This window comes from Gobio gobio (assembly GCF_949357685.1).
Source record: "Gobio gobio genome assembly, chromosome: 8".
NCBI classification, from domain to species: domain Eukaryota; kingdom Metazoa; phylum Chordata; class Actinopteri; order Cypriniformes; family Gobionidae; genus Gobio; species Gobio gobio.
Window position 1 is genome coordinate 6098421 of NC_137114.1, and position 144179 is coordinate 6242599.

General features: G+C 41.5%; 2 protein-coding genes across 3 annotated transcripts; one reads left to right on the forward strand and one right to left on the reverse strand.

Moving 5' to 3' along the window:
* Window positions 1-33178: 33178 nt before the first annotated feature.
* Window positions 33179-77121, reverse strand: mfrp (membrane frizzled-related protein). Its single transcript, XM_079823826.1, has 13 exons — window positions 76995-77121; window positions 76779-76884; window positions 76482-76613; window positions 69941-70090; window positions 62309-62528; window positions 60350-60480; window positions 54790-54915; window positions 54636-54712; window positions 49654-49802; window positions 48697-48827; window positions 48443-48577; window positions 34482-34609; window positions 33179-34387 (listed from the first exon to the last, which is right to left on the reverse strand). The coding sequence occupies exons 1-13, from the start codon at window positions 77028-77030 to the stop codon at window positions 34163-34165; spliced, it is 1746 nt and encodes a 581-aa protein (XP_079679952.1). The 5' UTR covers window positions 77031-77121; the 3' UTR covers window positions 33179-34162.
* Window positions 77122-77469: 348 nt separating this feature from the next.
* LOC307130999 (complement C2) lies at window positions 77470-118660 on the forward strand. 2 transcript variants are annotated; one of them, XM_079824365.1, is made up of 21 exons: window positions 77470-77613; window positions 78055-78167; window positions 83522-83749; window positions 84031-84267; window positions 85371-85556; window positions 87999-88172; window positions 88254-88352; window positions 88464-88597; window positions 89550-89688; window positions 89797-89928; window positions 92680-92784; window positions 94618-94755; window positions 94931-95037; window positions 95152-95281; window positions 95541-95688; window positions 99862-99938; window positions 100071-100162; window positions 107462-107594; window positions 107672-107721; window positions 114251-115176; window positions 117350-118660. In XM_079824365.1, the coding sequence occupies exons 2-20, from the start codon at window positions 78101-78103 to the stop codon at window positions 114425-114427; spliced, it is 2553 nt and encodes an 850-aa protein (XP_079680491.1). In that variant the 5' UTR covers window positions 77470-77613; window positions 78055-78100; the 3' UTR covers window positions 114428-115176; window positions 117350-118660. The 2 variants fall into 2 exon arrangements, with proteins under 2 accessions (XP_079680491.1, XP_079680492.1); XM_079824366.1 differs by lacking the exons at window positions 77470-77613; window positions 117350-118660 and adding an exon at window positions 104916-105043 and having other exon boundaries at window positions 78078-78167; window positions 114251-114583.
* The last annotated feature ends 25519 nt before the right edge of the window (window positions 118661-144179 follow it).

A 144179-nucleotide genomic window follows, 5' to 3' on the forward strand; every position in this document is an offset into this window, starting at 1 on the left:
AGCATCACATTTACCTCAGGCAGTCATTCAGTGTCCACAGCTGTTAGTTCACTAGAGAAACTCTTTCACTAAATATATGCACTATATTAGCCGTTATATTCATTATATTCTACTTAACCTGTTAATGATATCTTGATTATTTCATGTATGTTTAAATAAACCTGTCATGAAAATGACACACTGTGTATAAATGATTATATTTCAACAACAAATTGGACAAAAAACTATTTTATAATTAGATTTAGAAGTTATTACAAAAACTGCCTTATCTGAAGTTTACATGTTTGCGTACTGTTATTTGATTGTTGATTATAATACCTAAAAATTTATATCAACTGAATTTAGGCTAATAGTGTGGACTCTATTGTTAACCTTTAATATTAATGTGCAAGTAAGGGCTCCCTATATGGTTTACAGCAATATCTTCAATAAACGTTTAGTTATAATTTAATTAATTTAAGGACAGATACTTTTTTTTTTTCAGTAAACCAATAAAAATATATAAAAAGCCATTTTGTAAAACTGCTGTACCGAACCGTCAGTTTTGTGTACCGTTACACCCCTATTCTACAGTTAACATATGGGCTATGGCAGTCTTTGTTTTGATACACTATTATGTTGAAGGCCTACAGAGAAAGTAGTTTTATCTTTAAGCAGTTGCACTTGTTCTGAATGCACTTTCTTGTAGTAGTCCTACAGAGAAAAAATTTAAATGCACTTGACCTAAATGCGCTTGGTTTTTATGAGAGAACATTTAATTTTAAAACCTGTCTGTATGCCTGTACATTATTATTTAATGTACACATGAGTGGGGTCAAGTTAAACATTTTAGCTTGAATTTTATTTTATACTGTGCATTGTTGCAATGTGCAAATATTGGCATAATTTGTAATTTATTTATTCTTTGAAACTTTAATATTAATTTATGCAATTGCAATGCCTTGATTTTAGTAAAGTTAGTACAATGTCATAGCCATAAATGCAATGGTACTAATAATTGGCATAATTTATTTCGGTGTTTCGGTTTTTGGCCTTGGTTTCCTCTTTTTCGGTTTTCGGCCAAGAATTTTCATTTCGGTGCATCCCTACCAGAAACACTTGCTTGTGCACTCTGCAGACTTCTTGCTACGGCCTTGCAAAGCCCAAAGACTGCCTCACAACAGAGAAGACCAAAAACACTTCTCCCCTTCATAGCTTGCTTGAGAAGCCCAGCTACTTTTGCCCATATCTCACCACAAACACCTGGATCATGCTGGAGAGTGCGTAGTATTTCCAAAAGTGGGCCATAGCAAATCCTTGATATTGCTTTTGCCCTCACACACCACCGTGTTGGAAACAGCCCAAGAATGTTGCACACAACATCTTCATCCCCAAAAAAAGACTGGTACACATTTTGTCGTTTGGTTGCACAAAGTTAAATACATCTGCTACAAGATGCACATCCCGTGCTACCTCTTGCAGCGCCAGGTCAAGAGCATGGTTTGCAGCAGTGTACAAATAATGAACCAGGGCAAACCTCCTTAAGTAGTGCTTGTACTCCAGAGAATCGACCAGACATGTTACTGGTACCATCAAAACAGGAGCCTTGGAGTTTTTCCAAAGGAAGGTTCAGTCGACAGAAGATGTCCTTGATGCAGAGAAAGAGGGTTTCAGATGTTGTGTCAGGTGCATTATAAAATCCCAAAAATACACTCTGATGGGAAAGGTTTGGATCCACATAGTATAAATGACAAGAGAACTGCTCAGATGACCCAATGTCCTTTGTTCCGTCAGCAGTCAGCCTATAGTAATGAGAGTCAGATGCCCAAGCTACTATCTTGCGCTGAACAGCATGTGCAAATCATTCCAGTATTTCGTTTTGCACTATATCTGACATCCAATTCCCCTTTCTGAGCAGCCACTCGCGGGCTGCAGGTAGTTAATATGTGCGCACCAGCATAAGTTGCCATAAAAATTTTATTGACCTGAAAGCCAGCTCCAGAACCATCCGAGCAGTTTTTTGTTCTTTTGCCACAATATCAGACATCAGAGCATTAATTGGTGTGCTGCTTAATGCTGCAATTTTGTTCAGAGATTCAAGATGAAAACAAGATTTTTCATGCTCTCTAAATTTTTCCACAGCCTTTCGCCAAATTGTAAAACCTCCTTTCACAAATGTGGTGTCAGATCTTGTCCGGTCCTCAATAATTAGCTTCTTTGCAACAACAGAGCAACATGTGAAGCACAATGCTTTATCCGTCTCTTTCACATAATGAAGCCATTTCCACCGCTGAGTTGAATGATCTTGCGAAGTTTTCAGTCCCAAAACGTCTGGATGGAAAGTTAAAATCCTTTGGCTGAAAAGGCTCCACAAGTAGGCATATGCTGACAGCGGTGTTAGCAGCTGCATCTTCTGCTGTTCGCTGTGACAGTGCGGGCGAGTTTAGCCGAAGAAGGGCTAATGTTGACAGAGTCGTGTCCAACAGTGGTAGAGTTGGACACGGAGTTGGTGGCAGTTGAATCATCCACGCTCGTCCTTGAAACTTAAAATTTTTTAGGGTTTTTAAAAAACTCAGAAATTTTGCGACATGCTTAAATTCACACAGTGCTCTGTGTGTCTAACTGAAATTACGTCCCTCATGCACATACACGGCACCGATAGTCTTTTTATTGGTTAATACACATCTTGATTTTATTTGAATAACTCAACTCAAACATATATCTGCACAGTCTCTTTTCATAGACAAATCCCATATATTCTTGTATAAATATAAATATACAGTATATAATAATAATATTAATATATTTTTTTTCCCAGTAGTTAAACAGTAGCCCACTTCCCGCGCCACTGGCGGCACCTCTTCAACCAGAATAAAGAGGGAACACTATATGAACATCAGATCTTTTGTGGATATTCATACATTAAATCAATAGTTTACCACCTGATTACCAGCGATCGGCTCTTCCGACAATCGAACCACAGGTTGATACGTACAGCCCGGAATGCATACTGAATAAACAAATTGAGCGCGTACACACAACAGTTCAGCGCAATTTAAATAATTATGTCTACGCGAACTCACCTAGTACACCTGAAGCCAATTAAGCGATTGCCATTCAGTAGGCATCACGGCTAGTGGCCAAGGTAATTAGGCAACTATCCTGTTACAATCTAATTAAATTTAATTAGAAAAAAAGTTCATAAAACATTTAAAGAGAAAAAAGCTTTGTCCTTAATTCATGGTATTAAGGCGTAAAGGTTTTTGTTAAATTATCCTTTAATTACCCTAGTGACATTTGAACTGATTTTAACTGTAGGCCAGTTTCATTTAACCGTAAGATCATGGTAGTCACAGGTAAAACCATGCTCCTCATTACCATGGGTATATGGTTTCTAAATTAAATAAATAATAATAAACTATTGGATTTGTAATAAAAAATATAGTAAACACATGTAGAAAATACGAAAACAGCCTCTATAAAAGTGATTTATATTACATAATATTTAATATAAGTAATAATAGCATCATTTTTAATAAATACATTTCTGCTTAAAAAAAGTCACTTATTTTATGGCCGAGCAAATGACTCAACACTATTTAACAGCCAGGTAACTTAGATCAGTAGTTTAAGACATTAAATTCGTAAGCACATAACACAAGAACACTTACCTTTAAATACAAACAAAACTTTATTGATTATTCTAACACATTAAAACTAATATCTAACACACACACACACACACACACACACACACACACACACACACACACACACACACACACACACACACACACACACACACACACACACACACACACAAGTTGCAGAAAGAAAGAAGGAGGAAAGGATGTACAACCCCAAATCAGAAAAAGTTGGGACAGTATGGAAAACGCAAAAAAAAAATTGGGACAGTAAAGCATTTACCACTTTGTAATGTTGCCATTCCTTTTCACACTTAAAAGATGTTTAGGGACTGAAGACACCAAGTGATGAAGTGTTTCAGGTGTAATTTTGTCCCATTCTTCCTGCAAACAAGTCTTAAGGTGGGCAATAGTACCGGGTCTTCGTTGTGGCATTTTGCGCTTCAAAATGCGCCACACATTCTCTATTGGAGACAGGTCGGGACTGCAGGCAGTCCAGTCAAGTACCCGTACCCTCTTCCTCCGCAGCCAGGACTTTGTAATGTGTGCAGAATGTGGCACTGCATGAAAAGTGGGATTTTCGACCCCGTAAACGCCTGTAGACTCCCGGAAATCTCCCTAATTTTCGGCAGTTTTCGACAATTTAGAGGCAGCGAACGTCGCGTTCATCTGTGCCACAAATTGTCGTAAACGAACCATGACGTAGGTGGAGAGCGCCCCTCGGAGAGACCGCGCGGAGGTGCGACGCCTCTAATTAGCATATGAATAGCAGCGAAACCAGAGAGTCAACGGCCTGACTTGAATTTACTCACTCACTATTGGCTGAAGCCACTACATTTAAAAAAGAAAAATCCCTCGTGATTGGTTGGCAGATCACTGCAAACCAATCATTATTGGTCACCCTGGCTCATTATAAATGTAAACCCCTATAATAATAATAAATATATAATTTATGTTATAATAATTTATGTTTTATATTAATGTTATTGTGCTATGAACTACACTATTCATACCATCAAGGAATATATGGGAAAATTTGCCCGGACCGTGCCGTTTATTCAAAGAAAGAGCTTCATTTATAAACACACAGCTGTTTATTCAAAGAAAGAGCTTTACTGTTAAACACACAACTATGTACAGTGCAGCAGTAATGTCTCTTATGTTGTCCTCCAAAAACGTCAAAAAGAAGCGCCCAACACATTCGGGAAACACAGGCGTATATGGCGAGTTGCCCTGTATTTCGGTATCGCCTCTAATCTGGATTGCAAAGTGGCACAGAGTTCGGAGAGCTCCAGGCTGCGAGAGGGCGGTGGCCGCACAATCCATCCAGACACCCCGTCAACAATGCCGTCTTTCTCCTCAGATATGAGTTCAATGGTCGCGCACTTCCAGTCCATCTCATCCTCACCCAGCACACTCTCGCTTCCAGCAACTGTAATACAATCCATAAAGACAATAAGCAACCTGAAAAATACTCACATTGACAAAAAACTGATCTAATATAATAAATCTTACCCTTTTTCTTCTTGATCGACTCCGATCGAGTTTCCGCCTGCGATGTAAGTTCAGGTTGTTTATATCTGAAGCTCCGGCGTGTCGATTCATAATACGTCTTACAGGCAGTTGGAGAACAATTACATGAGACTGGTATTAATAAAAACAGTCACGGTAAAATTAAACAAGGAATGAGAAAAACATTATAAGTTATACTTACACACAATTTCAATGTCGTGATCAGCGGTTAAATCTGGACTCGCGGAAATCGCTCCAAGCAGATAAGAGCTCACGGCTTCGTTATGAGGCGAGGATAGTCTGTGTAAACAAAATGTGCAGTTTTAAGCTCGGATCTATTAACGCATCCATTTCCTTATACAGCTGAATAAAAGCATATTCTTTAAATCGTAATGTTACATTACCCATGCTCTGGTTCATAGCGTCTGCTATGAACCAGAGAAGCGCGCAGGAGAAGCGCGCAGGAGAACCAGGAGAAGCGCGCAGAGACTGAAGGAACGCATTGAAGCCGTGTGTAAGTGTTTTTTCAAATTACTCAGTTTGCTGAATTTGCTCAGCGTATTACACTCTATCAAGTGGATACATTTCGATTCTGTAGTTATTTGTGGATTTATAATTTTACTGTTTAAGATAATTGTATTTGAATTAAAACCAGTGCTGTTTTAGCCGTCGGCACTGACATGGCCATGACCTCGCACGTGATTGGACGAGGGCGAGAAGCTCGTCGGGCTCCTCCAATCACATGCGAGGTCATTGCTATAAGGATGTTTTCCAGAATTAATGAAAAAACTCTGTATCAATACATTTTCCTGGACAGAATGGAAAATGTATTTAGTACCACATGCATGTACAGACTACAGTTCTCGCTCACAAATTTGATGGGATTAGGATTGATTGTCTTGATATAGTCAGTTTATGACAGTTTACAAAGAAGGGAGTCTAACAACAAACTGATTTTAAGAAATGTATTAAATTAACAAGAAAATGAAACAAAAGAATGTTAAAAGGTGAATAAAATAAAAAAATGTTGATGTATTTTGGATGTGTGTGTGTGTGTGTGTGTGTGTGTGTGTGCGTGCACAGATGTGTGTGTGTGTGTGTGTGTGTGTGTGTGTGTGTGTGTGTGTGTGTGTGTGTGTGTGTGTGTGTGTGTGTGTGTGTGTGTGTGTGTGTGTGTGTGTGTGTATGAGAGAGAGATAGAGAATCACAAGAGTCCGGAAATCAGTCCACAGAGGGGCTTAATTTATTAATTTATTTCTATATTCTTCAACCTCATTGAGGTTTCAGACCAACAGCTCCAGAAAACCTATTATATTTATTTTCACTTTATTTAAGTTAATGGGTGTGGCAAAAGTGCTTCAATTACATTTAGGCATAACACCGTAACTTTTTATTTTGTGTGTATTTTTTTTTACATAACATTGGTTATTGCTAATGACATACAGAGTAATTAATCTACTCTGTTAGCCCGGACAAGTTGAATCTACTTAAAAAATTGGAGCAAACTGGTTGCCCTAAAAATGTAGTAATGTGAACTAAAACGAGTACATTTAACTTAAAATGTTTTAGTTTAAAAAATTCAGAACCTAGATAAAACTCCCCCTGCTGCTACTCTGATTTGCATTTGTGTAGCTCACAGCATGTTCATTTACATGTTAAAGCCTCCCCTAGAATTAAGGGGAGGGGGGGTCATGGGGGGACAACTGCCAAGCAAGGCCCACGTCAATTTCCGGCAGTTTTCGGTGTTGCCTGCAAATTGCCGTGCACAGTCGTAAACCTGAAGTTTCACGGCAATCTACAGTGCCACATACTGACGAAAATCCCACTTTTCATGCAGTGCAACCAAGCATCAGCGAGGAGGTTAGTAGCCAGGAAGACCAGCCAGTCCTTATACATCCCAGGCCGTACCTGGAAGATTTTTTCGAAATGGGTGGATGCAAAAGCAACTCATTTCAAATGCACTGCAAGCTCTGCGCACCCAAGTACCACGAGCTAATGGCTTTCAAAAACTCACCGTCTTAATTTGAAAAAGCATATTGAGGTAAGCTGAAAGTTTTTTATTATCAGTCGATTACTGACAAAATATTGTAGTAACCTAAACCTAGTAACATACTAATGGTAAAGTTGCAATGTTTTCTATGGCTAGGTACTAGGGCCGCACGATTTGATGTGCTATTTTAATTAAATAAATATATGCCCAGTGTATGTTTTGTCAAAAGCCCAGAATCTTTTAGTTAAAAAAAATAAATACTTATTATTATTCAAGTATTTTTATTGAGTTTTCAATTGTAAACACTTATAAAACAATTAACAAGTCCCCATACAGTAACCCCAACATACACAATAGTAAATGACAACAACCAAAATAAAATAGTAAAAAAAAAAAAATAATAATAATAATAATAAATAAAAAATAAATAAATAAAAATGACACGTTACAGAGTTACAGAGCCTGTGAATCAATTATGTTTCAGTGTTTCCAGCAGGAAATTGTAAGTTAAAATAATCCAGAAATGGCTGCCAGACCGTATAAAATCTCTGGGTTGATCCCCTGACCGTGTGTTTCAACTTCTCAAGTTTCAGGTGTCCCATTACATCCTCAACCCAGCGCCTGTGTGTGGGAGGCATATTTGACTTCCAATTGCGCAAAATAAGACGTCTGGCCAATAGAGATGAAAACGCAATGGCGTCTGATTGTGCACCAGATATCGCCATCCCAGCAGGGGTCACACCAAATATTGCGATTTCAGGAGCAGGGCTTATCTCTGTGTCACAAATGTAAGAAAAAGTGTCAGAAATTAAAGACCAAAACTGTATTAGCTTTGGGCAAGCCCAGAACATATGACAAAGGGTAGCCGGAGCCTGACGGCATCGGGAGCAAATCGGGTCGACATCTGGATATATCCTGGCAAGCTTACTCCTAGATAGATGAAGCCTGTGGAGCACCTTAAACTGCAGCAAACCATGTCTGATACAGATCGAAGTTGAATGTATTCTTTTAATTGCGCTTTGCCAGGAAACGTCCGACAGTCCAAATCCTAGTTCCCCCTCCCATCCTGCCCTAATATGACTAAGTGACGGCGAGGAGATCATCTGAATATCCTCATATAATCTGCTCACTCCTCCTCTTTGATTTAGATCCCCCTCCAACCACTCCTCTATCCAGTTATTTGACGAGAGTAATGGAAAGGAAGGGAAATGTTTCCGAACAAAGACACGCACCTGCTGATACCTGAAATAATGCGAACTGGGGATATTATACTCATTTACCAGCTGCTCAAATGACATGAACACACCATCCTTAAAAAGATCTTTCACCCGTTTCAGACCACTCCTGAACCATGACTTAAAGAGCACCTATCATGGAATTTTGAAATTTACCTTTCATGTAGTGTGTAACATAGATCTAAGTGAACAAAAACATCCTGTGATAGCTTGAAATATGACAGTGCACCGTATATATAGTTATTTTCTTTCAAAAGTAAGAGTCGACTCGGAGTCATTTTTAAGAATCGTTAGAAGACCGAAGCTTTTCTCTGACTAGATGACGTCAACTTGTCAAGTTATTTGAATACGATACGCCCACTTATTGCGCTCCAAGACGCCAGCGAAAACTAGAAAACATCATGGCGACGAGACGCTGTGTTCTGAAGTGCCACTCAAAAGCAAACTTCTTTCATCTGCCCAAGGATGAGCATTTGAAGACTAAGTGGCTTGAAGACAAACCATACATCGTCGCGATTGTGTGTTTATTAGTCGTCAAATGTATGTTTCGCGATCTCAGGAAGCTTTTATTATGGACTTCTATTATGGCACATGGTTCTTCTTCGTCTGTCTGTACCATACATGGACTACATGTGCACAGAGCGCCCTCCGGCTGCCAGTATGAATTGAAAACAACAGATAAGAGACTCAATCGCTCATGATTAGGCTATAACTGCCCATTTTGAGGAAGTATTGAATAAAAAATACTCCTCTGTTTAGAAATTTGACACAGACATATGAGAATCTATCAATATGTCTCCTCATCTGCACACTTTTGAACTAAAAGCCCTGAGGGATGTTGATTTGTCGCGAGTCTTCGTGAGGAGAATAGAGGAGTTTTTTTATGAATGAGATCAGCTGAGGCTCATATTACAATCAAACAGTACCGACGCGGTTTTCATATTCATAACTCCTGACACATATTAACAAATTACTGTCACTATAAGACTTTGATGGGCGTTCCGTTTCCGAAAATATCTGCACAGACTAAACCAATCACAACTGACTGGGTCATCGGACCAATCACCGCAGATTAGCGTCACGTAAAGGCGGGGTTTTGAAAAGTGAATCACTAAAGGAATCATTTGAGAATCGCTGTCAAAACAGGTAAAAATAAATGCATATTATAAGAAAACTAAAGTCTTTTTTGTCATTGCATGCATGCAAAACTGTTGTTGGGGACTTCTAAAACAATATTTGGAACATTTTAAATGCCATGATAGGTGCTCTTTAAATGCTGAATCCATGAGTGAGGGTGGAAAGAGTGCGTTGGCCGAGATTGGGAGAGAGGACATAGCCTGTCTATGTTTGAAGTGGGTCCTGAATTGGGACCATATTCGAAGCGAGCCGCTAACAATAAGATTATTTGTAAGGCGCTGCTTACTGAGTGGCAATGGCGCACATACTAAAGAAGGTAGGGACACCGGATGAGCAGAATGTTGTTCCATTTCGACCCACACAGGCCCACCCCCCTCGTAAGACGCAGAAACCCAGTATATTAGTTTAAAAATATTAGCTGCCCAGTAATATTGTAAAAAATTTGGTAGTGCTAAGCCTCCCGCCTCTTTCTGTTTCTCTAGATGTGACCTCCTTATTCGTGGGATGGTCTTGTTCCAGATAAAGGTAGATATAGATTTATCTAGCTCTTTGAAAAAAGACTTTGGGATAAAAACAGGTATTGTATGAAACAGAAATAAGAACCTGGGCATAATTATCATCTTGACAGAATTAACCCTGCCGGCAAGCGATATAGGCAGCGCTGACCAACGGGAAAGGTCCTGTTTGGCCCTTTCCAGGGCTGGTTTGAAGTTATACTTAAATAAATCCCTGTATTTGCTGGTTACTGAAACGCCAAGATAAGTAAAAGTGTTGCGGGTTTCTTTTAGTTGATATGCCTCAAAAGACATCTGCCGAGCCTGGTCATTAATAGGGAAGAGCAAACTCTTAGTAAGGTTGATTTTGTAGCCTGAAATCTCTCCAAAATTAGAGATAATTCCTAATGCCTTAGGAATAGAGGTGCAAGGATTGGACAAGTACAGTATCAGGTCGTCCGCATATAGAGACAGTTTATGATTTTGCCCCCCCCTAACAACACCCGTGAGCTCCTCGGCGCTCCTAAGTGCAACCGCTAGTGGTTCAATGGCGAGGTCAAACAGAAGTGGGCTCAATGGACAGCCCTGTCTTGTCCCCCTACCTATAGGAAAATAGTTGGAGATTATTTTATTAGTACGAACGGAGGCCTGCGGGGTAGCATACAGGATCCTTATCCACGAACAAAAAGCCGGTCCAAAACCAAACCTCCCCAGAGTTGCAAAAAGATACTCGTACTCAATCCGGTCAAATGCTTTGTGAGCATCGAGGGAGAGCAAAACCTCTGCTGTAGGTGGAGTTTCCGTGGAGTAAATAATATTAAAAAGCCTTCGTATGTTGCCAAAAAGCTGCCGCCCAGTAATAAAACCAGTCTGATCTGGATGTATCACTGTATGCATAACAGACTCCAATCTACTAGCCAAAACCTTGGTCAAGATCTTGTAATCGCAACAGAGTAGACTCACAGGCCGAAATGACTCACATTTCAGAGGGTCCTTCCCTTTCTTAAGAAGGACTGAGATAGTGGCCTGGGTCATTGTAGGAGGGAGAGTCTTGCGCTCTAATGCCTCGGCATACACATTTTTTAAAAGAGGGGTTAGTTTAAATGAGAATTTTTTTAAAAATTCAATAGGGAAGCCATCCGGCCCCGGAGCTTTACCGCTCTTCATTTTTTTAATTGCCCGATCAATTTCGGCTGCTGAAATGTTACTATCAAGATCTGCCCTGTCCTGTCGGCCTACGGTTGGAATCTCGAGACCACCGAAAAACTGAGCTAACTTAGTGCTATCACAATTTTCAGTGGTATAGAGGTCTTCATAAAATTTTCTAAATTGTTTATTTATGCTTTTTTGATCTGTGGTTATCCCTTCTGGAGTGTTAATCTCTGCTATAAATCCAGCCTCTGCGGATTGCCTTAACTGATGGCTTAGTAGTTTGCTGGCTCGTTCCCCATGCTCATAAAATTCTTGACGAGATTTAAGATAAAGCACCTCAGCTACTCCAGATGAGAGAGTATCGAATTCTGTTAGCAAACCTATTCTCTCTTTACAAAGAGCCGCAGATGGAGCTTCAGAATTTTTATGATCAACGTCCTTTATCAATGAAATCAACTCATTAAGGCGGGCTGACCGTCTTCTATTCATGCTTACATTATAAGATATGATCTGACCACGTAAATACGCTTTCATTGCCTCCCACAGGTTCGAATGGCTCGTGTCTGGTGATTGGTTTGTTTCTAGAAAGAAGTCAATTTGGGCGGATAGGAAGTTAACAAAATCTTCATCAGACAAAAGACGTGGGTTAAGTCTCCAGTTGCGTTGTGGAGGCTCGTTATCTGGAAAGCAAAGCACCATTGTTACTGGGCTATGGTCAGAGATAACGATACTATCATATTCGCTAGTCCTCACCAGGGGGAGGAGTTTCCTGTCCAGCAAAAAATAGTCTATCCTGGAATACGAATTATGCGCTGGAGAAAAAAAAGAATACTGTCTAGAAACCGGATTTCTATATCTCCATGCATCAATCACCCCATACGCTTGGAGAAAAGTATTAATAGTCTCAGCTGATTTACTAAGTGTTCTCGGTACAGCGCTAGAACGGTCCATAGTGGGATCCAGAACACAGTTTAAATCTCCCCCGAGGACCAATTGATGATTGTTTAATTCTGGAAGAAGTGAGAAAAAGTCAGTGAAAAATTTTGCATTATCCCAGTTTGGAGCATAGACGCAGGCCAGGACTACTGGTAAATTAAATAAATGTCCTTGAACAATAATAAACCGACCATCTTTATCTTGAATCGTTTTTGTCTGTACAAATTGCACTTCCCTGTGGATGAGAATGGCCGCACCACGGCATTTAGCGTTAAATTTGGAGTGAAAAATCTGGGAAAAGCCCCCTCTCTTTAGTCTGGAGTGATCCTTATCCAGCAGGTGTGTCTCGGTTAAGAATGCTATGTCTGTTTGCAGCTTTGATAAATGAGAAAACACCTTACTACGTTTTACTGGGTGGTTAAGCCCTTTAATATTCCAGTTCGTAAATTTAGTGTTTGCCCGCCCCGAACCACTAAAATTAGGGGTCGCCATATTCTAGTATCTGAAATGACCTAACAGCAGCCTGCCTAGAAACAACCTGATCGTAAAGCCTATTCACAAGTGACAGATCTCTGTTTAGACATTGTAAATAACGTTATCATCCAGATAACGTTGATCAAACATACCTCTCTATACAGGATGTAAAAAACCACGGAAAGTACGTCACTCTGCGCTGTCACATCTTTAGGTTGCGCGCTTCAGGTTTTCAATTATGAAATCCTTGGCCTGTTTTGGGTCTTTAAAGCTTGTGCGCACACCGTCTGACGTCGTTATCCTCAGCTCCGCTGGGTACCACAGGCCGTAGCGGATTCCCTCATAACTCCTTAACAGGCCCCGTACTTCATTGAACTCTGCCCGCTGCTTTGACACTGCTTGTGTGTAGTCTGGTTGGATGCGGATCTTATCACCGTCCCCCGTAGTCAGTTGTTTCATCTGCCCAGCTTTCCTTAGTATTTCCTCCTTCTCCTGGTAATAATGGCATCTGATAACGAAGCCTCTCGGCGGGTCATTGTTAACAGGTCTCACGCGCAGCGTACGGTGTGCCCGATCCAGTAAAGGAGGCTTATCGAGACCAAGCGTCTCATTCAGGCAATGAGATATAAAGTCTGTCGCGCGCTTCCCGTCCTCCCGTCCTTCCTTTATCCCGGTAATACGCAGGTTGTTGCGACGCGACCGTGCCTCCAAGTCCTCATTTCGTGCTTTCTGGGTCGCGAGCTCCCTCCGCACGTTAGCCATATCCCGCTCCAGAGCAGCAATCAGATCGGAGTGGCTGTCAGCTGCCGACTCGAGGGCGACTACCCGTTTATCTAGGGCTTCACTCTTGGCGTTAGCATTATCATTGGCTAATTTAATTTCTGCTCTTAGCTGGTCAACCTGATTCCGAATTTCAGCGGATTGTGCCTCTGCTTTGGTGAGCAATTCAGTCCTCAGCTCGGCGATTGCTAGGAGGATGGCCTCGTGTCCGGGTCCGCGGTCAAGTGCGGCGTTAGGTAACGTTACACCATCCTGTGCAGCGTTAGCCTCTGGGCTAGCCTTGGAGCTAACCCTTGTATCAAGCGCTTTTCGGGGGTTTTTAGACATTTTCAACGAGCGTTTGTTCAAATTGTCAAGCCTGTTATGACGTATTGGCTTCAATAATGAGCGTGACTAAAGGTTTAAACATTAAATTGCTGCTTCTGTATTTCTTAATAGTGTTGGCGAGGAGCTCGATAAAAACACGTCCTCACATGGCACCGCTCAGACCGGAAGCCTCAAAATAAATACTTAAACGTTGTTTCATTTCCTCTCAGTCTTTCAGACTGGAGCGGCAAAAAATGAAACAAAAGCTCTATTACCGTGTGTGGTGGCGGTCGGCAATGCATCGCACATCACTCAGTTTGTTTGCCAATGCCAACTGCCAATTAAAAACTAACGAAGAAGAATATACATCTTCTTCATCGTCGTTGTCATCAGGGATTGGCGGGCTTTTGTATTTCACCGGCGTCGTAGTTAACCGGCTAACATGGACATAACGACATTTTTTAAAAGGAACACTAAACCTCACCGACCAGAGAGAGATTTAGCGTCAGACGAAACGCGGGCAAGTGTTACAGGTTTGTGAATCCGCTGTTGTAACACTTGAGTTGCATGACTGTATTGGTGACTATATAATGTTAGGTGTTACTTATTAAGGCGAGACACGACAGGTGAAAACATAGTAAATTTTGAGATTTTGAAAAAAATGAAAAACATTACACATTAAGGTGGTTATTTCATTATATTTTGTCACCGTGCGCCTTTAGATTTCTACCTGAAATCATCCAAAGTTATTCTAACACGAGCTCCCGTGCCGTCTCCATTCACAGAAACATGTCATGCCTGGTCTCATTATAAAGCTCTCAGCATGGGCGTAGATTACGCGGGGGACGGGGGGGTCATGTCCCCCGCACTTTTAATCAAATGTACATTCGTCCCCTGCACTTTTCCCGGGTTGCAACGGTCCTAGTTGACCCGCTCCGGGCGGGATTCGAACCGGCGTCTAGTCGCACCACTCTTACTGGCCTACTTCTGTTACTCTGTTACACAAGCAAGTTCGTTTACGTAGAAGCCAACGTAAATAAATCTAGATTTAAATTCAAAAACAAAATAATCTATACATGACCTGTTATTTTATTCGTATCCAAAAACGAGGCTATCTGAACACCATGGAGTGCTAACACTCTCGTGCAGCACTCCAATTCATACTCGAAGCCGGAGGGCGCGCTCTCAAAGAAAAAACTAAACTGTTTCGTAGAAGTAAAACCCTGTCACGTTCCAAAGGCATTCAGCGCTGTAGCAGGTGCTGAATAAAAATAATCGCTATGACTGATGAAACGTGACAACAAACACGATTGCGTCACGATTTTCAGCATAATTACTCCAGTCTTCAGTATCACATGATCCTTCTGAAATCCTTCTAATTTGATCATTTGATGAAAAGGAAACATTTAGGATTATAATCATTGTTGAAAACAGCTGTGGATTTTATTTTTCAAGATTTTTTTAATGAATAGAAAGCTAAATGAACAGCATTTATTTGCATTGAATAAAGCATGGATAAATCTTTTGTTATATTATAAATGCCACTTGATCAATTTAAAGCATGTTTGATGAATAAAAGTATTAATTTCTCTATTTTTTATCTTACCACAAATGTTTGAATAGTTTTATGATTTCCACAAAAATTAAGCAGCACAACTGTTTTCAACATTGATAATAATCATAAATGTTTCTTGAGCATCAAATGAACATATTAGAATGATTTCTGAAAGATCATGTGACACTGAAGTATGGAGTAATGATGATAAATTCAGCTTTGATCACAGGAATAAATATATATATATATATTTTTTTTACTATATATTCACACAGCTGCTTTACATTGGGATAATATTTCACTGTATTACTTTTTACTACATTTTTTATTCAATAAATGCAGCCTTGGTGAGCAGAAGACTTCTTTAAAAAACATTTAACAATTGTAATGTTTCCAAACTTTTGACAGGTACTGTATATTTTCTGCCTTATTCAGTGATTTTTTTTTTACAAAGCATAAAATCCATGGGGACTTAATGCACAAGTGTTTGTAGTACATAAACCAATCATAAAATTGGCATAACATATAGGGAAAACATTATAGATATTAGTGGTTATTGTTCAGCAGTGTTTCTTACTGTATGTCTTACTATCTTACTGAATTAAAAGCAAGAGATGAGATCAATTAAATCTGTCAATTAGACAAAAAAGGTCAGAAAAAAATGGTATTACACCTGACATTTCTGTCCTCCTCACTTCTGAAAAGATGGCTACGCCCCTGGCTCTCAGTCTCACACACACCGATGGCTAATACAGATATGGGCATTTCTTTTGTAGAACTAAAGGAGAACTAATTTAGAACTAAATACAAAACAGGTTGTAGGCTCTACTGGGTGATTTTTTTTTTTAACTGAGTAACTTATCATTTTCCCAGATAGTATATAGATTTTTAGGCATTCTATTATCTCAAACAGCCTGAAAAATAGTGCATTTAGCTGATGTAAATGGGAAAAAAATCTCCCCGGGCGTGTATGCCCCCGGACCCCCCTAGGTTTGGGCTAAGCCCCGAATGTTTACATCGTCTGGCTCCGCCCCTGTGTTTTAACTCACTTCATATCATCAGTTGAGTGTTTGTGAGCTGATGTGGCTTCTCTTCACAGAATGAGGCGGACAATGCATTATTTTATAGTATTTTATAAATTGATAAAGTCTATGTCAATCAGCACTGCTTTATTATTATGAAAATACCCGAAAAGGCTTGAAGAACTCAAATACACCATCTTGATGCAGTCGTGTTTATTGTCTTCATGTTTAATCAGTCAATGCATTTCTATCTTATTTTTATTCAGCCTACAGCGCTAGCTTCACATTAGGGATTTCCTGAAAACGAATGATTACTTCTCTGAGGCAAATGTGGAGCTTCAGCTTGAGAGCACCCTCTGGCCTCCAGTATGAATGAAACTTTTGGGTAAAAAATAAGAAAAATAATACTTCTCTCTAAACAAATTTATATGATAATCCATATGTTTTTCTTCAATGTACAGGAGATTTTACCCACAGTGAATGGATAAGAGGCTCATATTTCATATTAAATACATAAGACATCGATACCACAGATAAAAAGCACAGATATTTATATATTACAATAAATCCTGACCTTTCTAATGATTTTTAGTCAAGGCTGTCTGCATATTAACAGGTAACCAAGCAGTTTTTTTTGTAAAATAAATTTTCTGTAAAATATAAATATTATTATTATTTTGTTATATGTATTCTTAAATACTCTTTAATTAATAATGACAATGTTATTGTAATAGTAGCATTTCTTATTTTGTTAAATACTTTTATTTAGCAATAATAATAATAATAATAATAATAATAAAGCATTTTAAAATCACAATTTTAACCAGAATAATTGCAATTAGATATTTTCTCCCAAATCGGGCAGTCCTACTATTTACATGCCAAGACATGCCATGGTTTTCTTGCTAGCAGTAGGCTATGATTCAATGTTGCAAACTCTTTTGGTGGGGTCTGTGTGAGATTTGAAATTTTACATTAGTCAAATGCTATTTGAGCTTATATTATTACTATATGCAATATTTGTAAGTGAATTGTGCAAAGCTATAGTCTACAGCTGGTTGATAAATCATGTACTAAGGACAGGCATGATCCTGTCTGTGAATGAGAGTGCACGCGCCTGTATGGGGCAGGCCCTATGGCTCCTTGTAAAGAGGTAATAGGCCCAACTACCAACTATCAGCCAAATGCTGTTTAAAATGAATTTAGTCGGACCATCTCATCAATAATGCTACTTTTCAGTCAAGCCATCAGCTGCTTGTGGTCCTAAAACAGCTTTAAGTGGCAATATTCTGGTCTGCTCAACATAATTGCATAGACCAGCGAAACTGCTCCCCAATTTGTAATCTGACCTTCATTCATGAACTTCAAGCATGACATTTAACACAGTGGAAGTCCTAGATAGTCTGAGCTTGTGGTTTGAGAGAAATAATATGAATCTCAATCTGTGCCTGTGCATTCATTTTCTCCACAGAAGAAACACCCCATTCGTCTAGAGAGGTACTTACTTGAGCAGCCCTAAAAAGGAAGTCATCCACTGAAGGTTATTTGGCCCCACCCTTCAAACAAACCAAGCTATGGGAGACTCAAAGAGGCAAGTGTGGATAAAGTAGTCCTCAAATTCGTTGTCCAAGGCTTGCACCCACCACACATCATTCAGCAACAAGGCTTCATTGATCTTGTGCAACATCTTCAGCCAAATACAAATGTCATGACACACAATACTGTTGTAAACAAAGTCACAAAGGCCTCTGTTGAAATGAAAAGAAATCTGAAAGCTGCCCTTAGTGAAATTTAGTTAACAGCAACAACAACAGACTGCTGGACGGCACACTGTCACGGTTTCATTGGTGTCACTGCGCACTGGTTTAAACCCCAGACCATGCAGAGATTCTGTGCTGCCCTGGCATGCAAGCAACTTAAAGGGTCCCATAGCTTTTCTGCCCTGGCTGGTGCCCTAAATGATATTCACACAGAATTCAATATCAGAGAGAAAGTCGTTCACACTACAACTGACAACGGATCAAACTTCCTGAAAGCCTTCAGAGTTTTTGGGCAGACTGACGAGAACAACAATCCTGAACCTGTAGGAGAGGGTGATGGAGAAGAGGATGATGGAGATTTTTTATTTAACACTATTAAAGTTAAATAAGCTTAGCCTAACTATTACTCACCTTTCGGAGCATCAGTGAGAGCAATGGCACCGCAGAGCAAGTAAAGCCTACTCTATCTCTAGATATATTATACTGTAGCTTTGTAAGCTATCAAAGAAACGCAGAGTCAGGATTGCAGCATGAGACCAGAACGGTCGTAACTTTTATTTCAACTCCTGCGCCAGAACAACGCATCCACAAAACTCTCAAGCTCTTAAAGGGGAAGTCCCAAGTATGTATGTGTGTGTGTGTGTTTGTCGGTGATATGTCCCTACACAGGCCCCCCCAGAATTCACCAACACCGGCAACATCAGCTTGCTTGGAGCTCGAATTTGTCTCCCTGAACGTGTGCAGTGACGGGAGTCTGAGCCTGAGATTTCTCCTTGGGGTCTGCCCTTTTGTTGGTGGCTGGTCGCCCCCTCTTAGGAGCCAGCGCCGGAACCATTGGCTGGCCTAGTTCTCCATGAGCTGGTTTAAGTCGATCGACAGTGACTCGCTCTGGCCGGCCCCCGACGTCGACCAGGAAAGTTTTGGCTCCAGCCTCCAGCACTCGAAACAGGCCATCATATGGGGGCCGCAAAGAGTTTCGATGAGCGTCATGACGGATGAAAACAAACTCAGCCGCAGAGAGGTCTTTGGGCATCCAAGCTGCCGTCAGCCCATGCTGAGAGGTAGGAATGGGTTTGAAAGCATTGATTCTGTCTAAGAGGGCAGAGCGTTCAGAAGATAGACTCCAGGGCTTTGTGTGGTCTGGAATGAAATCTCCCGGGACCCGCAGAGTCTGACCGTACTGCAACTCTGCCGAGGAAGTTTGTAGATCTTCTTTAGGAGCTGTTCGCAGGCCCAGCAGGACCCATGGTAGCCGCTCAATCCATCTGTCATCCGTCAGACTGGCCCTCAATGCAGCTTTGAGGGAGCGATGAAAGCGTTCACAAAGGCCATTTGCCTGTGGGTGGAAAGCCGTAGTATGGTGAAGCTGCACACCTAGGATTCGAGCCACCTCCGTCCACAACTCCGATGTGAATTGAGGGCCACGGTCTGAAGATATGTCAGAAGGTGTGCCGAAACGCGCCACCCAAGTGTCGACGAAGGGCCGTGCGACATCTGCCGTTGTCGTTGAGGCCAATGGTACTGCTTCTGGCCACCTGGTGGTTCGATCCACCATAGTCAGGAGGTGAGTAAACCCCCGGGAGGGCGGCAGTGGACCCACTAGGTCGATGTTAACGTGGTCAAAACGCCGCTCAGGTACCTCAAAAGTTTCCAGTGGAGCTTAGATGTGTCTCTGCACTTTGGCCCGCTGACATGCCACACAAGCTGAAGCCCAGTTTCGAACATCCTTTTTCAATCCATGCCACACGAACTTTGAAGAGACCAGTTTCTGCGAAGCTTTCCGGCCAGGGTGTGACAAACTGAATCCTATCGAACACAACTCGCCTCCACTGCACTGGTACCACTGGCCGAGGGTGGCCTCTGGAGACATCACACATCAGCGTAACTCCTGCCTCTGCAAAGCGGATGTCAGCTATTTTCAAACTTGAGATAGCTGTTCTGTAAGCCTGCACCTCAGGGTCGGATTGCTGTTCAGCAGCTAACTGGACAAAGTCTATACCCAAGTGTACTGCTTGCACAGTGGCCCTGGAAAGGCAATCTGCCACAACGTTGCTTTTTCCATCTATGTGCTTGATATCCGTTGTGAACTCGGATATGAAGGCCAGGTGGCGTTGTTGCCTTGATGACCAGGGCTCAGAAACTTTAGACATAGCATGACCAGGGCTCAGAAACTTTAGACATAGCATGAACCAAGGGTTTATGATCCACAAATGCCGTGAAAACACGTCCCTCCAAAAAGAAACGAAAGTGTCTGACTGCCAGGTACAGTGCAAGTAACTCCCTGTCAAAAGCGCTGTACTTCTGCTCATTTGGGCGGAGCTGCCGACTGAAAAATGCAAGGGGTTGCCAAACACCATCTACCAACTGTTCGTGTACAGCGCCCACCGCACAGTCTGAGGCATCAGTAGTGATAGCAATTGGGGCATGTGGAATTGGATGAGACAGCATGGTTGCCTGGGCTAAGGCGAGTTTAGCATCCTCAAACGACTTGGTCATCTCCTCTGACCAGCTAACCTGTGCATTCTTGCTGTGTCCTTTGAGGGCCCTGTACAAAGGATGCATTAGCTGGGCTGCCCGAGGGATGAAGCGGTGATAGAAATTCACCATCCCCAAAAATTCTTGCAGTGATTTGGTTGTGTCGGGAATCGGGAACTCTATGATGGCGTCGACTTTGTCTGGTAGCGGAGCTGCCCCTTCGCTTGTGATCCGGTGACCTAGAAAGTCAATAGCAGCCAGGCCAAACTGACACTTGGCGGGGTTAATTATCAAGTCATGTTGGCCGAGACGAGAAAGCAGCAGTCTTAAATGAGTCAGGTGCTCTTTCTTGGAGGCACTGGCGACTAAAATGTCATCTAAGTACACAAACAGAAAATCCAGGTCTCGTAGGATCGAGTCCATCATGCGCTGAAAGGTTTGTGCTGCGTTTTTGAGTCCAAAAGGCATCCGCAAAAATTCAAAAAGACCAAATGGTGTTATCACTGCCGTTTTTGGGATGTCCTCATGGAAGACTGGCACCTGATGGTATCCTCGAATGAGGTCCACTTTTGAGAAAATGGTTTTCCCAGCCAGTCGGGCTGAAAAATCCTGAATGTGTGGAATTGGGTATCGGTCCGGTGTGGTGATGTCGTTGAGTCGACGATAATCTCCACATGGGCGGTAACCGCCATCTGCTTTGGGGACTATGTGGAGGGGCGAGGCCCATGGACTGTTAGAGCGTCGCACTATACCAAGTTTTTCCATGTTAGCAAACTCGGCCTTGGCAACTGCAAGTTTCACTGGATCTAGTCGGCGTGCCCGGGCATGGACCGGTGGTCCGGATGTAGAGATATGATGTACGACCCCATGGCTGGCCACTGCGGAGGAGAAAGTGGGTTTAGTGAGATTTGGAAATCTACTGAGCATTTGGGTGAACTCACAGTCATCTGTCAATGCGCTGGACAGAGTGGTCGTGGGGAAGGTGCTCCTTGAACAGGGTAAGACATTGAAACCTTCAGTGGTGACCAAACAGCCGTTTTTAACATCAACCAACAGGCCATTAGGGCACAGGAAGTCTGCACCCAGGAGTGGCCTACTCACATCCGCCAACACAAACTCCCATGTAAAACGTTGTCCATTGAAGCACAGTGGTACTAGCCGTTTCCCATAGGTGTGTATTTTGCCTTGATTGGCTGTCTCAAGCGGTGAGCCAACCTTGCCCAATCGTCTGTCCATTATTGACGCAGGCAGGACGCTAACCTGTGCCCCCGTATCACACAGGAAATGTCGGCCAGATAATGAGTCTGTGATGAACAGTAGGCAAGCAGTGTCGTTAGCTACTATGCTGCTGACAGTTGGCATAATGTGACTCCCATTAAATGTGCAAGGAGGACGGCACTTTTTGGCTTTCGGCCCAAAACGAGCGTGAAAAAAACATAGTCCTTGTTCGGCTGTCTGCCGTGCAGTGGGAGTTAGCCGTTCATCCGAACCGCGTGCTGCAGCTCTCAAAACAGGGTACACAGATGTAGTTACTACTGACTCAGTTGCTGTACACTTGTGTGATGCTGCCTGATATACATCTGCCAGTTGCGCTAGTTCTCTGTAGTCAGTCACTGTACTATTTGCCAGGGAGGTACGAACGTTCTTTGGCAATTGTTGCAAGAATAACTCTTTAAACAGAAAGCACGGTTTATGCTCACCCAGCAGCGCTAGCATGTGGTCAATTAACTCCGACGGCCGTGAATCTCCGAGGCCAGGCAGAGAAACCAAACGGCGTGCTCTTTCAGTCTCTGATAAACAGAAAGTCTTTAACAGATATGCCTTTAATGCAGAATATTTATCCCGATCCGGGGGGTTTTCCAGAATGCTGATCGCTCGCGCGGCCGTGGAGCTGCTGAGGGCTGCGACGACATAATAGTATCTCGTGTCGTCCGCGGTTATGTTCCGTAAGGCGAACTGAGCTTCGGCTTGAGCGAACCATACAGCCGCTTGTTGCTCCCAAAACTCTGGCATCTTCAGAGATACAGCATTCACCGACATCGCGGATAAGTTATTTGTTCCGCGTCGGGGTCACCAATGTAGCTTTGTAAGCTATCAAAGAAACGCAGAGTCAGGATTGCAGCATGAGACCAGAACGGTCGTAACTTTTATTTCAACTCCTGCGCCAGAACAACGCATCCACAAAACTCTCAAGCTCTTAAAGGGGAAGTCCCAAGTATGTATGTGTGTGTGTGTTTGTCGGTGATATGTGAATTATGGATCAGTGATGATATGAGGGTTGTTTGTATCTGCCCCTACAATACATTCTATCTATCTCTCAATACTGTCTGTTTATTTTACTGAGAAATCGCTTCAGATGATTCAGTGAGACAGCAATCCAAACTCATTCAAGTGGATTCAGGACGTTTTGCAAACGCGTTTAACCCATTCATAATTTAGAATATAATTTTAGCATCAAAATGTGCCCAGTTCAGTTACACAGTTTAACTTTTTGAACCTAATGTTGTTAAAATGAATATATGATTTTTTTTTTCTTAAATATCCACATAAACTACAAATTGTTCGTCACTATCGCAACAGTAGACCCCCGTTAATAGGCTATACCCCCGGGCCTCCCACATCACGTTCGCACAGGGCCTCGCACCACCCTTGCAACGGGCCTCCCTGCACATGACACAAGTCACGTCACACTCCAGCAAGGACATAGCCAGTGTGTGTAGCCAAGTTCGAAGATGTCTGTGGCAGAGACTCAAGAAGAGAACTCAAGCGAAATGTCCCAACCAAGCACCAGCGAGCTGGGTAGTAACGAATTACATTTACTTCGTTACATTTACTTGAGTAAATTTTTTGGGTAACTTGTACTTTTAGAGTATATCTAAAGATGGGTACTTTTACTCTTACTCAAGTACATTTCTTGTGAAAAAACTGTACTTTTACTTAGTTACATTCTGTGGCGTTCCTCCGTTACTGTCAAATGGTAATAATTATATTATATATTTTAAAATAAGTTAATATGACTTTCGCAAGTCTCGCGAAACGTTGTAGAGGCTGCTTCGCGAGAGGTTGCTACGCATCACCCGCTTATAATTAGCGCACGTTTAGTCAGAAGATGATGGCCGAAGCAGAGGAAGATGTGTGTGAGCTACGGGAGGCAGATTGCCCGTGGCCTCAAGTTCAGTCTATGTTTTCACTCCAAGATGTCAAAAAGAATAGTTTCATAATGCGATGCATGTTGTGTGCACCAAAACGAACTGACATCTCTCAGCATACAAGAATTCTACCCTGAAAAGAACATGTAGCGGTAAGTGTCACAATGATGCCTATATTTGAACACTATTAATGGTCATTTGCTAACTATGGGAAATTTTCCCTTATTATAATACTATTTCACACACTGTCCGAGTGTTTTCCTCATATGCGCTCTTGTGCAAGCAATGACAAATCGTTTGAATCCTCCAAACAACACACGTCCACGAACAAACGTTCACATCATCACATTTACATATCCTTTTCTTCACAAAACGAAACAAATTGAATAGCCTAATGTGACGTCTTGCATTTATACACAAATCCGGACAGACACCTGTCTGAAGTGTACAAAATACTTACAAATAAAAACGGTATTGTATTTTATTCCTACCTAAAGAATAGCCTATAAACTTATAAAAATATAAGAACAAAGTATGTTTTAAGAAGAGCTCTAGCTAGCCCAGCACCATTAATTTACACTGTTTAACCATTAATCACACACACACACACACACACACACACACACACACACACACACACACACACACACACACACACACACACACACACACACACACACACACACACACACACGCTAAGGTTCATTAGCTTACATTAGTTAACATGAACTAATAATGAACTGCACTTATAAAGCACTTATTTATCTTTATGTTAATTTCAACATTTACTAATGCATTATTCAAATATTGTTAACATTAGTTAATGCACTGTGAACTAACATGAATAAACCATGAACAGCTGGATTTTTATGAACTAACGTTGACAAAGATTAACTAATGCTGAACAGACAGAGGTGTTGTTCATGGTTAGTTCATGTTAACTAATACTTAAACTAATGTTAACTAATACAACCTTATTGTAAAGTGTTACAGAGAGGTGTGTGAAAGCTCTCCAAGTAGCCTGAAATTCAGGGTTTTCGCTTCTTATCAATCAGATCGAAAGTAACTAGTAACTAACTACTTGAGTAGTTTTCTCATTTAATACTTTTTTACTCTTACTCAAGTAAATATTATGATTGTGACTTTTACTTTTACTTGAGTAAATATTTCCGTAAGTACTTGTACTTTTACTTGAGTACAGATTTTGGCTACTCTACCCACCTCTGCCAGCGAGGAGGTTGGAAGCCAGGAAGACCAGCCATCCCTTATCCCTGGCCTGGAATTTTTCGAAATGGGTGGATGCAAAAACAACTTCAAATGCGCTGCAAGCTCTGCGCACCCAAGTACCACATACCATCCTGAACCTGTAGGAGAGGGTGATGGAGAAAAGGATGATGATGGCCAAAATGATGATTACAATGAAGAAGAGGAAAGCGTTGAGGATGTTGAATTTGTTGATGCCGGAGCCCTGTTGGACAAAGATGACTACTTGGCATACCAGCTACCCGAGCACCATCGCTGTGCCTGCCACCTCCTCAATTTAGTGTCCACAGTTGATGCAACAAAAGCAGAGGTCAACCAATTGTACAAGCGTCCACAAGGTCCACTTGCCAAATGCTCTAGCCTGTGGAACAAAAGTTCAAGATCAACCACCGCATCTGAAGTAATTGAAGACCACTGCAAACTCCAACTCGTAAGGCCTGTTGCTACAAGGTGGAATTCACTCTTCTCAGCTGTAGAAAGAATAGTGAGAATAACAAGAGAACAAGGCGAAGGAGCCCTTGCAGCTGTCCACTGACACCAAGTGCTTGTTTTTCTGCTTAATGAAGTAATTAACAATAGATTAAATCATAGTTTTATATAATCATCTGATTTTTGTTTGTTTTTTAACCACAGGCCTCGACTATATCAGAAGCCACTTGGACTGTCAGGCCGAGAATCCCATCAGTGAGGAGGGTTCCCAATCATCTGAGGAAGAGGACTTCTTTTCCTCCTTGAAGAAGACCGGCCCTCCTGAAACGACCCAGCATTTGGATGCGTACCTGGGGTGCCCAGGAGACACAATAGAGGTACTGAAGTCCTTCCCAGCTGTGTGCCAGCTATCACTTAAGCTTAATATGGCACTCCCTACCTCAGCAGCCTTTGAAAGACTGTTTAGTGTTGCAGGGCTGATCTTCAGGCCAACAAGGGCATGCATTGGCTCAAAGAACTTTGAGAACCAGCTGCTTTTGTGGCTTAACAAAGCCTTTTGGTAACTCTGTTGCATGTTCTGTGCTTAACTGATGTAGATACCCTGTTGTTGAACATACATGATTGAGTCCAAAGTGTTTGTTACATCTTCTAGTTAAATGTGACATTGTTGTTAAATGTGACAAATTACACCAATGTTCTTGTCTGTTGCCTGCAGATTCCTGCAGCTAAGCTTAGATTTACATTTATATTCCAATCAAGGTTATTGATAACATGCCTCTGACATTTTGCACCATTACAATACTTATAGGCAACTAGTCATCATATCTTCCGCTCCATGAAACGCATATTAATGCTCAGTAGCACACATATATGGTTCTTTAATGTATTTGCATTGTACTAAAATGCATTCATTTTCAATGTGCATATATGCGGCTGAAAGAGGTAGCCTAGTGCATCCCAAAATTTTCAACATTAACATTTTAATATAACATTTAATATAATATAACATTTTTAATATAGTGCTCTTTATCTGGGCATAAATTAATCTCTGGTTGCTCGTCTGCAGTATGTTCAAAATGCTGCAGCGAGAATCTTAACAAAAAACAAAAAATGGGATCCCATAACAGCTGCATTAATTTTTCTGTCATGGCTCCTGCACTCTGGAATGTACTTGCCCTTACATATTAAATCCTCGCAAAGCATGGACATTTTTAAAACAGACTTGAACACTTACTTATTCTATCATGCTTATGGCATTTGATTGGGTTTGAAAACTGTGAGTGATTGGTTATATGTTTTTCTTGGTGTTATGTAGTGCTGTTATTTTATGTTAGTATGATTTTGCATTTTATTGCTCTATAAGCCCTATGTGTTTTTTTTTTTTTTTTTTTTTTTTTTTTTTCATTTTAACCACTTATGGACAGCACTTTGGTCCATTTTAATGGCTTTGAAAGTGCTTTAAAAATAAAATGAGTTGAGTAACATTAAAGTCATTATGGCCTTGAGAAGGCCCCTGTGGCGCGATCTAAGCTTTTGTCCTTAATGGCTTTGTTTTTCCTTACATTACTTTTACTTTTATACTTTAAATAGTTTTAAAACCAGTACTTTTTAGTGTTGCACGATATACCGGTACTAATATACCCTCCAGTTAGGCAAAGAAGATTTGTCTGCAAGGGTACTGTTAAAACACAGTTACCTGACAAATATTTTTTAAGTAATCCTGACTCTCCATTTTCTTCCACTCCAGATAGGGGTTATACTATATATATATATATATATATATATATATATATATATATATATATATATATATATAATTTTATTTTATTCACTTACAAATATTTTAATTATATTTATGTGTAAAGCACTTTGAATTAACACGGTGTATGAAATGTGCTATACAAATAAACTTGCCTTGCCTATAAAATCAAATCAAAGTTTATTTATAGAGCACTTTTTTTCCACCAGAACAGGGACCTTCCCAGAACTTCTGGGTAAATGTCCACAAGTCCATTCCCTTTTGACGGAGTGTAGTCAGACCTCGAGGATGGGCCGGGCTTTCACTCATCCTGCTGAATCCTCTGGTGGCTGGTACGTTCAGTCATGTATAAAAAGGGAAAAACAGGTTGAGGACTCAAGTGCAGGTAAGATGAGATTTATTAAAGGGTTAGTTCACCCAAAAATGAAAATTATGTCATTAATTACCAACCCTCATGTCGTTCGACACCCGTAAGACCTCCGTTCGTCTTCGGAACACAAATGAAGATATTTTAGTTGAAATCCAATCGCTCAGAAAGGCCTCCATTGGCACAATGCACTTTACACTCTCAAGACCCATAAAATGTACCAAAGACTTCGTTACAAAGTCCATCTCATTACAGTGGTTTTACAATAACTTTATAAAGTGACGAGAATAGTTTTTGTGCGCAAAAAAACCCTAAATAACGACTTATATCATGATGACCGATTTCAAAACAAGGTATCATGAAGCTTCGAAGCGTTATGAATCAGTGGGTCGATTCAGCAGTTTGAATCGCCAAAGTCACGTATTTCAGCAGTTTGGCGGTTTGACACGCGATCCGAATCATGAATCGACTCGACAATTCATAACGCTTCGAAGTTTCATGATGCATTATTTTGAAATCGGTCATCACTATACAAGTCGTTATTTAGGGGTTTTTTGCGCACAAAAACTATTCTCGTCGCTTTATAAAGTTATTGTAGAACCACTGTAGTGAGATGGACTTTGTAACAACGTCTTTAGTATCTTTGAAGGGTCTTGAGAGTGTACCGTGCATTGTGCCAATGGAGGCCTTTCTGAGCCATCGGATTTACACTAAAATATCTTCATTTGAGTTCTGAAGATGAACGGAGGTCTTACGGGTGTCGAACGACATGAGGGTAAGTAATTAATGACAGAATTTTCATTTTTGGGTGAACTAACCCTTTAACAAAAACCAAACATAACAACAAAAAAAAAACCCACGAGGGGGAAAACCATAAACTAGAAATACACCAAACAGAAAAACTACCAAATGGGATCACGGGGAAAACTGGAGACATAAGACAACGTACCAACACAGGACAGAAAACGGAAGGAGATTAAATAGGAGACAAACAAGGCCGGTAACGAGGACAACAGGTGGGGCAAATTAATCACTAATTAGATGCCAAAAGACTCTGATATGGCAACACTATAAATTGTTAGAGAGGTTCTTGGCCCACTAAGCAGCTTTACCGATGCATTAAGTGGAGAGAAAGACCCCACATTGTCTTCTCTGTTCCCTCTCAAATGGAAACTACTTTCTTTTCTGACTCTTTCATATGAAATGAAAGAAAAAATAAGAACAGACTTCACAGCAAGATATGAAAACAGACTTCTGGACACTGTTCTAAACACTGCAACAGTCCTCGACACAAGATTTAAGGATAGTTTCGTTAACATGGAGGAAGAGGTGAAAGCAGTACATTTACATAAATCTGTTGAAACTTCACTACAGCAAAAGAATGAGGACCAAGCACCAGATCAACAGAAACAAGAAGATCAAGAGGGGGCAAAAAAAGAACAACAGACTTGAAAAGTCTGCTCTCCACCATCAAGTTCGAAGTCAAAAATTGCAGCAGCAGGTGGGGCTGAGGGGGGTCAGTCTGCATCCCCTGCTGACCAATTTACTAGTCAATTCTTGTTGTACAAACAAATGGCAGAGATAGGTGGTTCTGAAGACCCACTCACCTGGTGGAAGAACCATGCAGCCACCATGCCAAGACTTGGACATTTAGCCAGACAGTACCGGTGCATTCCAGCCTCAAGCTGTGATTCAGAACGTGTGTTTAGCACAGCGGGCTTTATCTGCAGTCCTGGATGCATTAAACTGACTGAGGAGCACATTGACACTCTTGTTTTTCTGGCTAAGAACCTGGAAAAAGCCAAAGAACTGGACAGAAAATAAGTCCAAGAGAGATAAAAAAACAAAACAAAAAAAACAAAACACATGTTCATGATTTCACATGTCCATGTTCTGTCAACAAAAATCTTTCTATTGTGAACCAATGTAAAAAATGGCAAGTAGTTATGTCTGCAGACCGGAGATCTCCAAAATGGGATGGGAACTCCAGAACGGGGCGGGATCTCCAATATGGGGCGGAATCTCCATGAGCAACCACTTTCGCCATTGGCTGTGGATTCAGCCAATTGTCATTGACTTACATTTCAAAATAAAAGGGTGCAAATTAAACACCATTTTAAAATAAAGCTTTGTTAATAAAACTTAGTTTTTAACTGAAAATTCAATTGATCTTATACATAAAATTAAAGTTTTTAAATATTATAATATAAGTAATACATTTTAAATAGTAATATAGTTAATATGTTTGTAATACAGTTCTTTGTTCAGGGAAGAAAGAGGCGGGAACCGGTGAACGTTCAACAGACTTTAATAATAAAACAAACAAACTGTAAGTAAAAGTGACAGCACCTCACGGACGACTGCCACGCACACACATAGGGGCGATAGGGGTATGTGGCGAGGTTGGCGAGCGAGAGACGTGGGAGGAGCGAGCGAGACCGGTGTGTGATTCGCTCGCTCCTCCGACGCCAACCTTGCCACATACCCCTATCGCCCCTCACAGGCCAGGGGGTACACCCGAGACGGTGCCTACCCCATTAAAGTTTTAAAATGTGCCATATTAATATATACTTTTTAAAATCTAATCATTATTTTTAAAATGCCTAAAGGCACATTACAAATCATTGCTGCATCTCTTATGTTAGACTACACAATTGAATTGAAAAAAGAACACTAATATATACAAAAGATATTGCTTAAATCCAAACAATACATACATAATGATACCATGTGATGCCATGTATGCACATTTTAATATACATTTAATATAATATAATTCAGTTAATAAAGAAAAAAAAAGACAAGAAAGCATTTAAACTTTCAACATGTTTTATTGTTCAGCTTATGTTACTCAAAACTGAACTGATCACATGATCATAAAGGCTTAAACTTGTAATATGAACAATAAAAATAATACATATAATTCCAGTACTTTAATAAATGTGATCCAACTAACTTTTAATGAGAACAGGTGGAAATACTCAATTTTCAATATAAATCATGGCAAAGCAGTCCTCATAAAGCTTAAATTGTCTTCTAAAAAATGAATGCACATCAGTGATGACATGATGGTAAGTATATCAGTACGAAGTTGTAACGGCTGCACCCATTTCATTGTATTCCTTAGGTCTTGCATGGAATCTCTTGACTGGCTCGTGATGCTTCTGTGGAAATGTGCAAGACCCAAATTAATGAATGTGGTCTATTATGACTTCATAGCAGCCTCTTTTAGGCTATGTCTGTAAAAGATAAATGGCAAACTTGTGTCCGGTCAAAACTCTTACTGTGGGGACTGGACACGTCCTCTTCCTTGGTATTTGTCACGAACTAGTGTTGATCAAAACTCTCAAAGACGTTGGAGAACTGGAAAATAGGAACTTTAATAACAAAACCTCAGGATACACGCAGGAAACACACCAGTAAACATAGACGACGGACAAACACTGAGGGAGAACTGAAGACTAAATACACAGGGCAAATGAGGTATTTAACAAGACACAGCTGAACAGATGAAATCATAATGACGGTGACCATGGAAACAAACAAGTGGCGGGAAACAGAACAAAGGAACATGTGACATGCAAAAACACAACTGACACAGACTAAACATGAGATAGGTGTGACATTTCCCTTTAGGGTTTGTCTGCCCTCCTCTGTCCAATGTGCAAATCTTCGCCCATAACTACAAATGCACAACATAAAAAAAATAAAAATAAAAATAAATATTTTAACAGTTGTATTAAATGGTTTTGATAAAATTTTATTCAGTTTGTACCTTTCTAGATGAAAGTTCTCCATCAGAATTACACACTACCACCTCCTAAGATCTGGCATGTCCTTCTAAAAAGGAAACATTTAATTTAAATGATTTCAATTTAATACCAACTCATGTAGACACAGGGGGAACACTCAAATTACTCAGATTCAGTATATCACAACTGTTTAAAGAGACTACAATTCAACGTGACCCTGATGAGACTTGCATAGTTTTTTCACCTCTTCCACCTGTCAAACAGCAAAAACACAAATATAAAAAATGCGATTTTATTTAAAGACTAAGAATAAATTGATTTTGGTGAAAACAAATGTGAAAAGGATAGTTAACCTTCATTGCCATCACTTGTTCCAGAAGTCTATCTTCAGGTATTTCCACATTGGCCTTCTCAGATGATGTTAGTGTTTTGTGTACCTTCTCCCACTCTGTGTTGTAGACCACATTCGAGTTCCTGATTTGTGGCCCAATCCAGGATGCCCATTTATTGTAGTCAGGCTGTACAACGAGTTTGTTTCCTGATCTGTAAGTACACAGGTAAAAAAGAAAAACACTTAAACCAAATTACTTTTTATGACTACATTAAGCTAGTGATTCCCTGAAGCACAAAAAGTAGACATTCCTATTCTATGAAATCATGTTAAGACTGAAGGTTTCTCTAAGTCCATCAGAAATTATTTATGAAGATAAGTTTAAAATTCTTCCATATCTACCATACCAGTGTACTCTGATGGAGCAGGGATTTATAAAGCAAGTGTATAAATATACAATGATGTAATTTTTCCAAATTTTTCAGTAGGCTAACACCTAAAATTATTATTATTATTTTAAATCCTCACCTGCCAGGTTGAAAACTCCCTTTTTAAGTAGGTCCATTACAACAATGGCTGGATTGGAGCCTCATTTTACACACGAGTATGTGTATTCATGTTCTGTCAAAGCTTTGAAATGCATGTATCCCTGCAGTATACGGCTCACATCTAACGCCAGTTCCATGGTCTCAAAAACCCTTCCTGCTGAGCAAGTCTATAAAATTAAACATTAAAGATAATGTTGCATGCATAGCAATTCAGATTTTGTTAGTAAATAATGTACATTTAATTCATTTTTTATCATAGACCTATAGAAATGAGTAATAAATAAATCAAAATAATTCGAATTCGACTTTTATAATATATAGAAAGGTTATGTTACATACCTACAGATGCTTCCTCAGGTCAGGGGCGCGGGAAGAAGGATTGCAAATGCAATGCAAATTTTTGTTCATTTACATTTATTCATTTTTAGAATTTAGTAATTTATTTGTAATAAACATTTTAAGAGGCTCACTAAAAAGTATTATTTATATGTTGAATTATGTTTTTAAAACATACACAAGGTCATATTGTGACCGTTGCGGTGTGTAGAAAGAGCGGTAATATTTCCTCCAGTGGAGAGCGCCTTTCTGAAGATTATGTTCATTTCTGAAGCTCATTCCGCACAGCGCCGCGCGCTCAACCCAGAATGCCCTTTGTGACATGCTGGATCAAATATAGGTCTATCTGAAATAAATAGCGAGGGCTGTCCCTGACTAAAGTTTTTTTTTTCTTTCTTTTTTTCTTGTAGTTTGTTCATTTAAGCCGGCGACACTGGCGCCTCCATGTCATTGTCTGCTATATTTGCTTATTATTTATTAAATCCGGGCAATTTGGTTGATAAAACATTGAAGAAAGGCTTTCAACAAAACAAAACTTAATGAAGTGTTCAAAATCATTTCTGACCCCCATGTCTTCTGACATATTATGCATCTTATGTGTCCTGTTCACTTTTCAACGTGAATGAAATTAAAAAATAACATTATAATATTTTAACTGAAACTAAATACGTGTTTTAATGGCTACAAGTATATTAGGCTACAGAAGCCTACAGAGAAATATCATGTTGGAGCGGTGCACATTGTTTTAGCGGTGTTCCGCTTTGCTTTGCCCACATGCTCAGGTTTTTTTATTGTATATGACTGTGTAAACAGCTCAGTAAACCTTTTATTTAAAGAGACTGTCATCAAGTTCAATGTAGAAATTTTATATTTGTGGCCTTTTCTGATTCATAGACGATTCTGATTTATATGATCTGATCAAAATATCTGCTTGTTTTGGGGAGTGGTATCGTACATCTTGTCTCCTGCTTTGATGCTAACAGCTTCATGTAAACATTTTGGCTCGTCTTTTTTGGCTTGTCACATTTGGGCTTGTCATCTTATTTCCAGCTTTGTTTAGGGGTTATTTTATATATTATTTGTGCAGCAATAGTGTAGGAGCATTAATTCAGTGGCCTGTCTTTTCAAAATGTCACCAAATGTCACTACAGATACTAAAGAAAATGAAAAGGATTCAGAACAGCATATCACCATATTCATGTTTTCTTTCCGTGGGTTTACTCACAAAACTGACTGTTTAGTCTTCATTTAATGCAGCACCCAACACACACTGCCAGAGCATGACCATTAGTCAACATACACTTTGTGACACTGCCCTCTAGCTGGACATTGCTGTAATAGCATCAATAAACACAGATGTAATTATTACAATAGCCTATATGCACACGCATATACTACAACCATATTTTTAAGGACCACCACAAAAAAAAAAATCCAAGAAATCCTGAGAATGAGACTACAGGATCTATACTGTTTTTAGGATAAAAGGGACCTCCCAAAGTGACATTAACTATGATTAACAAATAGCATAGTTATTGTTCATTGTTAACTAATGTAGTTAACTAATGTTAACAAATGAAACCTTGTTGTAAAGTGTTACCAAGCATTCTAATCATTTTAGTTTCATTCACAACTTCAAAGCATTTTTTTTACAGTGGGCCCTCTTTCACTTTATTTTTTTCCTTGCTCCTGAATTTTCAGTTCTATGTCACTGAGTGTACTCATTTTCCAGCTTGATTTAGAGGTTGTGGTGTATCTACCAACAGAGTTATTTGTCCTATGGAAGAGAACACTCCATGGGATCCTGTGAATCAGGCAAGAGGTGGCAGTTGAAGGGCCAGTTCAAGTTGAACAGGTTAAGAGCTTGACTACACTGGTGCTCAGCCGTGGAGCAGATGGATTGGCATGGCTGCAGCACTCCACTCTGAGGGCTACAATGGGGCAAAAACATACCGCATACTAGCCGCCGAAAAGATTCAAAACAGGCAAACTCCATCAGCACCTGCAATAATATTAAAACACATTTCCCACATAAAAATGTGAATTGAATTGAATTGTATTGTTGATCAAGGTAACTCTCTAACTTCCTTTCTCACCCGGTACTTGTGCAGAATAGAAGCAGCCTCTCTCTGATCAGAAATAGACAGCCAGATATTTGGAAAGGATGTAAGATTGTAGCTTAGACCTCTGCACATCTCAACCTGGATGGGCTCACAAGATGAAGCTAAGAAGAAAAAAAGGCTAAATAAGAATGTGATTCTTCAATGAGGTTGTCTTTTTGACTTCTTAAAAATGTATACTATAAGAAATGTATAAGAAAAAAAAAATCTGGTTTCTATTTGGGACAGAAACAAGAAACAAGATTTCAATCTGAAACAAGATTATTTTTCTTATCCCATTGGCAGATCATTTTCAGATCAAAAACTCACTTCATTTTGATTTGATTTTCAAGAAAACAAGAGAAAATATCTTATGTAATTTTACTTATCTAGTAAATGCATCTTGATTCAAGAATTGTTACATATTTAGACTAGAAACAGTTATACAGTATATTTGCAGTGTATACACCTTTATAAATTTTTTTTAAATATATTTTAAATAATGTTATGTTTTTAAAGTTGTATTTTTATATTGTTGAACTAACAATGAACTTGTTTCGAGGGGTTAATTCAAAAACAACAGCTGGATCCAAATGCAGTGAGTTTAATAATAAATCCAACACAGAGAACCAGGGAACAGAATGAGTGCGCCAAACATAACATCCATGAAGGACAAGACTGGACAGGAAACACTGGGATTTAACCCCTTGCCTGTCACTAGTGATGTGATATTTGAACCGAGGCGTCTGAGCTTGTGTCGAGGATAAATGGGCGTGCCAGATTAAGCCCCGATTCGAGGTTTGTGTTGTTAACGGAGAAATCATGTGACCAATGACAAACAAGGCCTCGGTTTGTGAGGAATACGTCATCGAGTGTCGCTTCGGGTTCGAAACTCGCGCCACCTTGTGATTGTTGTGGCGTTTCAGAGAAGTATCAGGAGGAGAAGGGTATTCCTACTGGTCCGGAGTAGTAGAAGTGTGAGTGTCAGAGAGTCAGAGAGTTGTGTCATGGTCGTTATTGTTACCAAAACTTGCTGCAAACGCCTGTATAGTGAAGCTGTTGTCTATTCGCTTAAGCCATTCAAATGCATTGAGAGCGCTAGAAGTATTGAGCGCTCCATGAACATGAGCATGTCGCAACTCTGTTTTTCAGCGGCTCTGGCTTTAACTGTTATGCCTCATTAAGTGCCCCAAAACTATATTTATTATTGTTTGAATTTCGTATTAAAACTTTTTTTTTTAAATGTAAAAGCTTAGACTTTGTTTAATATCAAAAGCAGGTTTGGCAATTTGGCGTGAGATTAAGTTGGGCAGAGTGAGACCGTGAGATTGAGCCTGAAAGCGCGTGTATCACGCCAAATGCGTGAGAGTTGGCAACCCTGCAAAAACCAATGTCATTTGTAGGTTGTGTAAGAAACCGCTGATATATCACTCCACGACATCTAACTTGAGAACGCAATCGTGTCATCCCGAGGAATTTTCTCGAGAGTGCCAGCATTAAAACAGTCCAGGGTAACTTCTTTTTACACAACGAATACCACACAGCCACTACCTTCTGCGAAACAGGAAGAAATCACCCAAAAACTTACTGAATTCATCTGCAAAGATATGCGCCCGCTAAGTATCGTGGATGGCGAAGGCTTTCAAAACTTTGTTCGAGCACTCAACCCACGGTATACTTTACCTTCCAGCTACTCCATTGCTCATTGAAATGCTCCTGCAATGTTTTAGAGAGTGTGTGTGTGTGTGTGTTGTTAGTTCGTTTTTTCGCTAGTGAGAGACCAATATCTTATATAGCAGCCAATCAGCTTTCGTGTTATTGGCGCGGGTCTCTCTCGGATTGGACCACAGACACATCAAACGGATTTTATTCTTCAGCTTCAGTTCTTCCAGTTCACGCGATCGTGAAAGCAAAGGCGAATCTTTCTCACCTGCCATCTCGTATAATGACCAAATAAAAGTTTGATATGCCCGATAGCACTAAACAAAGAGTTTAAAAAGCGATGGAAACCCCGAAATCATTCGCTACTGACACAAGGAACGATGTCAGACTGGCCGCGGATTCTGCACGCGTTTGCCGCCTCAGCGCTCACGCGAGTGGACCGACTCTAGGCTCATTCATAGATATCCATATCTATGGGCTCATTACTGTAGGTCTTAAAGTGAAAGCGATCCAATATAGCCTAGCCTATACCCCTCCTGCCTGTGTCGTTAATATTAATCAAACAAAACCAACGGGGAAAAACAAACAGTAGCCTACCTAAACTTAAAGCACTGTTTGTGCACTGTATCTGTATATTTAAGTTGTATTTATTTGTCCTATTGTCAAACAAGATTCATGCATTTTGTTTGTTTTATTGCCATGTGTGACTATTGTGCATCTAATATAAAGATATGGTAAATGTGGCATCCTAATTATGAAAAAAAAGAAGAAACATGCACATTTCTGAAAATGACCATCACAAAATCAGTAATTTTGATCTCACTAAAAAATGTATATACATACACACACACACTACCGGTCAAAAGTTTGAGAACGGTTCGATTTTTTAAAGAAGTCTCTCCTGCTCACCGAGGCTGCATTTATTTGATCCAAAATACAGCCAAAACAGTATTATTGCAGTATACAGTATATATTTTACAATTTAAAATAACTATTTTATATTTCAATATATATCTTAAAATATAATTTATTTCTGTGATTCAAAGCTGAATTTTCAGCATCATTGCTCCAGACTTTAGAGTCATAATCCTTCAGAAATCTTTTTTTTTTTTTTTATCCATCAAAGAATCCAAAAAAAATTTTTTACACAACTGTGTTCAACACTGATAATAATCATAAATGTTTGTTGATCATCAGATCCTCATATGAGAATGATTAGTGATTTAGTGAAGGATCATGTGACACTGAAGACTGGAGTAATGATGATAAATTCAGCTTTGATCACAGGAATACATTTTACAAAAAAAATACTTTACTATATATTCACATAGTAAAAAGTCACAACAGAACGGTCACAATATTACAGATTTTTGTATTTTTTAATAACATAAATGCAGCCTTGGTGAGCAGAATGTAAAAACATTAAAAAATCTGACCGTTATCAGAATTTTGATTTGTAGTGTGTTTGTATATTAATCCTGGTGGGATTGAGCTATGAGGAAGTGCAAGATTACTAATACTTTGTTCAATTTGAATAAATTTAATTTTGCAAGTAATTTTGTGATTCTGCATTTCCTTTTGTACGTTTTTTTTTTAAATTACGTGATATAGGTCTTAAATTTAATTCATAATGGTCTTGAAAAGGTCTTAAAAAGTCTTAAATTTGACTTGGTGAAACCTGCAGATACCCTGTTCATGCTACTTAACACTGCAAGCTATTTAGACCCACGATTCCACCGTCTAAACCATTTGCCAGAGGAACACAAAACAGAAGTACGGGCGAAGATATTGTCCGAGTTAACGACTATAATTGAGGAGTCAGAAAGTGAGTGCGCTAATGTTGTAAAACAACCGCAAGAAAAAAGACTGCGCCGTCTGCCATGGGCAACCTGTTCGACGGCTTCTACAGTGAGACCCAGAGCAGTGCTGAAGAAAGCATGAAGGCTTTGGAGCATGAGCAGGACATGTATGAACGAGACCCGCTGACGAAAACCCACTCAGTTGGTGGCAAATATCATGTGGTATGTATCAAAATATCATTAGATTTTAGTCGACTAAATCTACAGTAGATTTAGTCTCCTTAAATCTAATGAGTTCAGTTAAATTGTAATACATTAAGCATTTAAGCATTAGCCTACATAACGTCTAAGGTTACGTATGTAACCTCTGTTCCCTGAGAACAGGGAACGAGCGCTGCGTCTAGCTGACGCTATGGGGAACGCCCTCAGCGTGACTGGTGTCTGAAGCTACTATCGAATCACGGCAAAGTCTTTGACCGACGTCAGCCCATGACGTCATCAACGTGCGACCCGGAAGTATAAAAGGGCGCCGTGCCAACACATACACATCTTCTCGTCAGAAGGGACTGTATGGCAGATAGGCCCTGAAGCATGGCAACGCGACGCAGCGCTCGTTCCCGGTTCTCAGGGAACAGAGGTTACATACGTAACCTTAGACGTTCCCTTTCGAAAGGGAACTCTCGCTGCGTCTAGCTGACGCTATGGGGAACGATATACCAACGCCGCCATGCTGGACAACTGTCAACACAAGTAATTCATAGAAAAACCTGAGCGATTCCCCCTCAGGTCCCTGGGCTGACAGTGACAGCACTCCCTACGGTCATAGCCCAAGCTACACAACTAAACGGAACCCTAATGCACTGCGTGGGGTTCCATCCAGACAGCTCGAAGGCCCGGGACCACTACTTCCACCGAAGGGGTCCCTTTAAGGGAATGTGGCTAGGGGACCCGAAGGAACCCCAGCCAGTCACTACCCGGGAAAAAAGTTCTCCCGAGTGCCACCAGGGAGGCTTGACCTGGTGCCCTAAGTGTTATGGACACTTCGGTTTAGCCAACCCTGTCTGTTCAAAACAGAGCCTCTGGATGGTGCCCAAGGGGCGTCCAAGCTAAGGGACTGAAACACTGGCAGTCCTACTTAGCCCGGAACTCAGAGACGGGTTATCCAAGAGAGCAATACTCAGCGTAGTGCTTTTCAACCCTTGCTATCGAGGGGAGTCTGCCTGCTCAAATCAAGGATCTACCAGGTGCTTGTGTTTCAAAGCAGTAGGGAGGCCGAAAGGGCCTTAATGACTGATCTAACAGGGAGGCCTCATGAGAGGCCTACGACCGTCTGACCAGGCTCAGGCGGCTGAGCACTCATAGACGATCCTCATTGAGGGGAGCAGCTGAGCCTGCCTGGCGAGTAACCTCCAGCTGTAGGCCCAACTACCACAAGTTCTCACAGAGAACTGGTAATCAAGTGCCTAGCTCAGGAACTTCACCTTCAAGGAGGCCCTGTGGGCCTACTACTTGATAGCGGGTATTCCAGGGAGGCCTATAGAGGCCTACTACCTCACCGCAAGCCATGCTGGAAACCAAGCATCCTGGCTCGGGACTCCGTCCTCAGGGAGGCCTAGTGAGGCCTACTACCTGACAGCAATACCGCCAATTTTAGCGAAGCATGGTCCTGCTGAGGTTACCCTTGTTTTCTCAAGGAGGCCTAATGGAGGCCTACTACTTGACAGTCAAGCTACGCAGGCTAGTCGGGCATCCTGTTTAAGGAACCCATCCTCAAGGGAGGCCTATTAGGGCCTACTACCTGATAACCAGCCTTTAGGGAGGCCTGGAGAGGCCTACTACCTGTTTGCAATACGTGCTAACTGTTTCAAATGACTGGGTCCCAGGAACACCTTAGGGAGGCCTGATGGGGCCTACTACCTTGTTCGAGTGACCACAATCTGGGAGCTCACCCTCCGGGAGGCCTATTGAGGCCTACTACCCGACAGTCAAGCTACGCAGGCTTTTCGAGCATCCTGATTAAGGAACTCGCCCTCAAGGGAGGCCTATTAAGGCCTACTACCTGATAAGCAGCCTTTAGGGAGGCCTGGAGAGGCCTGCTACCTGTTTGCAATGCGTGCTAACTGTTTCAGATGACTGGATCCCAGGAACACCTTAGGGAGGCCTGATGGGGCCTACTACCTTGTTCGAGTCAGGGAGGCCTATTAAGGCCTAGAATTAACAGCAGGCTTTCAGGGAGGCCTGATGAGGCCTACAACCTGCCTCTGAGAGTGACCACAATCTGGGAACTCATCCTCAGGAAAGCCTAGTAAGGTCTTAGAGTCAACAGCAGTCCTTCAGGGAGGCCTAGCAAGGCCTTACAACTAACAGCGGGCCTTCTGGGAGGCCTGATGAGGCCTACAACCTGATAGCCTCCAGGCTAGCTGTCCTGATGCGCACATCGGTACATACCTCCAGTGAGGCCTGGTTTGAGGCCTTCCAACTGATAATGCACCTTGTTCAAGAGGCCTACTGAGGCCTACAATTGACAGCCGACCTTTAGGAGAGCGTAATTTAACCCCTTTTTAACCTGATAGCCAGCTAGGCTAGTAGTACCTTGATGCTTAAGCATTGTCACCTGGCTTACTAGAGGCCTGATAAGGCCTACCACTGTCACCGTTTAATCTTGAAAACGGTGCAATCCTTCCTGCTAACTGGGACAGACATATTTGCAAAATGTGGGTTGTAGTAACATTAGACCCTATGGCTCGTTTTCATGGAGGCCTGCTGAGGCCTAACACATGATAGCTACCCATTACTATGGGGACCCGTTCCAGGGAGGCTTGTAAAAGCCTACAAGCTGTACGAGTTTCGCAAAAACGAGAAATAACTGCCAGACAAACAAACTGACTGCTATTTAAACCAACGACTCTCAATGAGAGGAGGCCTCCGATCTAAGTGGTGTACAACCAAAGGTGACGGTGCCTCAGCAACGCGCCTCCTTCATCCACATACCAACTGACGCCGTAGCGCTCAGCTGTAACAGAGACAAACTAATCCAACCTGCAGTGGCTTAGGGAACCGAAGACAATAGTAACCCTAAGCGGTAGACAAACACTACATTCTATCAGAAAAGTGTGCTACCGCCTAGTAATCCGCAAACATTTCAAAGAAAAGAGCGGCGGCCTAAACACTACTCTCAGTATGAGAGGAGGCCCATCTTCTGATAACCATATAAGCGGTGGCCTATCTGGCGCCATCTTGACCAACCAGGGAAAGCCAACACAAGCTCACATACACAGCCCAGAGAATGGTGCTGTGTTAAAGCCTAACTTAACAGGGGAAAGACAGTTCTCTCTGATGAATACCCAACTCTATACAGGAACCTGGGGTCTGTAAGAAATACATATTTTTAGTATAACATACAAAAATGACCACTCTCACCTGCGGCATGCTGAGCGAAGACTCATTGTGCGGTTCTCACCACCATGTTCTACCGCCCTTGAATGCCTGAAAGGGGCGTTCTCACTGAGCAAGTCCGGGCGGGCCATCAGAACATAGTTCTACTCACCATAGGCCCGCCTCAGGCCTGATGTAAGAAGCGCCTAGGTAGAAGTCATAAAAAGACATTAAAAAGGAAAAAGGAGAGGGCTATGATGTAATCGCCCTCAAGGGAAGTGATCCCTCACCAACGCCCTCGTTGAGAACGTTTGTCCTGGATCACCTCCCTTAGATCCTTTTTCCCGCGGGAATCCCGTCTCCTCTGTACCCTGCTCCTCCAAGGAGGGGGGGCACGAGAGGAGACGCTAGCACTCTGGTCCTGCCTACGGTCCTCAGACTGTGAAGGACCAGGTCCCGCCTGCCTGGGTGGGGGCGTGGATCTCAGCGGTATGCATGTCTTAAATGCCGCTGAGCGCGCCTTCGCCTCCCTGAACTTTCCAACCACCGCCTCCACGGAGGTGCCGAAAAGTTCAGTAGGCGAAACCGGCGAATCGAAGAGAAAACCCTTTTCTTTCTCCCCGATATCAGCCAGGCCCAACCACAGATGACTCTCCGTAACCACCATAGCCGCCATAGAGCGGCCGATAGCAGCAGCCGTTTGCTTGGTGGCCCGGAGAGACAGATCTGTGGTGCGGCGCAGCTCAGCAACCGCCTCAGTGGACAGCCCGGCCCCCTGGTCGAGATCCTCCAGCAGTTCCGCCTGGTACGCCTGAAACACCGCCATGGTGTGAAAAGCAGCACCAGCCTGACCCGCTGCCGTGTATGCCCCTGCCATTAAAGCACAACGTGATTTAGAAAGGCAGAGTTTGAGCTCTTCAGTGTTGATGCCCACGAAATGCGAGAAAAGTTCTCATACATATCCATATTCCCCTATCCCCTCGACATCAGCAAAGTTAAAACGCTGATGTCTATGAACATTGGGTAGAATATGGATTCTTCCATGCCCTCTCGATCTCTGTAAGAAGATCAAGAAGGAATGGAAGGCTCATCTGAGCTGATGGTTTATGGCCAAGGAGAAATCGATCGTGCAATCTATCACAAGCTAATCTATCTAATCTATATAGAGACTGTGTCTGTTCCCCGAATTAGTAAATACAAAAAAACATCAAAACCATTCAACAGTAAAAATTTAATTGATGTCCAACAAATAAACAAAATATATAATACAGATGAACAATTGATAAAGCTTGGGTTGCTGAATATTAGATCCCTTTCCCCAAAAGCGCTTATTGTTAATGATATTATTACAGATAATAATCTAGATGTGCTCTGTTTGACAGAAACCTGGCTAAAACCTGACGACTACATTACCTTAAATGAGTCCACTCCCCAAGATTATTGTTATAAACATGAGCCGCGTCTGAAAGGTAAAGGGGGAGGGGTTGCTGTAATTTATAATAATATCTTCAGTATTACTCAGAAGTCTAGTTTCAAATATAATTCCTTCGAAGTTTTGGTGCTTTATGTAACGCTATGTAGTGTACATGATAAAACCCGTTCAACATTTGTGTTAGCTACTGTATACAGGCCACCTGGGCATAATACAGACTTTATCAAAGAATTTGCTGATTTTCTATCAGAGTTAGTACTGGCCGTAGATAAAGTACTAATTGTTGGTGATTTTAATATCCATGTAGACAACGAAAAAGACGTATTGGGATTAGCATTTAAAGACACACTAAACTCTATTGGAGTTAGGCAACACGTGTCAGGAGCCACTCATCGCCATAATCATACTTTAGACCTAATATTGTCACATGGAATAAATGTTGATACCGTTGAAATTCTGCAGCAGAGCGATGACATCTCAGATCATTACTTAGTATCATGTATACTTAATTTAGCTAAGGTTGCAAAGCCGCCCCCTCGCTTTAAAAATGGCAGGACAATCACTGCCGCTACTAAAGATTGCTTTTTAAATAATCTCCCTCATCAGTATCATCTGCTCAGCATCCCAGATAGTATAGAAGAACTCGATGTTGCAACAGAAACTATTGACTCTCTGTTTTCCAGTACTTTAGACACAGTTGCTCCTCTGCGCTTAAAGAAGATTAAAGAAAATAGTCCAACGCCGTGGTACAACGAGCACACCCGGGCCCTTAAAACAGAAGCCAGAAAAATGGAGCGCAGCTGGAAGAAAACAAAATTAGAGGTATTTCGTAATTCGTGGAAAGAGCACATGATCACATACAGAAAGGCTGTAAAAACTGCTAGATCTGCTTATTTCTCAACTCTCTTGGAAGAAAACAAACACAACCCAAGGTATTTATTCGATACAGTGGCTAAATTAACCAAAAATAAAGCTTCAACTTCTGATGATTGTAAACAGCACAGCAGTAATGGCTTTATGAACTTCTTCACATGTAAGATTGATAATATTAGGAAAAATTTTTTAACCATGCAGCCGTCTAATACAGCATCACATCAGAAAGAGCATTGTAGTGTCACTGAGGAAAAATTACACTCATTCACTGCTATAGGAGAAGAAGAATTGGCTAAACTCGTTAAATCATCAAAATCGACAACATGTATGCTCGACCCTATACCGACTAGGCTATTAAAAGAGATGCTACCAGAGGTCATAGATCCTCTTCTTAATATCATTAATTCATCTTTGTCATTAGGATATGTACCAAAAACGTTTAAGTTGGCTATTATTAAACCACTTATTAAAAAACCGCAACTTGATCCTACAGATTTAGTCAATTATAGACCAATCTAAAATCTACCCTTTCTGTCAAAAATACTTGAAAAGGCAGTGTCTTCACAATTATGTTCCTTTTTAGAAAGAAATGGTATCTGTGAGGATTTCCAGTCAGGATTTAGACCGTATCATAGCACTGAGACTTCTCTCATCAGAGTTACACATGATTTACTCTTATCATCCGATCGTGGCTGTATCTCTCTATTAGTGTTACTCGATCTTAGTGCTGCATTTGATACTATCGACCACAACATTCTTTCGAATAGACTCGAAAATTATGTAGGTATTAGTGGAATTGCATTATCATGGTTTAAATCATACCTATGCGACCGTTATCAGTTTGTAGTAGTAAATGAAGATATGTCACACCGATCGCAAGTTCAGTATGGAGTACCACAAGGCTCAGTGCTAGGACCGCTACTCTTCACCCTGTACATGCTACCACTGGGAGATATTATTAGGAAGCATGGCGTTAGTTTTCATTGTTATGCTGACGATACTCAGCTCTATATTTCTTCACGCCCTGAAGAAACTTACCAATTCACAAGATTAACGGAATGCATAGCTGATATGAAACATTGGATGACTGGTAATTTCCTGCAACTCAATTCAGAAAAAAATGAATTTTTAATTATTGGACAAAAAAGCTCCACAAGTAGTAACCTAGAATACTGTCTAACACTTGATGGCTGTTCTGTCAAGTCCTCGTCGTCAGTGAGGAACCTGGGTGTGCTCTTTGATACCAATCTTTCGTTTGAAAGCCACGTTTCTAGCATCTGTAAAACTGCTTTCTACCATCTTAAAAATATATCTAAATTACGGCACATGCTCTCAATGCAAAATGCTGAACAGTTAGTTCATGCGTTCATGACCTCAAGGTTAGATTATTGTAATGCTCTACTGGGTGGTTGCCCTGCTCGCTTAATAAATAAACTCCAGCTGGTCCAAAACGCAGCAGCTCGAGTTCTTACTAGAACCAGGAAGTATGACCATATTAGCCCAGTTCTGTCAACACTGCACTGGCTGCCTATTAAACATTGCATAAATTTTAAAATCTTACTTATTACTTACAAAGCACTAAATGGTTTAGCTCCCCAATACTTGAGCGAGCTCTTAACATATTATACTCCATCACGTCTACTGCGGTCTCAAAATTCTGGCCAGTTGATCATACCGAGAATATCCAAATCAACTGCAGGCGGTCGATCCTTTTCCTATTTAGCTCCAAAACTCTGGAACAGTCTTCCTAACATTGTTCAGGAAGCAGACACACTCTGTCAGTTTAAATCTAGACTAAAAACACATCTCTTTACTGTGGCATACACATAAAACACTTTTTCAATGAAATGATTGTTAGGCTGCATTAACTAGGTCAGCCGGAACCGGGAACACTTCCCATAACACCTGATGTACTCGTTACATCATCAGAAGAATGGCATCTACGCTAATGATAGTCTCTCTGTTTTATCCCGAGGTTTACTGCAGTCAGCCGGATCCGGGCCGTATCCAGTTCAGATGGTGGACCTGCGCCCAGAGAAGACCAACACAGGACCCCGAAGTGTCTGCAGAGACCGTGATTGGACTCCCCCTGCAACTGCCTCATCGACACGTCATCCTCAATAAACCCGTCTCCAGCGTGTTGCCTCCGATCATTCGAATATTGCACTTTAATAATTATTTAATCAACATCATCCTCAATAAACCCGTCTCCAGCATGTTGCCCCCGGTCCCTCGAATATTCTGATCTATTATGACCTCCGAGCTGTAAAACTGCCAGAATAATAATAATAATAATACGCTGTTTGTTAATTGGCCGAGGAGAACTGGCACCCCGACTGAGCCTGGTTTCTCCCAAGGTTTATTTTTGTCCATTAGGTCTCCTGATGGGGTTTTGGTTTCCTTGCCACTGTTGCCTCTGGCTTGGCGTGCTCAGTTGGGGACACTGAATTTTTCAACTAAACATCGAAATACATCTAAATAATAAACTAAATTAACCATTTAAACTAAATTACTGATCAAATTATTGATCTAAAGCCCACACTGTCACTGTATGATACTTGAATTTTTTCCAGAATGGCTATACAGCTGAATAAAATTATGCTGCATTATTTTCCTGTTTAACACTGTAACACTTTGAAACAATCTACATTGTTAAAAGCGCTATATAAATAAAGTTGACTTGACTTGACGAGCGATCTCTCCTCTAACGCGCCAACATGGCAGCAGCAGCCTGCCCACAGCACGTTCCATAACATTCATCAGCTCAGGTGGCTGAGAGGATTCATACCACTCTCACCAGCCATCCCTAAGAGCACTTGCTGTTTAGTCTCGTTAGCCTGCATCTGAGAACCCATGATGTATAACAACGCTCAGCCTCAGCTTGAGCGGGACAGCATCATCCAGTCCCAGATGCCAAACTTTCTTCCCTCAGGAAAAAAGCCAGACTAGAGTGGAGCGATCTCAGATTGAAAACCGCTCACACTCACACACAAACAACTTCAAATGAACTTGACTGTGCATGCTCTTGATCCCAGGCAGTAAATACACACTCGTGTGTATTAATAATTGAATTTATTTTACCTTAACTCGTATAGCAGTTCAAACAGATAGTCCCTGAAGACGAGAAAGATGTGTATGTGTTGGCACGGCGCCCTTTTATACTTCCGGGTCGCACGTTGATGACGTCATGGGCTGACGTCGGTCAAAGACTTTGCCGTGATTCGATAGTAGCTTCAGACACCAGTCACGCCGAGGGCGTTCCCCATAGCGTCAGCTAGACGCAGCGAGAGTTCCCTTTCGAAAGGGAACCGACTGTCACTTGAACTGACATTTTTTACATTAAAAATACACGAAAGAGCTCAATTCACTTTTTTGTTTGTTTTTTAAAATCATCTATATAGTTTTTATAACTTTGTATTTCTGTTTTAGTTAGTAGGTCATATCAGGTTAAGCTAAAGCTTCAAATTAGTTTGCTTGTTTATTTTTTTTAATTTCAGTTAACATTTATTTAATGTCAAGCAATTAAGATTTTTTTAATGGTTTTAGTGAACTATTGTAACCCTGATACCTTTTTGAATGTGTTTCAAATACTGGTCTTTCCTCCTGACTATGAATTAAATGGGAATGAAATTAAATACAGTTTATTATGTAACCAAAAACTAATATATAATGCGCAACTTTGAATTGTAAACAAGCTGGAAATACACATTGACTCTTATTTAGAAATGTCTGCGCTTTACTATTGCAGTTGGAGGAGCTCATTCAAGTTCAGATGAGGAGATAAAATATGCATTGTTACAACGTCTAAAACACATTAGTATATAAACATCGTAAAGTAAACATTGTCATTATTCATCAGCATTAGTTTATAAACAATTACCTGGCATAAATGTGTGTTATTCATTTATTGAGCCGCTCTGGAGCGCTGGATTGGGGATACGTGAGCCTGTAGAAGCGCAACAGCGCCATGTTTTCCAGCGGTAAGACCAGTTCAAATCAAATGTGCGCATCTGTTACACAGGACATCAGTTCTGACTGGATCTCTTCCCTAATCGTCCTTCCCTAACATTTTCGTCTTGTTTTTATTTGTTGATGAAAATGACTTTCGTCATAGTTTTTGTCATCCAACACTAGTTTTTATTTAGTTATCGTCTCGTTTTCGTCAGTGAAAAAAGGTAGTTGACGAAAATTATTCGTCAACGAAATTAACACTGATGTGTAGTGAGCGGATTGTTTCTGAATGGCAGTTTGCGGTTTTGAGTTAATGTACAAACATTACGCTGTCTGTTGAAGCGTGTTTTCTATGCACTTTTGTTACCTCATTGTCCTTGTATGCACATTATAATTTATGTAAGAACAGTTGTTTGAAGAAGTATGAACTTTAAAAAGTGAATGTCATTTCATTTCAATAAAAGATGCAATGCTTGATTTGGTTTACATTTGCTTGTTGCGCTCGCTTGTGCCCTCATAGGAAACAATACAGTACTCCTCTAACATTAAGTATTGTCTGAAGAATTCGAATATAAATCGAATTTTGCTAATATTTCAGAAAGAATTTCAAATTTAGCTTTTCAGCCATTTTGACAGCCATAATACTATATATATATATATATATATATATATATATATATATATATATATATATATATATATATATATATATATATATATATATATATATATATAGCAAGTGGCAAAAAATGGTTAGGAACATGATAATTCTCTTGAAACTTTAGTATCACAAACATTTTAAACTAACTTAACCACACCAACAACATGAAAAGAATAAAATGCATTCTTCATTGACGCATTCTCACTGAAAGGAGGGTAGGTAGAGTTAATGCAGTCATGCTCATCTGCACCATCTGCGCAGTCGTTCCATCCATCACACAGCCAATCCCGATGAAGACACTCCCCAGTGCCACAGCCAAACTGTGTTGCACTGCATGTTCCTTCAAGCAGAAAGACATGATGCAGTGAAGCTTTACAAACGGACAGACGAACGTAGAGGTTTGCAAAATGATGACAAAATGAAAAATTGACAAAAGCTGTGGAGTCATGTGGCACTCACTTTCCGAAAGATATATGGCCTTGAATGATGCATAAAAACCACTGTCAGCAACACCTTCATCTGCCACAAACACAACAGTCATCACAGGTCCAGAAGAGGTAAGACCAGGAGGCAGTGCTGACCCACAATACCTGCATAGATTGATAGTGGGGTGCATGAGATTTTTAAGTGAAGAATTCATTATAAAAACACAGAAAGGTCTGTGTGATGGTTAGGATTAGCATGGCAAACGTGTGTGTGTGTTGAGGAATGTGAGTTTATGTAGGCTACAACAGAAACAGAAAATAAACTTTACTGATTACCCCACGTAATCCCCACAATATCTAATACTTTTGGATAGAAAGTGAAAAATGGATACTGACAGACAATTGAAGGAGTGAAATCAGGAAAAGAAAGGAAAAATCACCTCCAAAAAAGACTCGGAAAATAATAAAATTGATTTTAAATGCATTCTTAGTTTACAGATTACTGTGGGGGCTCCTTTAATTCTCTTTTTATAATATATTTTTTTCACCCAGTTAAATCTATTAAGATTTGATCTATTGTGGGGATTACTGTGGGGGTATTTTAAACCCTCATTATCTGAGTTTGGACACTTCACAATTCTGGGTTTGGAGCATAATCGTATAACAGGGTAAACCTGTGTAGAGTTACACAGGGGACCATTGCTAATATTGTTAATGCACCATCACAGTCTGTAAAAATGATCAATTGCTCTCTGTGCTGTCTCCTGTTTCAGAGCAACAAATTAAACTCTCGATGGAGAAAGGTAATGTAGCTGCTCTATGCACGTAATGTAGTTGATAGACATGTGGCATGTTTTGCATCGTCTTTAGTTACATTTTCAGTTGAATGGAAATAAAGCAAAAATAGTTCAAGGGATAGGTCCATTTAAATTAAATTCAAACTATGACTATGTAGTGATGAACTGAAAAAAGAGTAGTGAAGTATTCTTACCTTCCGAGCACCGAGTTGGGAACCGTGTCTGCACTGTCGTAAACCTCCACATAGTCAAACTCACAGACATCCTGCGTTTCCAGACTGAAATTCTGAAAGCTTAGTCTAATAACTTGTCCATCTTCCACAGATATTTGCCACATACACAACTATAAGAGAGCAGTTAAACATTAAGTAGCAAGGATAACTTAAATAATTAATAATATAATAGAAACAGACATACAATAGAAACAAATAATAGTTACGTACTGTGCTTACACAGTTTTTGAAACTATGGCTCCATTTCACAAAACACAACATGTAAAACTTCACACATATCTTGCAAAAGCAAACACTTCATTCTAAACTATTTTAAGCATCTAAAAATGCAATTTTTTCGTAGTAACTCTACACACAACATAAAATGATTAGCCACATGCACACCAAACTACACACAGATGTGAAAAATGTAAAACTACTATCTATTATCTACTATCTCTAAAACTACTAAGTATTACAATTCTATAAATATATTTAAAAAGACTCATTACAGTTTTTTTTTTAAATGCTTAGTTTTTGAAACTATGGCTCCATTCCTTAAAACTCTACACACAAAACCACAAAACACACACACAACATGCAAAACATCAAACATATTTTGCAAAAGCAAACACTTCATTAAAATCTAGTTTAACTTTTTTCAAAAATGTTATTTTTGTGGAGTAACTCTACACAAACATTAAATGATTAGCCACATACACGCCAAACTTCACACAGATGTAAAACATTACTCTCGTGTCTTTGGCTTGTTCAGAGCGCAGGAGTTTGTCATAGCCCTTACATGTACATTTGCACAAATACACTGAATATACAGTACATATGCACAACTGATGAATTTGACACATTTATGGAACTGAACAGAATCAATAGTGAACTGACTTGAGCTGAATTATGACACTATTGACTTGTTAGAGCTGATTTACAGTAACATTTCATTTGTACAGAGAGTCTGGCCACTCTCCATTGACATTTGTTCACTTCCTTGAAGGCGGAAACTCTGTTGAAGTTTAAAACTATTGGATCTGCCCAAAGCCACTCTAGATCTGCCATTACCAATCGATAAAGTTTGGTCGTGGCGTATGTCATCTTAAACTATGACATCAACTTCATCGTTCTAAACTACTCCCTCTGTTTGCTGATTGGCTGGTTAAAATTTGGCCGAAGAATATACTGCAAACCTAGACGGAGAACTGAAGGAAAATGAAAATTGAGTGGAAGTTTGTAGGAGGGCTAGCAAATGTCTAAAAGGGTTGTTGCTAGTCTCTTAATGAGTAATGGGTGTGTTTTGAGCATAACGTACAATAAACCAATCAGAGTCTCATCTCCCATTCCCTTTAAAAGACATTTCAGGTGTGTTCAGGTGTCCATTGTTGGAGCGTTGCTATTGTGAGGAACTGAAAACCACTGACCATTGACCAAAACAAACCTGCTCTAAAGTCAATAGTGCAGTATTTTGTGTTATTTAAAGGGTGTGTTAGTAATATGCCCTATGGGCACAACATTTTGGACACACCGATAGGAAAGTACTATAATAAACACATAAAGAATATCGGTATATAGATTAATCAATATCAGACTTTTTTTACTCCCTAATATCGATATCGGCAACGCCACCCAAAAACCCATATCAGTCGTGCTCTAGTATGTACACACACATATTTACAGAATGAGTTACATCAGATTTTTATGTCCCCAGAATGCTTTGCCTCTGATGGAGAGTAAATGTTAAAATTAAATGTTTTATGTATTATGTAGGTGTGTAGTGAGCGGATTGTTTCTGAATGGCAGTTTGCCGTTTTGTGTTAATGTACATTACGCTGTCTGTTGAAGCGTGTGTTTTCTATGCACTTTTGTTACCTAATTGTCTTTGTATTATGGAAGGATATCGCCGACAATTTTCAAAGGGAATTGCAAATTGTATTTGCAATTGCGTTTCCAATTTGTGGACGGATAAACTGTGACATAATCCAAACGCATTTGCAAATCGCACATTGCCGTTTGCATTTTCGTTTACGCGAACGCACAATGACTGCCAAATTTCAAATGGAAAAGCAAAGTCTGTTTGCAATTGCATTTCCAATGTATTACAAGTTATGATCCTGCCATTTTTGAATAGCAATAGAAAATCATCTATTTGCTATTTCATTTTCTCCGTGTCCTGCCACAACCTGCACAAAATTCAAATGGAATCGCAATCCCCTTTGCACTTGCATTTCCGATGTCTAACACAGTCAACTGTCAATCAGGCTTGAGGGCGGGGTTTATTGGTATAGCAATGCGCGATTTGCAATTGCGGAGAAATTGGAGAAAACGGAGTTGAAAACGGGAGATCTTTTAGTGTTTGATGGTCTATTATTTTGGAATTTAAAAGGTGTAGCAATTATGGACGCAGACATATAGATGAGTTAATCTTCCAATGATTCGATCAAATTAACATCCTTTTCAACAAAGCACAATTCAGCTCCAGGAAATCATCATCATCATCACAAGGGAGATGGGGGCTTGATTCTGCCCCGGAGCTACTAGTTCTGACTTCCTATGGACTCGCCACCAAACTCAGTTAAAAGAGGACAAAAGGCTCGTGGTTGTCACAAGACAAAGAAACAACCAGACCTCTGTCTTTGCATGACCAGCAAATGAACTCCACGTGACAGCTAAAACTCAGAGTAAGCTCACAGAAACTGTTAGCTTATGGAGTACATCAAATAACTGATTATTGGACTTTCATTCAAATAGCCTTCGACATAACTTGTTAGTGTGTTTACAACTAATACACGTTAGTTAGACTATTAGGCATGTATATTACTCACAATTCATGCAATTATGTAACTATTGAATGAGTGGATGAAAAAGCATTGTGTTTGATACCGGTGTGTTCGTATGGGTATAATCCAACAGATGAGCTGAATGAAATCTTTATAGAATTGATCATGTCCTTATAGTAAGAAATTAGGTCTAAATTTACTCTCTGCTTAAGAGCAGGAAACTAAATTCTATAGATAACCCAATTTTGTGGGAGGGGTGGAGACACAGTCACCCCTGAAGCCTAATTGGCCAGAACCCATCCAGGGGATGGGCAAATGTTTGAGTTTAGTCTCAGAACACGAACGAAAACTCCAGTTCTGTCTCCAGTTCGGTGTTCAGTTCTGTTTTCAGTTCTGTCTACAGTTCTGTGTACGGTTCGGTCTACGGTTCTCTACAGTTCTGTACAGTTCAGACCAGAAGCAGTGCAGAGTTCAGCTCAAGTTCGGTTCCAGTTCGGTTCGAGCTGGTTCGCGGCCTGTTCGCAGTTCAGAGATGAGCTCAGTCCTAGCAGTATGACCAGAGAGAGTTCTGAACGGAGCTCCCAGCAGACGATCTGACGATCATGACAGACCAACTTCAGAGAAAATGGGTTAACAACGATTTCATTCAGGCCATCTGCTTTTCTCTCACTTTCCTTTCTTTTACTTAAAGTTTATTTTATTGCCGTTAAGTCTCGGGTGCTGTTAAGTTTCGCCGTAAAAGTCTCTCAACAACGAGTTTCTAACAGCGCGCTCCAACTTCAAACAACGCCCACAAGACTTTCATCCAGCCGCCAACACGTGTTCGGCTTCCCCAGACGTCAACCAGACCTTCAGCGAATCAAAGATCCGGGAAAATCCCTGTACAGCCAGGAGAAGGGAATCCCCCTTTGTAAGATGACACGCGAAACCCAAAAGCAAGTAACGCCTTTTTGATTCCAAGCTGAACTGGTGCATTAGATCAAATGTAATAACCCTGCCTAAGAAACGATAGGAGGTTAAATTACTGATCAATGGTTTCTTCAGGTCATGTTTCATAAATGCATAGATTGCTTAGGATTTCATAATTTCTCTCTCTTAGAACTTATTCTTTCCTCACCTTCTTCCTTTCTGCAACGTGTGAATGTGCGAGCGTGTGTGTTTATGTTAGATATTAGTTTGATGTGTTAGATTAATCAATAAAGTTCCGTTTGTATTCAAAGATAACTGTTCTTGTGTTATGTGCTTATCAATTTAATGTCTTGAACTGCCGATCTAAGTTACCTGGCTGTTAAATAGTGTTTCACTATTGTTCGGATATTAATATCCGCTGCAGAGTTGATATTTACGGCCCGTTCAAATGAACGCTAGAAGAGTCATTTGCTCGGCTGTAAAATAGACTCTCAAAATTCCCTATGAATTCATTAAATTCATTCATTTGAGCTAAATATACATGTTTCCCTTTAACAGAGCCCCCCTTTAAGTCCTTACATATCGGCGGACGAATAAGTTAAGGTGTAAACATTAATTCTGAATTATTTATAATACATAGTGTCATTCGAGTCTTTCATTTTAATTCAGTTCCCCGTTGAGTTATTATTTTATCTGACTCATAGTCGCTACAAAGGGTTTCTGGTATGTCTGAGTTTTTGGGGTTACCATTGTGCTGAAGAGTAGAGCCTGTGGTTAGGTTGACGATTGGCCGAATATCATTAAGACTATATTTTACTTTATTAGTAATTTCAGAAAAGGCTGCACATTTCAGCATAATGATAGTCTCTTTGCTAAATACATTAGTACATGCAGGTGTGTTTGACTTGTGCTGTAGTTAACTAGCTATATAATGTAAATAATTATACAGTATTATGCAGGTGTATAATTGTTGTTGTGCTATATACAACAAGTGGAGTGAATAACAGCAACACTATGAGCCGGATTTACTAACAGCTTGTGCAAGCGTGTTAAGAAGAATGTCAGGATTTACTAGACACGCAGTGAAAAATTAGCAATGAAAAGGCATGGAAAGAGTTATTTTTGTGGCTGACATTATTGCATATGCATTTGTAGGAGTTTGTCTGCACACCTGTCAGAACAGATCTGTTTTTGTTTGCAAAATGTATGCAATACATTATTTAGATTCAGGAACTGAATCACAGAGGTAGCAGTTGATAAAACATTTACCTGTTGATGTGGGTAAGGCTTTGGATGGTTTGGACTGGACAATGATCCATATTCTCCTGTTATTTTCCCTCCGCACACTAAGAATCAAAAGATTGCATCCATTATGGCTTTTACTTTCAAGTGAGATAAGCACCTTTTGTAATGACATTATTACCCTTGTGCTTCTGGCTACAGTTGGCTTCATCCGAGTGGTCCTGACAGTTTGGCTGGCTGTCACAGATAGAAACGGGTAGCAAGCAACGACCACCATCACACATAAACTCTTCTCGGGAGCAGCTTTCTGATTGCATGCAAAGAAAACTTTAGTACATATAAACAGAAAAATGTAAGTTTAAGGTAGAAACAGTATTACATTTAAATAGATTACATTTTCACTTTTGCATATTAATCGCATATGACATGTGCATATGAAATTGTAGACTATTTCAATAGTGTCACACACAACACAATATAGACTACGAAAACATCTCAAAAACTTTCCAAGCACTGCATATCTATATCACATGGCTTGAGTAACTTATTTACTTGGTAGCACTGGTGAACTTCAAAAAATTACGAGCACCAGCAAAAATTTAGGAGCACCACAACTAAAATTTTATAAATGTTATATGTTATAATGTAATATAATGTTTAATGTTTATAAATTATATTTTCAAATGCTTAAATGTGTGTGTGTGTCATGTGCAAGTAAATTGATCATTCAATTGTCTGAATAAAAAGTTGCTTGTCTGGAAAAATTGGATTTGGATGAAAATATTGCTTCAGAATAAATTATATTTATAACACGTGTTCTATCAATTTAAATCTGCATATTTGTGATATTTACTCCGATGGCATTTTTTTTTACCTTTTATAAAGGGCACCCCCCCCCCCCTAATCTTATTAAAACTATGCTTCATCTTTCATTTTAAATTCTTAAATTTAATCAATAAATTCAATTAGAATAATAAGACACTATATGTCTGTTACCAATCAAATTAAATCATTTACACTGAAAAATTACAATTTCATTGAATAATGTCAAGAATGAGATTGTTTTAAAGGAACTGTATGTAAGAAATGTATTTCAATTAATCATAAAATGGCCCTGATATGTCACTAGACATTAAGAAATCATGTTAATTTCAAATATTTATATCACTGACAACGGTTGTACGGCCAAGATATTGTCATTTTAAAAGTGAAGTTGCAGCCCTCAACTGATGTTGATGTTGTCATGTTGTGTTTTGGCCTGAAGCCCCACCCTCCGCCTATCTACCAATCACGAAGTCAGTAGTGTTTCTGCATTCGGGTTGCCAGCTCTGCTCTAGTTACCACAGCTGCAGCTACAAACTTTTTGGATAAACAATGTCTAACTTTACGAAACCTAAACAACCTCGTTATGAATCAGAAAAACGTTGTGACAGTGTCCGAAATAAAACAAGGATTTGTATAAGAGATGCCTTTGAAAGATGGAGACGGCTGAAAAAGGAGAATAATTTGAAGACTGATGCCAACGTTGCTAATTTTCTCCTGGACAGGTAAGGTTCATCTATGTTTGGCTAACTTGTACTTAATGTAAATGGACATTTCAAATATTCATGACAGTCGAACAAAGTTATGCATGTTCGTGCAAAGTAACGTTAGGTTAGCGCAGATGGAGGAGGTGGGTCATTGAATTGAAAAGGTAACGTTAAGGAATTGTTTGGTAAATAAAAACGGCGAGTCGTCATTGCTAACATTAGTAATGCATTATCAGAGCCCGTTTCTCTGTCATTATGCTGGGATGCTGAGGAAAACAACATTAGTACGCCTATTATGGCACTGTGAAAACGTATTTGAGACAGTAGCCTAACGTTACCTCTGTAAAAATTATTCCTCATTCGTTCTTCGCATATATAGTGGACAAAACATGCTACAAGTTGACCTGTATGACCATTGCTAATGTTATTTAGCTTTGCTGTAATTTTACTATAGTATTTTTTCATGTGGGAATGTACTGTCACATACGAGCGTTCATATTTACGATTATATTTGGCTAATCGCCATTAGTACATTTTTGCGATTCATAATTACTTCACAAAACATCGCTCTTGAAGCATAAACATAATTAACAGAAAGAAAAAAATCTTACTGTGTACGACTCGTCACTTGCCATTGAAAGCTCCTTGTAGCAGCCTACGTTCCTGCTGGATCCTGCAGCCTAGCTGGCAACCTCGAGTCAGGGGGAGGGGGAGAGGGGATACACCGCTCTACAGTAATTTGAAAGTGATTGCAGTACCAGTTTTGGCCACATTCCTACATACAGCTCCTTTAAATATATATTTGAATTTACAAATAAGAAATGTTGGAAAGAATGATACTTTTAAACATGAAACTAAACCGCCAGTAGGTGGCGGCAGGTGACAGTCTTACAGTTTTTTGGATTACGATTGCTTACACACTAAAATTTTAATTAACATAGTTAGTGAAACCTGACACTCAAGGAGCAAAACCTCAGCCCAGATCTGCACAACTATAAGCACATTTTCAGCCTCATACACCAAACACACTTCTCTACATTAAACACAGGAATCTAACAGGATGTCACTTCTTAACTGTAAACTCAACAATCAGGTGTAAGCACTATAAAAAGGCAACAGGTGAGTTTACCTGTCTTTAACATAAATGGAAGACAATGTTTCAGGAAGAGGAAGAGGAAGAGGGAGAAACATAATTGGCCACAGATCTGTTTTGGATATTGTGCGTTGCAATCAATAGGAACTTAGGTCCTTACAACACGGCCCACATACTCTCATTTTTAAACTGACTACACAACATCGTCATAGCAGAAGACCAGAAGAAAATGGATGCAGAGCAGATGAGATACCTTCTCCTCTGGGACAATATATCTTTCCACTGTTCGGACTGTACTACACTATACAGTATGTAGCTGTTTCAATAGACATTTGTAAAGTTCATCACTGTATGTATAGTACTGCATGATAAAAATATTTTTTTGTAACTGCACATCTACTTTTTGTAGAATTGCAAGGCTGCCACATGCAGGTGGAAGGACAGATATATCGGGAGCAAAAGGCCATTATAGTGGGCATGGTCTTTCAAGATAATACAACTCAGAGAAATCCGGAATGAGTGATACAAGACAACATGCACTTCCAGGGAATCGACAGTGTGAGCATTTCCACAATTGACCGTGTCCTCCATTGTAACATGATGCGAATGAAACAAGCATACAAAGTACCTTTTGAGCGCAACTCACCAAGGGTGAAAGAACTGCGAGCTCAGTGTGTGCAAGTAAGTGTACATTCAGAAACATTTACTGTAATCCAGATTGTCTACAGTACTTACACATACTATGTGAATGACATTACTCTTCAGTACATACAATGTATGTGAATCAGAAGTGCATACAGTAGGCCTAATTGTACTCTACAGGTTAGCACTGTCTCTGTACGACTTACACAATTCTAAATGCAGTATATTGTATTTCTACAGACAATATTTGACTTGGAATCCTTGGACAGACCCCATGACTTCATCTTTGTCGATGAAGCAGGCTTCAATGTAACAAAGAGGAGAAGGAGAGCCCGAAACATGATTAAGTCCCTGGTCAAAGAGGTGGTAATGTCACAATCTGTGCTGCTATCAGCAACCATGGTGTTCTACATCACCATGTTACACTCGAGCCATACAACACCCAGCACCTTCTAAGATTTATTGCCAATCTAAGAGATATTTTATTTGAGCAGCAGGTTCAAGAGCAGCAGGATCAAGAGCTAAATAAGAATCCCATTCCCACCTATGTGTTAGTGTGGGGCAATGCCAGTTTCCACCGAGCTGCTCAGGTAAGGGAATGGTTTAACATCAATGGGCAGTTTATGAACTTGTACCTCCCTCCATACTCACCTTTCCTGAATCCGATTGAGGAGTTTTTCTCCTCTTGGAGATGGAAAGTATACGATAGACAACCCTACACCAGAGTAAATCTGCTGCAAGCCATGGATTTAGCCTGTGGTGCTATAGGTGAGGAATCATGTCAGGGCTGGATACCGCACACAAGAGGCTTCTTCCCCCGTTGCCTCAGGAGGGACAATATTGCTTGTGATATCGACAAAGTGCTCTGGCCTGACCCAGCCCAAAGACAAGAAGCACATTGATCACACCTAACTGAACTCCTTCCCACAAACTGATCAAAGATATTAAGTGCAAACAATAACCATAATACCATAATCAAAGTCAATATTCAAAGTGCAAATAGAGACCACATTTATCTTCAAGCATGATACAGAGCTAAGAGATGGTTACAACGAGATCGCTTTTATATTGGGAGATATTCGCTTGCCTCAGGGAGCCGCTTTCAAACAGCGGTAACGTATTGAAATCACGTTTAAAAAGTGCTCGCATTTACTTTCACTTTGAATTTCACGATCATGTGTACTCTGGGAATAGTATTCCCAGGGAATAGTACTGGTGGTGCTGACGCACATTTTCAAATATAGGTCTGACGCTTCTGCTGCGCAACGAATCCTCCGCCACGGAGTCCATTAACATGTAACATACACTTGTAACACACTCTCAATGCAAGCGCTCGTCTTCTCGACACGTGATCAGTGCTGTGCAGTATGTACGGCTCAAACCGCTCATGTTGGATGAGCTGATAGAATTGAAGTGACTGTTATCCACCTGAATTACATTGTTTTTATTTCTATAAAAAGCCAAACTAGAGTGGAGGCGTAATGTAAACGTAGTGTTGGCATATTCTATCCTAACTTCACCCTCACACTCATCATTACAATATGACACGAGACAGCTTTCACAGTTTAGTCTCGCGAGATCTCGTGGCATGCCTAGTAATTTCTGATCAATTTTGAGCTACTATGTTAGAACATGTTTCCATTCAGCAAAAGAAAATGATGGAAAAATATTAAATTTGTTGTGAGATCTTTTTTTTTTTCCAACTGCTGCTTACTGTAACGTACTGCTCTGAGACCCGAAGGTTGTGTCAGGGTAATCTGGGTTAAAGATTAAAGGCTAATCCACAATCGTAGTCAAAAACAGGCAAAAGGTCATACACAGGCAATCAGTCCAAACAGGCAAACAAGGCAGGAGAGACAGGAAAAAGGGTAATCCACAGAACAGGCAAGTAATCCAAGACCAAGAGACAAGAAACCAGGGAGCATGCTCAGAAATGCAGTGTTACAACAAACAAGACAATGAATGATTGACATGACCAGGATTATATAGTGTTAGCTAACAAGGTAATGGAGTGCAAGTGGATGTAATCAATGAGTGATGATGAGTCCGGTCAAAGGATAATGGGAGATGTAGTCCTTGATGGAGTGACAGTCCAGGGTGGAGTGCCCTCTGGTGGTAACCACGGGCACTCACACTGGTAAATTGTGACACAATTGTTTTCAAAACTATGTCTCCTTTTTTCAAAAATCTTGTTTTTGAAATTGTGCTTAAGCAATCGCAAAAAAAAAAATGTAATACTAGGTGGAAACAGGATCTTAGACATCTTGGTTGGTTAAATATAGAAAGCAGATAATTTTGACTGGATATTGTATATCAGAAGCCTATAAAAGGTGTTTTTTTTTCATATATAGAGCATGCCAAAGATAGATATGCAGTGCCAGAAGATTGAGTTGATTGTATTTTTTTTCTGAAAAAAACTGTACAGTTTTGAACTATTAAAACAAACATAATGTTTAACATGTTTAAGTTATACTTACTTTGTCCTGGTAATATAGAATGGTATTGTGCAATGAACCCATTGCTGCCAATATTCCCATCAGTGTGAAATGACACCAACACAGTACTGCTATTTGTATTTAATGTAGGTGGTGCAACATTGCCACAAAATCTAGGAAGAATTGAATTTTAATTATTAAAAGTGTATGTGTGATCACCAAGAACATCCTTGTACAGCAAAATGTACATAATAACCCATTTATTCCAATTTATGCAGCTTCAAGATATTCCATGTTTGTTTAAGAGGTATCGTTTTATTTAACTGTGTTTGTTAGGAATAACTGACGACAGCTGTTGAATTATTAGAAAAATAATGCACATCCAAGATAGATATGCGGCCATGTGTGCGCAGCAGCACACAAATGTACTTCTTGGTTCAGTCTTTCCACTCGCAGATTCCACCATGTTAACAGTGAATCCTCCATGGTGTGAGTGCAACTGTCGTTTAAAGGGAATGGGAGATGAGACTCTGATTGGTTCATTGCATGTTACGCCCAAAACACACCCATGACTCATTAAGAGACTAGGGACAACCCTTTTGGACCATGCGCCGAAACTAGCAAAAGTGGATTCGGACACGCCCTAAGTGCATCTGCACCATGAGCTTCAGCCCACATGCTGATGCTGCGTTCACACCAAACGCGAATAGAGCGTCTGGCGCAAGTGATTTCAATGTTAAGTCAATGGAAAGTCTGGAGGTGGGCGCGAAGGACGCGAATCCGCCTCATTTGCGCGTCCAGTTCGCGCGAATGACGCAAATTAGATGCGAATTGAGCGTCTTGCGCGATACGCGCGTTACACGTGAATGGTGCTTTTGTGCATTCACGCGTTTGAAGCGAATTCGCGTCTGACGCCCGAGTTGAAAATTTTTAACTTTGACGTCAATTCGCGCCGCGTTAACCAATCAGAAGCCTGCTCGCTGCGGTCACGTGGTAAAGTGACGTGATGAGAAACCCTGCATAATCTAAAAATACAACTTTTGTGTCACAAAATATAGTTTTAAGACTTTTTCAGGTGATAATGTAGTTGTTTAAAGCTCAAATCTGTGGTTTATATATAAAGAGAGCACCTATTAAAAAAAAAATAATCTTGTGTTTTTGGAGTTGTGAGATCCAGGCGATCACCGGGCAATCACCGCTCATAACCCCGGCGAGGGCAGCCTTTCCTCGGCTAGTCCTTCTGACGTTTGCCGCTGGCTCTGATGTCCTGTAGTGGTGCATCTTATGTAGATCTAACGGCCGATCTTTGCTCTCATGAATCTATAATTTGTTGTCTGCCAAATCGTTTTGACTGAGGGCAAAGAGAAGTTTCATAACTTTATATTTTAGGATATTTAAATATACATGTAGTGAAGATAATGTAGGAGTTGCCTGGGCCACATGTGTGTGGCTATTAATATATATTTTTAATGAAAATGTAAAGAGGCAGAGTGGTGTTTTATGACATATTTCTCCTGGAGTGCCTTGAACGCGCATCAATTTCGCTTCCAGCGCTCGAATTCTACGCGCGTCCAACTCGCTGCGGACGTGCGAATGCATTCAAAATGTTCGCGCGTGAAACTAGATGCGGTAGACGCGATTTTGACGCTCTATTCGCGTTTGGTGTGAACGCAGCATTAGATTGTTAAAAAAGGTGAATTATTCATTGTCGCTTTCAGTATGACTATAAAGGTCAGAAAAATTATATAAACAGAGGGGCGGTGCCAAAATCAAAAGTGCACTATGGGTTGTTGATGTTTTTGGTTTTCTCTGTTTTCTCTGAAGACGAGTCACAACAGACTGGGGCTGGCTGACCAATCAGAGCTGACTGGGCTTTTAGGAAGGCGGGTCTTAAAGAAACCAAAACTAAAACCAAAGCATTCAGTGTGAAAACAGGTGCTGCAACAATGTAAATTTTAAGGGAAAAAAGTGAAAAAACGCTTTGCCTTAGGGTGAGCAAACCTTGTGACAGCAGATGTCTTCTCTGTGTCCTCTCTGACTTCTAGCCAATCAAACAAGCAAGGAGAGGGTCCCTCAATAGCCAGAGATGACACTTGGATCTGCACTAGGAAAGGAGGAGACACCCTGATCACCCATACACAGTGAGAATCAGGAGGATACAAGCCTGGGTGATTTGGAGAACTGAAAGTCCCACCAGAATCCGTCAACATGCCACCACATCCTGTGAAAGCAGATAAAAAGCTAATTCATTTTGAAAAGAAAGTTGAAAAGGTATTCATACAAAATGAATGCATTTGATTTTGGATGCTCTATGTATGTTGACATACAGAAGGGACTCTAAAAAGTATTTGGACACTTAAGTCACATTTAAAATGTCTGACTAATATCAAACCAAAGGGTATCTGCAACAGAATGCTACAAGAGCTTTTCTTTAAATTAACTTTACTTATCTTATCTTAGCTTTATTATTATTAGTACATGTGATTATATCTATCTGATATTTATGTAATTATGTCACTGTTGTGTTAGCTAGCATCTATAGGATCTGATGGCTTATCTGGGCTTATTTGGACATCAGTCTGACAATAACTATAGTTTTAATATATCTGCATGGCACATAAATTCTGGGTATAATTGTAAATTATTAGCTTTTATACTTTATGAATTATGTTTATTGATTAGTTTTTTGTATTGTTTCATACCACGCTCAAAAATGCAAAAACATTGTTTACTATTGGCAAGGGAAAATACACGCAACAGTATTTCATGAACAATATTCACCTAACGCCAAATAACACCATTCTGTCACTAAGTAATTCTGTTAAATTCATATTCAATCATTATAGTTCTGACGGCATGACTCAAGTTCTCTTACGAGAGGTTCTCTCGTATTGCGTAAGTTCCTTACGCTACGGGAAAGTATTCTTTCTTCGAGATTTCTGAAAAACCCAAAATTATCCTTAATTTTGTAACATTGTCAACGCAGTGCGGCAGCCTGGCAGACCATAGCAGGCTATTCCAGCGTGCCATTGGCTGCTCTGCTGGCAACTGCAGCAGCCTATCGGTGAGCCCGCGTGACGTGGCGACCAATGAGGGCGCTTCGCGCCCACCTGGCTTCATTTGCCTACAGGTGGGGCGTGGCCACGTGTATATAAGCAGGGCTCACGGGCTGCATATTAGATTTTCTTTTCTTCAGCGAAGCCCTTCGCATCGCTGGATCTGGAACCCGCCGCCGTTGAACGTGCAGACGAGCAAGCAGAGGACAGCGCCTGAAGAAGCCGGCAGCATCGCGCCACCTTCAGCCATCCGTGCCTGCTCTGCTATCCGGCAGCATTATATCCTTTTATTGCTCAGTGTTGTCGCCGCTGCGTCACACTTTCACAAAAAGAGCCGAGCGTTTTTCTAAAAATGTTTAGTTCCACCTGCGGCTCGTGTCACGCGCAGCTCAGTTCCGGGGACCGCCATGTGATCTGCGCTCTCTGCCTGGGCCGTGATCACGCCGCCGCCGCACTTCTCGCCGGCGGATGCCCGGAGTGCGAAGAACTAACGATGTCGACCCTGCGGGCTCGACTCGATCAGTTCGAAGATGACATCCCTCCAGTCTCTGCTAAGCCGCGCAGGAAAAAGCGCCGCTCGCAGCGGACTCCGGAGTTGGCCGAGAGAAGCTCGCCGGAACCCTTCCCGCCCGCTTCACTCTCGCCTTCCCCGCCCCCACCCCAGGCCGCCATTTCTGTTGCCGCCTCTGGGGATGAGGCGGATGCGGCCGCGGAACGCGCCGACAGCTGCTCCATCATGGCTTCCGACAGCGAGGAATGGTCTTCCGCGACCTCTTCAGTCCGAGCCTCCGGACGCTCTCGAGCGGGTGAGGACGCCGAACTGTTGCGCCTTCTCACCCGGGCTGTCGAGCAGCTAGGCCTCGAATGGGCCCCGCCTAAGGTGGCAGCGCCGAATCGGCTCGACGGATGCTTCCTGAACAGTCGCCGCCGTGCGCCCACCGCCAGGACTGCACCCTTTCTGCCAGAGCTTCACGAGGAGCTCGCAAAGTCCTGGAACGCGCCATTCTCCGCGAGGGTCTCGTCTCAGGCTTCTTCGACGCTCTCACAAGTTGACGGCGCGGCTGAGAAAGGCTACAACGCTATCCCTCCGGTGGAAGAGGCGGTCGCAGCGCACCTTTGCCCGCCTTCTGGTTGGCGCTCAAAGGCTGCCCTCCCGTCTAAGGCCTGCAGAGTGACGTCATCGCTGATCGGCCGCGCTTTCGCTGCCTCCGGTCAAGCTGCGTCTGCTCTGCACTCTATGGCCGTGCTGCAAATCCTCCAAGCCAATCTCCTCCGTGATCTGGACGAGAGGAGCTGTGACGCTGAGCTGTTCACGGATTTGCGAAGCGCGACGGATCTCTCCCTCCGCGCTACCAAGACCGCAGCACAGGCCCTCGGACGCTCCATGGCCTCCCTCACGGTAGCTGAGCGCCACCTCTGGCTCACGCTCGCGGACATGCGAGAAACAGAGCGCGCGGCCTTCTTAAACGCCCCGCTCTCTCCATCTGGGCTCTTCGGACCAGCGGTCAAGGGGATCGTCGACCGTTTCTCCGAAGTACAGAAGACGACGCAGGCCATGAACCTCTTCCTGCCTCGACGCCCAGGCGCCAGCGGTAGCTCCGTTGCTCGCCGTCCTCGCGACCAGCCAGCACCGAGCTCCACGCAGCGCCCAGCGCGGCCCCCATCGTCTCAGCGAAGACCGAGCGGCCGCCCCAGATCGCGCTCTTCCAGCCACGGTAAGCCGCCTCCCCCTCGGGGCCCCCGGCCTAGGATCGTGCTGAAGTCCGAGCCTCCAAAGCTCTCCTAGCCAGAGGCAAGAAACGACGGTTAAGTCCCGCTGCGGCCGGACCACCGCCAAAACTCTTTTTCCTGTCAGCCCCCACCACTGTGGCTGCTGCAGAGGAATTTCACGCAGCCAACGAGCCGGCAAAAACGCCCTCTCGCCTGTCAACCACCGCCGTTTTTACGGCGAACCAGAGAAATCACAAAAGTTGCATTATTTCTGGTTGCACGGCTCACGCCGTATGTGTTTCAAATGCAGTAAATGTGCCCACTTTTCTGTGTTCACCCCTGCACATAAGCACAATAAACCCCGTGTCCCCCACTCACATAAAGCGGCCTCCGGCCGCTCGAGTGCTAGAGTTAGGTCACGTGTCCGCTTGTCTGCGTCCACGCCTAGCCACCACACGCGCTGTCACACAGCCACTCTTAACCGGTCATGTTCCACGCGTAAGAGTTGTGCCCGCTCAAACGCGCTCACACATTTTCGCGAACATTATGCCCCAGGCGCTACGCGCCGCGCCACACACCATTTGTTTTCCGCCCAAGGTGGCCGAAGCGATGAGTGTAGGGCCACACACAAGACATTCCCCGCTCAAAGCGGTAGAGACACAGTGTGTAAGGCGGCCAGCCACCGAAAGCGAGCGGCTGGCCCACAGCACAGAGAGCGCGCGCACCGCGCCCGCCCCTCTTATACGGGCCGTCAAACCCGCGAAACGCGGCGTTTCGAGCCCAGAGGCCGTTCTGTCCCGTTTGGCACACGCGAAAGCGTGGGAAGCCATTCCAGGTGTATCAGAATGGGTGCTGAGAACAGTGAAGCACGGCTACACTCTGCAGTTCGCTCGCCGCCCTCCGCGCTTCTGTGCGCGTATAGAGACGAGAGTGAGCGAAGAAGTAGCACATCTACTTCGAGCGGAGATAGCCACGCTGCTGTGCAAAGGGGCTATAGAACCGGTTCCCCATTCTATGAGCGAGTCAGGCCTTTACAGCCGATATTTTCTCGTGCCAAAAAGGGACGGGTCGCTCAGACCGATTCTGGATCTGAGGCGTCTGAACAAAGCTCTTTTGAGGAGATCGTTCAAGATGCTTACGACCAAGCAGATCCTCGCGCATATTCGCCCGAGAGACTGGCTAATTTCCCTAGATTTGAAAGACGCATATTTTCAAATCAAGATAACGCCGCGTCACAGGCCATTCTTACGATTCGCCTTCGACGGCCAGGCTTATCAATACACCGTCCTTCCGTTCGGCCTGTCACTAGCACCCCGTACATTTACGAAGTGCATGGACGCGGCCCTCGCTCCCCTGAGAAACCGGGGGATGCGAATATTGAACTACTTGGACGACTGGCTCATCCTGGCGCAGTCAGAGGCCGAGCTCCTCGCCCACAGGGCAATGCTGCTCAGCCATTTGGACAGCCTGGGGCTCACGGTCAACTGGACCAAGAGCTCATTAGTGCCCACGCAATCAACCTCATTTCTGGGTTTGAATCTGGACACTGTGGCTATGTCTGCCCGCCTGTCACCACAACGCACGCGCCAAGTTCGGCGCATGGCTGCGTACTTCCGGCCGGGCAAAATCGCACCTCTCAAGCTTTTTCAGAGGATGCTGGGACGTATGGCCTCAGCTGCAGCTGTGCTCCAGCTGGGCTTAATGCGCATGCGCCCGCTGCAACGCTGGTTAAACGCCCGAGTGCCTCACAGAGCCTGGGCTGCCGGAGGTTTCAGGATCAGAGTGACTCAGGGCTGTGTTGCAGCCCTAGAGCCCTGGTTAGTAGCCGACTGGTACCAGCGGGGAGTGACAATGGGAGCCATCTCACACCGCAAAGTCATCTCGACGGACGCCTCCACCTCGGGTTGGGGCGCCGTTTTCGAGGGCAGACCGGCCTCGGGCCTCTGGTCGAGCGGAGAAAAACTCCTACACATAAACTGTTTGGAGATGATAGCGGTAGAGAACGCGCTCAAGCAGTTTCTCCCGTTTATACGGGGACACCATGTGTTGGTCCGGTCGGACAATACCACGGTGGTGTCCTACGTGAACCGGCAGGGCGGTGTCAGGTCCAGGTGTCTGGGCAATCTGACGGAACGCCTGCTCGTGTGGGCACACAGCTCGCTGCGCTCGCTGAGAGCGGCGCACGTTCCGGGCCACCTCAACGTGGGCCCGGACAAGCTGTCCAGGGGCCTCATTCTCCCAGGAGAATGGTCCCTGCACCCCCAGACAGTCCAGCTGGTATGGCGCCTATTCGGCAGAGCGGAGCTCGACCTCTTTGCAACAAAAGAGAACGCCCGCTGCTCGACGTTCTTGTCCAAAAGCGAGGATGCGCTGTCCCAACTTTGGCCCAGCCTCCCGCTGTATGCTTTCCCGCCGATTTCCCTATTGACCCAGGTTATAGCGAAAATCAGGGAAACGCGCCGCCCGGTGCTCCTTATAGCGCCGCGCTGGGAGAACCAGATTTGGTACCCAGAGCTGGTGAAGCTGTCGCACTCACCCCCCTGGCCAGTTCCGCTGAGAGCAGACCTCCTCTCTCAAGCAGGAGGGTCAGTTTGGCATCCCCATCCAGAGCAATGGTCTCTGCATGTATGGGTGACCAACGGATACCCGTTGACCTGCCCGAAGGGGTTATGAACACGATCTCACACTCTAGAGCCCCCTCGACGAGGCGGTTATATAGTTCTAAGTGGTCGGTGTTCACTGAGTGGTGTGCTTCCAAGGGATTGGAACCGCAGCAATGTGGGGTCCAGCGGGTGCTCTCCTTCCTCCAGGAGCTCTTGGAACTGGGCAGGTCCCCTTCCACGCTCAAAGTGTATGTAGCGGCTATAGCAGCGTTCGCCCAGACGACGCTATGCAGCACGCTAGGAAGGAACGAGCTCATCATCCGTTTCCTCAGAGGAGCTAGACGGATGAATTCCCCGCGGCTCCCATCGGTTCCTATTTGGGATCTGGCCTTGGTCCTAGAGGCCATGAAGGCTCATCCCTTTGAACCGCTCGAGACTGTGGAACCAAGGTTCCTTTCGCTAAAAACCGCGTTCCTGATAGCTCTGGCTTCAGTGAAACGCGTGGGGGATCTACACGCGCTCTCAGTGAGCCCGACATGTATGGAGTTCGGTCCTAATGACTCTAAGGTCATTCTCAGACCGAGGCATGGTTATGTCCCCAAAGCGATCGGCACTCCTTTCAGGGCGCAGATTATCTCCCTCTCGGCTCTGCCAGCATCCGACGAGGGGGACGGTGGCAATATCCTCTGCCCTGTCAGGGCATTGAGGGTTTATGTCACACGCTCCGCCGCCTTCAGGCGTTCTGAGCAGCTATTTGTTTCGTTTGGAGGGCGCGCTAAAGGTCTCGCCTCCTCGAAACAGACCCTGTCCAGGTGGATAGTGGACGCGATTGCAACTGCATACGCTTCCAAACACCTGCAGTGCCCGCTAGGTGTCAGAGCACACTTCACCAGAGGCATGGCCTCTTCGTGGGCTTGGGCCAGAGGGATTTCCATCCACGATATTTGCGTGGCGGCAGGCTGGGCCTCCCCGTCTACGTTCGTGAGATTTTACAATCTGGAAGTTCCTGCCTTACAGGCGAAAGTGTTATCAGTTCAATAAGGCTGTTGGTTCTGCCCGGTGATTCTGCGCAGACATAGCTCACATACTGGTAGTAAGTTCGGTACAAGGCTTATGTAAATTTGAAGGAGACCGGCGGTACCGTTCCCTCATTTACGAAAAGAGCTATTGTGAGTTTGAAGGTGACCGGCGGTGCCGTTACCTCACTCATATGACAAGATATTGTGAATTTGAAGGCGACCGGCCTTGCCGTTCCCTCATTCATGAGACAAGGTGTGGTGAATTTGAAGGCGACCGGCAGGTGCCGTTCCCTCATTCATAAGGCAGGGTGTTGTAACCACCCGTTGTAACCACCCGTCAGTTCAAACGAAGTGTCCGTATATGTGGTGGCCCGTTTCCTTTACCGGCCACCCTGCCCGAGCAGTGTTATGGTCCCCGGTTCCCTGGGATACATATGCTGTATGCGAGGCGCGCACGGCGTTGACAATATGTTCCCGTAGCGTAAGGAACTTACGCAATACGAGAGAACCTCTCGTAAGAGAACGATACTCGGTTACTTAACGTAACCTCGGTTCTCTCTAGAAGAGGGAACGAGTATTGCGTTCCTTGCCGTGCGCCCCGCGGGCTTTTACGCTTCAGAACTACGAAAACCGAATATGCAGCCCGTGAGCCCTGCTTATATACACGTGGCCACGCCCCATCTGTAGGCAAATGAAGCCAGGTGGGCGCGAAGCGCCCTCATTGGTCGCCACGTCACGCGGGCTCACCGATAGGCTGCTGCAGTTGCCAGCAGAGCAGCCAATGGCACGCTGGAATAGCCTGCTATGGTCTGCCAGGCTGCCGCACTGCGTTGACAATGTTACAAAATTAAGGATAATTTTGGGTTTTTCAGAAATCTCGAAGAAAGAATACTTTCCCGTAGCGTAAGGAACTTACGCAATACTCGTTCCCTCTTCTAGAGAGAACCGAGGTTACGTTAAGTAACCGAGTATCGTTTTTACGCCTTTATTATCATCCAATCATAATGCAGCTCCTTCTTTAAAGGTCTTCTAACATCTAAAGAATGAATAACGTCAGCTCACCTCAATTTCACAGGTGTCCTAGCAGAGTAACAACATGTGTAGAGCATATAAACCCAAACTTAAACGCCAGTTGGGTTGATATTTTTTGTAATAAAATACAAAGGTATTCAAACAAATGTCCAAACACATTTTTGGGTCACTTTAAATGAAATGGTATATGTATATAGAAGACCATTAACTGACTTGTAAAGAATGTGGGCTCTTTCCCAGGCAGGGGGAATGTGGAACTATGTGTGGGATGGGGTGCAGTCGGACTCAAAGAAAGATTCTGTGAAATTCTGTCTCCAAACCGAGAGTCTAAAGGGGAAATCTCTCCTTTATTACTCTTAACCTCTGTGAAAAGCAAGAAAGAGAAGAATAATGAGAAAGCAAATTAGTTATTTTCTCTACTGCTAAAGCATTTACAAATTTGGTACATAACTATTATGAGGTAAGTGTCAAAATTCCTTTCAGGTTTCTCAATGAAGCTGATGGATGTAAAGCTGGTGGTGTTAAAGGGCTTTTTGGGCTCTTTTCTGAATCGTCAAAGAAAAAAAACGTGATGCATGGGAGAATCTTCTTTTCTCCCACCAATACTATTCACTTTGCTGTGCGTTCCCACGCAGCACGTACGCTCCCCAAGCAAGAGCCCGGATAGCTCAGTCGGTAGAGCATCAGACTTTTAGGGCGTTTTCACACCTACCTTGTTTGGTCCGGATTTTCGGACTTTTCAGTTTGGTCCGAATCAAAATTGCAGATGTGAAACCTCCCCCGTACCACGGTCCGGACGAAGAGGTAGTCTCGGTCCGGATCAAACTGAACAAAGGTTCGGTTCGTTTCTAGTGTGAAAGCATTTTCTGTATGGTTCGTACTTTCAGACCATTTACAGGAAGTTCCTGTTTATGTTTAAATATTATAACATTATTTTTAAATTCAATCTAGGCTACATTGATTATGAAAAGTGAAAATATGCGCAATATGTCAGTAGACAGAAAGTCAGAAATAATTTTGAACGAAATTTTGTATGATTTTGCTTAGAAAGCATGTCTTTAATGGGAATTTCGTTTTGTATAAATTGTATCTTAATTTTAATCAACGTTTAATCAGATAATTGCCTGTATTTAATAAATAAGAAGCAAATAGTCTATAGAAGACAATAATCACGGGAGCGATCACATGCTTTACACATGAACTGGAGCGGGTCTCAAATAAACCGAAACTCAGCAGGCTACTTGCCTCACAAACATGAGAAATATGTGTATATAAAGCTTGAAATGTCCACTTTTAAATGTAACGAATAAAAAAAATAGTCAAGCAATGCGCACTGTTCAATAGTGACAACGATATGCGTCCTTTCATTCATCTTGTCAAAGACGCTGACGTCAGACGCACGTCCGTTTACAAACCAATCAATGTCCAGATGCAGCCCACATAGATGATGACGAGTGGACGCAAGTGTGTCATGTAAAGTTCTTTAGTCCGCTCACATAATTGCAATGTGAAACCAAACCAAAACTAACTGAATATATAAAAAGTATCAAAACATGAACTTCGGTTCGGACCTTGGTGCGGACTTTCAGGTGTGAAAACGCCCTTAATCTAAGGGCCAAGGGTTCAAGTCCCTGTTTGGGCGAACAAGTCTCTTTTTGTAGAGTGCAAAAAAAAAAAGCCACTGTTAAAATGTTACCCTTGAAAATAGTTATTTTGGTAAGAAACAGTTTTGTCTGGAAACTAAATGACATGCCCCCTGCTCCCAGCGAGTAGTTGTGGCAGAGTGGTTAAGGTGATGTACTAAAAATCCATTGGGCTCTCCCGCGCAGGTTCGAATCCTGCCGAATATGTTGATAGCATTTAGGTTGAAACCTTCTGGAGGCCTTGCTAAAACTTTATAAAAAAGAAAAAAAAGCCTCAGTTACAATATTACCCTTGACAAGAGTTATGTTGGAAAAGAACCATTTAGTCCAGACCAGTGGCTCGCCGTGATCGTATAGTGGTTAGTACTCTGCGTTGTGGCCGCAGCAACCCTGGTTTGAATCTGGGTCACGGCAGGTTTTTCTGGGAGCCATTGAAATTGAGCTCCATGCTACCACCTCTCCTCACACCGTCCTTCAGCCCCGCTTTTTGTGCACGGCACGTCCTTGACGTGCTCTGGACGTTTGAGTGAATTGCCACTGGGACCTTCTTTGAGAGCCCGAGCTCTCAGGTTTGAACCCTTGGAGAAAAACTGAAAATGAATCGCTCCTATTTAGTTTCTTCTGTTTGTGTGTAATCTGTAGCCCTTTTGCTACAGAGAGAACACGGTGCTGGTATATTTTCTAATCGCTAGGTGTCAGTACCCTCGCTGCCTGTTACCTAGAGTGCAGTGGACTTGCTATTTGCTCCAAACAACTGCACCTCTTTGACGCAAGTTTACAATAATGATAAGTACGCCGCAAGTCAACACCATTGAAGCATGGAAAGAAGCTTTCCAGACAAGAAGCAGTGAGTTTTTTTTCTTTTCCCTACCTTTTCCTGAGCCTCTTTTTGTGGAGCGGTACGTTTCGCTGTTGATTTCTTGCTGATCTACCCTGGCCTCGGGCAGCAACGAAATGACATGCCCCCTTTACCCAGCTTGTAGTCGTGGCCGAGCGGTTAAGTCGATGGACTAGAAATCCATTGGGTCCATAGAAAATCCATAGATTAAATATATGGCACATTGAATTAGTTGCTTCTTGCTAATTGTATGATTGTTATTGAGTTATCTAATAGCCAATTATTCATGCTCATTAATAAAGTATATAGAACTTATATGGAATATAGAAAACTAACTTAAATTGTAATAAGACAGTTATTTTAAATTGACCGAGCCATGGACTGCTCTTGCGGCAACCATCATGCAGACAGCATTGCAGCATCAGGACCTGCACCGACAGTTTCTTTCCAGGGGCAATCAGACTGCTAAACTCCAACCAGTAACACCACACTCAGCACATCCCACCAACCCCATGCACAGCACTTTATCAGTTACACTGGACTCTGACTCACCATTATTCTGCACTCATTTGCACTAGTGCATAACATACTACACTGCTCACTGCAAACATCCTCTACACAGCATCAGCCCTTGACCCCTGTTTTAAAACCCTGCCAACCCCAGAGGAGAGACAAGAAACCTATGCCAGAGTGGTTGCGGAGGTTACAAAAAAAATGTAAATAATAATGGCAGAATATATCCCTAAGAAATATGATTGCTCTTCTAACATTGTAGACATATTGGTAAGGATTTATTTAAAAATGAAAGAAATAAACTATAATTTCTTATTGAATTACTTATTTACCAAAGAACCCATTTTTGGCTGCATAATTAAACATGTATTAAACATTTATTATCTCCTCTGTGTGTGTATTCTACAGGAAGAAATGAGGCAGTAGACCATCTCTGAGGAAACTCAGGAACATCAGGAGGAACCTGGCTATGCTGAAGAGGATCCCAAAACCCCTGTCATACCAGCCAAGATGATGAAGTCATGTGGGATAACAGAATTGCTTGGTCATACTTACAGTATAGTAGTGTTGAAGCCTTAACAAAATCATGATCTGCCATAGCTGAGGAGGAGACTGGCACCACTGGCACTCACAGAAGACCAATTAAAGAGCCCCTATTATACTATTTTAAAGTTTCCTAATTTAGTTTTGAAGGTCTCCAACAACAGGGTTACATGCATCAAAGGTAAAAAAACACTTTCCTTTTCTCATAATATACTTTGCACATCACCACAATGTTCAATGATTCTCAATCCCTCCTTTCCGCGAGCCTACTCTGCTCTGATTGGTCAGATGGCACAGTCTGTAGTGATTGGTCTACCGCGCACAGTGCGTATTTCGGAAACTAAACGCCATTACCATAACTGAACCCTAGCTCCGTCCGGAGGCTTCCTAAAGCTCAGCGATAGTACACACTGTAAAGACAGGAATGATGGCGTCGATTTTACAACAATCCCAGCACGAGTCCAAATCAATTATGAAATATTGGAAGTAGAGGTCTGCATTTCCTCCCACGGAAACTGCGGTCCCCAATCAGTTTTCTTGCGGTGTGTGAGTAAATTTCCAAATCAAAGGCGGCAGTGGTCGGTAACTCTAGTGTACTTTGGACAGGAGCGGGCGGTCTGACAATAGCCCGGTCGCTCCCGACATCCTTTGACAACAGCATATCCGCACTTGAACTTGAAGTGAACAAAACTTTCTGCAATGGTGGCATTCACACAGTTCCCAGGTCCCTGCCCTGAACCTGGCAATATATGTTCTGTGCATCCCATCCACGAGAGCACCTTCAGAGAGAACATTCAGCCTTTTCAGAGTGAATTTTAAGTGTGCATCCATCAACATGTGTGTGTGTTTCTAATTTACTGCGGTGCACATGTGGGAACTGTATCAATAACGGTGCATGTGTTAGCCGAGCACTAACGTGAATTACTGATGGAACATTAAAGTTTGCAAAACAAATCTCGCTCTATCATTTATCTTTACTCAAAGTAGTAAGAACGACAGACAACAGTTTTATGTAATACTGCAGCCCACAGCTGATTTACAGCAGTATTTCAGTAAGACAGTAATAACGTGAGTTAGCCGGTTAGCCAGAGACCTACACAATAAGAAACACAATAAACAAATTGTAGAGCACAGCTTCTTCTCGACATGATGCTATCCAGTATCCGCTGCAGTAATTGAGGTGGTTCAAGTTTTTTGAAGTGGATGGGAAATATGCTAATGTTTCGTCTTGACGTCACAACGAAACGGCTTGCGATTCGTTTGAAAGACGATTTGTTTAATTGACTCAGAGTTGACTCTTACTTTTGAGAGACAATTACTTTGTATACGCTGCACTTTCAGATTTAAAACTTTGCAGGATGTTTTAATTCACTTAGAACTGTTACACACTACATGAAAGGTAATTTTCAAAAATCCATAATAGGGGCACTTTAAGCTGGTGAAAATCACATGAGCCAAGCTGGCAGAAATAAAATATACCTATCCCAGGTACTCAACGGCTGGAGACATTGTCACGGCACACATAAACAAGCTGCATTCAGAGCATGTTGATCAGCTGCTCTTTTTGAGCAAGAATGCTGACTTTTTTAGTTCTGAAGCCAGGAGCAAAAAGTAGCACATTTTATTTATTTTAATTTAAGAGTACATTTTTTTATTTGAATGAATATCAATGCAACCGTTTTATTATTATTTGAAACCACGTGCAATTTACTTTCAAATCTGAAGGGCTGCATAGTTTTTTTGTTTGTTATAATTTGCAATGTTCAAAATACCTATAATATTACAGTAGTCCACGTGTTTGCATTCAGTTAAGTAGTCAGTTTAGTCAGTCAAGTGCTTGCAACATTTTTGACAGTGTTGGTCAGTATATCTGCTTGACATTTCATCTTATTAGATAAAACAGATGAAGTGAAAGAGACATAACACAAAGGCCTCTGCATTTAACCCATCCTAGTTTGTACACACACACCTGGAGCAGTGGGCAGCCATTCGCTGCTCCACCCAGGGAGCGTTTAGGGGTTAGGTGCCTTGCTCAGGTGGAAGAGAGCACTGTTCAATCACTCCCGCCACCTACATTTTCCTGCCAACATTGAGAATCGAACCCACAGCCTTCAGGTTATAAGTCTGATGGTCTTACCATTAGGCCACAACTACCAATGTGAGTTAAGTGCAGTAGAAAAAAAGGGTAATAAATCACAATATGTTATCGCAATACTTGCATATCATGAAATGTTTAAAATTGCAATGTTATCGTATATTACTTCGGTTGATTCCCACTCCTCGTTTTTCCCATGTGCTCCGCTGATTTGTTTCTAATCTAATCATTGTTTCACTTGCATCTCTGTTTAATCAGTTATTGTTTGTCCTTTGTAAATAGTTTTTTCTTTCTCAGTTTTACATTGTTCTTACTCATATATTTCTTCTAAAGCCTTAACTGTGATTTTTTTTTTTTCCTTAGCAAGAATGTTATTTTAAAAGCTTTGTTATACTACCAAAGCTATTGGGCAGCCTTGAAAGTCCTCAACCTTTCATTACTTAGCATCACAATAAACAATTAAGCTGTATAATGCTAACATTATTTTAACATGTTAAAGGTGCACTATGTAACATTTTTTTCAGTAAAATATCCAAAAACCACTAGGCCAGTGTTATATATTTTGTACTTACAATATCCCAAATGTTTCCAACTATTTGTAAATCATGAGAAAATTGCTATTTTAACCGAGGAACCGGGACGTGTGAGGGAGTCGTCTGTCAATTGCGTTAGTTTCTGGTTTTATTTTGCAGAAACGCTTTACTCTCACTGCAGTGTCTGCTTCATACTACAGCAACGTTAATAATCACATCCATCAACATGATTTCTGCCCGAGTCCTATCCCGGTTCTTTCCCACCGGCTGTGAGCTGAAGACCACATGTCCCAAGATTCTGCGCTCAAACTTGGCGTCTTCAAGCTACGCCTTTGTTTTGAATAGGCGACCTCTAGCGGATGGAAAAGTTACATAGTGCACCTTTAATTATACAGAGATGGAAAATAAAGCAAGAATCAAAATAACATTCAAAGAACGTAAGGAATAAGCTACTAAATGATTTGTGTGCCAATTAACAGAAATGTCTCAAGAAATAAATTAATAAAGATGATAAAAACAAAAAAGTAAACAAAATTTCAGCAATTTTACAAAAATACAGAAATACCATATAAAAGATTTGCTCACTCACGGTTGAGAACAAGGAGCAGTATGATGCAAAGAACAGCCGCAATCAACAACACACCAGTTGACACCATTATTGTTCCATGGCCACCCAACTGTTCTCTTAAAGCCATCAAACAGTCATTTACCACACTGTGACCTTTTATAAATGACAAGACATTAACAACATATAGTACATGGGATACATAGTTTAGACATAGATCACAGCAACATAACTAGTGTGTTATAAAATGGTGTATTTATTCTAAGAATATCCTCCATTAAATACCCCAAAATGATTTGAGGTCAAGGTATGCACACTTACCTGCGGCTGGCTTTTTAGTAGGTTCAAGGTATATGTCAATTTTGAAATTTCCTTTGTTTTCCTCATTTTCTTCATCAGGCTCGAAAACTGGGTTGCAGAAAACATTCTATGAAAGTTAAAACAAAGGATTAGTTTAGAACCAGGTCTTAATGTTGAATAAATAATAAATACATACTACCATGGCTACTTCTACTACTTACAGTAATAATAAATTACCTCATATGCACATCGGCTCTCAGTTGAAATGTTCATCGTCTTTGCGATTTGAGGATTTGAGAAACCATTTACATATTTTTAGTTGTCTGAAATCTTGAGGTAGGCTATTAATTCAGTCCATTTGGTTGTGAAAAGTATTGTTTTAAAAGGAAATAAAAAAATTTTTTTTTAAATCCATTGAGTGTGTGCATAGAATATATATATATATATATATATATATATATATATATATATATATATACATTTATTTATCAAATTGATTTATTTTTCTTTCTTAGTAATTCTGTAATATTATGGTCCAACATCTTGTGTTGTTAAAAGAAAGTGGCTGGTATTCAGAACTTTCTCCCCAAATATTCCCAAAGCCAAGTCAGCTGAGAGGATTGAGCTAGTAATCCCAAAACCACGCCTCCACCCACCCACCCACCCACCCACCCACACACACACACACACACACACACACACACACACACACACACACAGTTTGAAAAAAACATCTAGTATGATTTATAACAGGGTTTTCTCAACCCTAAATTTAGAGTTTAGCTCCGCAACCCTAATCAAACAAACCTGGAAAAGCTAATCAAGATCTTCAGGATATCTAGAGAGTTACAGGCAGGTGAGTTTGTTCAGGGTGGAGGTATAGACTGCAGAAAGGACTAGAGTCGAGAATCCCTGATTTAAAAGACGTTTTTTTTATATAAGAACCAACATTTTGTCCCCACAATGCTTTTAACACTAGAACCGCCACGGGGTAAAATTTACCTATGGCGTTCTTTGAATGTACAAGACAGATTTTCCATAAAATATCCAAGGGTCCCAGTCATTGACTTTTACTAAAATGGTGTTATTTACAATCCCCTGTTATTAAATAAAAAAAAATTATAATAAAAAAAAAAAAAAAATATATATATATATATATATATATATATATATATATATGGGACAAATATTACACACTTCACCTTTAAGACTTACCGAAATTGATTACTTTATTGTATTTACCAGAATTGCATTAAAATGTTAATGTTTAATCACTCCTCAAATACACGTTACAAAGGTTCATATTGGTATTTCACCCATATCGGAAGAAGCCAGCGCTGATCATGTCAGCTATGCACTACGCTACTGCATGTCTCATCACTTTTTTCTTCTACATCTCTGTATCTGAAGGTAAGTCCCTTATGAAAGCATTTTTCTTGCTAAGTTTGAGAATGATAGTGTTCATCCATGTTAGAAATATGAAGAAGGCCTGTAGCTGAAACATCTGGGTTTTTTTGTGGCTGTTATTATGTAGGCTAAGAAGAAGTACTTATGTAAGAAAGCTTTTTTCTGATTATGTCCAAACTCAATTAACAATGTGCATTGCACACCATAAAGTGGTTTAAAACATGAAAGCAACATTTGCTTTGTACTTAGCAGAGCTTTACTAACAGCTTGTGTCAGTGCAAAACCTCTTTTGGCGTTAAAAACTACTGTCAGGATTCACTAAAGACACGCAGTGATAAATGAGCGCTGAAAAGGCATGGGCACAGTTATTTTAGGGGCTGATTTTATAGTAAATACATTTGTAGGAGTTTACCTTTTCAGGCGAAAAATTTATGGAGAGTATTTGAATCAAGTGAGGTGATTTACTAAGGTTTTACTGTTTCCGCCATCAGCACTTTTGCGGAGTTGCGCTCTCACGCTAATTTGCCCTGTTTTGTAAATCTGTCCCTTAGTCTTAACCCCCTTTTACATGCTCTGTGGTCAGTAAGCAGCTTTCTTCACATCTTTCCGTTATTTTAGTTCCAGCATGCACATGTACAGTTACGATCCTTCCTCTGCTACAGTAGTCTGGGGAATGGGAAGGGCAACAATCAAAATTCAACAATGCATAAATACACGATGCTGTTTTTTTCACAATTGTTTATGCAATTTACAAAATAATATTTAATTCATAAACATTTCTTGTACAGACAGTGATGTTATTTTATTGCTTTGAATAAACAATGTAATGCAGTGCGAGAGTTTGGTACCTCAGCAAAGGTGAAATAAAAAATAGAATATAAATACAAATATTTACAAAAGATACAGTATATACACACAGACAATAACAAAAGTACACTGACTGTTTTGTTTTGTTCTTTGATTTGGAATCTTCCTAACTCGCTTTGGCTAAATCTATCTAATGCAAAAAATGTAAAAAAAAAATAAATAAATAAAAAAAAACATTAAACGGCTGTGATGTCGTATCTAACCTACTCTGACTTACCAAAAACAAAACTAAAACTAAAGCAGCAGCATAGCAACTTCCCCCTTCACTTTAAAAATGTGCTTGGGTACTTTTAATTTTTAGTTCAGAACTGAAAACGACTGACCATTGACCAACACAAACCTGCTCTAAAGTCAATAGTGCAGTATTTGTGTGTTATCACAAATTTGTGTGTTACCAAAACAAGGCATCATGAAGCTTCGAAGCGTTATGAATCAGTGAGCCGAGAAGTGCTCGCATACCTATGCTGCCCTACAAAGGCAAAAGACCTTAACTCACCAGAGTGTGAAACTGAGAAAAATTACTTTAAAGTTTTTTTGCTGTCCAGCCAATTGTATGACAGGTGGGACGCTGAAAATTTGCCAAGTAGTTGTCATAATTAATATATTTATCTACATTTAAAAAAATGTTGCTCAAACCTGACCTTTGACCCTTATTCGGAAGTTACTGTATTCTGCCTTTGCATTATCTGCAAAACAATAATGGGTCATACAAAGGCAAAATACCTTAAAGCAGCACTAGGTAACTTTTCAACCTTTATAATATATTTTCATACCTCTTGTGATGATACATCGACTTACAATAGGTTGAATGACACGTCTGCCATAGCCTGACGGGGTCTGTATCGTTTTTAATCGTACTTTTAAACTTCGGGTTTCGGGTAGTAACCCGAGAAAAAAAAGAACTACAAAATTCGACTGCTTTACGGCATATACGTCACTTCCACCACCACCCCCACTTCCTTAAATTCGGACGTGCGAGAAAAACTATCATTTGTTTGCCGAATGTTATAGTCATGGCCGAAGCAGCACAGAAAAATAAGAAAGCAAAGGTTTTGTCGGAGGAAAGCAAAAAGAGGAAACGAGAAAGTGATGGGATTAAAGGCAGGGCGAGGATCAACATTGGGCCAGCGTTTGCTCGTTGGCGTGAGCTGAAGGAGGAGGGGCTTCATTCTTGCAAGTAAATACATAAGACGTACAAAATCATATTTTAGGATACCTAACATGTCTGTGATATTGGTTTATTTGTCTTTCCTCAAGCTTTAATGCAAATCGATTTTTCGAATTTGCAGATTCATCTATGGTAGCTTGATATTATAATATTGACGATATATGGTCATTACCTACCACTCAAACATTGAATTGAAGTATCATAGATTCTGTAAAACGGTAACCAATAGACTAGGCTACTATAATGACGCTGGCTTGTAAACGTGAGCATCGCGATCATTTGGCGTTTGAAAAAAATAAAACCCATGAAATTATATTAATATGACATGCTGAAACATATGCCACTGTACCTGTGATGAAGACATTTCACACGCGATGCAAGCAGAACACCTGCATGTGAACTCCATAGACAGGTGAACTCCTCCTGCAGTGTTCAGGGCTATCATGGTTGTCATGTCAACAAATGCACGTGCGATGCATCCACTGATGTAGAATGACAGTTTACGACAGTAGTAGAGGACAGTACTGTTTCTCAACTGTAGGGGGACCCCGAGAGCAAAAACTCCCTAGTGCTGCTTTAACTTCTAATCTATTGATCATTTAGATTTTATCACTCTATACAAAAATTTCTATGATAACAATGATAGCCTTAAAATAACATTTAGTGAGTTCTGTCTAGTAAGGCTTAATATTACATCAATAGAATATTACAAAATAAAAAATAATGAGAAGGCTACAACTGTACTGGATCATTTTAAAACTTTATTATTGTGCTTAATTTAAGTAAAATAACACTTTAAGAGGTTAATAAAGTAACCTTCCACAGATATTTCTTACATTTGAAAGGTTTGATTTGGCTATACCAGTAATATGTAGACGTCCTTTCTCAAAAACCATTCACCCTTTTCTGACAAAATGTATAGGAATATGCTTATATCTGATGACATTGTGTGTATGTTTTCCAGAATTAATGAAAAAAACTCTGTATTAATAAATTTTCCTGGACAGAATGGAAAATGTATTTAGTACCACATGCATGTACAGACTACAGTTCTTGCTCACAAATTTGATGGGATTAGGATTGATTGTCTTGATATAGTCAGTTTATGACAGTTTACAAAGAAGGGAGTCTAACAACAAACTGATTTTAAGAAATGTATTAAATTAACAAGAAAATGAAACAAAAGAATGTTAAGAGGTGAATAAAATAAAAAAAATGTTGATGTATTTTGGCTGTGTGCGTGTGTGTGTGTGTGTGTGTGTGTGTGTGTGTGTGTGTGTGTGTGTGTGTGTGTGTGTGTGTGTGTGTGTGTGTGTGTGTGTGTGTGTGTGTGTGTGTTGTGTGTGTATGTGTGTGTGTCTGCCTGGACAGTTAATGGGTGTGGCAAAAGTGCTTCAAATACATATAGGCATAACACCGTAACTTTTTATTTTGTGTGTATTTTTTTTTACATAACATTGGTTATTGCTAATGACATACAGAGTAATTAATCTACTCTGTGGCAATCTACAGTGCCACATACTGACGAAAATCCCACTTTTCATGCAGTGTCAGTTGATTTCATGCCACTTAAATTTGCAATAATGCCAAATAAATTAGCAATAAGGCCACATAAGTTGCCACTAAAAGAAAAGACTTGATTGTAATCAGATTTTATTTATTTCTGTAGTCCAAATGTATAAAAATAATTAACTTTAGAATAAGAAGTACATTTTTAAAAGTTAAATAAAACCAACAAAAAAAACACCTGTGTGTCTCTCTGTGTGTATGTGTGTGCGTGCATGCATGTGTGTGTGATCATGTTCGTTTTACATTGCTTTTGTGATCTAGTACCAGGCCTTCATTTATGTGTGAAAAATGTTCAGATTTATGCTGGAATTATTAATAGTATTTGCCAATTTCTATAAAAATGCTCTCTAGTCACACCTATCGTTTGTGCGTTCGTTCCACATTGCATTGTGCTCTAGTACCAGGCCTTCATTGTGGTGAGGACATTTTCAGATTTATGCTGAATTTATTGATTGTTTTTGACAAATGAAAAAATATTTTTTTTTTCTTTTCGCATTTCCCATTCATTTTCAATGTGGGGTCATATTGACCCCAAAGACCAGATTTGACCAGAAAAATTTTTTTTTTACATACCTTCAGAACAACCGAATAAAGCCCATTTTTGTTGTATGTGTATAGATAGATAATGTTAGAAAAGTCACAAAATCTTATTCCACTGAGAACTATTTTTATTTTTGGGAAAAGTCGATTGGGGTCATATTGATCCCAAGGACCGATTGAGAACCCTTCATAGGTAGATTACTTTGATATGAACTATAAATTGTGTAACGTATATTATGTATTGTTTGTGTATTATCTGTATGTCTTTTACCTTATATTGCAAAGCTACCCAGATAGCAAACAACCATTGAAACAATGTTAAATCAGTGTTAATGTGTCAAGGTTAACTGCTTTGAATCAACATCACGTTTGCACCTGCAATTAATGTTTAATTTTTTTTTTCATCCAAAAATCAATGGTAATGACATTGAATCAATGTAACAATGTTGACAAACCAAAAGCTTCATGCCGCAATGCATGCTGGGAGTCATGGATGAGTTTTGTACTATGGTGGCTCCCAGCATGCATTGCGGCATGAAGCTTTTGGTTTGCCACTATTGTTGAGATTCATGAGCTGATTCTTGATGTGTGTGTCTGTGTGATACCATAGACTAAAACATCCTGTACACACTAAATCTAAAAACAAATGTGCAGATAATGACAACAATGTTATAAAAATAATAATAATTAAAAAAAAACAATACAAATATTTTTTTAAAGTCAACTCTCAGATATCAAACACTTGCTGAGCTCAACAAATGTATGTGATGATAACGTTATCATCTGATCATATTTTTCTCATGGTTATTTCTGCTGCTTCAAACATGTAAAATAAACACAAAGTTACAGCAAACAGAGAAACTGATGTGAAAGAGTCAAGGGTCAAGAGCTCAAAACAAATGAAACATCAACACCAAATCCTGTTCATCTCAAGAGCTTCTGTCTGACAGAAATAAAGTCAGTTTGGTCAGTAATAACAAGTGAAAAGCAGTGAAAGCATTTGAAAAAGACTATAAAAAAGAGGCATGATGTGATTGGCTGCCAAAACATTTTAACACACATTGTGTGTTATATCTACACAACATGATATACCATCAACACACTCCGTGTGTTGTTTTTTAACACATCTCTTTTTGCAGTGTAGAAGTAATTCCCTAAGTTTCAGAATTATCAAATGTAAAGGTTAACAATATTCAAAAATTTTATTTTTCAGTGCAATCAGGATATGAGTATGAGTATGATTTAGAAGAGAATGAGCCCAAAAACTGCTCCACATCTGAATCCATCATTGGAGGCAGGGTGGAGTATTCAAATGGCGGTGTTGTGGGTAGTCAGCTGATTTATCACTGCCGCGATGGATTTGAACCTTATCCAATCAGCCAAAAAGTCTGCAGCTCTGATGGAGAATGGGAGCCTAAGGTATCCAGGGTCAAATGTGAAGGTAAACTTATTCATTTACTATATCCCATACAAGTGAAGTATCGGAGACCAATACAGGCTTCATTAAATATGTATGGGCTTTGGGAATGGAAACATGAGGCTTGTTACTTTCATAGCATCAACTTTTTCCCAAATGGCAAAAGAATTTTGCCACAAAATTTCACAAACGGTATTAAACATTTTTCTTTGTTTCTTTACATATCACTAATCTCATATTTCTATCACTCACACTGTTGAATACTCTCTGGTATTCAAGATGATATATCAATCTGTGTATTTTAGAAACCAGTGATTATGGAGATTATGAGGAACCACAGAAGAACTGCTCTTTGGAAGTGTCCATAAAGGGAGGAAGTGTCTCCTACTCCAAAGAGGGATTGGAGGGAAGCATGCTGACCTATCACTGCAAGGCAGGACACTATCCTTTTCCAGCCACGCAAAGAGTCTGTGACAGAGATGGCCAATGGTCAGCCATGAGACTGCCAAATGGAAAGAGAACACTCAATGCTGTGTGCAAGGGTACCTTCTTCCTATATTCGTATGGGCTTTTTACTACATGTTTTTCTCTTCTTCTTTGCCACAGTACAAGCAAAAGTGTTTGTTAAAACACTGTTACAATGGCTGAACTAATAATAATTCAACATAAATCAATGTCCAAGTGCCCGACTGAAGGGAACACTCATCATCATATTCCTTACTAAAAATAAGTTTATTCAAGTGTTCTATTAGTTTACTTCTTTTAAACTAAAAATAATACTTTCTGTGGATAGGAATTCAGTCTACTTTTTATGTGCTTCTCAGAAATTGCACTTAAGTATACTTGACTTGTACTTACAGAAAGGTCTAAGTATATTTGGCCTATACTTGTACTCAATCTTTTGATCGATATATACTTAAAAGTATAATTAAGTGTTCAAAGTATACTTAGCTTGTGTTTAATCTTTTGATTGAGTAGACCAGTGTTTCCCAATCCTGGTCCTGGAGAACCCCCAACACTGCACATTTTTGATATCTCTCTTATCTGACACATTCATTTGAGATCTTGGAGTCTTTACTAATGGGCTGATGAGTTTAATCAGGTGTGTTTGATTAGGGAGACATCCAAAACGTGCAGTGTTTGGGGTTCTCCAGGACCAGGACTGGGAAACACTGGAGTAGACGATTAAATATACTTTTTTTTTTTACATAGTTTTACATAGTCTTATTAAACTTACATTGTTTGAAAATATTGATTAGAATGTTGATATAAAACAGATATGTCCCTAATTCTGCGTATCTGAATTTGTGTAGGCTAGTCCACTGGTAGTGTACATAGGAATTTACTTAATTTACTTTAACTTTACTTTAACTTTAATTAGATAATTTAATAATTAGACGGTAGAGGGTGCTATGACACATTTTCTAGTACAGAATCTCCGGATCAAAATACAGGTGAAGAAGAAGCAGAAACAATTGATAGAAGATTGCTCACGTAAATGTAACATAACGCGACCCTAACATTGAAAAATAAGGACAACCCAAGATCCTGTTAACCCAGGGGTAACCATTTTAACCATGCAATGCCCTATGGACTATTTGTTTGGCTTCCACTTTAAGCAGCCATGTTTCTTTCTCACTATTAGAGATTCTTTGCCCTGCTCAACTTCAGCTTGACAACGGGCAATTCTGGCCAAGGAAACAGTGGTTCAAGTTGGGAGAAAAGCAGACCTTTTCATGTCATGAAGGATTTGATATGACTGGATCAGCTGAGCGGAACTGCACACAGTGGGGTGGATGGACTGGTGTAACACCAGTGTGTGATGACCAGTGTAAGCATTTATTTTCCTTAGGATCCAAACAAATGCAAGCATACAAATCAAGCTGTGAATGTGATTTGATTTCTCTTACTATCTTTTATGCAACTGCCCCCTCCCCGAAACATTAAATGGCCCCTATTATGCTTATTTACAGGTTCATAATTTTGTTAAGAGGGTCTACTAGAATAGTTTTACTTGATTTAATGTTTTCTTCATTTCTTAAACTCATCCTGGTGTTACCTTTGTTTGGGGGCGAGCCAAAGTTGCAGCACATGCACATCATGCAAATGTGTTACATGGTGATGTAGCCACATCACGGGCTTTTGAGCAGATGTTTTCTGTTGGAGATTCAGGGGACGTTTACACAACGCAGTTTCACCTAAAACCAAAATTTTTTTTTATGCCTTTTGGCTGTTCATTTACCAGACAACGTGTTTTGGAGGCCTGGAAATGGGTTTCAAAGTGCAGTTTTTTTTTTTTAAATAGAGTGTCTATTTGCACTAGCTCTGCCTAACAATGCCTGGTTGGGCCAAACAAGATTAAAAAACGACATACATATTTCAATGTCTTCAGTGGTGTAGTCAGTAAATCATAAAGGCTTGTTTATACTCGACGTGTCCGCATGAGCGCGAGGGTGCACGCAGCAAAAATGACGTCATCGCAAAGTGGGCGGTAGTGCGCGTTGAGACCCGATTTCAGATGGCGGTGTGTGCAGCGCATTTTTTTTTACTTTTTGCACAGCTCCGAAGATGCACGAGTTCTAGGCAAATCTAGCCGAGCATGACGTCGCATCACACCGGCACACAGTTTGCACAAAATGAGCCTACAAAAGCAGAAATAAGCCCTTTTATTAAAATTAATGATCCATGTTTAATAAGTGTTCACAAAAACTAAATAAAAATGTTTAGTGAAATTATGAAATATTTAAGAGATACATTTTGTTCTCATGTCACAAGTAATAACATCAAGGTTTACTGAGTTTCACACGATTCTTTTATAGTGTGGTTTTTGGTGAAGTGTAGTAAAATAAATATTGTCACCTGTGTACATTCTTCTATTTCTTCTCACCGCTGTTTCCTGATGGTTTATAGAACAATTACTCAGAGTCGCCCTCTGTCGTTTCAAAGAATAGTACAATGGCGAGCGCGTCAAACGCCTCATCCGTTTGGGGAGGAGCGCGCACTTAGATCGTTAGTATAAACAGGGCTTAAGGCTCAGGGATCTAGCTTTTGACGTGATCGACCCGGGTTCAAATCCACCTTTTGCCGGCTTCGCTTTTCTCCCTTTTCCCATCACATATCACATCAGAAAGGCATTTAATTTCAATAAAAATTAATAAAATTTTCTTAAAGTGGAATAAAGTGCCTAACGAAATGTTTAATAATAATAAAAGTATTTATTGGGTAGGGTTAGGTGTAGGGAGGGCTTTTATTGTCCCATTAAGGTGGCATCCATTTAATATTTTTAATAATCATAATAATTTACACTCAATGTCAGTATTGCATTCTGTTAATGTACAACAATACTAAGGTGCAAATAGTAGCCTATGTATCTGTCAAAATAAAGTATAAATAGCATTTAATTACTGTTTACACATATTACAAAGAACTGCTACTTTTATATGGTGTAAATAGAATATATATCACTATTTTCACATCTACAGATATATGCACTTAGTGTAAATATCATATATCGCTAAGGAAATATGTTATTATACGCTGCTTTTTTAAAAACAACACATTATCATCTCTGTGTAAACTACAAAAATGTGATTTTGTAAAAACAGTGACGTCAAGCGCATGTGTGTTACGTGTTCAGTCTATAGACGTGTAGTATTTCTTTACAAAGTGACATTGCCAACTACTTTTCTGGCATGCATAATACAGCGCTATTAGTTATTAGATACTTTTTGAAAATGTTGTCGTCTGTACGTGAAAAATGCAACGGAAAAACGTTTACATTTTTTTATATATCATTGTTGCGTAAACTTACCTTCACTCTCTTTGGCGTGGACTTTGTGCGTAGTACTGTAATTCTGCATATTGTTTACATGCACAAACAGCTATATTACTTAAAATAGAGTTAAATGATTGCGTGAATTTTAATCCTTATTGAAAAATGCATCATTTATAAAAAATGCATAGTATATAAATGATAAATTAGTGCTGTCAAATCGATTAATCGCGATTAATCACATCCAAAATAAAAGTTTGTTTACATAATATACTAATAAATATTATTTAATATATTCATGTGTCGAAAGTTGCATATTTATATAATTTATATTATATATAAATATAAAAATTTACTTAAATATATACATGAATGAGAATTTATGTAAAATACACACATATATTATGTAAACAGAAACTTTTATTTTGGATGTGTTTAATCATGATTAATAGATTTGACAGCACTATTATAAATATATGTATCATGTGTTTTTAATTCTAGCTGAGGACTGCAAAAACCCAGGGGCCCCTCCAGGGGCCTTACGTTCTGGGGAACGCTTCCGTATTGGAGACAAAGTGCGGTATATGTGTCAGTTAGGTCTGGATATGCTTGGCCCTTCTGAAAGACAATGTTTGGATTCAAGAGAATGGAGTGGGGCAGAACCACGCTGCTATGGTCAGTCAAGGAAACAGACGTTTATTTACACAATGTAGTGGGACTGATTCAATGTAAACATATTCATTTTTTTTTATATAGCCCAATACTCATTTGATCAACCAGCTATCGTTGCTCAGGCCTTAGGAGGATCTCTGACTGCAGTCATGGATGTGTCACACCCTAATTTCAAAAAGAAAGGTGAAAAGAGAACTTTTTGAAAACATAATTTACTTGTACACAAGTAAGAAACATTAACCTTTACTACATAGTGGTTTACATCTGTTTTTGTTTTTAATGCCCAATCACTAGGGCAATATTTGGGTAGGACTGTCAGGGTTGAAGAAGGTCGCCTGAATGTCTTCATCCTTTTGGACACATCAGGAAGTATTTCAAATGAGAGTTTTCAGACAGCAAAAACTTCCATTATTCAACTTGTCCGTAAGGTTTGTATTTTTATAACTTGAAAAATTAAAGAACAAAGCAAACTGTACAATTACAAAAAGCTGTTGATTAAACATGTTAATATACTGATTTAAAATAACATGTTAAACTCATTTAATAGGAATAAAACAGCTAGAGTAAGATGGCCAAAGACCATAATGGTAGTTGAACAAACTCAGGGTTACGGGATTAGTTTGGAGTTGACAAGACTCAGGCTTTATGCTGTCTTTAGTGGAAGGGGGATTATGGGGTGGGGTTGTTTTTCAGGGGATGGGCTTGGCCCCTTAGTTCCAGTGAAAGGAACTCTTAATGTTTAATACCAAGACATTTTGGACAATTTCATTATCCCAACTTTGCGGGAACAGTTTGGAGACGGCCCCTTCCTGTCCCAGCATGTCTGTGCACCAGTGCACAAAGCGTCGCTCCATAAAGACATGGATGAGTGAGTTTGGTGTGGAGGAACTGGACTGGCCTGCACAGAGTCCTTACCTCAACCCCATAGAACACCTTTGGGATGAATAAGAGCGGAGACTGAGAGCCAGGCCTTCTCGTCCAACATCCGTGCCTGACCACACAAATGGTCAAAAATCCCCATAAACACTCTCCTAAACCTTGTGGAAAGCCTTCCCAGAAGAGCTGAAGATGTTAGAGTTGCAAAGGGTGGGCTGACTCCATATTAAACCCTACAGATTAAGAATGGGGTGTCATTAAAGTTCATGTGCATGTAAAGGCAGGCGTCCCAAAACTTTTGACAATGTAGTGTACATGCCTGCACATTTGTTCTGTGCGCTGGTAATTGAATAGGCCTGCTCTACATCACTGCTCCTAATACATACAGTACATATATAAATAACTCTTTAATTTCCCAGCTCAATTCTAAAGCATAGAACAGCCATCATGTGTTTGAATCAAAATGAAGTCTTGTGCCATTATAACGTTTTGTTCATCTTCCAGCTGGATAGCTATGAAGTCAACATAAGGTTTGACATCATCTCATATGCCAGTGAGCCCAAAGAAATAGTGTCCATTACAAGCATCGACAGTCACGATGTGCATTATATCTTGAGGAGATTAAAGGAGTTTAGCGAAAAAAGTATGTTCATTGTAAAAATGTTGTTGACTCATGTGTTTTACTACATCTTTATTGTAGATTTCTTACTCCAGTTTCCAGTTTTATGAAATTATATTTTTTTAATTTCAGGTCATGGGAGTAAGAAAGGCACCAATCTGTATAAAGCCCTAGAAAGGGTGTACCATCAGCTTGGTTTCCTCAGGCAGACCAAAAGAAATGAGTTCAATGAGACTCAGAACGTCATCATCATTGCAACTGATGGTAAGACTGACCTATACGAGAAGAGTAAGGCTAAAGGGTTTTACTTGTGTGTCCGACCTACATTCAAAGCATACCAAAAATTATTCAGACACCAGATATCATGTTTTACTAGTGTGTGCAGGACACTATAGTTAATTTATGTAAGTGAGGATAGCAAAATAAAGTAAACTGTGAAATATTATACCCAAAAACACTTCATACAGTGTACAATTTTACACCAGTAAAATTTATACAAATTTGGGACCAAAAATATTCAGACACTTTGACCTGAGCATGTTTTGCTGAAGTGTTTTCTCTGTAATTGCTAATGCGACCTTTGACACCACAGACTGAACAAACATAAGCTTTGCTTAGTCATTGGTTGACCTAAATTGGTATTATCTAATTGTGTAGTTAAATTTAACAGCTGGTTGGTTGATTGTAATCCATTACATCCCTTTCTATCAAAGTTATCTGTCATTATCAAGATTAATTTGTTCTGACACAGTTTAACTCTGAGTTCTTGTCATATTTTATTACCATTTTATAAACTAGCGAATAAACTGTGATAATGAGAGAAAATGTTGAAGGTTTTCTGAATAATTTTCGGTTTGACTGTACAAATTGTGTGTGTGTATATATATATATATATATATATATATATATATATATATTAGTGCTGGGCATCGATTAAAAAAAATTAACTAATTAATCACACTTTTTTTGTAATTAATCACGATTAATCGCAAGTTTTTAATATTTTACGTTTTTAATATTTTGATATTGTAATAATTTCAGATACTCTCCAAATGAATGTATAAACAATTTAAAGACAGCATATTTTAAATATGTGTTGTATTGTCATATTTTTATGAATGAAGGCCAGTATCACTGATACTAAAGTGTCTATGAAACATTAATGACGTTACATTACAGTATAACTGAAAGCTCCCAATTTCAATATTTATTAGGCTTTAAAAAAACTACTTTTAATTTAAGTGAACTTAAAACAATCTTTACATAAACCCAAAATAATAAATGTTATTTTTACCCATGGCCTTCCCTGTTATACATATACAGAAATGTAATATTTATCTTTCTTAACTGCATAAATAATAAATTAAATATAGATGAATCATCATTAAAGCTAAAATTTTCTCTGTTCCCGTTGTTCTTTGATGAACATTTATGACATCATCATCAGTGCTCCTGTCACTTTAAGAGTGGCCGCTGATCTCACGCGCTGTCCCGCGCATCTCATTTCCTCACAACTCTTTAAGTTCATTTAAGACGTTATTTAACTAATTTAAGACTCCTAAAATGAGAATACTCAAAATCCTCTGTGTTATTGTTTGTTCAAGAGCAAAAGAGAACTCGATGTGAGCAGGAAACTGACGCGAGTCTATCTATTCGTCGAGTGTGTGTGTGTGTGTGTGTGTGTGTGTGTGTCCCTTGATTTGCTGACATGAGACGCATCCACACAGACAGGACACTGACACACACACACACACACACACACACACACAGGACATTGGCAAACAGCGCGTTCGCTTGTGTCTTGTCACGCTTGGAAGCATTTACATGAATAAGAGCGTGATGATCATGTAACGCTAAGCAAAAATGGATATAAAAATGGACGCTGCGTTATTTGCGTTAAATATTTTTAATGCGTCAAGCTGAAAAAATTAATCGCCCGCGTTAACGCGTTAATTTGCCCAGCCCTAATATATATACACACACACACACACACACACACACACACACACACACACATACACACACACACACACACACACACACACACACACACACACACACACACACGACGCATAGATAGACTCGCGTCAGTTTCCTGCTCACATCGAGTTCTCTTTTGCTCTTGAAATTTAGCTCTTTTGCTCTTGAACATTTCTTGTAAATGTGGCAGTCTATTTGTCTGGCTTTCACCAGACCAAGCTCAATTTAAGATTGAACATTGGTCTGGGGAGTCTGCTCTGTATTTTCTACTGCACAAGAGGCGTGATCAACGGGCATAGTTAAAATGACTCTGTACGCAATTGGATAGTCCTTCAACCAATCAGACCACAAGAGGCGTGATCAACGGGCAACGACCCATCGCTTCTCTATCCATCATCGTGTTAAACCCGCCAATAGCGCCAGGTGGATAAGCCAGTCTGTGATTGGTTCCCACAAAAGTGTAACAGAAGCAGTAGAAATGAATGTACAGGTTTCCAGACTGAGTTGCAGGGCGAAATCAAATCGCCGGCAGATCAGGCTGGGTTTACCCAGTCTAGCAGTCTATGGCAGTGCTTCTCAACCCAGTTTAAGGCAGGTTTAAGGCACCTTAAGTGTAATTGTAAGTGTATATATGCCTTAAAAGGGTAGTAAAAATTATTCCATCATTTACTAATTCTCATGTTGTTTTAACCCTGTATGACTTTCTTACTTATGGGGAACATAAAGCATTATTGGACTCCACTGACTGTTATTGTATGAATGAGATATTTTTCAAAATATATTCTTTTTTTTGTTCCACAAATTATGCACAAAATATTTAAATGATGACAGATTTTTCATTTAAAGTAAACTATATAACATTACATATTAAACTACTGTGTAAGCCCTCAATTTTCCTAAATATGAGCTCACCATTATTGCAGATATTGTATTTAAAAAAAGTAATAGCCAGCATTTTAAGCTCAAAAGTTGTGGTAAATTTTAAACCTCATTTAATGATGTACTTATTTTGCTTTTGTTTTTGTGTATATCCAGGCCACTCAAATATGGGACTCAACCCACAAATCATGTTAGCTAAGATCCGGCACATACTCGGCTACAAAACCAGCAATGTTGACCACACACAAGAGGAGCTCCTGGGTTCGTCTCATAAAAGTTTACCCTATCCTAACCCTGTTTTCCTCTCATGTAATAATTGCTCAAATTTCAGTTTATTTCCAATCATTACAACAAATATCTTGTTGTCTGAAGTGGTTACACCACTCATGCTTGGGACTAAATGATCATTCTTATTCTACAAGATGGACCTTAACAATTCACAGTGTATCTTGGTGAACCTTACCTTAGAGGTCTGCGCGGGATGTATTTTTTCAGTCCCACTCCCACAAGATTCTGTCCTGCTCCCATCCACTGCTTCAAAAGTATGTTAGAATTTGTCCGCTCACGCCTGCAAAATTCACATTTCCTACTCCCACCCAGAAAAACCAGCATGTATACACGGCAACATGTATATTTCATTTCTGCTCCTGTAGTATTCGGTCTTAGTCCAGTGCCATTTTTGGAAGATACCAGCAACAATTGTGACGTCAAGGGGTCAAATTAAACAAAAGATGGAGTTGAAAGAGTAACGTTTTATTTTGCCAACACGTTTTGGCGCACAGGCCTTCATCAGGACTAAAAGATTACAGATTACTCTTTCAACTCCATGTAAAGTCACAGTTAGAATGATTGGCGTTTTTTTTAGCTTAAAGACATACCTGAAAGAAAGCTGAAAGCTGCCAGGAGATTTTTTTTCACAAATATAAACTTTTCAGTCTCCTCCACTGACCAATATGTAAGATGTAAATAAACATGTAAGACGTAAAACATATGTAAACAGAGATCTTATTATAAAAGTGCTCAGATAAACATGCTGTGCATGTGTGCAAGCTATTTTTGAATCCGATTAAGATATATTTAGCACTTTATATTAACAAGCTAAATTTTTGTCCTATTGATAAGATTATTTAAGGATTACACCACTGAAATTTTTTATTTCATTCGAATCAATCTTGATCAAATCATTAGAGGTCTTTACATGAAGGCTTTTCAATCCGATTGAGCAATAAATCTGATACACAGATTATTTAGGAGCATGTGAATGTAGGTAGTGTAAGCAAGCCAGTTTATCATGCATTATATTGCCATAGGTTTTTGGACACCCCTCTAAATCATTGAATTCAGGTGTTCAATCCCTTCATGGCCACAGGTATATAAAATCAAACACTAGGCATGCAGACGCTTCTACACACATTAGTGAGAGAATGGGTCGCTCTCAGGAGCTCAGAGAACTCAAGCGTGGGGCCGTGATCGGTGGCCACCTGTGCAATAAGTCCATTCGGGAAATTTCCTCACCAATAAATATTCCACGCTCAACTGTTAGTGGTGTTATAACAAAGTGGAAGCAATTGGGAACAACAGCAACTCAGCCATGAAGTGATAGGCCACGTAAAATCACAGAGTGGGGTCAGCGCATGCTGAGGGTCACAGTGTGCAGAAGTCACCCATAAAGACATGGATGAGCGAGTTTGGTGTGGAGGAACTGGACTGGCCTCAACCCGATAGAACACCTTTGGGATGAATTAGAGCGAAGACTGAGAGCCAGGCCTTCTCGTCCAACATCAGTGCCTGACCTCACAAATGGTAAAAAATTCCCATAAACACACTCCTAAACCTTGTGGAAAGCTTTCCAGAGTTGAAGCTGTTATAGCTGCAAAGGGTGGGCTAACTCCATATTAAACCCTACGGATTAAGAATGGGATGTCATTAAAGTGCATGTGCATGTAAAGGCAGGCGTTCCAAAATTTGGCAATATAGTGTCCTTATGGGTGTATTTTGTGAGGTTGTGAAGGCATTGGTCCAAGGTTTCAGGAAATCCAGCCTAATGATTTTTTATTTTTTTTTACCAGTTGTGTGCATTTATATGTTTCACAGATGTTTATGTGTTTGCTGTCGGAGAAGAAGTTAACAGGAAAGATCTCACAAGCATTGCCTCTTCCAAGAAAGATGAGCAGCATATTTTTGTTTTGAAGGACTATACACAGCTCGGATATGTGTTCAACCGAATGATCAGTGAGTAATTAGATATCCGAGAACTTCTAGAGTCCCTTAGTGGAAGTCGTTGTCCAGAGACTCCTGATAATTAATTTGTTTATTTTCAGTTTCAATCTGAATATCTTTTCTCCAGATATATTGTTAGTATTGTTAAGTAGCTTCACTAATAATAGTGCCTTACTGTATAAATCAGGTGATTCTGCTGTGACCAAGTGTGGAGTGGCACATGAGGAGCAGGAAACCACTGACCCAAAGTCTGAAAACACTTACACCAGACCTTGGCACGTCAATCTTCTCTGGGTGGGTAAATTCATATCAAGAGTTTAGCATTTTAAAAAATATTGAGATAAAGATTTCTATAAAAGCTCTGCTTTCAGATGGTAGATTGTTTTTTGTTTTTGTTTTTTCATCCAGGGAGCTAAAACATGCAGAGGGTCTATAGTGACTAAGAGCATGGTATTGACAGCTGCACACTGCTTAATAAAGGTGAATGCAGATGGATCTGTATCACTTGCCAGTGCTGCTGACATAACAGTTCACCATGGTAAGAATTGTGGTTTTTCCATAATTATTTATGGAATAATTCAAGGTACTAATGCTACTTTAGAGCAAATCTCTTATAAAGTCAGCAAAAAGTCAAAGCCAATTTGAAGAAAGTTTAAAAATATATTTTTTTTAAATAATGTGTAGTGACGAATTAGACCAAGAACAGTAAATTGGGTCAACTTTGAATTTATGTTGATTTTATCCTGCCATGCACAGGCTCTGAACTACATTTACTATGCTTCAATTCTCTTACAAAGGTGATGGTGAAGTTAAAGCCATGGAGTTGATTATTCATCCACTGTTCAATGTGAAAGGCCTTAAGGACAAGAATGTAAATGAGTTTTATGATTACGACATTGCTCTGGTTAGGATGAAGGAAAACATTACGTTATCTTTGAAGGCGAGGTAAGATTCAACATCCCTTTTGCTTGCATATATATTTAGATGCTTGCAGCATTAAAACCTGTTCTGGTGTTTAAAAAAAGAGGGATGTGCATGTGGAGAAAAAAAAATAATGCTTGTGTACACTGTAAAAAAAATACTGTAATTTCACAGTATGTTTGGAAAATCGGTCTGGAATTTATCCGTTGTGGAGCAACTATGCCCGAACAGAAGCTTTTCGGACCAATTAAATTGTCAGGGCGGGCTTTATACGATGATGGACAGATGATCAACAGTAATGTAAGCATCCACGTCACCAAAGACACTTGGGTTGAATTCGTTCTAATCCTAAACAGAGAACTTGTTCGTATATACATTCACCTTTACCATTTCTCTCAAAAATTATGATCTTGTTGGTAAGTACTCCATGTGTGAATGCCTGTTATTTACATATCTTCTTCCGATCTCTTATATTGGGCACTTTTTGCACTTAAATTGGCTTATTCTTACTGTTGACATTGAAAATGATGCTGGTGTTTTTCTGAGGGATTGCCGTTTAGACAGTTTCCACCTGGACATATAGTCATATTTGCTAATTATTTTTAATGTATTTGCCCTGTTTTGATCCGATTCTTTTTTACAACACCAAAGATCATATACACTCATCTTATTCTACTTCTTCCAGCGTGCTTGCGGTTGAGTTCTGTTGACATGACAACTAATGTTATGCGTCGCTCCGTTGCTCTGATTGGTTGTAGGTCTATCCAATTGAGGTCTTTCCTGGTTCGGTTGAAACACGCCTCATAATCTGACTAGTATTGAGTATGACAACGTCAGGCTACAATATTACAGCAGTGTAGTGTGATTTTAAGTCCCTTACAACTCATCTTTTATCGGCCAAATTACATATTTAAACGTTTTTACTGTGAAAAATTGCCTTAAAATAGCTTTGAATGTAAAATTACACCCTTGCTTCATTTAGTGTATGCAGAACCAAGAATATACTAATTATCCCCATCTCCACTCACTCGCACAAGCTCAGAAATACAGTCAGCCAACTTACAGAGGTAAACGCTACGCAACGGCGCTCTTTACAACATTGGACACATAATGTAAATGAGTATGATTAACATTTTGCTTGACTATGTTATTAAACAGCTAATAATGTGTTGCTAATGTTACACAAACCATTTTCCCACTCGCCACCTCAGTCTGCCTTCTAATGCTGCGTTCGCGAGGAGGATGTAGTCTCCTGGCTCCCCTCAGGAACCTGATGATCAGGTCGTGCTGACTTACCTGTTTGTTCTCCAAGAGGTTGTGGTAGCCTGATATAGTGGCCAAGTAAACCTTGAGGGTGGAAGGAGACAGCTTGCGATCCAACCCTTCCTGGAGGAACGAGAGCACAGACCCTATGGGGCTTTTCCAGGGGTCTTCTTGGCGAGAAGAACACCAGGTGACGAAGAGGTTCCACTTCAACGCATAGGCGTGTCGTGTAGACTCTGCCCTAGCGGAAGTGATGGTAGCCACCACTGGAGGTGGTAGGGTACTCAAACCTGCCGCGTCCCATCCAGGAGCCAAACGTGGAGGTTCCAAAGATCGGGACGCGGGTGCCAAAGGGTGCCCCGTCTCTGAGTGAGAAGGTCCTTCCTCAGAGGGATCGGCGAGGGAGGGGCTGTCGCAAGGAGTAGGAGTTCTGAGAACCAGGTCTGGCCGTGCCAGTACGGGGCGACCAAAATGACCTGCTCCTTGTCCTCCCTGATCTTGCACAGAACCTGTGCGAGAAGGCTCACTGGGGGAAATGCATACCCGCGGCCAGCTGTGCGCTAGTGCATCCGTGCCGAGCGTGCCCTCGGTCAGGGAATAGAACAGGCTGCAGTGGGAAGAGTCGTGGGAGGCAAACAGATCTCCTCTCCAGGAAGTGGCTGAGACCATGAGAGCTCGTCGGCTGCACGGTTCAGTTCTCCCGGGATATGGACAGCACGAAGGGACCTCAGATGCTTCTGACTCCATAGGACGAGATGGCGGGCGAGTTGAGACATACGGCGGGAGAGTAGACCACCCTGGTGGTTGATGTACGCTACAGTGGCCGTGTTGTCTGACCGGACAAGTACATGTTGACCCTTCAGCAACGCTCGGAAGCGGTGCAGGGCGAACCGTACTGCCAGCAACTCGAGGCAATTGACATGCAGGAGGCACTGGGGTCCTGTCCAGGAGCCCGCGGCAGCATGTCCATTGCACATGGCACCCCAGCCCATGGTGGAGGCATCTGCTGACACAACAATATGCCTGGAAACTCGTTCTAAGGGCACACAAGCCTGTAGAAAGCTGAGGTTCCTCCACGGGATGAGAGTCTGCAGGCAGGCCCGAGTCACTGGGAACTGGAGCGTGCCCGAATGCCCATCTCGGGACTCAATGGTGAAGCCAGTCCTGAAGCAAGATGGGGGTGTGGCCCAGGGCGCAAGCATCTGGGTTTTGTTCCACACCTTCACCCTCAGATCACCCTGGCCACCCGCCAAAGTATTGATAGTATAGATTGGCGTGTGGCAGAGGGGACTCTCACTTCTTTACGAAGATCATCGAGTCTCGATCGCAGCATCGCGACGCATCCACAAACGTTTGTGCCCATCAGAAGGCAACAACGACCGGCTGCACCCAGAAGAGCACGGCGAGACATCCTGAAAAGGACGTGCCACGTGCAAGCTCTTTTTGTGAGAGGAAGCCTCGCACTGACGCCAAAGCGCCCAGGGAAGCACACACCAGCTGTCTAGCAGACTACTCCGCAGATCAGCAAGCATGAAGTATGTGTGGATGCTGGAAAGCTACTCGTCTCGAAGGCTGTCAACAGACAGGCTTGCAGGAGTGAAGAGAAGTTCTTGGCTCCGAAGCAGAATCATAATGCGATATTGCCAGCGTACTTCCTTATACCCAAGTGGTGGGGCGGAGTTACGCATGCAAAATCCGCATGCCCATGGCATTGGCACTGCCATTGGGCGTTTTCTAAGATCTCGAAGATGATTGACTTCTAAAAGAAACCCCCATTCGTCAGTCACTGACGTTACTCGGACTGAACGAAAGGGAACTTAGAACGTCAGTGGAGAAAGGTATACAGTTATACACTATAACATCATAATATACATATACATACACAATTCATCCGCTATATTAGTCTGACGTTGTCATACTCAGATTCTAGTCAGAATATGAGTCTGCTCCTGCTCCATTGGACTGTGATTATGGGGTGTGTTTCAACCGAACCAGGAAAGAAAATGCCTCTGCACTCAATTGGATAGACTTACAACCAATCAGAGCAACAGAGTAAGTGACGTGTGTTGAGCGACGCATAGTTGTCAACTCAAATGCACGTACGCTGGAAGAAGTAGAAGAAGAAGATGAGTGTACACGATCTTTGCCGGTGTTGTTAAAATAATTTAAGGATACATGGAGTACTTACCAACACCATCATCATTTTTGAGAGAAATAGTGAAGGTGAACACATATACGAATTAGTTCTCCGTTTAGGATTAGAACAAATTAAACCCAAGCGCTCTTTGGTGACATGATGATTACGTTACTGTTGATCATCTGTCCATCATCGTATAAAGCTCACCCTGACAATTTGATTGGTCCGAACAGCTCTTGTTCCAGCATAGTTTCTCCAATGCGGATCAAGTCCAGACCGAACTTCCCGACCTCAAATGTTGTGGGCGGGGCTAAGTTCGGCTGGCATCCAGGCTACCGCTATATTGCTAAATCTACCCAATGTTTCATATCAACATAAAATACCAGGATAACCTGGCTTCTTTTGAGACTCCGTCCCCTGCTTCAGATAATAGTTAATGATATGCTAAATGATTGGTGATTGGTTACAAGGTTTGTGACGTTAGAAACACCACCGATTTCAAACTGTGTTTTTGAGACTGTCTTTGGTTCACTGCAGTTTTAAAGAGAAAATACTCCACAATGGTGTGGAGTCTGTGGACATATGAATTTGCACATGGTTTATATATATATATATATATATATATATATATATATATATATATATATATATATATATATATATATATATATATATATATATATATCAAAACACAACACGTGTGCTTAATAAATAGAGCTGTTGAGTATTCTCAGTTGAAATTATTCTACATCTATATATTCTACATTTATATAATACATCTATAACTTTCTACACAGGCCCATTTGTTTGCCTTGTACCAAATCATCAAACCGGGCTCTAAGAATGAATCCAGACTCTACATGTGACGAGCACAGTGAGTATCCATAAAATTCAATATATTGCTATTTCATTAGGAATAACATCAAAGTTCAAAACATATTCAGACCCATAATCTTTTGCAAAAATAAAAAAAATGATAAAAATGTGTGTTTGTGTGCATGACCAGAAAGATACCTAGTCCACCTGGAAGAGACTCCAGCTAACTTCATCAGACAGGGAACTCATCGATCAGACACCCACATACATAGTGGTGCAAAAGTGAGTGCTGTCCTTACACATTAACATTTGGTGTGCCTTCATTAGATAATGCAGTGTAGATGAGTCAGAAAACAACCAGGAGGAGAGAGGGGGAAACAGGTAGGCAAACGGGGCCGGGACTTGAACTCGAGTCGCCCCAGGTACAGCTATACTGCACAAAAAAATTAATAATGCCAGGAATTTACAGGATTAAATAGCATTATTTTACAATAAATTATTTAGCCAGAAATTCACAGTGAAATGAATGCATGCTGGGTAATTTTCTTATGAATTACTGTTAATCAACAGTAGAATGAAGATCACTGCTCCTGTTTAACTGTGAATTCACATGATAAAGTTGCCTTTAACCATGCCACTGTAAGAAAGTATATTGTTTAGTACTGTAATTGTGTCACCATGCTGGTGATCAGTGTTGTGTTTGCTTGGGATCTTGGACCTCAAATTTCTGTTCTAGCCAAGTCAGAAAAGTGAGACAAATGAATACATTTGTTAAAACAATGGCAAGCTATACTATACAGTAAGCTAATTGGCTGATTTTAGGTTAGTCAAACTATACGATTATATATGATCTGAACATTACAAAATAAATAAACACAAACTGCTTCAAGTGAAGCAAAATAAAGTTAAGCAGCACAGATCAAACCAACAAGAATCAAGAAACTCCACAGCATAATCTATTCATGCTGCACTGTATGCTGGGTACCTTCATAGTACACATGCACTGTAGAAATACAGTATGATATAGATTTTACAAGAAATTTCCAAGAGTACAGTTAGATACAAGCGAAGTCCTACTGCGGAATTACTGTGAAAGTCATGCAATTATTAACCAGAAATATATGTAATTTCACACTAAAAATTTTAACAATGTAGAGATGGTATTGTGTGAAAATCAAAGTAGATTGCCAGGTTCAAAGCCGCAGCACCAGGTCAGCAGGAGATTATAGCCTCAGTGAGGATAATGGCTATAAGTGCTCGAAGTTGATCACAATTTGTGGACTTCTGCTTGTCCACTCGCCTTTTGAGGATTGACCACAGGTTCTCTACGGGATTAAGATCCAGGGAGTTGCCTGACCACGGATCCAAAATATCAATGTAATGATCTCCAAGCCACTTCATTATCACTCTTACCTTGTTACGGTGCTCCATCATGCTGGAAAATGAATGGATCGTCACCAAATTGCTCCTGAGTTGTTGGGAGAAGATGCTTTTATGGGACGTTTTCATACCATTCTTTATAAAGCAGTGTTTTTGGGCAGAATTGTGTGGCAGCGCCCACTCCCTTGGATGAAAATAAACCCCACACATGGACGGTTTCAGGATGTTTCACTGTTGGCACGACACAGCATTCGCCTTTTCTTCTCTGGACAATCGATTTTCCAGATGTGCCAAACAGTCGGAAGGGGGCTTCATTAGAAAAATATTACTCAACAGGGACAGTCCTGGTGCTTGCTCTGGGACATCCAGAAGCATTCTTCACTACAGTTGAAACTCTCCCCTTGAAGTTCTCGATGATCCCAGCAAATGGTTCTTTCAGGTGAAATATTTTGCAGCAATTTCAGGGAACACTTTAGAATACTGTTTCGTCATTAATGAATAACTACACAGTAACAAGTAAGTAATGCAGTATTAACCCCCTCGAGTCGACAGTCGCGCCGGAGTGATCGGCTCTCTTTTTTTCTTAGCAGTGCCAGAGACTCAAATAACTGTCGTTTTTATAATTCAGGCAAGTGTTATACATCATTATAATCTGTTAAGTTTCTATTTTGTTTTGTGTAGAGTCACAATAAAAACAAAATGTTTTGCTTTTTGCAAAATAAAGAAAACAAACATGATGCGCGATCTGCAGCCTCTCTCTCAAAGACATTCATTCAGATAGTCTACAGAAAAGGAAATCTAGCTTAGTGAATACTTGTCTCACAAATATAGGACATATGTCTAGAGTCACAATAAAAACAAAATGTTTTGCATTTTGCAAAATAAAGAAAACAAACATGATGTGCGATCTGCAGCCTCTCTCTCAAAGACATTCATTCAGATCTGAATACTTGTCTCACAAACATAGGACGTATGTCTAAAGAAACGTTGAAATGTCAGGTTTTAAACAATGTAAACCAAATCGAAAACAAATATTCTGTATTTATGTAATCTGTTTGAAAAGCAATAGATGTCAGTCACCCGCGAGCGACTTCATTAGTGCTAATGCGACCACGCCCATGGATAGCGCTTTCTACTGAGATTCAAATACTGACGATCCCTGCATCAACGCCCACACATCAACTCATACAAACACATCTAGTGAAGCGCTGTAACGTTACTTCAGCTACATCGTTTTGAGACGCGTTTGAGCAATAATCCTGGATTTATTCTGCTCATGAAAAGCTGTTCATTTCTTAGAGAAAAGGAGTCCGCCGCTGATTGTAAGGTCAGTTTATTCTGTTAGCATCTGTGAATATTAAATGCAAAAAGACCGTTTAAATATGAATCCTGATGCAACAAATGTCATACACACAGGACTGTTTAGACAAGATTTATTTGGATTGTTTTGGACAGATTATAACGTGTAAAAGAGCCTAGTGTCACATCAATTAAGCTTTTATTAGCTAATGTCTACTCATATGCTATAAATATAGTACCAGTCAAACGTATTTTGCTTCATATTGATGTTTAAATATTGTAGCCTAATGGTATTTTTTTTATTTAATATCAAAGTTTGTCAGAAATGATTCTGGAGTTTTGTTTTATAGAAAGTGATTTTTTGTTTTGTAGAAAGAGAATTGCTTTCTTAAAAGTGAATTTCATTTTGTATAAATTGTATCTTAATTATTTATTATTTATTTTTTTAGCATGAGACTACTTTTAAAAACATAAAAAATAGTACAAAAAAATGCTCTTCTTAGTCATTTGTGTCTTGTTTCTAGTCTAAATATTGAAACTCTTAAATCAAGATGCATTTACAACCCCAAATCAGAAAAAGTTGGGACAGTATGGAAAACGCAAAAAAAAAAGAAGAAGAAGTGATTTCTAAATTTTACTTTGACTTGTATTTCATTGCAGACAATATGAACACAAAATATTTCATGTTTTATCTGGTAAACTTAATGTCATTTGTAAATATGCATCCTTTCCTGTCATTCAGACCTGCAACACATTTCAAAAAAAGTTGGGACAGGAGCAATTTAGGGCTAGTAATGAGGTAAAATGGTTAAATAATGATGTGATTTGAAACAGGTGATGTCAACAGGTGATTGTAATTATGATTTGGTACAAAAGCAGCATCCAAGAAAGGTCTAATCCTTTAGGAGCAAAGATGGGCCGAAGGATCGCCAGTTTGCCAACAAATACGTGAGAAAATTATTGAAATGTTTAAAAACAATGTTCCTCAAAGAAATATAGGAAGAGATTTGGATATTTCACATTCAACAGTGCATAACATAATTAAAAGATTCAAGGAATCTGGAGGAATTTCAGTGCGTAAAGGACAAGGGCGCAAGCCTAAGCTGAACAACCGTGATCTCCGATCCCTCAGGCGGCACTGCATCAAGAATCGTCATTCATCTATAAGCGATATCACCACATGGGCTCAGGACTACTTTGGCAAACCTTTGTCAAGTACCACAATACGTAGTTACATCCACAAATGCCAGTTAAAACTGTACTATGCCAAAAGGAAGCCCTATGTTAACAGTGTCCAGAAGCGCCGTCGACTTCTCTGGGCTCGGCGACATCTGGGATGGACCATCACACAGTGGAAACGTGTACTGTGGTCAGATGAATCAGTATTTCAGGTATTTTTTGGGAGGAATGGACGCCGTGTGCTCCGGACCAAAGAAGAAAAGGATCATCCAGACTGTTACCAGCAACAAGTCCAAAAGCCAGGGTCTGTCATGGTATGGGGTTGTGTCAGTGCCCTTGGCAAAGGTAACTTGCACTTCTCTGAAGGCACCATTAATGCTGAAAAGTACATAGAGATTTTGGAGCATAATATGCTGCCTTCAAGAAGACATCTTTTCCAGGGACGTCCATGCATATTTCAACAAGACAATGCAAAACCACATTCTGCACACATTACAAAGTCCTGGCTGCGGAGGAAGAGGGTACGGGTACTTGACTGGCCTGCCTGCAGTCCCGACCTGTCTCCAATAGAGAATGTGTGGCGCATTTTGAAGCGCAAAATGCGACAACGAAGACCCCATACTGTTGCCCACCTTAAAGGTCCCATGGCATAAAATTTTCATTTTATGAGGTTTTTCAACATTAATATGAGTTCCCCTAGCCTGAATATTGTCCCCAAGTGGATAGAAATGTTGATCGGTGTAAACCCGAGTTCTGGCTGTCTTTCTCTGCCTTTGAGAAAATGACAGGCCAGATGAGCCAATCCTGAAGTCTCCTGGTTTGACGTCCAAGCAGGAACGGTTACCTCCCTTTCATCCGCCCAGAGAATCTGGCACGCCCATGCAAACGCTCGAGAGAGATCATGGGTTGTGAACGCTGGCAGTTTCTCAGTGTTTGGATGTACAAATGAAAATAGAAGTCTTTTTTCAGTTTCTTCTGATCTGTGATCAGTGATTTCTGATGTGTAGCTAATTATTTATTATTCGTGCACACAATGCGGCTTCTCTCTCTCCAGACAGAACGGTGTTTTTGTGTTTTCTATCTTGTGAGTCAGTGTTTTTGTACGTCCTCGTCGCGTCTATCGGTTCCAAAATGTGCATACAGTCATAAGTTTCTGCTCAACATCACATCTCTTTAGAGATAAACCTCACACACGCCGAAGCTCGGGCTGCACTGGCCGGTGGCCTTCAACATCCCCGACCCCCAGTACTGCATCTGGCCCACAGCGGAGGCACCAAACGCGGCGTGAGATTAAGCAGACGGGAGGTAAGCGTGAGCATATCCGGGCTAGCCAGCTAGCCCCACAATAAACTGGATTACATTTGATTACTGCTGTTGTGTCTTTGTTTGCGCTGTGTACTCAACGCGCGTCACTGACGCTTTTATTTTATTTAAAAAAATAATGCTATTATCAACACTTACTTTTAACTTGTTCATCTCGACAGCTGTAATGGTACTTTACATGTGTTACAAAGTTGGTAATAATGATGAAGACGGACTCTGCATGACTGGGACTCGTGTTTATTCAGAACTCTCAGATACAAACACAATAAACTTGCGCTGACTGACAGCGCTCTCATAACTCAGTAGTTACTATAAATAACTTTGTTAGCAATCGCTGAGCTCCATCTCTGGTACATTAGTGATGTCTGGTTCGCGAACGATCTTTCTTTTGAACCAGTTCTTTTTAGTGAACCGAATCAGTTCACCAAATCGGACTGAATCGTTCTAAACGGTTCGCCTCTCCAGTCAGCGCTGATCCATAATTGACTAAAGTTACTAACTTTCTGACATGAGTGACAGTCCCTCCGACTAGAAATAGACTAATAACCTGAAGTATATGCTGTAACTACAACAGTTCAGACATGCTGAGAACTGATGTGAAGTGAACTCAGGTCCATCCGTCTCTCTGGCAGCAGCTTGTGCCTGCTCGTGCCTCGTAGACCTCGTTAAAACACGCCCCCTCCGCTCATTTAAAATGCAAAGACTTCAGCCAATCACAACAGTGGGCGTTTTTACTGAAGTCTCACAGCAGACACGCCTCTTGAAGCAGGGCATTCAGCCACTGGGCAAACAGCAGTATAGAAAAAATGCCTTTTATTTCTAAATGACATTTTATGATGTAAAAGTCATACTAACAATATAAGTACACCTCAGGAAACATTATAAAATAATAGAAAAATGCCATGCCATGGGACCTTTAAGACTTGTTTGCAGTAAGAATGGGACAAAATTACACCTGAAACACTTCATCACTTGGTGTCTTCAGTCCCTAAACGTCTTTTAAGTGTTGTGAAAAGGAATGGCAACATTACAAAGTGGTAAATGCTTTACTGTCCCAACTTTTTTTAAATGTGTTGCAGGTCTGAATGACAGGAAAAGATGCATATTTACAAATGACATGAAGTTGACCAGACAAAACATGAAATATTTTTTGTTCATATTGTCTGCAATGAAATAAAAGTCAAAGTAAATTTAGAAATCACTTTTTTTTTTGCGTTTTCCATACTGTCCCAACTTTTTCTGATTTGGGGTTGTATTAGATAAGTACAATTTCAACTAAATAAGAAGAGCATTTTTTTGCTCTCTCAGTCAGGTATGAAGCGTGTTCATTATGCAGCTCATTATGCGGGCTATTATGTTCTTTTGTCCTATCAGGTGATACTCATCATTATTCATTAGATATCACGCCTCCTCGCATACGGGCTTTGTGAAGTAAAACTGTCTTACAAATTTTAAATTAGTGTGAATGAGTAGACTCAATGATTCTCACATCAGTTTGAGATGTGATGCTTATCTCTATATACCCTATTCATTAACAACATGTTTTCTTATTTCACTTACTTCTGTGCCATAGTTATTATATTGATTAATAATAGATTGTTAGCTAATCTGTGTGCTTTGTATATGTGCATTTCTGAAATGCATAACATGTACAAATCAATTTAAATTGTAATGTAGACGCATGCATTTTCTGTGAAACTGCTTTGAAACGATATGTATCGTGAAAAGCGCTATACAAATAAATTTGAATTGAATTGAATCAGTTTGAAGCAAAAACTCAATGCAAATACACCCTGGAGTCAAAGGTCTTGTGAACACATATCTATTGTGTGTTTTGAGGCCTTAATTTTAAAACATTTATTATTATTTTTATTTTTTTCAAAAATCATGCATAAAAAAATTTATCTCAAAAATACAAGCATGTACATACATGTTGCTCAGATATTATGGTAGCCCAGTTTGTGCTGAATACAGTGTAATTACACTTTTGCCTTTTATGTGTTTATAAGCAACTGAAAAAAAATGTCAGAGCATGTCAAAACTTCTAAAGGCCCCCAAAACAGCTCAGACTCCTAGGGTTTAACACTCTAGTAACTACTATTAACTAGCAAGAAACTCAAATGAATGACTTAGTAAGTAATATCACTCAGTTGAATGTTGGAGTTCACTATTAGCTGATCAATAACTATTTTTTCATAACTCCCAGAGGACTACTAGGAACATGTCTTTCTTTGGAGGTAACAACTGCTAACAAGAATACAATGATTGGAAGCACCTCTTCCCTCCTTTTATAGCAATCAGTTTGCTCTTATATTCAAATCAATGAATTAATCAGTGCATCCTATAATTTAGTCAATTATGTATTATCATATTATCATAATATACAACTTTGTTCCACAGAGAGGTGAATGCATAAAGAAAGCCAGATCCATCCTCCCTGCGAACAGCAGCGCGTCACTGTCAGAAGTGATCACAGACAGGTTCATGTGCACTGGAGGAACAGAGACAAACAGACATGAAATTACTTGCAAAGGTTTGGGTGAAGAAATTAAATATAAATATTCATATCTACACACTGACATGACACATAATGAGTGCAATTCTTTTCAGGGGATTCTGGAGGAGCTCTCTTTCTACGTAAGAGGATGCGATATTTTCAAGTGAGTGCTTTGTAGTTTATTTTCACATTTCTTTTGTCTTTATAAAGAGAGAGCCCAGAGGTGGAAGATAAAGTGCACAGCAAAACCTTTTGTCTTAGGCCTAGTCCACACGTACACGGGTATTTTTATAACCAGAGTTTTTCCTTCTCCGTTTAAAAAAACAATCGCGTCCACACAAGCACGGTTTAAAAAAAATCTCTGTCCACATGAAAACGCAAAACCAAGCTATGATTGGCTGCCTGATTTCCACATGGGTCCCATCCACAGAGGGATGCAATGGGCTCAGTGAAACCCTTCTACAAGTTTACTTTGGACTCAGTGACAGGTAACTGCACACATGGGCAGGCCCAAGTGGACTGAAGCTTCACACACTTGCCTTACTATGTTGTATTATTGCATTCTGGCGCCTCTGTTCTGCAATACAATGAGATAACTGCGCATGTATCTGTATAGGCTACATGTGAGAAGCGCTATTAGCAGAGTTATTAAAAGCTACGTCCGCGCTTGCATAGACTCGACTCATGTAACGTTAAACAAAAGTGATAACGGCGCACAAACTGACGTCAAACAAAGGAGAGAACGGCGCACATTTTGACTTAACAAGCCTAAATCTCCGGTTTCACCGTCTACACGACAACGCTGTAACCGGAGTTTCTAAAAAACTTCACCCTGGCCGGAGTTTTCAAAAAAGTCCGGTTTCAGTAACCGGATACTGCGTTTGCGTGTGGACGAACAGCCAAACCAAAATACCCGTGTTCGTGTGGACAGGGCCTTAATAATACATTTACTTGAGAAACAAAATTATGTATGATAATATTACTTGTGTGTATAATACAAGTACTTCACATGACTTGATATCACTGGCAAATAATAAGACATTTCTAGGATGAATTTCTATTTCACTTCTTTAAGCATAGACATTTGTGTCTATAAGTGTGAATATTTACAGTACTTGGCCAAAAGTGATGTCCGTGGTGTGAAAAGTGATGTGAAGGGAATATTTGTTTTTAATGACTCTACAATTTCGGTTAAACCATCAAAATATGAGGAAAATATTTTGGTAACACTTTACAATAAGGTTCATTAGTTAACAGTAGTTAAATGCATTAGCTAACATGAACTAATAATGAACTGCACTTATAAAGCATTTATTTATCTTTGTTAATGTTAATTTCAACATTTACTAATGCATTATTAAAATCTTGTTAACATTAGTTAATGCACTGTTAACTAACATGAACAATCCATGAACAGCTGGATTTATATTAACTAACATTAACAAAGATTAACTAACGCTGAACAGAGGCTTTGTTCATGGTTAGTTCATGTTAACTAATGCATTAACTAATGTCAACTAATACAACCATATTGTAAAGTGTTACCAATATTTTATATATATTTGTAGATATTATAAATATGAGGGAAGAACAAAACACTAAACTTGGTTAAGGTTTTTATCTGACAAAATTAATTGGCAAAAAAAGGCAAACTACACCTACAGTTTTTATATTAGGCTTACTATGCAAAAAATGCATAGAAAAACAAAAAACTCAGAGGAAAAAGCATACATAGGCTACAACATAATCAGCTATTAATATTTATTTGGTTCTCACTTGTTTTTGTATGCATTTATAATTTCTTTGTATGACAGCCAATAATTATGTCCGCACAATTTGGCCTGTTTTATTGTGTTGTCACAAATAAAACAATTGACTCCAAGCATAACTATGCAATATGCTTATAAGATGCTGTCAATGTTAATTGTGTGCGTGTGCGTGTGCGTGTGTGTTTGTGTGAGAGAGAGAGAGTGTGATAGTGTGTGTGATAGTATGTAAAATGTGTACCTTGAATGCAATGTAAGTCGCTTTGGATAAAAGCGTTTGCCAAAATGCATAAATGTAAATGTAATGTAAATGTAGTGTGTGTGTGTAACAACAAAGATAGCAATATCCAACATCCATGTCCTTGTGGGGACATTTTATGGTTATTATAAATCATACTAAGTTATGTTTTTGTGAACACCAAACAAGGTGCGCACTAAACAAGCGAACTGAGACCCCAGAAAAGGTGGCACTGAAATATGAACGCAACACAGACCAAATACATCTAAAGAAACCAAAAAAAACAGGACGTGATATCAAGAGATGCGACCCTAAAAAGGCCAGAATGCTCCAGCATATTTGTGCTGCGTCCCAAACTGCAAACTCTCTTGAGTAGGTACTTATTTTGAATAAGTACTTACTGTGTGACTACTAACAAAGTATGTTATAGTATGAATGTGTGTAGATTGAATGTAATCCACACTACATTCGTCATGTTGTTATTTTCATGTGACCTACCAGCGTCAGTTTCACTGCCATTCACAAATCCTCTCCCGTGGCCTCAATCTCACTGGAAGTAGTAGGTCATCCGGGTACTTTTGGCCTACTCTTACATGAGTACTGTGAATTGTCACGTGCTAATTTTCGCCTACTATATAGTAGGGAAGTATGTGATTTTGGATGCAGTCCTGTTTTTTCCTCGTCATAGGCAGGGGCTCAACTACCCAATGCCAGAGGGGTATGCAGCAACAATTTTAGCGCCCAATTTGATGGTCATTGCAAAAACTGTCATGCAGGGGTGCGTTTCCCGTACAACGATGTACCTCAATGCTTAACTACCATAGTACGATGCATCGTTGAAGAAATCAACTAGCTAGTCACGACTGTTTCCCGAAACCCTATTGTCGCAAATCTGTCGTTCAACCACGTTGGTTAATGATTTACCAATTGCTCAAGATAAGGATTTATTAAGTCCACATGTCATGCAAACAAGAAACTATGCTTCTAACCACAGGTCGAGCGCTGTTGTTGCAACCACACAAGTTTGTGACGCTGTTTGCGAATGTTCGTTCGAACGATGGTTTCGGGAAACACTGACTGGTTGAACTATGTTGATAAGGACGGAACTTGCGACCATAGTTGGCTAACGATGCTTTTGGGAAACGCACCCCAGATCAGCTGAGGATGGGAACCGATGATGGTGAATTTACATTTGACTGTAACTGTAATCGTAGCCGTGAGCGAGATGATTGACAGGACGATAGCAGAGGCACAAGATCACTTTTGTTAATAAAAAACAAAAACAAACCACAAACCACAAACTGAGGGTTCCCCGTTTTTAAGGGGAATTTCCAAATATCTTTTATTAATTTGTTATAATTCGGGTATAGCTATTGTAACGAGGTTATCCACTGGAGGCAAGTTGAAGGACCCATGTGCAGTTCTTTATTCCAAAACAAAAACAAGGACTTGGCAAAAACAATCTATCAAGAGCTTTATCTAAAAGAACTCACCGACAGCAGGTTACAACATTCAATAACAGACAAGGACACACGGCAAACATGAGGGCTTAAATACACTGACTAAATGACAAGACAAGTGACACCTGTGAACAGTGATGAGACAATTAACCAATGACATGACACAACACATGAGGGCATGGGAATCACATGACAAAACCAGGAAGTGCATGACAAGACAGTGAACATGACACACTAAAACATAACCAAGAACAAGATAAACTAAAAACATGAACGAGGAACAAGGAACATGAACCAACACCAAAACACCCTGTGACAGCTATTTTATGTCATCCGTCTTATTCATTTTTTAACAAAAGTTTAATATACGCAAGTTTTTTTACTGTACTATTTTATTGTTGTTGTATTTTCATTAAAAATAGAATAACAAACATAAAAATAAACATTAGTTTGAAAGTAATTAAAGAGGAAATTTTGAGTTAAGCAATATCATACGTGCTATTTTCCAGAGTAGCCTATATCAGCACGATTGCAAAATGCGATATTAATTTTATACAACAGTTCAATAAACAACAAGTTGTCATTTTTTCACAGTTTTGCTCTATTTTTCCAACAAAAATAGATTCAAACAAAGTATAGATTTCGTTCTCGAATAATTCACAGTTTTTTAACAATCCACTCACGCCGCCAAATATACTGGCAGTTTATAGTTTCATAGGCCTGGAATCATTTCATTGTTCTATAATTAAAATATTATATTTAGAACATAAATCTAAAAATCTCCTGACATTATTTAGGAAATTGTAATTACAGTATAAGTGGATTTTGATAAATGGTAAGATGGATTTTGTTGATAGCCTACTGATTTCATTTGATTCTTATAACAGCCATAGTGTATCGTGGTAAATAGTGTAATTACGTAAAAAGATGGTCAACAATATGTAACTTTACTTTATAAGAGGTTTGCCCTAAAAAGTAAGCATGCAATTTTGAGAACACCAAGGAAAGGGCACGTTCTTTAGTCTGTTTGGATACTTTAAGCACAAGTTTGCACTGCCTGTTTGGTTTACCTGTTTAGCCTACACGTTAATAACGTGCGTTTTGTCCGACTCATAGCGCGCATCCTCAACGCGTGATTTACCATATAAGCGCACGTTCTTAACTTTTTTTAAAATAGCAAATTACGCGTCGAGGACGTGCGCTTTGATATAAAAACACACGTTTTCCTTGACCCCAAAGCGCACGTTATGAACGTACATTTTTGTGGTAAATCACGCATCAAGGACACGCTATTTGCTGTCAAATCGCGCGCTTTTGACGTGTCAATGCGCAGTCAGACGCCCGCCCAAGCGTATATGAACACTTTGGCTTGCCACCGGCACCAGGTGTGCCCACTCGCGATATTCCATTATTGTCCAAAATTCCATTATGGAATCTTATGAGGGCGCCTACTCTAGCTTGTTAGTCCTCTAAATGTTGTATAATATTGAGGTAATGCAGAAATTATTTAGAAACGCACAACAGCAGCTACATATAGAAAATACCAAAAACTTATTTTTTTCATACCATAGCTTTGGCGCCCCCAAGGTGCTGCGCCCCTATGCGCCGCATATGGCGCATACCCACTTTTTGCATGGTCATAGGAACTAAGTTGCCCATCACAGTTCAGTGCAGGCGTTGAAACCGCGTCTTCTTGCAGCAGATCTTTGAGTGTGACGGAGGAATTCCTGCCTCTGTTTTGACTCTTTTATACATTTTTCTAAGTGCTTTGCGAGTTTTCAGCTGGTAAACATACCATCATATGTACATACGTACGACGACGATTTAGCCCATGTAGCAACTCATAATGTAATAAGCTTATAATTTCAGTAATTTTGTCAAAATTGTATAAAATCCTGAGCTCATAATATAATAACTATTTTACAATGTAATAATGATTTTTCATTAATAGGTTATTGTATGAGAAATGTATTACATTATGAACTCACTGTAGCAACTTATAATGTAATCACAGTTCACAAGGCAATAGCAGCACACAATGACTATAAGTGAAACAATTATACATCGGCATTGCAATTATAATTATGGCAATGCATAGGTTGTAATTTCACATTAAAGGAACACACCAACTTTTTGGGACTTTGGCTTATTAACTGTATCCCCCAGAGTTAGATAAGTTCATACATACCATTCTCATCTCCATGCGTGCCATAACTCTGTCTGACACACTCACTGCTAGCCTAGCTTAGCACAAAGACTGGAGGTCTCCATATGGCTCCAGCTAGCCTACTGCTCAATAAGTGACAAAATAACGGCAACATTTTCCTATTTACATGTTGTGATGTGTATAGTCACAGCGTGTACAAATAACAAGGTTACATGAGACAGCCATCTTATAAACGTATACATACTGGGGACTATATTCTCAGAAGGCGCAGCACTGCTTTACTTCTGCGGATTGATTTGCTCGCAGCACCTGAGAAGCAGCGTTGTTACTTCCGTCAACAAAACCAGCGTGACTAGGTAGCTGTTTTTGCACAATGACCCCACAGACAAAAATTAAAACTGCCCATCCCTCCTCCAATTCATTAGCAAGGTAAATGGTACAGTCCAGAGAATTACCTCTAGCACCGCTCATTTGTTACTATGACAGTGTCACAAACGTTACATTAGATCGAGCTAATGGTACTGTTACAGTAGGCTAGTCATTTAAAAACATAACGGAACACTTACCGCAGTTGCGGGTGATCAATTGACAATATGACCACGTTTTTGGTGAGTTTATAATGTAATAATTTTCTTATAATGTAAAAATTATTACATTATGAGTTGCTACAGCCCAGCACACAGCTTTGTTTTGGATGTTCGGTAAGTTCAGTCACAAAATGACAAAATCTGTTTCATTTTGTTTTGTATCTTTAGGTTCGGTTTTAAAAATGACAGTGTGAACGCTCAGAGAACTAATGCTGCCTTCACATGCTATCTGAAATTTCCTACTTCCCACTTCGTGACTACGACGAGCTCATCGCATTACAATTTTGACTTGAGAGAGCATTCATGTCCAAAATTTTTTAACTAGGAAACTAATATTTATGATAGCAAGCGAGTGCAGCATGATCATTTTATTTTTTTTGGTCTGGACCAAAAGAACCAATAGAACCACAAGTGCAAACACACCCTGAAACAACAAACTTCTCAAGTCATTTGACCTTTGTTACTCTCCCACAGGTGGCAGTCATTAGCTGGGGCACTGAGCAGACATGTGACTCAAAGACGGCTGTCAGAGATATCCGGCCTCTAGATGCCCGGGACTTCCACATCAGTGTGTTCTCTGTGATGTCCTGGCTCAAGCAGCACCTTTACCAGGAGCTGGACTTTCGTCCTCAGCACAGAGGAGCTGAATGAACCACAGGAATGCATGAGAAATATGCAGATTTGACAGATTACTGAATGTTTTCAGAGTGCATGGTTTATGAGTGAGCTGACATTTCAGACATGCTTTTGTCAAAGGATCCCATCAGTTCAAGATAATAAATAAAAACAGATTATTATCTCATTTATAAACTTCTTTACTCTTTATTTAAATCGGAGTTGATCGATTTTTACACAAAATGGATTCATAGAAAATGTTTGACTCTGTGATGATAACTGAACAACTCTTGTTGAATTAAACATGCAACGAAATGAGGTCATGTGACAGTTATGCACTGTAAGCTTATACAGGTTGATTGAACTTAAACAATTTATGGAAACTCGTTGCCCTAAAAAAGTTAATTTTGTCTTGTTGAAAAAACAAAACATTTCCAGTTTAATGTACTTAAGATTTCAACAGCATTTAATTAAAAACTTTTAGTTAATTGAACTAACAAACTAACTTAAATTTTAGGTCACCATGATGCAGATGAGTGTTCGTTTTAGTTGGGCTCTTGCCGCAATGCATGCTGGGACCCATGGGGGAGTTTTGATTGGTGGTACCCAGCATGCACTGCAGCATGAAGCTTTTCATTGTCACCATTGTTGAGATTCATACGCAGATTCTTGATGTCTGCATGTGTAATGCCGTAGATTTAAACCTTTTGAGCACTACATGGTTTTAAAATCTTGAATATTATTCAATTACCATAACAGTGCTGGATCTCGTGTTATAGACAGAGGTGTCAAAAGTATTCGCATTCATTACTCAGGTAGAAGTATAGATACTGGGGTTTAAAAAGACTTCTGTAGAAGTTGAAGTATCAACTCAAGCTTTTTACTCAAGTAAAAGTGTAAAAGTAACTGGTTTCAAAACTACTTAAAGTATAAAAGTAAAAGTAATGTAAGGGGAAAAAATGCCATTAAAGGGATCCTTCACCCAAAAATGAAAATTCTGTCATAATTTACTCAAATTGTTCCAAACCTGTATGAGTTTCTTTGTTCTGAAGATTGAAGAATTTTTGTAACCAAGCAGATTATATGCAACCATTGACTGCCATAGCATTTTGCCCCTACTATGGCAGTCAATGGTTGCTCTATCTGCTTGGTTACAAACATTCTTCAAAATATCTTCAGAACAAAAACTCATACAGGTTTGGAACAACTTGAGGGTGAGTAAATGATGACAGAATTTTCATTTTTGGGTGAAGTATCCCTTTAAGGACAAAAGATTAGGCCGCGCCACAGTGCATACCCCACCTCCTCAAAAAACATTTTTCTGAAGGCCATAATGACTATAATGTTATATTAAAAAGTTAATGTTGAACATTTTTAGATGCACTTGGCTACGCGTTTAAGCCGCATATATTCCCATTGAAATGAACGCATTTTAGGACAATGCAAATACATTAAAGAACCATATTGTGTACTACTGAGCATTAACGTGTTTCATGGAGTGGAAGATTTGATGACTAGTTGCCTATAAATATTGTAAAGGTGCAAAAAGTCAAAATTCAGAGGCATGTTATCAATAACCATTTTTTGAATGTGTGATCAGTGTGGCCAGATTGGGTCAACAATTTCCAGCCCAAAAACCTCACCAAATGTACATTTATATTTTTAATAGAAAATGGTTATTGATAACATGCCTGGTTATTGATTTTGATATTTTGATATTGATTATTGAATTTTGCACCTCTTACAATACTTATAGGCAACTAGTCACTCCAAGAAAAAAACCCCAAAACTTTAACTGCCAAAATAATTTGATATTATTTTATTGACATACCAATCAATGTTGATAAGTAAGTAACCATTGTATCTCCTTAAAGCATAACATTGATGATTAAAAAAAAAAACCCAGTAAAACGGTTCAAATATGACTATATGTCAGGTAGAAACTGTCAAAACAGCAATCCCTTTGAAAAACACAAGATTTTCAATGTCAACAGTAAGAAGCCAATTTACGTGCAAAAGGTGCCCAATATAGAGATTGGAAAAAGCTATGTAATTAACAGGCATTTCACACGTTAATGCACACCAATGTCAAAATGCGTAATTCATTTATACTGTACAATAATCCGTCAACAAATAAATAACAATGCGCTTACCTTTATGTTGCACTTTGCTTTGACAAAACTACAGTATGTCTTTTGTGAAGTACATGGCACATGCACTTAGCAGTCAAAACATATTAATCGTTGATTTAAACCTCTTTCAGCAGCTATCGGGGTTGCTAGTTGCAGATGTCCTAAGTGTGTATATGATGATGGACAGGAGTCACGGTTATATTTAAAGAGTCTTCGTGTCACAGGTGTAATTCACGTTTGAGAGTTGAGTCACTCTCCCACTCTTTACTGTAGATACAACTTACTGTGTATTTATGCCACTGGCATAGCGATCACTGGAATATACAGCTACGAGTCATCGCGCTAAAAACCCGGCTAAAGTCATGAATGAGGCTGAGCACGTCTGCCTGCTGATTGCTGATTGGCTGAAAGTGCGTGCTCGTCGGCGAGAACCCGCCCTATCTGGCCAGATGGTGTGTGATTTGTGCAGGTGCAGGCGTGATTGATCGCGTACAACCCAATAGGGTGTCGGAATGGTTTATGTTTATCCTTCTCATCCAACCACAATCAAATTCACTCTGTCCGGATGGCGCGATTTATCTGGATAGTTTTTTTTTTTTTTTATGACAAGCCGGAATGAAAACATGCCGAAATGGAATAGAAGTAACGAGGCTATTTTTAAAATGTAAGGAGTAGAAAGTACAGATAATTGCTTGAAAATGTAAGGAGTAGAAGTAAAAAGTAGGCTGAAAAATAATTACTCCAGTAAAGTATAGATACTCAAAATTTCTACTTAAGTAAGGTAACGAAGTATTTGTACTTCGTTACTTGACACCTCTGGTTATAGAATAACATTAATAACATCACGTGAACACAAAATTGATAACACATTACCTCTATAAACAGAACATTTTAGTGTGATTGAGATTAGTGATTCAGCTTCTACATGAAGATGTCATCATCATCTATACAGTAAGTCAAAGTCACCTGATCACATTTTCTCTTTGGCTTGTCTTGGCATAACTAAAGTGTTTTTTAAACACACAGTTAAAGCAGCCAAAGAAAAGAAAAAACTAATGTTAAAGAGCCAAGGGTCAACTAAAACAAACACTTATCTCCATCATGGTCAGACAGAAATAAAGCCAGTCTGGTTAGTGATGTGTGAAGCTGGTAATGCTGTTGGTGGAGTTGTTTAATCCTCCTCTGCTGAGATCTTCAGAGATTTAATGTCTTCTTTTATCTTCTGTTGATTTATTTAGTTATTTCAAAATGAAAACCTTAAACAAAATAAATTGTTTAAATAAAGTCAACAGTATCGTAAAATAATTTTTTGAGTGTAAACACAGCCTAAACTTACATTTTGTTTTACTGGCTAACTGTTATACATCTAATTTATTAGGGATTAATAATGTATTAGCTGTTTGAGACCAAAATGTAAAGTTACAAGGCCTATACTGAAGCAAACGTTGATAAAAATGCGTGCAGCTGCATCCATGCCTGACTTCAGTTCAAAGAGCCAATCAGCATCTTCCTTGTATTGCGTTGTATTGACAACCGACTAAAATAGGCTTCTTTAAGTACATTTAATCTAAACAATTAAATAGAATGAAAAAAATCATGCAAATCGTACAACAAACGAAAAACATTTAGTCATTGAACAAATCTGTTGGAGTTTATGTTTATTGTACCTAAATAATTTGAATTAAAACAATTTCAGGGATAACAGTGTGTAGCATAACTAACACAAACAAAGTCAGACAGACAGACAGTTTTTTGTCTTTTGGGGTATGTTGAGGGAGATATTTGACAGCAAAAAGGCAGCAATCCCCAGAATCTTTTTCTGCTAGTTTCCCCTATGTATCAGGATACACCATGCAAAATGTTAGGGTTATATGACCATTTATATGTAGCTGCAGTACCTTAATATTCACAATTACATCATTCCGTCAAAAGCTTTCCCAAAATGGGAGTTTTTTGGCCCCTGAGACCAAACTGGGCAGAGTTAGGGGTGGTCGTTATCAACTTGTGATGGCCCGATGTATAAGATAATAGGAAATAATAGTGGAAAAAAAGTTAACAAAAAACATCCTGAGGAGTGGACCTGGCTTCCGGCCTATAATGCTTAAAGTTGAATAAACACATTTGACTAGCTAGTTGATAAAACAAAAATTTGATCCAAAAAGAAAAAGTGCTAATGCTATGTTCCCCTTGCTAGTGCTCTTTTTTCAGGCAAACCTGAATGCTGTTCCATTTTAACCTTAATCAACAAGTAAAATTGACAGAGATATCACCTTATCGTATGGTCAAATTTATTGTAAATATCAGAGATAATTTTTATATCCAAGTTTCTGAATTGGGTATGCCGTAAACTATAAACATGACGGAGGGGAAAACAGTTGCTGCTCTGACAGCATGTGGCCTATGCTTTTTTTACCCCCCACAAAAACAAGATCACCTTGTTTTAATGTTAAAGTAGTGCATATAGTAGTGCAATAACCATTTCGGTTTTATACACAGCAAAACAACATGTTTTTGACTGAAGATCCAGAATCATCAACAAGCTGACTAGATAGATAGCTCTGTGAATGCTTATATGGTTGTCAACGAATGGGATACTACATTTTATTCGAAATAAAATATCTTAAATAGCTAAGATTTTGTCTTTAATAAGATTTCCCATAGAAACCTTGCGTCCTCCATGACTCCTATTCATTACAACAGCAAAGCACTTGAATGCGACAAGCTTGTAATCACAACTAATAATTGGAAGTAGAATAAATACAAGCAAGAGTTGGTTGAAAAACACTCATACAACTAACAGTAAACAAACATATACAGACCTTTTCGGGGGTGCTAATAAACTGTAAACTTTGTATCTGAAAACAACTCCCATAAACAGTGAGTGTGAGCTTTCCCTTTCACTACCCCTTGCTCCGTAGACTATAATACCCATCAAAATTATTAAGGCTTAAAACTTAAAACTATTGGCGCTTGCTGGGTGGTGCGAGATGCATTCTGGGATACCTGCCTGTCTCGAGTCCGCACATGTCACCTCTCGATGCATCCTCGATAAAAGGGGCAGATCAAGGACAGATCCGGGGATTTTAACTGTACTTGGCTAGATGTGAACTTTGAATTGGAACAGTACTTGGGCAGTGACTTATGATGTTTAACAAGTTTACGAGAACATAAGTACAGATAAGAACGCATACTGAGAAACGGCCGGAGAATATGTGCACTGTGTGCTCAGGTGCTGCCAGTCTCATCAGGCTTTGTGCCATCACAATAAAAGTCTGGTGCGCTGTCAAAATAAAAGTCCCGCTATTAGGAGGGCATGAAAGATTGCAATCTCAATGATTCACTTTAAAAGTAGATTGTGGACATCTCCAAGATCGGTCACAATATAAATTTGTCAGATTGGCCACCCCTACAGGAGCTATACTCTCATGGAATTAAAACAAAATGTCAATTTAAGAAACACCAATTACATTACTTACACTGCATGTCTTGAAAAACTCCTCTGGGTCATCCCCAAGGAGGACAGGAAGTCCCTGAAGTACTGCAGTGCGAGCATATGTTACATCAGATGGCTACGAAAATGTAGAGACAGGTATATGCAAATCATCATTCAAACATAGCATCATAAAATAATACCTTTGAATTAACTTGTTGTAAAATTTCATCAAGTATTCTTCCCTGGTTTCCTCCTTTTTTCCGGAAAATTTCAAAGCAGCGTGTAGAGTGTGTGTCCAATGCTGCGTAGAACTCAGATCTCAGATTTTTCCCAGATATGCGATTGAATTAAAAATGCAAAAATCTAAGCACAAACATAGAGTGGGTATTAACATTCAAAAACACAATGTTATGCTTAACCAAGGAAGAACTGGAGTGAGGACTCAATTGCAGAAGAACTGAATATTTATTAACAAATAAAACATAATAACAAAACCCCTCGAGGGGGGAAAAAATAAAACTAGAAATACATCAACATAAAACATACCAAAATGGGATCACAGGGAAAACGGGAGACATCAGACTAGAGCCTGACCGATAAAGGATTTTTAAGGCCGATACCGATACAAATATTTGGTCACTTAAAAATCCGATATTCCGATATATCAGCCGATATATATTAAAAATAAAGAAATAAAATAACAGAAACGCGTAAAAAACACTTAAACAGTTCCCATTCAGTCGGTCACGTTCGACGTACGTCGGACGTACCGACGAATTGGGATCACTTCTGGGAGCCCCTATCAGCTTCGAGCTATCTAGAACCGGCCAATGAACAATTGGCGTGCGAGATTTGCATCTCGCGCTCCGCCCCGCGCCGCGGGTATAAACAGGAAGCGAGAGCGAATGCACGCTGTCATTCACTTCGGAGCCACACGGCAGATGAAGAGGACTCTCAACGCAAGACTGCTTGAGTTTATCGCTGCTATCAGCAAGCTTTATTTAGACCGGAGAATCCAGAGGAGACGAGTGTTGGAGGAACGGCACATTTCAGCGGGATCCGCGCTGACTCATCGGCTGCCTCTGCAAGCAGAGAAAAACTGCTGTTTTCACAGCAACGGGCAAACTGTTGGTCTGGTTGGGCGTTTTTCCTGTTTTGAGTACAGGCACGGGCTGCACAACAATCCCGTGCGCTGTCGCGTTTCCCCCTGAGTGCTTCAGCACAGAGCGTTTCCTCACAAAAAGAGTTCACGGGTGACGTGCCGTCCTTTTCAGGATGTCTTACCACCCGTGCGTTTCTGGATGCGGTCGTTCCCTGTCCCCTGCTGACGGTCACAATCGCTGTCTCACGTGTTTGGGCACACAGCACGCTGAGGCGGCGTTTGTGGATAGTTCATGTTCCCACTGCGGGAACATGACTATCGCGGAGCTAAGATCGAGACTCTCCTACCTCCGGGCTGGGGGAGTCCCCTTACCCATCCCACGAACCAGGGCTGCCCCTAACCCGGCTGGACCTGCTTCTTTGGATGGCCAGGGTGATCTGAGGATCACGTTTAGGGCAAACCCGCCGAGTCAATCTCCGCAGGCCCCTATTCCCTCTGCTCCGCAGCCGGTAGAGCCTCCAGGAGAACCCGCTGGACCCTCCCACGGGAGACCAGTGGTGACTTTTGGAGCTCCAGCAGATGAACAGATGTCAATCGCTGCATCGGAGGGGGAGTTTCAGTCCTCGGGGGATGAAGGTTCAGTCGTACTGCCTCCCTCTGGGAGAGTGGCAACGGCTGCACCGGACCCTGAGATGGCTGCTATGCTTTCCCGGGCCGCCGAAAGGGTTGGGCTCGAGTGGAACCCTTCACCGTGTCCCGAACCCTCTAGGTTGGACGATTGGTTCCTCGGGGTGGGTCGCGCTGGTTCTCAGCGTCCCGCCCCGACACCTTTCTTCCCGGAGGTGCATGAGGAGCTCACGAGGTCGTGGACGGCACCTTTTTCTGCCAGAAACCGGCCGAGTGACTCCTCCCCCCTCACTACCCTCGACGGCGGGCCAGCCAAGGGTTACGTGGGAATCCCGCCAGTGGAGCGCGCCGTCGCGATGCAACTGTGTCCGGCGACCGCCTCTAACTGGCGCGGTGACCCACGTCTCCCGTCCCGGGCCTGTAAGTTCTCTTCCAGTCTGACTGGGAAGGCTTACAAGGCCTGCGGGCAGGCTGCGTCCGCTTTGCATGGCATGGCGTTGCTTCAGGTCCACCAGGCCCAGGCACTCCTTGACATGCACGAGGGTAGGCCTGACCCAGAGCTCCTCCGGGAGCTCCGGACGGCGACGGACCTCGCCCTCCGGGCGACGAAAGTCACCGCCCGTGCCATCGGTCAGGCGATGTCCACGCTTTTGGTCCAGGAGCGTCATCTCTGGCTTAACCTGGCTGACATGAGGGAGACCGATAAATATCGGTTCCTGGACTCCCCCATCTCGTCAGCTGGGTTATTCGGCAACGCGGTCGAGAGCTTCGCCCAACAGTTCTCGGCCGCCCAGAAGCAGACGGAGGCGATCAAGCACATCCTGCCCCGGCGGCCCGCTGCTGCCTCCACCCCGCCGCCGGCGGCAGCGCCTCCGACTACTCGTCGCCGAGGACGTCCACCCGCCGCCGCCTCCGCCCCCGCCAAGGCACCGCAGCAGCCTTCCACCAGCCGACGGCGTGGGGCCGGCCGTGGGAAGGATGTCCAGCCCGCTCAGGCCGCTGCCAAGCCAGGTGGCAAGCGCCGTCGCAAGCGACCCTGAGACGGGCCGCCCAGAGATGGAGGAAACTGCTCTGAGGGAGATGGCTGCAGCACCGCTCCTTCCCCCGGAGGAGGGCCGGGGGAAAATCTTTTGTTTGTCTGTTCCGCCGCTGGTCCAGTGCCAGCGGCACCCAAAACATCAATAAAAGAGCAGTTTCCAATATCTCTGGGTGCCAAGAGAGCGCGCTTGGCGGTGGTCGACGCTCCCATGCCTCGCCACCCTCAAGTACCTCTCCCTTCGCCAGCAGGGGACGCCGGCTGTCGGGACGCACACAAGCGGCCTCCCCACACTCGCACGTCCCCTCCGCGGATGCAGGTAAGTGTTGCACAGCACACTCAGATCCCGCTTCGGGCCGCTCCCATGCCGGTCCCATGTCCGAGCCGGATCCCTGCGTTCCGCCTCGCTGCCCCGCTGCGGGTACGTCCGTGGTGCCGATGGTCCCCCTTGCTCGGAGTCTGGGAGCCTGGCTAGCACTTCCCAGCCCGTCTCGGTGGCTCATCCGTACCATCAGACTCGGCTATGCGATTCAGTTCGCCCGGCGTCCCCCCAAGTTCAGGGGCGTTCACTTCACGACTGTAGTGGAGGCGAACGCCCCCGTGCTCAGGGCGGAAATCGCTGTCCTACTGGCGAAGGACGCGATAGAGCCGGTCCCTCAAGCCGATATGAGGTCCGGGTTCTACAGCCCGTACTTCATTGTACCCAAGAAAGGCGGCGGGTTACGACCGATCTTGGACCTGCGATTCCTGAACCGGTCCCTTCACAGGCTGCCGTTCACGATGTTAACGCAGAAGCGCATCTTCAGGTGCATCCGTCCCCGAGATTGGTTTGCAGCGATCGACCTGAAGGACGCGTACTTTCATGTCTCGATTCTCCCTCGACACCGGCCCTTTCTGCGCTTCGCGTTCGAGGGACGGGCATATCAGTACCGCGTCTTACCCTTCGGCCTGTCCCTGTCGCCCCGCGTCTTTACGAAGGTTGCGGAGGCGGCCATTGCTCCCATGAGAGAGCATGGCGTTCGCATCCTCAACTACCTCGACGACTGGCTGATTCTTGCCCAGTCGCGAGAGCAGTTGTGCGAACACAGGGACAAGGTGCTCAGTCACCTCAGCCAGTTGGGACTTCGGGTCAACTGGGAGAAGAGCAAACTCTGCCCCACGCAGAGGATCTCTTTTCTCTGTATGGAGATAGACTCGGTCGCCATGACTGCGCGCCTCACCGAGGAGCGCGTCCAGTCGGTGTTGAACTGCCTGAATTCGTTCAGAGGCAGGACAGCGGTTCCACTGAAACATTTTCAGAGGCTCCTGGGGCATATGGCATCCGCAGCCGCAGTAACGCCGCTCGGATTGCTTCATATGAGACCGCTTCAACGCTGGCTACACGATCGAGTCCCGAGATGGGCGTGGCACAGCGGTTCCCTCCGCGTCCAAGTGACTCCGAGGTGCCGCCAAACCTTCGGCCCGTGGTCGGACCCTCTGTTTCTCCGGGCGGGAGTTCCCCTAGAACAAGTGTCCAGGCACTCCGTTGTCTCCACGGATGCCTCATCCACGGGTTGGGGTGCCACGTACAACGGGCTTGCAGTTTCGGGTCTGTGGACGGGGCCTCAACTGCAATGGCATATCAATTGCCTCGAGTTGTTAGCAGTTCGTCTTGCACTCAGCCGCTTCAAAGTGCCGCTCAGAGGCAAGCACGTTCTGGTCCGGACGGACAACACTGCGGCCGTAGCGTACATCAAAAAACAGGGTGGTCTACGCTCCCGTCGCATGTCGCAACTCGCCCGCCATCTCCTCTTGTGGAGTCAGAAGCATCTGAGGTCGCTTCGTGCCGTTCATATTCCGGGCCTGCTCAATCGTGCGGCCGACGAGCTGTCACGTCAGCAGGTACTTCCGGGAGAATGGCGACTCCATCCCCAGGCGGTCCAGCTAATCTGGAGTCGTTTCGGGGCCGCACAGGTAGACCTGTTTGCCTCCCCAGAGACGACCCACTGTCAGCGGTTTTATTCCTTGACCGAGGGGACCCTCGGGTCGGATGCCCTGGCCCACAGCTGGCCCCGGGAAGAACGCAAGTATGCATTTCCCCCAGTGAGCCTTCTTGCGCAGACTCTGTGCAAAGTCAGGGAGGACGAGGAGCAGGTCCTGTTGGTCGCTCCGTATTGGCCCAACCGGACTTGGTTCCCGGAACTAGTGCTCCTTGCGACAGCACCTCCCTGGCCCATTCCTCTGAGACAGGACCTCCTGACTCAGAGACGGGGCACCCTATGGCACCCGCGTCCGGACCTCTGGAAACTCCATGTTTGGTCCCTGGACGGGACGCGGAGGTTCTAGGTGACCTACCGCAAGCGGTAGTTGACACCATTACTTCCGCTAGAGCCCCCTCTACGAGGCGCCTCTATGTGTTGAAGTGGAACCTGTTCGTCGACTGGTGCTCTTCTCGCTGAGAAGACCCCCGAAGATGTTCGGTCGCATCTGTGCTTACCTTTCTACAGGATGGGTTGGAGCGAAGGCTGTCTCCCTCCACCCTCAAAGTCTATGTCGCCGCTATCGCCGCTAATCATGAGCTCGTAGATGCAAAATCTCTAAGTAAGCACGATCTGATCGTCAGGTTCCTTAGGGGAGCGAGGAGATTAAATCCACCTCGTCCTCCCTCCATACCCTCTTGGGACTTAACTCTGGTGCTAACTGCGCTACAGAGAGAACCTTTTGAGCCTCTGCAGTCAGCTGAGTTGAAAGTTCTGTCGTTAAAGACAATACTCCTGACTGCGTTGGCCTCCATCAAGAGGGTAGGGGACCTGCAGGCATTTTCGGTCGACGAATCGTGCCTGGAATTCGGGCCCGGTAACTCTCATGTGATCATGAGACCCCGGCCTGGATATGTGCCCAAGGTTCCCACTACTCCCTTCCGGGACCAAGTGGTGAGCCTGCAAGCGCTGCCTTCGGAGGAGGCAGACCCAGCCCTAGCTTTTCTCTGTCTCGTCCGTGCTCTCCGGACTTACGTGGATAGAACGCAAAGCTTCAGGACCTCAGAGCAGCTCTTCGTCTGTTACGGAGGACAGCAGAAGGGAAAGGCTGTCTCCAAGCAGAGGATGTCCCACTGGATAGTGGATGCCATCGTCTTGGCTTATCAGTCCCAAGACGTGCCCTGCCCGCTCGGGTTAAGAGCCCACTCCACTAGGGGTGTTGCCTCTTCCTGGGCGCTGGCTCGTGGCGCCTCGCTGACAGACATTTGTAGAGCTGCGGGCTGGGCGACACCTAACACGTTCGCTAGATTCTATAGCCTCCATGTAGAGCCGGTGTCTTCCTGTGTGCTCACTTCCCATAGTCAGTAACACCGAAGTACCCGTTCTAGTGTCGGCTTGCTGCGCCATTCCCTCCCCTATGGTACGGATGCGTGCGCTTTTCTGCTCCAGTCGAGTTCCCCGGAACGGCGAACCCTGTTGAGTCCTCCGCAACCCGCGGCAGTCGGACGTGGCAGAGCGTTTGACGCCAGGTCTAACACTCGTATGCATTGGTGGAACTTGTGTTAGGCTGGGTTCCGTATGTAGTGACCCCCACGGCGGTCCCATATGTGTATTCTTCCACGGTACGGCTCCCTACGGCGAGCCCGTGTCTTTCCCTCGGCAGAGCTCCTCTGCCGTCTCAGGTACGTGTTGTCTCCCTCCTAATTGGCCGGGGCCACCCCTGAGACTTCCGTATGTTGTGCTGCCCACGGCCAGCCCATACGTGTATTCTCCACATGTTAACTCCCTCTGGGCATGATGTGGCTTCCGCAGCTGCCTTCACAGGCACGCTTTCCCAGCGTTATCCAATACAGTCAGCTGAGTGGGTCTTGCGGAACAGCAGCTTTGACTCTCCCTGCGTGAACCTACCCGCCCGCATCAGATCGGGGTCTGTGGGGCTCATCGCTGGGCGCTGGAAGTGGTAGTAACTATGGCGTTTTCCATAGGGGATCCCAATTCGTCGGTACGTCCGACGTACGTCGAACGTGACCGACTGAATGGGAACGTCTCGGTTACGTATGGTAACCCTCGTTCCCTGAAGGAGGGAACGGAGACGTACGTCCCGTCGCCACAGTTGCTGTACCATCACTGCAGGTCGAGCCACTACGTGTGGCTCCTCAGTGAAAAACAGCGTGCATTCGCTCTCGCTTCCTGTTTATACCCGCGGCGCGGGGCGGAGCGCGAGATGCAAATCTCGCACGCCAATTGTTCATTGGCCGGTTCTAGATAGCTCGAAGCTGATAGGGGCTCCCAGAAGTGATCCCAATTCGTCGGTACGTCCGACGTACGTCTCCGTTCCCTCCTTCAGGGAACGAGGGTTACCATACGTAACCGAGACGATTTCCCTTATACATTAGTTATAAGTAGTTATTCATGATCCCTCAGCCTCTCTAAAATAACATGATAATGCAGTTTAAAAATAAACTTGTTTTATTGTCACAACAGAACAGAGGAACATAAAAATATATTAAAGTTCTGATAAATAAAATGTATAAAAATACAAACTTAAGATATGAAACTTAAAGTCGTTTGGACAAAAACACAATAACAAAAACAAAAAATCTAAGTTACCAGTATTAATAGATGTGGTAAGCTTTATAAATATAACTTTGAGCAAGACTGGAAAAAAATATTCAGTTAAGTTCTAGAAGTTCTGATAAATAACAACAACAGCAAAATATAAACTATATACAGTATAAATATGAGCCACCTTATAATTACAATGTCAACTTGCTTATCCCTTTACATGCACTCTTTTAATTCTATCCATCAAGCTACAACAAACCATTTTCAATCATCATTTGCTGCCTGCCTTCTAAAATCTACTACTTATGATGATGCAGTAAATCCATTATTTGACTTGTTAATGCTGCGTCTGAACGAAGTCACGCACTTTCGTTCACTCTTCACGAGCCTAACTTATGATTTACAATGCAGGGACTGGAACTACAAATATACTAGTTATAAATACAGTAATCATTACTTTATTTAGGCAGAATAAGTTTGTTGTGATTTCCAAGGCGCATTAATGTTAGTGGTCTCCCACTGATAGCCATGGCATTAGCTAGCTTTGTGGTTAGCGTCTATGATAAGTTATAATTTAGAAATATGTATACTTTTTCAAAATAACGGGCAGGGGAGAGATGATACGTCTCATGCTGTCAAACTGTCAGACTATTAAAGAAATACATCTTATTCAGTCACATTGTCCGAGTTAAACTTAGTCAGTCAACTGTAACCTAGCGTAATTACCAGCTCTCTTGGCTTACATGTAACAGCAAAACTGGACTTGGCAGTTACAAATTGTCATGTTATTTGAGTTAAGAGAACTGATGGGGATGTTCTTTTAATTGTTATTCAATTCAAGCAATGTATGGCTCGTTGCCAACTTACATGCACTTCAAGGATGATCTGTGTTGTGAATGCAACGCTCACAGCGCTGAAGCTCAGCATGACTCTGCTGGATCAGCTGGTGGTGTTGCCAGCCGGCACGTTGTAGGGTGCCCTCTGGTGGACAAACTATGAAATGCCAACACTCACTGTGTTTGAGAGGTGTTTCGTCCGGTTTTTTTTATTTTTTTTAAAATATTCATTTATCGGCCATCATAAATGCCGATACCGATAGTTTGGAAAAAGCCTAATATCGGCCGATAATATCGGCCCGCCGATATATCGGTCGGGCTCTACATCAGACAACATACCGACAAGGACTGTGAACACAAGGGAACTATTTAAAGGGGAATAAATCAGGAGGGAACTGTCACGGTTCATGAATGCATTGCTTTCTTTTGTGTCTCGTGTCTCTGTTTGTTGTGTTGGTATGTGCTGCGTGGATCCGTGGGCGTGGCCGGAGCAATCATGCTCATTCATCTATCATCGGCGCCAGCTGCGAGTCATTATCACTTGCATTTATACTCACCGTTTTCTCCTCTCCTTTGTCAGATCGTTTGTCGATGTTGTGTGCTGTCTGGTGTCCTGAGTTGTTCCTGTTCCGTTGGATGATCGTGTGGTGTTTGTTCTGGGATTCCTGTTCGTTGTTTCCTGTTCATCGTTTCACGCCGGATTTCACCCTCATCACCATCGCTTCACTCTTCACCAGCACAGATACACCTGTTGATCATCGAGGTCCCTGCGTCACCTGCCAGCGGTGTTGTCTGTCTCTGAATTGTAGTACTTTCTGACATTAAAACTGAGTTATTTTCACCTGCAATTGTTTCCTCATTCTGTAATCATGACAGAACGATCTGACCCACTGATGGAAGCAGCAGGTGGAGCTCCGATGACCATGGAGTCATTTGTTAACAGCAGCCTTCAACGCATGGACGCCCAAGAGGAGGGGCTCAGCAACACTAGCCGTGCTGTTCAGGTTTTGGTGACGCAGGTGTCCGGGCTCACCCAGCAACTTCTACAACTGCGAGCTCCCACTGCGCCACCCACACCGTTCGTTCCTTCCACACCATCAGATCCACTCTCCCAGTCGGAGCCTCGTCTACCAGTGCCTGAGAGGTATGCCGGAGAGCCCAGTTTCTGTCGGGCGTTTCTGACTGGATGCTCCATGCATTTTGCACTGCAACCGAGAACTTTCAACAATGAGCGATCCAAGGTCGCATTTGTTCTTTCGCTACTGACTGGGAGAGCAGCACTCTGGGGAACGGCGGTGTGGGAGAACCAGGACCCATGCTGCCAGTCGTTCCAGGCACTCTCCGCCGCCATGAAGCGGGTATTTGACCGGGCGGTCTCCGGAAGAGAGGCGGCGAGGGTGCTCGCCGAGCTTCGCCAGGGAGAGAGGTCTGTTTCGGATTACTCGATCGAATTCCGGACTCTCGCGGCGGAGTGCCAATGGAACGACGAGGCGCAGTGGGATATGTTCCTGCATGGGCTGGCTGACCGCATCCAGAAGGAGATCTACACCCTGGACCTGCCTAACACCTTGGATGGACTGATTGACTTAGCACTACGAGTTGATGCTCGACTGTCAAGAGTCGAGCGACGCGTCCTTCCCAATAGGGTTTTTAGAGGAGCAGAGAGTTCGCGGTCCAGCGGTACGGATGTGGTCAGCCCTATCTACGATCACGAGCCCATGCAGGTAGGGCGAGCTCGGCTTTCCCGGGAGGAGAAGGAGAGGCGGAGGTCCCAAGGTCTTTGTCTATACTGCGGCGGAGAGGGACATTTTCTGAACATGTGTCCGGTAAAAGGCCACGCCCGGTAGTAACAGTGAGGCTACTATCGGGTGGGATCTCCGCCGAGAAGACCTCATCGACATCTACCCTCCTCCCGGTAAGACTAAGATGGTCAACACACCAGCACGACTGTCAAGCACTATTGGACTCCGGGGCGGAAGGTAATTTTATGGACCACACTCTCGCACACCACCTTCAGATTCCCCTCCAGTCACTTCCTCAGGACATTTCTGTCCACGCACTCAATGGTCAACAGCTTCCCATGATTTCCCTATCTACTGGACCTGTTACTCTCATTACATCTGGTAACCATTCGGAAACTCTGTCATTTTACATCATGGACTCACCTCTTGCACCCATAGTACTCGGACATCCTTGGTTAACTCAACACAACCCCAAAGTAGACTGGATCCGGAGGTCCATTACGGAGTGGAGCACCAAATGTCATGAGTCCTGTCTTGTGTCTGCCTGTTCGTCTGTTCCTATGTCTGTGTTACAGGAGAAAGCAGTGGATTTGTCTAACGTGCCCGCGGAGTACCAGGACCTGAAGGAAGTGTTCAGTAAGTCTCGAGCTGCTTCTCTGCCTCCGCATCGTCCCTACGACTGTGCCATAGATTTATTGCCAGGTAAATCTCCGCCTAAGGGCAAGCTTTATTCACTTTCGGTTCCAGAAAGGGAGGTCATGGAGAAATACATTTCTGATTCACTAGCAACTAGGTTCATTCGCCCTTCCTCTTCTCCAGTGGGGGCGGGGTTCTTTTTTGTGGGGAAGAAGGACGGTTCTCTGCGACCTTGTATTGATTACCGGGGGTTAAACAACATCACGATAAAGAATACTTATCCTTTACCGTTGATGTCTTCAGCTTTCGAGAGGTTGCAGGGAGCGTCAATCTTCACGAAATTGGATTTACGTAATGCTTATCATTTGGTCCGCATCAGGAAGGGGGATGAATGGAAGACTGCTTTTAACACCCCTAGGGGGCATTTTGAATATTTGGTCATGCCCTTCGGGCTGTCCAACTCCCCAGCAGTCTTCCAGGCCCTCGTCAATGACGTGCTGCGAGACATGGTCGACCAGTTCATATATGTTTACCTGGATGACATATTGATTTTTTCTTCGTCTCTCCAGGAACATGTGCAGCACGTTCGACGAGTGCTTCAGAGGTTGCTGGCGAATGGGCTTTTTGTCAAGGCGGAGAAATGCGAGTTCCACGCACAGTCGGTTCCATTTCTGGGATACATCATTTCGTCTGAGGGAGTACGTATGGACCCTGAGAAGGTTAAGGCTGTGGTGGAGTGGCCAATCCCAGATTCTCGCAAGGCCCTGCAGAGGTTTCTGGGATTCGCCAATTTCTACCGACGTTTTATTCGTAACTACAGCCAACTAGCCGCACCTCTGACTGCCTTGACCTCCCCCAGAACGACGTTCAGGTGGACTGACGCGGCTGAGGCCGCGTTTACCAAACTGAAAGACCGCTTTGTTTCGGCCCCCATTCTGATAGCCCCTGATTCCTCACGTCAGTTCATGGTGGAGGTCGACGCGTCAGAGGTGGGGGTAGGTGCAGTGTTGTCCCAACGTTCTTCCACGGACGAGAAGATGCATCCTTGCGCGTTTTTATCCCATCGCTTGTCACCTGCCGAACGTAACCATGACATTGGTAACAGAGAGTTGTTGGCAGTCAAGTTAGCGTTGGAAGAATGGCGTCACTGGTTAGAAGGGTCGGGGGTACCTTTTATCGTCTGGACCGATCATAAGAATTTGGAATATATTAGGACGGCTAAAAGATTGAACTCCAGGCAGGCTCGGTGGGCACTTTTTTTCGGTCGTTTTGACTTTACTCTTTCGTACCGCCCGGGTTCCAAAAACATCAAACCCGATTCTTTGTCGCGTATTTTTGATCGCTCCGAACGCCTGGTTACTCCCGAGTGCATTTTACCTGAGACCCTATTTGTCTCCACACTCACATGGGAGGTCGAATCGAAGGTCAAGAAGGCCTTAGAAGGGGTAACGCCCCCGGTCGGTTGCCCACCGAATCGATTATTTGTGCCGGAGGGATTACGGTCAGACGTTATTCAGTGGGGGCATTGTTCCAACGTAGCCTGTCATCCAGGAGTGACTCGTACGAAGTTTCTGGTTAAACAACGATTCTGGTGGCCACTTATGGCCCGGGACATTCACAGTTTTGTTTTGGCTTGCTCGGTTTGTGCCACTGGTAAGTCTTCCAATCGACCCCCAGATGGGCTACTCCAACCGCTGCCTGTCCCTTCGAGACCCTGGTCCCATATCGCACTAGATTTTGTTACCGCCCTCCCGCCCTCCCAGGGCAACACGGTAGTTTTAACCGTGGTGGACCGGTTCTCGAAGGCGACTCATTTTATTCCCTTGCCCAAATTACCCTCAGCCAAGGAGACAGCGGTGGCCGTCGTGGATCACGTCTTTCGGTTACATGGCCTCCCGATGGACGTGGTTTCCGACAGAGGACCCCAATTTGTGTCCAAATTTTGGCAAGAATTTTGTAGATTGCTAGGGGCGACTGTTAGTCTTTCCTCAGGGTTTCATCCCCAGAGCAATGGTCAGACCGAGAGAGCCAACCAGGATCTGGAAAGAATGTTGCGGTGTTTGGTTTCCAAGAATCCTTCGTCTTGGAGTCAGCAACTGTCTATGGTGGAGTACGCCCACAATACGTTACAAGTGTCATCTACGGGCCTGTCTCCGTTTTAGTGTAGTGTAGGTTACCAGCCACCTATCTTTCCCAGTCTGGATTCCGAAGTCGCGGTCCCCTCCGCCCACGCCTTCATCCAGAGGTGTCACAACACCTGGACTAGAGCCCGAGAGACTCTACTCCGGGTGGGGTTGCGCACCAAGGCTAAGGCCGATCGCCACCGGTCAAAGCCTCCCGTATACGTCGTTGGTCAAAAAGTGTGGCTTTCTACTAAGAATATTCCTCTCCGTTCCGTCTCTAATAAGCTCGCACCCAAATTCATTGGCCCGTTCGCTGTCACCAAGATCATTAGTCCGGTGACAGTCCGCCTCAACCTTCCTCCAGTGTACAGGAACAGGTGGGAGAAATCAAACACTTATTAGATAATAAGGGGGAGGGATCAGACAAAGACACAAGCACATTGCCCAAAATAACAACACACCACATGTGCTCCACAAGACAGGACAGGCATGTGACATTACCCCCTCCTTAAGGAGCGGCTACCAGATGCTCCACAAGAACAGGGCAGGGCCGGGAGAACAGACCAGGGCAAACCGGGAGGGACAGACCAGGGCGGGACGGGAGGGACAGACCAGGGAGGGACAGAAGGAACAAACCAGGGCGGGACGGGAGGGACAGACCAGAGCGAGACGGACAGACCAGGGCGGAACGGGAGGGACAGACCAGGGCGGAACGGGAGGGACAGACCAGGGCGGGACGGGAGGGACAGACCAGGGCGGGGACGGGAGGGACAGACCAGGGCGGGACGGACAGACCAGGGCGGAACGGGAGGGACAGACCAGGGCGGGACGGGAGGGACAGACCAGGGCGGGGACGGGAGGGACAGACCAGGGCGGGACGGGAGGGACAGACCAGGGCGGGACAGACCAGGGCGGGAAGGGAGGGACAGACCAGGGCGAGACGGACAGACCAGGGCGGAACGGGAGGGACAGACCAGGGCGGGACGGGAGGGACAGACCAGGGTGGAACGGGAGGGACAGACCAGGGCGGGACAGACCAGGGCGGGACAGACCAGGGCGGGACAGACCAGGGCGGGATGGGAGGAACAAACCAGGGCGGGACGGGAGGGACAGACCAGGGCGTGACGGGAGGGACAGACCAGGGCGTGACGGGAGGGACAGACCAGGGAGGGACAGACCAGGGCGGGATGGGAGGAACAAACCAGGGCGGGACGGGAGGGACAGACCAGGGTAGGACAGGGGAAACAGACAGTTTGGGACCCCAGAGTGGCCCACAGGGTTCGGGAGGCCTGAGCGACCCGCAGAGTTCAGACTGCCCGGGCGGCGCGGACAGAGCAGGACACCAGGGCGCCCACCGGAACTGGGACCACGATCCACCAGAACAGGGACCACCGGAACTGGGCCCACCGGAACACGATCCACCGAAACACGATTCACCGAAACAGGGACCACCAGAACAGGGACCACCGGAACAGGGACCACCAGAACTGAGACCACAGGAACACGATCCACCGGAACACAACCATTTTTCAGGAATGGTTACTTTTCTGATGTCACTGTCGTGCACAATAACGCGGAGTATCATCGACATGGCTAAGTGAAATTCTAAATTAAAATTTTTTTAAAAGCAGAAATCAAAAATACAAGTAATTATACAAAAGAATGTCATTAAGCAGCAGATGTAATACTTCAATGTGATATAGAACTGGCCTCAGTCATTATAAACTGCCAAAGGGAAGGGGTCATTTAGTTCAGAAGGCAGAACAACTTTCAGTAAATGTAAGCTGCACAATTCATAAGAGCGCAAATGCTCAATATTCCATGCAGTCTGAGGTCTGCAGAGGAACATTATGTCAGTGTTGATCGTCAAGATTTTCTCAATTTGCATAAATTCTGGCAAACCTGAACAAGATCCAACTGAAACCACCATGTCTGGGCAGTACTTAAATCCATCAATGTAAACACTGGATGAAACTAGCACAGTACCACAATTAGGATTATGCAAATGACACTTACTCAGTTGAGGATCGTTTATATGTCACAGTTAGACATTGTTTGTTTGAAGTGAAATGTTGTAAAATGTCAAAATGAAAAGGATTTAATCAATTCTAATTTTATTTCTGTGTATGTGTGTGTAATATATATATATATATATATGTATTTCATTATAGTCAACGATTGTACCCTGTCAAAGCCAATTTTGTACCCTTTTTGAAGGGTCAATTTTTGTACTGTTAAATAAAGGTACAAAATTGTCAAAATCGACCAGACAAAACTGGTCTCTTAAGGTATAAATCTGTACCCTATGCCAAGGGTACAAATGACAAGCCATTGTACCCCTAAATGTACAATTTTGTACTTTATTTTCTGAGAGTGTAGTGTGAGCATGCCCAAATATATTTTTCATGGTTGATGTAGCAAGTCTTCAATGAAAATTGTAATGCAGGTCCAATTTATGTATGATCATACATGAAATTCACTTCTTCTGGAAGGTTTCTGTATCAACACTCTAGTTGATGTATCTAATAAAGGCTTCTGATCAGAAACACCTCATACCTTTTATCCAAAAATAATCAGGGGAGTCATGTAATGCCTGGTTCAGACTACACGATTTTTTTTGTCTGTTACGATAGTCACTGTGTCAGATTACGCGATTTTGACTCCTAAAATCTTGTCGTGTCCTGGACAAGAAACATGTCAGACTACACGTTGCTTCGCAACCAATCATCGCTTGTTGTCTTTAACGACGCGCGTGATGTCATCGAGAAGGCGAAACTAGCGACTGACTCCCGGAAACAAACAAGAGCGTAAACAATGTCTGAAGCGGCGTGTTTTGTACTGGCTGTCTTGTGTTTAGAAAAGCGCAAAAAAAGAAAGAACACCCGACCATGGACACGTTCCTGGCTTGCTCGAAGAGGGCAGTATGGGTTGTCAATCCTCCAAGGAGAACTTGAGGTAAAATATCGTTCTTTTTATAATAAATATTTTGTTATTAGCCAGTAGTGAAAGCTCTCTCTCTCACACACACACACACACACACACACACACACACACACACACACCCTCATTCACACACACACACACACACACACCCTCACTCACACAGTAACTCCCTCCCTCCCTCTCTCTCTCTCACACACACACACACACACACACACACACACCCTCACTCACACAGTAACTCACTCGCTCTCTCACACACACCCTCACTCACGCGCACACAAAACACACTCACTTACTCACTCACTAACAAAATCTCTATCTCTCTCTCACACACACACACACACACTTTTCTCTATAGCGAAGAAGAATATAATGAATGATTTGCTAGCTTAAAAGTTACAGCTAATTCCAGTACTCACCGGGTTGCTGAAGGGCTTCCGCTATCGTACGCCAGCATTTTTTTTTTGTAATCTGTCGTGGTAGTCCCTCGATGAAACATCGTACAGGCAAGAGTACTGTTGCCACATCTCCACGAACCTTTCCTCCATTTTATAACTCCACCTAGCCGCACCATCATCTCTCTTGCGTTTCGCCATGTTTGAAAGCTGTGTACGAAAAGCGTCTGTGCTCCGATTGGTCAGCGTCACCCATGTGACAGAACCCGTCGTGGGGACCTCAAAAAAAATTCAACATGCTAGTCTTTCTGCTGTGACGTCATGAACTATCGCAGACGCGGATTCGGTTGTCGTATACTATGACACACTATACGAGATGATACGATCAATTCTTGCGTCCCGACGTCCATTGTCGTTTACGAATCCCTACGACACTATACGTCAAACGGATCGTGCCAAATTCGGGCTAAAATCGTGTAGTCTGAACCAGGCATTAGTCAAGTAAGTCTCAACCAAACCAGAACAGTGAGAGCTGTATCTAACCCTCGTGAAATCTCAGCAATTCAGCAGGCCAATGGCCTCTTTGAAACCTGACTTTGACAAACTATTATACAATCAAAAGCAAATTGCCTCCGGTTTCTAATCACATGTCCACCTGTTGTTTAAAAACTGCAGCTGAAAGTTTGTCAACATACATAAAAGTAAACCTGCAAGGGCTAGGAGCAGCCATTTTATTTGCACTTCAGCACTCCACACTCATGGTCATGACATGGATCCGAAGAGGCAAAAAAGGAAATGTTATACACTTTTAGAAGTTATGTAAGAGAAGGATGAGTCCAGATTTTTCAGATATCTCTCTAGATCAGTAAGGTCATATATTTATATAGTCTTTACTAATATGCATTATGTTAGGGAGCAGTGTGTAAATGTGATGTGTATTCATGTATTATAATATATGTATTATATACACTGAATATTTTTGCTTTTTGGTTTTATTTACAGTCATTACTAATGTATGTTATGGAACAGCATTGAAAATGTGACAATGTATTATATTCAGTCTCATGAAACACACTGTTGTAATTTTTGCTTTTTATATGCCTATATATTACATTTATATATGCATATTATTGCAACAGGTGTCAAGACAATGCTTCTAATGAGGACTGGACTGCTGAACAAACATGCCACCCATCATCATCAGAATCATTTACTTCAGCTGCTCCTCCTAGTAATTTTGGAGATAGAGGCAGAGTCAGAACCAGAGTGAGAAGCAGTGAATCAGGGCGAGGACAAGAGAGAAGCAGTGAGAGAAGAGAAAGAGGGAGAAGCAGTGAGAGAAGAGAAAGAGAGAGAATCAGTGAGAGAAGAAGAGGGAGAAGCACTGAGAGAGGAAGAGATAGAGGCAGTGGAAGAGGAAGAAGTGAGAGAGGAAGAAGCACTGAGAGAGGAAGAGACAGAGGGGCAAGGAAGACAGATCCAATCTGTTTCATCTGGCACTGAAGATAGATGGCATACCCCAGATGAGCCAGAGATTTCACCACAGGAACCATTGTTTAGACCAGCTCGAACTCCTGGGCCTCAAATTATTTCTACAGAATCATACAGTCCTCTGGAGCTATTTCAACAGTTATTTTCATCGTCTGTGTGCCAGACCATAATAAAACATTCAAATGCCTACACTGAGCACCTGGATACCACTAGGAGACCAAGGCAAGACATATGTCAGAAGGACTTAGCTACCGGCAGTGACAGACTATTGGAAGGGCTCCAGGCTTTATAGTATCAATTTCCCAGCATCAGTCATGTCATGCAGAAAATTTAATGCCATCTCTTCAGCACCTCACCTGAATGATCCAAAAGTGGATGCTGAAAACTTGAAGAAAAAAGGTACGCCTTTGCAAGCCAATATATGACATGCTTCGTGATGGATGCAAGAGCTACTTTCATCCACACCAGAACATCAGCATCGATGAGAGAATGGTGGCATCTAAGTGTAGCGTGGGGAATGAAGTGGCGGTTGTCTATTGGTTGTGTGTATAGGGCTAAATAAGGAAGAGGGTATTTAAATGAACGGCATCTGTTACGTGATGCGCTCTGTTGTGAGACCCGCCCATTTTGTTGGCATTTCGTGGGCTCAACGTGCTGCAGGTTAGAGGTATGCTCAAATGATGGTGTTTTATCTGTTGAATGCGGTCGGGTTATAAATTGTTTGTTGTACTGATACAGACAGGAAGTAGCGTGCGAACTATTGGACTACATGAAAACCGAATACATCGGGGGTTGGCTGGTTATTCAGGTGAGTGGCGTTCACATTGACTCGCGCTGGGTGTACGTGTGTTTATAATGCGTAGCCTATGATTACAGTGTTTCAACGCGGTGGCTGCTTAGTGGCATCTGTGCACCAGTTGCAGTTCACTCACGCAGGGAATTCTTCATATCATCTGTATGTATGCCAAATCTCCTCCCGTTACGTTCTGATTCAAGAGATCGCTTTGTTGATTAACTTGTCGTTGTTTTAGATAGGCCGGGCAAGACGTGCGGGGAAACATAAAGAGCTGGGACATTTTTCACCAGCGTGAACAGCACGTGTAGCAGTCCGGGCAGCTCTGTTGCTTGATTTATTTTCTGCTTCGTTTTGCTTTATTTCGTGTTTTACTGTTTTGCCTTGTTTTCTATTTCTGCTTTTCTACAGTTAAGTTTATTTTCAATTAATTTGTTATAATTGGGACTTTGGAATTGTTTGGTTTTTTTTGCTTTATATTTTTCCTTTGTTTGGTCGGGCCCTTTTTGGATTAGTTTATGTGAGTGTGATTAAGGAGGACTGCTCCCGTGTTTGAGCTAGTGAGTGTGCTTTTGTGTGTTGTGTATTAATTTTCCTTGGAAGTTTATGTATGAAACTAAGGGAATTTGTTCCTCCCATTCTAGATTCCTACTTCTGTGTATTTAATTTTGGGGAGTTCTGGTAGTAATTCCCTTTGGTTTATTTCTTTTTTTTTTTTCATTTTTCTTTTTTTTTGTGTGGCTTGCTTTTGATTTCTGAAAAGTTCTTATTGTTTATGTGTATACTTCTAATAACCTGTTGTATTTCCATGTAGGAGCTGAAGGCCGCTCACGTGGGTGTCCTGGTGCTGTGGTAGTGGGGTCTTCGTTCACCTGAGAGTGCTGTGTTTTCACTTTGTGTTGTGGGGTGTAAGTATGGAGTGATTTGGTGCTTTTCTTTTAGACCACTCTCAGCAGGGGTGCCCGAGGTGGATGTCCTTCAGCCCTGCATGGTTATGTATTTCGTTTTTTTTGTTTTGTTTTCTTGTTTTGAATGGTGTTCTTTATTGAAACTATACACTTCTCTTAGCTCTTTAATGTGTTTCTTCAGTGTACTTTTTGTTTAGTGTGACTGACCTGTGCAAACTAATTATTAGTTTCTCTGCTCTATTGAAGAGCGGGCATTTTTATAGGAGAATATTAGAATTTTATAAAATTAATACAAATATTTATATGGGGAACTCAAGTCTCAGACCATTTCTTTGATGACGAACCTGTGTGCTTTGACATAAGCCGGTGGCTTATAGGGAGTTCCTGGGGTGAAAGTCCCTAGGTGGCGTAGTCGACACTAGAAAGGAACATTGTAGTAATTCTCCTAATTAGATTTTTTTGTATTTTTGTGAATTGCCGGCAACCGCTTCGCCACATAAGGCTAGGATTAGTCTGAAGCAGTACCATAAAGATAAGCCCACAAAGTGGGGGTACAAGCTTTTTGTACTTGCAGACTCTCACCATGCCTATACCTGGTATTTCTTCATTTATGAAGGCAAATCCCCGTAGCTCAGAGCCAACAGAACAAGGGGCTGAGCTACGACTCGGTGATGGCTCTGGTAGATGATAAAGTCTTGGGGTCAGGCTATAAGCTATACGTGGATAATTTCTACACTAGCCCAATGCTGTTTAGGGACCTCCTCACAAAAAAAACATTTGGGCCTGTGGAACCATCAGATGCAACAAGGTGGGCTTCCCTAAAACCACCCTCAACAGCCAAAAACTGCACCTCGTGGAAGCATGAGGTGGATCAGGGATGACCAACTTCTCTTTCGGGAATGGAAGGACACAAGAGAAGTCCTGATGTGTTCTTCCTTTCATTCAGCCAATGGAGACCAGACTGTGCAAAGTTGTTTATTGATATGCTTGCTTTGGGAGGGTTCGGGAGGGTTATTGTTATGCTTGCTTTGCACACAGGAACATGGGAGGAGTTGATGTATCTGATGCCCCTTATTGGGTATTACACAGTGCTGTGGAAAACTAGAAAGTGGAACCACACTTTTTTCTACCACTTTTTGGACATTGCGGTAGTAAATTGATTCATTATCCACCATTATCCACTGTAGAACAAGAGGGCAAATAACCAGAGAGAATTTCGAGAAGCTCCAGTTTGTGAGCTTGCTGACTTGATGCCACCACCTGCTTCTCCTGCTCCATCTGCTGCTCCTACTTTCCACCATTCTGCATGCCACGGACCAAAGCACATCGCACAGTCCAAGCGTGCTTCTGGAAGGAAATGCAGAGTGTGCCACAAGAAAACCCCCGTCATCTGCTCTACATGTGATGTGGCTCTCTGCTTCTTGCCACATCGAGATTGTTTCAAAAATTGGCATGGTGAAAATACCCTGTCGTACTTTTACTGAAAAGTTGTAAATAGTTATATATAGTGATGTAAAGTTGTATCAAGTTATTTATAGTAGTTGTTTCAATAGTATATTTGTATATCTTTGTGTATTTATTGTATTTATTTTAAAATAATTTACATCCTGCACACAATGTTTTGAAATATATATATACATTTTTAATTAAATCTGTGTTGTGGTGTGAGGCCAAGTGGTAGACAAGTGTCCTTTAGGACTCATTAATGGAACATGAATGTCACCTTTGTTGGTATGGCAGCTCACAAAAAGCTATTTTTTTGTGATATCAGTCTCAAATTTGGAACACAACTTCTGTAGACCTATGGCTTTGATTTCATATAATGTTTAGGGTGAAGCAAACATTTTTATATATTATTTTGATAAAAAAAACTTTTTTATTACATTTCAATTATTAGTTTGTGTCAATTTACCTTCAGAAGTGAAACTTTTGTTTTTGTGATATTCGCAAGTCAATGTAAATCTACAAATTAAAAGTGCTTGGATTGAAATGAAAGGTGTGATTCCTCATGGCACATATTTCAGTGATATCTGTCATGTAGTTGCTGATACCCTTAAAGTCGCAATAAAACGTAAGCACAGATCTTCCGTATTGACGTACATCTGTGTGTAACGTTTAATTGAAAATTAAACACTGTAAGGCGGAAACTTGGTTCTTTTCGGTTATTAATTGATTTTGACGTGGGCATTGCCCTCAAATAAATGTGAGCTTGTTTTTGATTTGTGGTGGGGTGAGGTATAAGCGGATGGAGAGGTCTGACATGCGTCTCCAGAAGGAATTGTCATTTGTATCAGGAAGATTTCAGTTATAATATTTAGATTAAAAAAATTAATATGTTCTAAATATGTTATCATATCGTGAGATGGCGGAGCACAAGAGAACAACAGAGTCTGAAGTAGCTGCTTGCTTAAATGATCTCACTCACCTCAATCTGCTCAATCCTGGTGATGTCAGTGCCCTAAACGATCATATAATGGATTACTTCACATCCAGAGATGAAGGATCGGATGATGGAGTTAGTGAAGAGGACTAAGTTTGGCTATACTGCAAGGTGCGCTGTGTTTGCTATTCTTGTACAGTTGTGCGATCTAAACATACAACGGGTGATCACAAGTTCAGAGACTGCACATGATAAACAATGGAAAACTTCTTACTAAATTGCTGTTCTTTTCAGAGTAACGTTAGGTAGTCCCCTTGTGTAGAGATGCGGTTTATAAATTCTAGTTTTCATATTCAGTTCAGACCTTTATTTTGAAATAGCGATGAACATGGAATTTTTTTTTAGATTGATAGACAACCAATTTGTTTTCATGCCAAGAATTCAAAATATAACATCCAGTCAATTTTTTGATAAATAAAAGGTCTGGAAATGTTTTAAATATAAAGGAGAAAAAAAAAATAAATAAAAAAAAAAAAAAAAAAAATATATATATATATATATATATATATATATATATATATATATATATATATATATATATATATATATATATAAATTATTTGCTATTTGTGATATGCAGCAGTGAGCCATAATGCACATGTTCTTTTTATATTTATTAGAGGTTGAATTAAATTCAAATACTGCCATAACTGCATATACTACTACTGAATAGCAGGGACGTCACTAGGATTGGAAGACAAGGGGGGCTTAGCCCCCAGGGTATTTGTAACTTGCGTTTGCAAAATCTTTGCACACACATCTAGAGCTACACTTATGTCAACAACCAGTCAAGAAACCAAGATGTTAACAAGTAAAACGTGACAGACATATCCTCTTCTTCCATTTCTACTCTGTTAAAGAAAAGTTACTGTAATGTTAGCTTTTAGACACATCAAAGCTGCATGGGGGAATTTACTTAGGCCAGACTTTGCTCCTGATTACTATAAGCAATGACTTAAATGCTGTCTGTCTGCTCATGTAAATGTATGAAAAATTAATAGCATACTATATCTAATTCCTCTCTATATAAGATAAGTTGTCCACAGAATGCAATTTAATTACACAGAACCGCATGTATTCAACCCATTTTTGAGCTAAAATACAAATATACAGCTAAACCTAAATTGAGCTAAACCTATACAAATACCACAGCTGTACAATTTTCACACCCTATACTAAATTGACCCTATACAATAGCCTAATGACATAACATTATTTAATATTTGAATCACAGCTTGTATAGTGTTTTGTTTTAACATCGACAACACAAGTGGATTTTACCTCAAATTGCGACTAGTTAACTTTCTCAAGTAGCAATCGCTTCTCGGGTTGACATTAACACACTGACAAAATTATATTCTGAATTAAAAATATTTGTATACCACTTTTTAATGTGTGATTGTGTAAAGGTGTTCACGAGATACCAACCTTTCGCGAACTTGCTTTCAACGTCGAACACTCGTTCTCATGAAGACGACGGTGTGTGTGTGTGTGTGTGTGTGTGCGTGTGTGGCGCGTTTGTATGTGAGAGAGAGCGTGAGTGAGAGACGCAGGGAAAGGAAATGCAGCTGAACATTATTTGCTCTATGAAAGACATTGATAAAGACGAAAACTAAGGACATTTCATCTATAATTTTATTTTAGTTAGTTTTGCCAAACACACATTACAGATTTGGTTAGTTATCATTTTTTTAATGCCTCGTTTTAATTTTTATTTCAGTTAACGACAACCCACCTAGTTTTTGTTTTTTCGTTCGTTTTCGTTAACGATTATAACCTTGGTAGTGAAGGGTCAAGGGTCAAGCCAAACATCACTTGTCTCTTCATCAGACACATATCCTTCAAGAATGATTTTATGATCTAATATCAAAATAAGAATTAATGATAATCAATTTATAACCATTTCCTACATTTACTAAATCAATTCACATATAACCTCTTTATATTTAATCCTCTCTGTATTCAATGAGTAATTTTGATGATTGAAGTGTTTTTGCTGTGCTTTTGAATTCCTATTGTTGAGGTGCTGCTCTGATGTCTGTGTCAAGACGTGCTGGCAGGCAGATGCCCTTGGTGTAGTAATAACACTCCAGGGAGTCAAACTAGATCAGCATGTGTTAACTATATGTCTTCCTGAGGTGACCCCCCCCGGGGTCATCCCTGTAACATCTGTGGGATTCTTTGGGGACTCAGGGAAAAATGTACCTCTTTGATATATCTTCTTTCTTTATAGAATAGAATAAAGTCACTTCTGAAGTATAGTTAGTATCAGCATGTTTTGAAGAAATGCTTTGTTGATAGTTAGTTAAGATGTCCCGACCTTGATGGAAACTGTTTTTCTGGGGAACTTTGTGTGTGCGTCTCATAATTCTGTGCAGATCCAGTATTGGAGATGGTCCTTTCGGCAGACGATTCTAGACTTTGAGGCGTCTTTTCTGTGACCTCCGAGGTCATTGAGGATTAATCTGGGCCTGGGCGACATCAAGTCTACGCATTTTTAGAGATATATGCTTCTATCTGTCTACGTGTGGAAAGTTGCTTACATTGCAGGTTGTTAGAACCAATCAGAATCATTCCACATGGCAGTAATGACGTGTCTAGACCTTGAAAACAGTATAACTGTTCAGA

Coding starts and splice junctions, on each gene's coding strand:
- LOC307130999 (XM_079824365.1), top strand. CDS start 78,101: ATGTCAGCTATGCACTACGCTACTGCATGTCTCATCACTTTTTTCTTC. Junction 94,756..94,930: donor TGTGTTCAACCGAATGATCA/GTGAGTAATTAG, acceptor TGTATAAATCAG/GTGATTCTGCTGTGACCAAG. Junction 107,595..107,671: donor ACATGAAATTACTTGCAAAG/GTTTGGGTGAAG, acceptor AATTCTTTTCAG/GGGATTCTGGAGGAGCTCTC.
- mfrp (XM_079823826.1), bottom strand. CDS start 77,030: ATGAACATTTCAACTGAGAGCCGATGTGCATATGAG. Junction 76,614..76,778: donor TACTAAAAAGCCAGCCGCAG/GTAAGTGTGCAT, acceptor CATTTATAAAAG/GTCACAGTGTGGTAAATGAC. Junction 54,916..60,349: donor TTCTATATTACCAGGACAAA/GTAAGTATAACT, acceptor GCATGCAATCAG/AAAGCTGCTCCCGAGAAGAG.